Source organism: Salmo salar, chromosome 05, assembly GCF_965601325.2.
Source record: "Salmo salar chromosome 05, fSalSal1, whole genome shotgun sequence".
Taxonomy (NCBI): domain Eukaryota; kingdom Metazoa; phylum Chordata; class Actinopteri; order Salmoniformes; family Salmonidae; genus Salmo; species Salmo salar.
In genome coordinates, this window is record NC_138295.1 from 42,079,030 (window position 1) to 42,223,208 (window position 144,179).

Below are 144,179 nucleotides of genomic sequence, written 5' to 3' on the forward strand. Positions count from 1 at the left end.
GTGACATCAATAAGGGATCATAGCTTTCACCTGAATTCACCTGGTCAGTCTGGTCAGGTGTTCCTAATGTTTTATACACACCATAAAAACCATCAACTTCAAAAACTAACTTGCAAGCATGTTGACCCTACATTCACACAATCTGTCTCCTAATCCATCAACAATAGGCTACCTGCAGATTCATTGTTTGCCTGTGGCTGTGGTACAGTACAATGACCTGGAGGATGCTGACTACGGCCAAATGCCTGATTGCACATTTAAATGGTAAAGCAGGTGGTGGTGAATATCATCAGGGGACGGGCACACCTGGCAACCCAGTTCCAACTTCTCTTTGCATAAATCAGCCTCATCAGACAGTCTGCTGCTGTCCTGGCCTCTGTAGCAACAGTCATCTGCTTTAGTGGCCAAGAAAAGCAAACACACACTGAAGACTACAGAGTGAAGCAGCTGCCTTCTGCTCCTAAAGTTTTCAGAGTAAATTGTGCAATCCAAATGGCCCTCTATTCCCTATATAGTGCACTACTTTTGACCAGAGCCTATGGGTGTTGAATCTGCGTTTTGACCTTTCTCAGCTCTAACGTGTCATTTAGTCCCATAGGCATAATGTTAAAGCCCTTGATGTATTTCCACAAGCAAGGTACAGAATATGAAACAGCCTCATGATGGTGTTGTCAATATCATTAGAGTTGTTGTGATGAATACAAAACACTTGGATATTAATTAATTAAGGAGATAACTTCACTTTCATCTTAAAAGGCAAAACAGTATGGCTTGACTATACATAACCCATTCTTTCATAATATCATATTTCAAGACGAGTTTAAAAACCAAGGCTAATTTCAAAACGAAAATGCAAAGAGATGCGACATTTGCATGTTGGCACAGCAAAAGATGAGTCATAGGACAAGAGATGATAAAAGCACAATAAAAAGCAAAAACATGTTATCCTTATTGACTTAGAACTACACAGCCTGAATATGTAGACGACCAACTGCGTGATGTAGTCAGTGTGTGCCTCAGGAGTCCATGCAAAGGCTAACCTTTGATGCCAGTTGTGCAATCAGCCGAAGACGGATTAGTCTGCATCAATTATTGATATCTAATCACCTGTTTCATAGTTACTGCAGCAAATTGGCTCAAATTAAGATCCTACGTCTGTACTTTTGAGCAGAGCTCATCAGGGCTACTGTCAAAGGTAGTGAGTGCACTATGAAAGGGAATAGGGTGCCATTTGGGAAGCACATAGAGGCTCAGAGCGGAGGGGAGGGGAGCGGTACAGTGATCCGTGACAGCGCATCCTCAGGCCTCCCTGAGGAGAAGCCTCAGAGCTTTAAAGCCTCAGCCGGATGATGGATCTCTGGGGCTTTGGGAGAGGAAGCAGCCATTCACATCCTCAGTGACAAACCACGCAGCCAGGCAGTGACACACGCAAAACCTCCCAGTAAAACCTCTGGGAGATTAGAATCCTTAATCCTCATTTGATTTGATCATTTTGAGTGATGAACAAATTGAAACATGAAAATATAGAAAATGTTCCAACTGGATATGGGTAATGAACATTAAAAGGTGGGTGGTATCTTTCAGAATGACCCTAATATGATAATGTGAGAGAATTTGAAAATATAGGTGAAATGCTACTCCTAGATCAACATTACGTTAACTTTAGCTCCACCAATTGGTCAAAACTGGTTGAATCAACGTTGTTTCCACGTCATTTCAACAACAACAAAAACATATATTCGATGACGTTGAATCATCGTGAAAAAACGGATTGGATTTTCAGAAACTCATCATCAAGGTTAGGAACTTCCGTCTTTTTTTCACCCAACTTTGAACCTAAATCCAATGACAAGGTGCATTTTTTTGTTGATTTCACATTGAATTCACATTAGTTCACAACTCAAACAAATGTAAATTAAAACTAGACATTGAACTGACATCTGTGCCCAGTGGGCTGTATATTATGATAATCCACTCAAATCCATTTAAAAACATAAGAGGTAAAGAAAGAAGCACCCTTATCAGTGATAAGAATCATCTCTGTAACAGTTTCATTGATAGATTTTCCAGATTAGCACCATTTAAAATAGGGCTAAAAGATACAGTAATGTCACAGTGAACATCCAGACACATAAGCCACTGTCTGACACTCCTCTTCAAAGTGTCCTGTGGATCGTGCCCAGTTTAAATCAGCATCAAACCCCCCCTGAGCAAAACAAAGGGCAGTCTTATCCATCATCTTCAGTCAATCAGTACACAGCATAGCCAAAGCTAATTTCATTTATTCCATCTGAGAGACAGGGAGGTGTACAGTAGGAAGTCCTCATTTCATAGAAATAGCCTAACGCATTTGCTCTAGTTATAGAATAGGTCTCCACTTTAGGGCTGACAGGTGACTCAGCCCATATCACGGAAGCTGAACACATAACACTGCAGTATTCCATCACGACAGGACAGCTCTGTGTCTGTGTAATAATACACAGCATTTCATTGCAGAGAGAGAGACTGCTGAGCAAAGTGAGGACTCTGCCTGGTGCAGTGGGCTATATTTTTTTCTCTGTCTGACTAAATCTGGGAACATAAGACTCCGTTTCTAAGCTGATATGACCATAATACATTTGACGACTGAGCCAGGAGTCCTTTTGGACAACAACTCTCTCAGCAACCAGAATCAAATGAACCACTGACTGGCAGCCGGTGAAACCACATTCTGTATGATGTAGGCTATGATGAAACAAACTACACAAATCAATTTGATATGTATGTAACTCATTAATATTAGGGAAAGAACATAACTGGGCTACATAATAGCACAGGCTTTTAAATATTTATATCAAAATGGATAATTACATTTGATGAAGCATCTCAAAATAATGCAATACTTCTAAAAAGTTGGCCCAATAAAAATGGATTGAGATGGATCTGCAAATACTAAAGGACATAAGATCCAGCATGATCAATTTCTAAAACTAGAACTTTGAGGTTCAGGCAGGGTTGTGTGTAAGTAGGACTGATCTTTAGATCCTCTTGACTGGACAAGACTTGAGTAGACCAGCTGAAGTGGGAAGGCGGTAATTACCAGTTGTAAAGTCGTAAAACCAGCTGGATGCATTCACGTGCTTTGAACTTGTTGAGTAAGGCTGATTGGCTAATGGCCAACAAGCTGCTTCCACCATAAACTAAAAGTACAGCTAACATGCTTGTAAACAAATTATATTGTTTAAAAAAAAACATATTAATAGATTGCTTCTAATAAATAATGTTTTGTTGTTCCATTTAACTGCAGAAAATGATGTTATCGAGGTCATTTCCTCAGTAGGTGACGGCAGAGGTCATCATGTGGGACCTCACTGATGATAAACGAGTTTCCCACTTATTAGCAGTTGGAGGGGCGTTCAAGATATTTTCCCCAGTCGTATGTGGTAAATACCACATTCCCACATGGTTGTGAACGCAGCATTAGTCGTGATCTAGGCTGCTTAGAAGCAGCAGCAGTGGCGGCAGTAGCAGTCACATGATGCAACCAAAAGAAGGGAGTGTAGCTGTCGCTCATGCACGTCACTGGAACCGCCTCCGTACTACTACGCATAACTGCAGAAAGCACATGACTGCAGCAACTACGTGTTCTATAATTCTGGTCACGAGAATCGAGTACTATTACAATGACCATATAGCACTGTCAACCCAACAACCCGACTAAATGAACATGCAACAGTATGTAACACAGCAACGAATCTAATTATACAATGCTAATATCACTAATGCGATCAGACCCTGAATGTTTCACCCTAATTATTTTGTTACACTAGACCAGACACTTTTGGGAACTACCGGTAACAAGGTTTTGTAACAATAGCTCGGTGCTTACGCAAACGATTAGCTACGAATACATAATCGCATTAATTTTTCACAGATGGGCGCAATATTACGCATTTCTCAATCTCATCGTCATTCTTGCAGCACCTGAAACTCCAAGGACGTCGACTATCATTATCGTTGCATTGAAGTTGCTAAACTTTGAACCGTGAGAGGCGCACTATACAGAAACAGCAGCGACCGGTCTAGTTGAAATGTCTTTCGTTTTTAGATGGGCTGGTGATGGTAAAACAGTAGGCTAGTCAACACACGCAAATTGCATTATTTTGCAATAACAGAAACATGAATCAAAACATAACCTTGCTTCGTCCCGTAACGACCCATTGTTTATAGATTGTTTGCTATTAACGTAGATAGGATGGAAAAAATTACATTCTAGTAATAGAACCAACATAAGAAATGCATCAATATTTCTAGATAACGTTAGTCAAACCTTTGTATAAAACATATTGCCAACATATCCGTATTTTACAGTTATTTCAATATCAAATGTTTAAAGAGCCACAAGTCACATTCATGCCATTAGTACTAACGTTAGCTACTTGCTGATGTCTCTGATTTGGCACGACTGACGTTAGTAAAACAATTGTAAGAAGGAGTAAAAGTAGAGTAAATGTTTTAAAAGCAACATATAAATTATTATATCGCTGTTAAAACAAAATAATTTTGCATAAACCCAACTATTAAACTAAATGTTTTATGACTTCCTATCACCACGTTGTATGCGCTAATGACATTTCCTTAAAACTCCACGTGAAGCCCAGACGTCAAGGTTTGAAGACGCCGGTTAGCTATAGAGAGCGGAGATGCTTACAGCCAGAGCACACATGAAGATGAAATTACGCATGCTTCTGCGAATAACATGCAAACATGAACCCCCGGCCATGTAGTCCTGACCCTGCACATATAGAATATGAGCATCCCTTACCTGGCTCCCGGAGTTTTCTGTCAGGTAATTGAAGACAAAGGAAGAGAGCTCCTCATCTAACAGTGAAGCGCAGTCCGCCATCTTCTAGAGAATGAGAGCGGAGAAGTCAGAGAGCGGAGTATACAGGCAAAGACTGTAGTACAGTGTGATACAGGTCTGTTCACATGCAGTTGCGGTTAGCCGCCGGTTGAGGGCGTTGTCATAGACTGCTTAGACTGAATACAAATATACTATTACATAGCCTAGTAAGTAATGATGTCATAACACTGTTTGAATAAGCAAATTAGATACATTTACCTACGAAAGGTGCACATCAATCGATGTGTATTGTCCTTGACTTATTAAGTAATGCTTGGAAAAACAACACGGATATGAGCAAAATATATATTTTTTGCCAGGCTGGAATGGACTCAAAATGCGTATGGTGACTACGATGATGACTCATTTACAAGTCAAACACGCAACGCAACTAATCTGTTCACACAACAAGCCTAACAACTTAAAGTGCTGCATATCTATAACTCATATTTGAACATACTTTTCCATTTTGTTCTATTTTGACACACTCCTGTAATCCATAAATTGCACAGAATTCGGGGCATTTGCCACCACTCCAAACACCACTTTTCTAACACCCATGTTGAGGTCTGTTGCCTGGTTAGGTTTGGCAACCCAAAATCAAAATAGAATAAATGGACATTTGTCATTCCTTGCTATTAGGCCTACAATATTCCTATTGACGGCAGGTAAGGATATATGGTTTGCTCATTGGGCCCACCTTTGCCCCTCCTGATTGCATATCAGTTGGATCATGTTTCAGGGACAAGTGTAAGCTATGGTTTCCCCATCTACTCCCCAAAGCCCCACTTCATTTATTTACCATTCACAACTCAACACAGGCAGCTAGTGATGCTTATTGTTGGCTTAGCTATCTTATGAAGGTTATGAATTGTACAATTGCCCTAGCAAGGTTTGCACCTGATTTGCTAACTAATTGGTTTGCTTACCATGCACAAACACACACACACACACACACACACACAGTCCTTTATGCTTTTGTATGCAGCTGATGCCAGCATGTCACACCACTGGACAGTAGTGCTTTGAACATGACAAGGCCAGGGACAATGGCTGTTACATCTTCACTCTGTTATGCCACTGTCTAAGAAATCATATATCGGTACTCTCATTCCTATTTTTAGATCCCTTAACCCTTTCTATGACATGTCTTCATCATGTTGTGTTGGACATTTTGTTTAAATAAATTAATCTAAGGATGTTCCAAAAAGAACCCACATAGGCTGGCATTAATGTTCGCCTGTAATCTTCCTGTAATCTTGGCCAAGTCTTCCAGCAATACAGATGAATGTGGGCCAAGCATGTTGCCCAGTATATCAAAGAAGCATAATGCATTTGTCATTTCATTAGAATTTGATTTGTTCTAATATGCTCTTTTTGATGTACAGTATGATTGATGCTCTGTATGTACATTTTAGGTTCTTGAGCTGAATGGCTGGTGGTTGGTTGTGTGTCTTGAACTCGAAGTTGAATGTATCCCTGTGCTGACCTAATAGAAGTCCTTGGGAAATAAATAATCAGCTCTTGGATCTGATTTTCAAGGCAAATAATTAATTGAAATATGTCTTTAGAATGTAATTTCTTGGTTGGTCAATTCCTTAATTCCTAGCCCTTGATCCTAACTGATAAGTAATTCACAAAGACTACACCTCAATGGAGACAATATCACTCAGATTCGGATGATATCTAAGGAAGTATCAGGATTTTGCTCGCCTGTGGTAGAGTATCTCATGATAAGCTGTAGACCAACCTAGAGAGATTTCATCTGTATTTTCGTAGCTGTCTACATACCACAACAGACTGAAGCTGGCACTAAAACCGCACTCAATGAGCTGTATTCCTACAATAAGCAAACAGGAAAACGCTCATCCAGAGGCGTCGTTCCTAGTGGCCGGGGACTTTAATGCAAGGAAACTTAAATCAGGTTTACCTAATTTCTATCAGCATGTTAAATGTGCAACCAGAGGGAGAAAAAACTCTAGACCACCTTTACTCCACACACAAAGACACGTACAAAGCTCTCCATTTGGCAAATCTGACCATGACTCTATCCTCCTGATTCCTGCTTACAAGCAAAAATTAAAGCAGGAAGCACCAGTGACTCGGTCTATAAAAAAGTTGTCAGATGAAGCAGATGCTAAACTACAGGACTGTTTTGCTAGCACACACTGGAATATGTTCTGGGATTCTTCCGATGGCATTGAGTAGTACACCACATCAGTCACTGGCTTTATCAATAAGTGCATCGGGGACGTCGTCCCCACAGTGACTATGTACATACCCAAACCAGAAGCCATGGATTACAGGCAACATTCGCACTGAACTAAAGGGTAGAGCTGCCGCTTTCAAGGAGCGGGACTCTAACCCGGAAGCTTATATGAAATCCCGCTATGCCCTCCGACGAACCATCAAAAGGGGAAAAGGGTCAATGCAGGACTTATGATTGATTCGTACTACAATGGCTCCGACGCTCGTCGGATGTGGCAAGGCTTGCAAACTATTACAGACTCCAAAGGGAAGAACAGCGGAGAGCTGCCCAGTGACACGAGCCTACCAGACGAGCTAAATTACTTCTATGCTCGCTTCAAGGCACGTATCACTGAAACATGCATGAGAGCATCAGCTGTTCTGGCTGACTGTGTGATCACGCTCTCCGCAGCCGATGTGAGTAAGACCTTTAAACAGGTCAACATTCACAAGGCCGCTGGGGCAGACGGATTACCAGAACGTGTACTTCGAGCATGTGCTGACCAACTGGCAAGTGTCTTCACTGACATTTTCAACCTCTCCCTGTGTGAGTCTGTAATACCAACATGTTTCAAGCAGACCACCATAGTCCCTGTGCCCAAGAACACTAAGGTAACCTGCCTAAATGACTACCAACCTGTACCACTCACATCTGTAGCCATGAAATGCTTTGAAAGGCTGGTCATGGCTTACATCAACACCATTATCCCAGAAACCCTAGACCCACTCCAATTTGCATACTGTACCAACAGATCCACAGCTGATGCAATCTCTATTGCACTGCACACTGCCCTTTCCCACCTGGACAAAAGGAACACCTATGTGAGAATGCTATTCATTGACTACAGCTCAGCGTTCAACAACATAGTGCCCTCAAAGCTCATCACTAAGCTAAGGACCCTGGGACTAAATACCTCCCTCTGCAACTGGATCCTGGACTTCCTGACGGGCCGCCCCCAGGTGGTAAGGGTAGGTAACAACACGGGGGCCCCTCAGGGGTGCGTGCTCAGTCCCCTCCTGTACTCCCTGTTCACTCATGACTCCACGGCCAGGCACGACTCCAACACCATAATTAAGTTTGCTGATGACACAACAGTGGTAGGCCTAGTCACCAACAACGATGAGACAGCCTATGGGGAGGAAGTCAGAGACCTGACCGTGTGGTGCAAAGACAACAACCTCTCCCTCAACGTGATCAAGACAAAGGAGATGATTGTGGACTACATGAAAAGGAGGACCGAGCTCACCCCTACTCTCATCGACGGGGCTGTAGTGGAGCAGGTTGAGAGTTTCAAGTTCCTTGGCGTCCACATCACCAACAAACTAACATGGTCCAAGCACGTTAGTTTGGACCATGTTAAGATTTGGCATGGGTCCTCAGATCGGCCCAGTACATCACCGGGGCCAAGCTAATTTTTTGCAGACATGTTTTGGTACCCTTCCCCAGAGCTGTGCCTCAACACAATCCTGTCTCGAAGCTCTACCGACATTTCTTTTGACCTCATGGTTTGGTTTTTGATCTGACATGCACGGTCAACTGTGGGACCTATAGACAGGTGTGTGCCTTTCCATGTCCATGTCCAATCAATTGAATTTACCACAGGTGGACTCCAATCAAGTTGATGAGACATCTCAAGTGTGATCAATGTTAACGGGATGCACCTGAGCTCAATTTTGCGTCTCATTGCAAAGGGTTTGAAAACCATCTATTGCATCTTGCCTATGCCGCTCGGTCATTGCTCATCCATATATTTATATGTACATATTCTTATTCCATCCCTTTACTTAGATTTGTGTGTGTTAGGTAGTTGTTGTGGAATTGTTAGATTACTTGTTGATATTGCTGCCCTGTCGGAACTAGAAGCACAAGCATTTCACTACACTCGCTATAACATCTGCTAACCATGTGTATGTGACCAATAAAATTTGATTTTGAAACCATGCAGTTTATTAGGCTACAGATGTTATAAATTCTGATAAACTTCACAGGGTGGTGAAAGTGCACGGTGATCTTGATGCTCCTTTCCAATAAATATTGAGGGTCTTATTCTGGTGACATGAACAATGCTCGACTACCACAATAATCTCATCAGGTAGACTAGCCTACCCGCCCAGCCTACCTGCACTGTATCTGCGAGCTGTTGGCTCGCTAAAGCGCACATGCTAAAACCAGAATAGTCACATTTGCTATTTAATGCAACAGTTTTTGTGACAAAATTATCGGTAGAGTTATCGGGTACATGAAAACTTAAGGTCAGATTTCTGTCCACAACAAGTCAATTTGGTGGAAACACCACTGGTGGGAAAATGCGCATATTTTCTTAATGACGATGCTAGAATATTACCATAAAAATCTGTCGCAAATTGTATGGAAACCTGGTTAGTGTTAGGCATGTTTGTCACCTTACCTATATTTCAGCACTGAACAGGTAATTTGAGTTAATTTCAGTTAACTCTCTCAGCGTGAAAAAGACGTGGGAGGGGGCCTCATTATCATTTTTCCTCGTATGCTTTGTTGCAGGTTTATGTTTAGAATAGTTTGTTTTAATATCTATGTTTCCTCATGCACATTGATTGATTCATTTATCTTATACTATACAAAGTTAAATAAATAACATTTTTCTAAACTATTCCAATCTGTAAGGGGTTGGACTTACTGCACCCATTACTGAGATGGTTGTTCCAGTTTAGGTAGTCTTTTTTATTGAAACCTTCACCGTAGCAGTCATTCTGAGTACAGGTTGTGGGTGATAAAATATTGAAATTCTTCCCTCTGGCAGGATTCTGATAGGAATTACTAATCACTTCACAAACCAGCATAATGTGACTTGCAGGTCTGATGTGGCCCATGAACCAGGATTTTCAGACCATAATGTTGAGGATAACTAGGCCATAACTAAAGGCCTTATTAAATGTATAATATGGGGTCATAAAGTGTTCACTTCTAATTGAAACACATTCACTCAGGCAATCACTTGGTGAAGGCTTCAGGAATAGAAGTTAATGAATGCAACAGCCATGTCTCTGTCACTAACAAAGACAGTCATGGGTGGGTATCTCTCACATTCACTCAAAAGGCATGCTGGTAAATATGCAAATATGGCTTTACACCCTATAGCGTTAAAACAACACCCCAATGTTTAAAACCTAAACGCCTTGTACTGAATAAACGGGTTCATGTGTTTAAAAAGTGTTACAGCAAATAAAAATGTTTCCAAAAACACTAACGTATTTTCATTGAAATTCTAAATAGCTTGACACGTTTAAAAAGTGTTGCAGAAAAGGTTTTAGTTATGTGTTCAGATCCTAAACACTTGATTTTACAATGACAATGACCATAGGAATTGCACAAACAGAACCCGTGACCAGGCAAGTGGAAATGTTGCTGTAGACTACTAGGAAACGTTGTTGTCGTGGGCTACTACTAGAACTAGGCTGTCTATGGTCATCAATCAGTAGAGTGCCCCATTTCATCAGTTATATCATCTCATTGATCTGTCAGGAGGAAAGGCCTGATGCGATGTGGGAGGTCAATACAGCGGGGCTGCCTGCTGCACGTTCAGCCCAGCCTACCCCAGTGGTTCAAGGACGCCAATCAATAGGATTCACACAATCTTTTCCGAGACGGGGGGCTAGCACGCCAGTGTTGTTGATTGGTAACAGGGATTATTTTGCTCAGTCGTGATCAATGGGAAGGAAATGAGAGCAACACGTCGCTTTCGCCGCACGTCGACACCATTTCCCAATGTGACGCAGCCTGGCATAGCCCCAGTCACATGTCTGATCAAATGACGCTGATCATTTTAGAGATTGATGCACTGTAAGTGGTAAGTTCTAGTCTGGGTCCTCCTTATCATACCGCAACCTGTGACTGACCACTGACAATTTTGTTGTGATCCATCGGGGGTTAAGAGGTCAGGTCAACTCATAAGTCAATAATTGGCCTCATCGATGCCATGTCCATTATCAGTCAGTAATGTATGGTTGGGAGAGTTCTATAGAGAGAAGAACGAAAATGCCCTATTCTATATTTTCATGCCAAGTTTTGATGCAGTTGTTTGACACTATTAGGAAATTTGTGGCTTTTCTTGTGGTTGACTGATTTCATTGAGAGTTTAGCTTACACACGTTTATCTCTGGAAATGTATACAAACAAAACAATGATTGATTCTGACATCTCTTCATAGCATCCAATTTCATCCGAATCTTAGGTCACCGTCATTCATGTAACATGGATAATCCATACTGAGTGATAAATCTATAATACATGTAAAATCACTGACATGCTCTTAATAAGTCAATATACAATTAACAACAAGAGCGGGAAAGAGTATGAATGAATGGCTTCTTACGACTGAGCATCACCTACAATCACAGAGCTGTAGAAAAAAACAGCCAGATGTTCAGCAACCTAAATGTCTCTCCACTGAGGCATGTATAAAATGCAATGTATTGAGGGGGGAAGCTTAACCCGCAGTATGACCTATGTGGCACGGTGACGTGGTGCATGTAGCGTCCTATATGCATACAGCAGAGCACAGCACACTGAACCCGTTGAGCACTCCTCCAGCTTAACGGCCTTTCATATTGGAGGCAAGTCAGAGGACTCGACAAAGATGCACAGGATTCCGTGCTCAGCGCTCTGTGATTGGCTGGCCAGGCTCTTGTCTCTGAGTGGAGGAGGAAGGAGAGTGAGTCTGTAGTGAGCTAGAGCGAGAGAGCTGGAGACCCGATACCTCCGGCCAACACGTGCCTTTCCATCACGACTCCCTTTTTCTTCCAGCACAATGCTGGCAGGCAGGCAAGCTCACCTCCCTCCGCTGCTCACCACTCTCTTTCTCACTACTTTATTGTCGTGCTGGTTAAACAAACTGCCACAACCAGTCGCTCAGGTGATAAAGGGTTTCAAAGTCGTCTGATCTAACACAAACAAGCAGTGGGGGTGAAAAGTTTGCTCCGGCTGAGCGGTCACATGCCAGACATTTCTCTGCATAGACCTCGTCCAGTCCTCCCTCCCCTTTCTCCCATTTCTCCCAGGGCCACTACCCCCAGACATCGCCCTAGGGCAAAGAGGAGTGGGGCTATATTTAGGGGCTAGGGGATAGATGGACGCCAAAGGCCCTATTTACACTTGACCTAACCATCATCGCATGTAACATTTGGTCATATCATATCCCCTGTAAATTTGTAAATTTCTAGATTGAGGAATAAGGACAGAGCCATGATGATCACCAACAGACCAAACTGCAAACTGTGCTTGGAAAGCGCTTGCGTTTGGAAAGCCTCTCCATGTTTGGAGAGCTTCTGCGTTTGGACTTGTTTGAACAACGACAGGCGTAAATGAATAGAGATCCATATTCTGTTGTTTGCCTCCTTTTGTCCCCGACATGGATCTGAATGTGAAATTCAGAAGTCTCTTGGACCATCCCAGAATATTGATCAAGAGCAAACACACACAGTATTTACTATATGTTCCTGGATGGGTAGGAATGTGTTAACACAATAAGCAAAAAAAAAAAAAAAAATATGATTAGTCATAGGATGAAGCAGAATGGAGAAACCCAGAAGTTTGATACAACATTGACACTTTTTCTTCCAGGAAGTGTGATGCACTGAGTTGCTACAGGTAGGTTACATATCAAACCCACATAACTGATGTTGGCTCCTCTTCCGTCTCATTACTACACTGTCGATGACAGGACCGCAGAAACAAGTTCTGACGAAAATGGTTAATTACTCTGATAAATCTAAAACAAACTCTCTAGACAATGGACAGTGGCATTTTCTTTGGGGCTGTCTGTTCCTTGACCTGTGAGAACGTGTGCACTGCATTGAGAGTGGCTGAGTCAGTACAGCGTGTGTGTACATTGTGGGATATGTAGCATTCCTGCCATAGTTTTGTGAATAGAGGGGTGTCGGGAATAGAACAATTTGGGTTTTCAGACACGCTAAGCCAGCAAAGTGATTCCAAAGGCACGATTTTCCACACCTTGACGTAAAAGATTCACACACCACACACTCTCCCTACTCATGTGCACACACATGCATGCGCATACTCTGTGCTCGCATTCTCACACAACAGAAAGCTGTTAGGCTTCTACTGCTTGGGACAAGAGTGACGCAGGTGTGTGAATCTGTAAGGATCCGACATCCTCTCCTCAGAGAGAGAATGTGTGTGTGTGCGTGCGTGTGACCACTTGATGGGTGGCTGTAAGGGGGCAGGTCATCTGGCCTAGAGCCTGGGGGAAGATATCTGTCACTGTCTGCAGACCTGGCAGTCTCTCTCTCTCTCTCTCTCTCTCTCTCTCTCATAGTTCCAGTAAGCTTCATTCCGCCTTCTCACCACCACCAGCCAAGCCCTTCCTCTGTGTTCCTGCTGGACAGACAGGCAGCGAGACAGACTGTAATTAAGATAAGCTCACATTAGAGGGTGTGGAACCCCGTACTGGGGAAATGAGAGATCTGAGTCTCTATCCTATCTACTAAATTATTATCCTTCAGGACACCAAAGCGGTGCAATCAAAGCACTGGTAAATGGAGAAAGAAATGTGAATGTGTTAAGACTAAGTAGTCTATTCTATAATGATATTCCCTGACTACTGGGTGACTGGATGTTGGCTACCTTCTTAAGATAGACTAGCTGCATGTGTACATTGATTTGAAGTGATGAATAGAGAATCTAGGATAATGCTGAATTGTCTGATTTGGTCTCAGCTGGATTTCTGTGTTTTTTCTGGGAAATGGGAGAGGTTAGACTGCTGGAGTCAGCCTGTGATGTTGACAGCCCACCTGCTATAATGCTGTGTGAGTGCACCGCTGCAAGATGTAGTCCAGGCAGGCAAACTAGGCCAGATTAGTATTGGAGGCTGAGCCAGAGCGTTGCCTTCTGGGTGCCCTGATGCTACTTCCCCCTGCCTCCCACGTCTCTCCCCCTTGCCTCCCCTTCCCTCATGCCTCCCCCTCCCTGCCTTCTCCCTCCCTTTTGTATCCCCATGAGGTCACTTTCCTCCCTCCTCCTTGCCTCCCACCCTGCCTCTCCCTCCCTAGGGAGAGACTGATTTATCGAGGAGAGCACCGGAGGGGACCCACGACAATCTTGTTTCACAACCCTCCTAGGTTTAGCAATAATGAAGCAATGCTTAACGTTGAGTATAATAAACATTGATCCCATTCAGTTGGATTTTTAAGACCTCAAATAACCCCCCCCCCTCCCCCACACAAGAGCACGCGCGCAGACAAACACAGACGTAAATCCCGATTAATACACAGTGCACACAAACACGTGCACACACACACACACGTACCAAATGACAGGCACATGTCAGAATAAGCAGTGGAAGCAATAGGAGCTGAGGTATTTATTGAGGATTGAAGGACATTAGGGACATGCAGTGGGTGTAGCATACTTTGGTAAATATAGTCTAGCCATGGTGACCAGTGCCAGGCACTCCTGGGGGGTTGTGCAGGGGAGGGGGGGGGGCTGTGTTGCCTCTGGGAACACAGCAACACAGGGAGCAGCCGATAAAGAGATTGGCGTTTGTTATATTTTGGCCCATTCCGTGGAAAGACAGAGGCATATCTGGTAAGCATCCCAGATGTTTGGCATTTAAGCAATCTGGAAATGCAAGTACCAAGGGAAACTCCTCTCTGTCCTCCTTATGTGAGTTTCGCACTGCTCTGGACCATACAGGCAAACATAGGAATCCCTCATGGCACAGTTAAAACACAACATGCAAGAGATAGATGGAAAAGTTTCTGTCAAGTGTCTGTGTGCAGCGGGTAGGACGGAGTCAGGCGCAGGACACAGAACTGAGTAAAAACATACTTTACTCAAAATAACACAAAAACTAATTCCATACAGGGAATACAATCCAGCTCTACACAAAAGAGCAAACACTTAACAAAGAACAAACACGCACAAAACCTTGTGGGAACCAGAGGGTTAAATAGGGAATCAATTATAACGTAATGGAAACCAGGTGTGTACAATCAAGACAAAACAAATGGACAAAGAAAAGTAGATCGGTGGCAGCTAGAAAGCCGGTGACGTCGACCGCCGAACGCTGCCCGAACAAGGAGAGGCACCAACTTCGGCGGAAGTCGTGATAGTTTCATTTCAAAACGCTACATCCATTTTCAGAAATGTGAGTAAATGATATATTTTATTGTTTAAAGAAATTATTAAAGAGCTTGGTGTGTTATTTTCACTTTCTAATCATGGCATAGATTTGTTCAATGACAGAAATGTATTTGTTTAAAATCTACCACTTGATGGTTCCATTTTAGAGAAACAAATAATAATTTGTTTATTTTTGCTAAATGCTATATATCTGCCTTACTCTCAGAGAAATACGTTTTACATTTTTATACAGTCAAATGTAACAAATATGTTTTTTAAAATAACTGTACAAATGATACATTTATGACATTTTTTCATTTTTACATTTAAATAATTAAATGCAGTTATTTGAGATCAGTATGTAAAACATGTATATTTGACATTTTAGTCATTTAACAGATGCTCTTATCCAGAGCGACTTACAGCTAGGTGAGACAACCACATATCACAGTCCAATATACAGGATACAAACATTCCATTCCAGCTAAACAATGGACATATAGTGTTTTGCAAGAGAAAAAGCTAACATTTGATGATTTTTTTTCTGCCTCTAAAATCTAAAAAACATCTGAGAACAGTCATTTTTATTTTATTTTATTTATTTCACCTTTATTTAACCAGGTAGGCAAGTTGAGAACAAGTTCTCATTTACAATTGCGACCTAGCCAAGATAAAGCAAAGCAGTTCGACACATACAGCAACACAGAGTTACACATGGAGTAAAACAAACATACAGTCAATAATACAGTAGAAAAATAAGTCTATATACAATGTGAGCAAATGAGGTGAGATAAGGGAGGTAAAGGCAAAAAAGGCCATGGTGGCAAAGTAAATACAATATAGCAAGTAAAACACTGGAATGGTAGATTTGTAGTGGAAGAAAGTGCAAGTAGAAATATAAATAATGGTGTGCAAAGGAGCAAAATAAATAAATACAGTAGGGGAAGAGGTAGTTGTTAGGGCTAAATTATAGATGGGCTATGTACAGGTGCAGTGATCTGTGAGCTGCTCTGACAGCTGGTGCTTAAAGCTAGTGAGGGAGATAAGTGTTTCCAGTTTCAGAGATTTTTGTAGTTCGTTCCAGTCTTTGGCAGCAGAGAACTGGAAGGAGAGATGGCCAAAGGAAGAATTGGCTTTGGGGGTGACCAGAGAGATATACCTGCTGGAGCGCATGCTACAGGTGGGTGCTGCTATGGTGACCAGTGAGCTGAGATAAGGGGGGACTTTACCTAGCAGGGTCTTGTAGATGACCTGGAGCCAGTGGGTTTGGCGACGAGTATGAAGCGAGGGCCAGTCAACGAGAGCGTACAGGTCGCAGTGGTGGGTAGTATATGGGACTTTGGTGACAAAACGGATGGCACTGTGATAGACTGCATCCAGTTTATTGAGTAGGGTATTGGAGGCTATTTTGTAAATCGCCGAAGTCAAGGATCGGTAGGATGGTCAGTTTTACGAGGGTATGTTTGGCAGCATGAGTGAAGGATGCTTTGTTGCGAAATAGGAAGCCAATTCTAGATTTAACTTTGGATTGGAGATGTTTGATGTGAGTCTGGAAGGAGAGCTTACAGTCTAACCAGACACCTAGGTATTTGTAGTTGTCCACATATTCTAAGTAAGAACCGTCCAGAGCTGTGATGCTGGACGGGCGGGCAGGTGCGGGCAGCGATCGGTTGAAGAGCATGCATTTAGTTTTACTTGTGGAGGCCACGGAAGGAGAGTTGTATGGCATTGAAGCTCGTCTGTGTAGAGGTGGATCAGAGACTCACCAGCAGCAAGAGCGACACACACATGAAAATACTCATAAACAATCATTCTGATGAAAAAACACAAATATGAAAAATTGGTGGATATACAGTAGTGTTTTAGAAAAAAAACTCTTCAGATACACTCCTTTGGAACCTTTTTGGTTCCAGGTAAAACCTCTCCGTGGAAAGGGTTCTATATGAAACCCTCTGGAAAGGGTTCTATATGGAACCCAAAAGGGTTCTTCAAAGGGTTGTCCTATGGGGATAGCCAAAGAACCCTTTTAGGTTCTAGATAGCACCTTTTTTTTCTATGAGTGTAGCAATTAATCATATGAACGAGTAATGAGTCACTCCCAGCAGGTGGTAGGAAATTATCAAGCTTTAGAGTCACTTCCCTCTATAATCATTCGGACCGAAAGTTAAATCCAGTTTGAGGCTAGCGTCTCATTTTGGGAGTCTGAAATGGGTGTAGGAGAATGATTGGTCATAATCTCATCACGCCATTTAACACACACACAACCACACAAAAAGATTCACTCACGCATGCTCACGCGCATGCACGCACAGCAAAAACACAGAGACATAAAAGCTTCTATAACAGAGCCTTCTTATCTCAGTGCAGCACACCTCTTTACCGGTGATACGGGCAGTAATTGAATTGTGCATGAGGCCATTTGCATGAATAGGGGAAGAATTCAAAAAGCATCACGGACAGTTGAACAGACTCCGTCTTCTGGCTCCTTGGCTTGCTTTGACTCCGACTCTATGCTCACCAGCCTCTCTGCTGTTCAGTGTCTGGTGTGTTAGTCATATGCAGATTATACAATATAATCCTACTGGATTCACCTTGGTTCATACAGAGAAAAGAGCATAATACAATATTACGCACAGGGATCTGTTAGGATCCCAGGACGACACTACCTCATCACACTCTACCCTGCCGGGATGGATCCACAAGGAAAGTCGATTTTTTTGTGGTGTAAATGTAAGGTTCAATAACGGACCGTTGTGAATGCTGTAGCAGCATTTCTAGACGGGAACTTTTTTCCAGTACATCAAAGTGTCACATTAAAGAGCTTTTTATGTATTCATGCATTTCCTAACGCTGGCTTTCAGCCCTTTCAACGGTCCTTACTGGTGACCCATGGATAGATCAGTGATTTGATATAATGCTTAGATGCAGCATGACTCAAGACATCTTGTGAACCAATCAGATACATACATTTTTTTTCCTCCCACGTGACTAGCCCCAGGGTAATCTCTATGAACCCAAACAAAGCTGTTCATCTAATACTAAACCATCCAGCCTGGCTTGCACACTTTATAAACGCATCGTATTCTCTCATACTATCCTGGCGTGTGTGTGTGTGTGTGTGTGTGTGTGTGTGTGTGTGTGTGTGTGTCATGATATATTGAAAGGGCAGAGACCTTTCCTACCAAGCACACTCCTCCGGTGGTGATCGAAGTGAATGCCTCTACTACACCTCACTATATAATGTCACCCAATAAATGTTCAATCAGAACCAATCATGCTGGCACGTAAGGTTAAGGGACTCTGGCTGTGGCCACAACAGTCTGCAACTATGGCTTGTCTGGCTTCACCTCAGTATGATTACATTGTTACAAGGACATTACACGACCACATAGCCAGAGTTGGATCTGTGATGTCGTGTATAGACCATGAACCCATTCCCCTCCCTTCGCACAAACACTTCCACTGTCTCTCCCTCCCTTGGAAACAGCTGCTGTTGGAGTTGAACCAGAACACCAGCTTACTGGGTCTTCTTAGTTTGAGCACAATGAGAGGGAGGCGGGGAGGGAGCCCATACCAGCAGCAGTTCACCCTGCACCGTGGATGCTGGCTATTACAATACATGACCCTGGCCTTTCTTATTCCTACCGTGAGAAGGCCAGAATAAGCTGGTCGTCATATACCCCGGAGCGACTGCTGGGGGGAATACGGAGGGAGATTAGAATAGTAGGGATGATAGAAAGAGAAGAACAAGAAGATAGCATTACAAGGAGGATTAGATTAGGAACACTTTATTATCCCACCAGGGGGAAATTGGTTTAGTCATGTGCTTAAAAAGACAAACGACATTTCATATGGAAAGTGCAATAGGCAACGTATTTACAGTGAAAGTTCAATACATATGTACACTCCTATTAACCAATCAGGAGTCTTTTGGTAAATGTCTCCATTAAACAGCTGTATTAAAGATTTCCTGTATCTATACGTCCTGGACTTCTTTTAAAGAAGGGTTTTCCCTCTAAGTCAGGCTGCGGATGCTTTTGATAGAATTGTGGATGAAGTGGGTGGATATGTGATGGAAGACAGGGGGCTGTCATCAACCTTTCACTACCTGTTGTCAGAGCGACACACTCCCTCCTCGTGGGCCGAGGCTGCTGGTGGAAATAAAGAGGGAGAATAAGGTTAGAGGATAGAGAAAGAAGAAAAGGGAAGATATGAGGGGGAGGATATTTGATGGAAGAGCGAGTGCCGGTGTCAACCTTTCACTGTCTGTTGTCATAGCGACACACTCACTAGGCCTACTCATGGACCAACACTGCTGCTTGGAAAACAGTGTGAGAATAGGGTTAGCGAGGAACGAAAGAGAAGACGAAGGTGCTATTATGAGGAGGGGGATATATGTGATGGAGAGAGAATGCTGGTGTCAATCTTTCAGTGTTGCCACGTCGACACATGGCCAGGGCCAACTGTCCCTGGTGGCCTGATGTTGTAAAAGGGGAAATCTTCCATAATTACCTCAAGATTAGAGAGCACATGACCACAGTAAAATCCCCAAATAACCTCTACAAATCCTCAAATTCTGCAAGCTTTCGGAAACACCACCAGAATACTAAGAGGGGAGGGAGTCAAAACCATTCGCACTACATACCTCCACAGTTATGTACAGAATCTAGAGCTATGTCCATAATGGCACGCTTTTTCCTATATAGTGCACTGTGGTCCCTGGTCAAAAGTAATGCACTATATATGGATTAGGGTGCCATTTCAGACGCAGCCTAGGAATTTCCCCCAGGCCTTATACACAGGCGTCAACTGAGTCAGGAAGAGTACAGCCCTTTTAAAGAAGAAGTCTGAACCACGCAGCGCCTGAAAAGAGGAAATCTTTCTGATTCATCTGTGTGGGTTGGGGGTGCATTCAGTTCACCATCCAATTCACTCTCAGGCAATCACTGTGTCTGCAATGCAACACACCACTTGTGAAAGCAAATCCCAATACCTTCACCATCCTCCTCCTCATCATCTGTCTCACTGATACTGACTAACACAGTGGGCTGGGGGGTCTGCAATCCGTACTTCCTCCATCTGGGCTTTTTTAAATACTTCTGTATTGTCTAGTATGCTTTCGGTAACGCTAATGTTTCCTTCTCTGTGCCAATGAGTGAAAATGACAAGCCAGATGTGCAGCAAATACCTGCAGTTGTTGCTCAATCATATGTAGTCATAATTAGGGACCTGGGTTTTTCCTAGGCAGGTCACATGCTCAGGAAAAACTCTGGGCCCTAGTAATAACATGTAATAATCGGAACTCTCTGTTCTCTCTGAGTGCAATGTGAGACTGCGGTTGTTTCCCAAATGGCACCCCATTCCCTACATAGTGCACTACGTAGGGCACGACATAGGCAATATGGTGCCATTTGGGATGCACATTTTTGAGACCAAGGCCATTTCTAAGCTGCAATATGTATACAGACAGTGTGACGGGGACAGGGACCTGACAAAACCCCTGATAGGATAAGAGCTACCATGACGCCATCATGACACTTACCCTCCCACTTGATGTGTATCAATTTGCCACAGATCAGACACATACCAGGCCAGAGTCTGGAGGCTGGCACAGCAGTTCCTCTGCTCACCTTAGGCAGCCTGCCAGCCACCATAAAACTCCTTGTCATCATTCACTGTTAGCCTTCTATACAGATACAGTTCACTTCATTACACTCTTAGAAAAAAGGGTTCCAAATGGGTCTTTGGCTGTCCACCACAGCCAAAGACCCAAGCCTTTTTGGTTCCAGTTAGAACCCTTTTTGGTTCCAGGTAGAACTCTTTTGTGTTCCATGTAGAACCCACTGTGTAAAGGGTTCTATATGGAACAAAAAAGGGTTCTCCTATACGGACAGGTGAATAACCCTTTTAGGATCTAGATATAAAAAAAAGTGTTATCTAGAACCTAAGAGACACAAACACACACCCTTTCCCAAGAAATGTGATCATCTGATTATAATCTGAACAGAACTGCATTCAGTTATCAGTTTCTCTATCAGTCAGATTGGTGTCTGCTAGACTGAAGTGCAAGTACAAAGTGATTGCTGCAAGGAATGTGGGTGTAAGGTTATTAATGTTATAACATGATTAATACTGTTTATTACCAAGTCTGCAAAGTGCATAGTTCATTGTGTAGCCAACTATTGCATAAGCAGCATACACCGAAAATATCATAATTTCAAGGTTTTCTGTCAGATCACCTTAATTTCACAACTTTGTGGCTATAACTTATCAAGCCTCTCCTTCCTAGAGTCAACAAGAGCTTGGCATGCCCTGTGGGTGAAGGCTGGTGTTACTGAGGGTGTGTGTGAATTAACAGGTCCTGTGGGTGGCAGTGTGTGTGTTTGTGTGTGTGTGTGTGTGTGTGTGTGTGTGTGTGTGTGTGAAACCATGAACCAGGCCAACCTCTGTGCCAACCCCTCCGGCCCTGCTCTAGCTCCAACCGCCTGGCCAACGGTGACTGTGAATGTTTGCATTAATTATCTTATCTGAGCATTAGGAGGTCAGGGGTCAGCTACAGGTTCCTATAGCCGAGAAAAGCATATGTCAGCAGCCTAGCCCCAGTGTATGTATATACTCTCTCTTTCTTTCTCTCGCTCTCTCTCGCTCTCTCTCGCTCTCTCTCGCTCTCTCTCGCTCTCTCTCGTCACTGGAGAAAGGTTAGTTCCAAATGAGCAGCTAGTTCCAACATTCCAGGGGTGTCGCTTCACATCTAAGAGTCAGCTGCCTGGTAGAAGAGGGTGAAGGGTGACCTCCAGGCACCATTGACATTTTAACACGGCAGCATGGAGGGTCTACTACACTGTAGCTTACAGGCAGCTCGGTGGCAGCGACTACAGGGAAAAACCGATCAAGATGACATGGCAAAATGCTCAACTATTTAAGGTTTAAGACTTGCTGCCACTCCAACTGTATGTTATTTCATAGTTTTGAACATATTGAAGTCGGAAGTGTACATACACCTTAGCCAAAAACATTTAAACTCAGTTTTTCACAATTCCTAACATTTAATCCTAGTAACAATTCCCTGTTTTAGGTCAGTTAGGATCACCACTTTATTTTAAGAATGTGAAATGTCAGAATAATAGTAGAGATAATGATTAATTTCAGCTTTAATTTTTTTATCACATTCCCAGTGGGTCAGAAGTTTAAATACACTCAATTAGTATTTGGTAGCATTGCCTTTAAATTGTTTAACGTGGGTCAAACATTTCGGGAAGCCTTCCACAAGCTTCCCACAATAAGTTGGGTGAATTTTTAGATGTTGCCTCAATATAGCCACATCATTTTCTTATCTCATGATGCCATTTATTTCGTGAAGTGCCCCAGTCCCTCCTGCAGCAAAGCACCTCCACAACATGATGCTGCCACCTTCGTGCTTCACGGTTGGCATGGTGTTCTTCGGCTTGCAAGCCTCCCCCTTTTTCCTCCAAACATAATGATGGTCATTATGGCCAAACAGTTCTATTTTTGTTTCATCAGACCAGAGGACATTTCTCCAAAAAGTACGATCTTCGTCCCCATGTGCAGTTGCAAACCGTAGTCTGGCTTTTTTTATGGAGGTTTTGGAGCAGAGGCTTCTTCCTTGCTGAGCGGCCTTTCAGGTTATGTCGATATAGGACTCGTTTTACTGTGGATATAGATACTTTTGTACCAGCATCTTCACAAGGTCCTTTGCTGTTGTTCTGAAACTGATTTGCACTTTTCGCACCAAAGTACGTTCATCTCTAGGAGACAGAATGCATCTCCTTCCTAAACGGCTGCATGGTCCCATGGTGTTTATACTTACGTACTATTGTTTGTACAGATGAACGTGGTACTTTCAGGCATTTGGAAATTGCTCCCAAGGATGAACCAGACTTGTGGAGGTCTCCAATTTTTTTTCTGAGGTCTTGGCTGATTTCTTTTGATTTTCCCATGAAGTCGAGCAAAGAGGCACTGAGTTTGAAGGTAGGCCTTGAAATACATCCACAGGTACACATCCAATTGACTAAAATGATGTCAATTAGCCTATCAGAAGCTTCTAAAGCCATGACATCATTTTCTGGCATTTTCCAAGCTTTTTAAAGGCACAGTTAACTCAGTGTATGTAAACTTCTGACCAACTGGAATTGTGATACAGTGAATTGTAAGTGAAATAATCTGTCTGTAAACAATTGTTGAAAAATGACTTGTGTCATGCACAAAGTAGATGTCGTAACCGACTTGCCAAAACTATAGTTTGTTACCAAGAAATTTGTATGTAAGTGCATGTAAACTTCCGACTTCAACTGTATATGGAATCAAGTAGTAACCAAATAAATATATTTTATATTTGAGATTCTTCAAAGTAGCCACCCATTGCACACTCTTGGCATTCTCTCAACCAGCTTCATGAGGTAGTCACCTGGAATGCATTTCAAGTGTGCCTGTCATTGTTCCACCTGTCACCAGAGGGTGGCAGAGACCGTCCTTGAGATATTAATGACACTCAGGTGTGTAAAATTTACTCATTATGATTTCCTTGTTAAAAGATGTGTGTTTTCTGTTGTCCTTTGCAGAAGATTGAATTGTTTACCATGTGTGTTCGTTTCCTGAGTGAGTTTTCGAGAGTTAGTGTTTGTTGTTTTTTCAAGTGTACTGTGATCATGTGGCTACTGTTTCTCAGTTTAGTATTATGTTTATCCTTAACCACTGATTCCCCATCTGGTATCTTCTCTGCACCTGAGTCCAACCTTACCACATCACAGCAAGCTTCTGCCAAAACATGGACCCAGCAGAGATCACCCAGATCAAGAAGGTTGTAACCCACCAAGAAGCACTGCTGGGGCGGCAGCAAGAACAACTCTCCCAAATATCAGAGACTTCGCCATTGAGTTCCGCACCCTCGCCGCCGAGAGTAGGTGGAATACAGAGGCCCTGGTCATCGCTTTCCACCAGGGTTTGTCTAACTCCATCAAGGATGAACTGGCCTTTCAGGGACTGGGAGAGGACCTAGAGTCCCTGATAACGCTGGCAATCAGGATCGACAACCACATCTGAGAACGCGTGAGACAGCATTTTTTTGACACCACCCCAGTATCCCGGTTTCCTGAGCACCCCAAGCCCCCAAACCCAGCATTGAGGAGCCCATGCCACAATTGTTCACCAAACTGGACCTCCGCAACACTTACAATCTGGGCAGAATTAGGTTGGAGGGGGGCCCTCATCCTTTCATGATCTGGACGGACCATAAGAACTTGGTCTCCATTCAAGAAGCCCAGAGGTTGAACACTTGCCAGGCTAAGTGGGCACTGTTTTTTAACAGGTTCGATTTCACACTAGCCTATCGCCCGGGATCCAATAATCAGAAAGCAACCCGCCAACACGATGTCTCTAACGAGGAGAGGGACTCCGAGCCCATCATCCCCAGCTCCGGCATTGTGGCCCCTGTGATATAGAGTATTGAGACCACGGTCCGACAAGCCCAGACCTGACCCCAGCTGGGGACCCACTAACAGACTTTCCATTCCGCGATCAGCCCGTTCCTGAGTATTACAATGGGGACACACCTCTAAATTAACTGGGTATCCAGGGGTTAATCGGACACTGGAGTTCCTGAGGCAGAAATTCTGGTGGCCCAACATGATTGAGGATGTGAGATCCTTCGTTGCGGCCTGTTCCACCAAGTCCTCACGAAGCAGCCAGCTGGGTTGCTCCAACCTCTGCCCATCTCCAGCCGGCCCTGGTCCCACCTGTCCGTAGACTTTATCACAGGGTTACCTCCATCCCAAGGGCTTACCACTATCCTGGTGGTCATTGATCGGTTCTCCAAGGCAGCTCATTTCATTGCCTTACCCAAGTTGCCTTCAGCGAAAGAGGCCGCTGATCTCATGATTACCCATGTCTTTCGACCTCACGGACTTCCCCAGGACATCGTCTCGGATCGTGGGCCCCAGTTCGTCGCACGGTATTGGAAAGCCTTCTGTTCCCTGTTGGGAGCGTCGGTGAGTCTCTCCTCTGGATTCCACCCACAGTCGAATGTGCAAGCAGTGCGGCTTGGTTGGGTTGTGTTTTGAAGGACGCGTGGCTCTCGACCTTCGCCTCTCCCGAGTCCGTACGGGAGTTGCAGCAATGAGACAAGACTGTAACTACCAACAATTAGATACCACGAAATTGGGAAGAAAAAAGGGTAATTTTTTTTTTTTTAAAGAGGAACCCCAAACACCCTTGCCAACTCTGACACCAGCCCCCATGGGAGGTAGTAGTAATCATGGATCTGTTTCAGGGAAGGTTAGAAAGCAAAGCAGGGAGATCCAGACAGCCCCGTGCCAGAATTCACTTACACCCCTGTGTTGTACTCCGCCCAGATGAGGAACTTGCTCCAGTTGCTGACCTGGGTGGAGACGAAACAGCGGAGGAACTCCAGCTCCAACTAGGAGCTGGAGAAGTTCCTCTGCTGTTTCAGAATTTCCTCTTTTTTTTTTTTACCCTTTTTTCTCCCCAATTTCGTGGTATCCAATTGTTGGTAGTTACAGTCTTGTCCCATCGCTGCAACTCCTGTACGGACTCGGGAGAGGCAAAGGTCGAGAGCCACGCGTCCTCCGAAACACAACCCAACCAAGCCGCACTGCTTCTTGACACAATGCACATCCAACCCGGAAGCCAGCCGCACCAATGTGTCGGAGGAAACACCGTACACCTGGCGACCTGGTCAGCGTGCACTGCGCCCGGCCCGCCACAGGAGTCACTAGTGCGCGATGAGACAAGGATATCCCTGCCGGCCAAACCCTCCCTAACCCGGGCGACGCTGGGCCAATTGTGCGCCACTCCATGGGCCTCCCGGTCGCGGCCAGCTGCGACAGAGCCTGGGCTCGAACCCAGAATCTCTGGTGGCACAGCTAGCACTGCGACGCAGTGCCTTAGACCACTGCGCTACCCGGGAGGCACTGGGGTTCCTCTTTACAGTCAATAGGGGAAGCTCCCTAACCCCTGCCCAAGCCCCTTGATACTGTTAACGGTAGAATCGATGGCCACTATAGCACGGATACTGGTGGTGGTGATAAGCTCCCATTTAATTACATGGCAAGGCCATTTCAAGGCCACTTCTACATGAAACCTCCCCACTGAGATCAATATATATTCCCAAGGAGCAACCCTGTGGTTAGAATAAGGAAACATTGTGGAAATGGAGAACTGGGTAGAAAAACATGGGTAGAAAAATATTCATGGTATACTGCGCAATGAGAATGGAGCTGGGGAATGCTTCGCTGATCACACTGATACATGTAGTCCTCCTGAGAACGTGAATTTGACACATTTAGCACTAGTGATTTTGTCAGGGAATGTGAAACGTCACTTCAATTTCAGTCAATACTGTCCCACTGCTCCAAACAGAGCCTTATCCAACTCCTCCTGGCTGGCAGTAGTTTTCCTATCAAACACCCCTCTGTCTAGGACTCTAGGCCTTACTTCCCGGTATATTTTGACAGTTGGATCAGAGGAATTCAAAACAAGACCATTGCCTTCTCACTGAGTGAACAGTCGGCCACGCCTCCCCGAGCACCACTCCCCCTCAGCCTCCCTGCCGCCACCAGGCTCTTGTTTTCATAATGCAGTGTGAAGGTTAAGTCCGGCTTTGCTTGTTTAACGTACACACAAGGATGGTATGGAGAAAAACAAAAGGCTTTTAACCCTTTCCAGGTGTGGAGGGCTGGGGCCCTGGTCTGAGGGGGCTGCAAGGGGACCAGGTGGCCCGTTGGGGCCAGCCAGCTGTGCTTGTGTTGGGTCAGTGTGCCGACCCTCTCTGCAGGCTGGGCTCTAGGAGGACAGTGACTTCTGTGAGGGCCCGGGTCCCTGGGGCATGACCCTGGCAGTGTGGACCGACCTTTATCTAGCGGGAACTCAGCACGCCTGGCATGTGCTAGGACTCTCCACTATTTTCCTTTGCCATCCTCTCTGCTGCCAGCCCTCATCTGTTGTATACAGAACTCAATGATGCAACCCCCCACAAACACCCACATACACTCCACCTCACACACACACACACACACACACACACACACACACACACACACACACTACCACCACCCTGCACACACACACACAACAGGTGTCTGTGACAGCTAAAGCATGCTCTTAGGTAACATGAGGAGCACAACATTGGCACAATGTATAAGCCCTATTTAAGTAAAAGTGAGGGTCCGTAGGGGGTCCGTAGTTTAATCGTTAACACACGGAAAGTTGTCAGTATCAGACACGCAGTACTCTGAGTGTACAAAACATTAGGAACACCTTTCTAATATCGAGTTGCACGGCACCCCCTTTTACCCTCAGAATAGCCTCAATTCGTTGGGGCGTGGACTGCAAGGTGCCAAAAGCTTTCCAAAGGGATGCTGGCCCATGTCAAGTTGGCTGGATGTCCTTTGGGTGGTGGACCATTCCTGACACACAGGAAACTGCAGTTCTCGACACACTTCTGGTAGTAGTTGCGAATGGCACACAAACTCAATCCATGTCTCATTGTCTCAAGGCTTAAAAATCCTTCTTCAACCTGTCTCCTCCACTTCATCTACACTGATTGAAGTGGATTTAACAAGTGACATCAATAAGGGATCATAGCTTTCACCGGGTCAGTCTGTCATGGAAAGAGCAGGTGTTCCCTTATGTTTTGTTCACTCAGTGTATATAGTATATTAAACTACACAGAAATAGTCTGTGCGAAGTGCTGCCTGCACACAGGCAGGCAGAAGTTAAACACACCGACATGCTGATAGACAGACCTAGAGCAACCAAACGGGGGGAACACCATGGCACATTGTCGTCATGTGATTCATCCCAACCTGAAATAACTGTATGTGTGACTCACAAAGGGGAATGTATACCAGTGCACTCTGTGGTATGGTGGAAATACAACTCTTAAAGGTGAACCTCAACCCCCTTTTAACCAGCATCATTCCTGGCTCTAGAATATATCGCCCTGACCATCTCCCTTCACTCAGAGAGAGAGAGAGTGAGAGAGAGAGAGAGAATGAGAGATCGAAAGTGAGAGAGAGCGAGAGCGAGAGCGAGAGAGAGAGAGAGAGAGAGAGAGAGAGAGAGAGAGGAGAGAGAGAGAGAGAGAGAGAGAGAGAGAGAGAGAGAAAGAAGGGGGTCCAGCTATAGAGCCTAGCGGTTGGTGCAAGGTTATAGATAAGAATAGACTTGGGCTCTGAATGATTTATTAGCCCTGTGCGCTCCAGCATATTAGTCCAGAAGAAGACACACACACACACACACACACACACACACACACTCACAACTCCTGCTCAGCACGCATGTCACATTTTTACAACACACACGAAACACATACGTAAAAAGAGAGAAAGAGAGATTCACACCACAGACAGCTGAACTAACTTGAGCTCTGCCAGAGTCCCTGAGACCTGAGAACAGCATGTGATGTTGTTACACATAACAGCAGTTCGAAGTTCCACAGTTACACTACCAGCATCTGCTCATACCGCATGATAGAGTAGGGGGCTAGAAATGATGTTCAGAAGCATAACCATCAAGGTGGAAAAGTGCAGGTGACACAACGCTTCCCCCTCCCTTCTCTCCCTCCCTCCCTTGTTTTGACAGCACAGACGAACAGTTCAAGGAATCCTAGGTAGAACACAGTGGCCTTTTCTCAATTTGATTTGCTAAACTTCTGTGCTAGTATAAAATGAGACTCAGGCAAAAGACGCTTACATGGGTGGATCCCGAAATAGTGCTAAGAACTAATTCAGTTAGTTGTGCAATACATTGTATAGATAAAAAGATAAGTTGCTTATTGTTTTTAAAGGTGTGGATGCTTTTCTCCTCTGAAAAAACAAAAGCTGATTCCAAGGGGGTGTGGCAGATTTCAAAACCCTTCAGTGAACGACTCATGTAGGATATACATGACTCTCCTTGATGAAAGATGGCTATCAAGGATGGGAGGACACTCTTCTGTTTGCCTACTAATGAATTGACATCTACCAAATGAGAAAAGGCCAATGTCACCACATCAGCTTACAATTATGAAGTCACAGCCAGCCAGGCAGAAAATGTCGTGACCCCGCCCACCTCTGGCATTTGACCTTGGGTCTTATTGGGTACAGGGCGTGCACCTGTCAGTCCGAGGGGCCACTGTGAGGGTCCCTAGCAGCAATGTCCAATCCAGATCCATAATGCTGACACACATGTGCTCAGCTCAGATCAAACAGAATTAGCAATCTTCTTGCCACCTTATTATTGACAGTACATATACTGGCAGTTCAAAGCTTCAAAGCTAGCTACAGTAATAACTTAGCAGTTATAGCAGTTATTACTGTAGCTAGCTTTGAAGCTTTGAACTGTTAGGGGTACAGAGACTGCACATTTATGTAACACTTTCAGTCCTAACAACAAGACTGTGCACATATTTATACAGAACAAAAATATAAACGCAACATGTAAAGTGTTGGTCCCATGTTTCATGAACTGAAATAAAAGATGACAGACATGTTCCATACTCACAAAAAGCTTATTCCTCTCAAATGTTGTGCACAAATGTGTTTACATCCCTGTTAGTGAGCATTTCTCCTTTGCCAAGATAAGATAATCTACCTGAACGGTGTGGCATATCAAAAAGCTGATTAAACGACATGATCATTACACAGGTGCACCTTGTGCTGGGGACAATAAACGGCCACTCTAAAATGTGCAGTTTTGTCAAACAACACAAATCCACAGATGTATCAGTTTTTGAGGGAGCGTGCAATTGGCAAGCTGACGGCAGGAAATTCCACTAGAGCTGTTGCCTGAGAATTGAATGTTCATTTCTCTACCATAAGCCGCATCCAAAATAATTGTTGAGAATTTGGCAGTACGTCCAACTGTCCTCACAACTGCAGACCACGTGTAACCAAGCCAGCCCAGGACCTTTACTTCCGGCTTCTTCACCTGCGGGATCGTCTGAGACCAGCCAACTGGAGTATTGATGTCTGTAATAAAGCAATGTGGGGAAAAACTAATTATGATTGGCTGGGCCTAGCTCCCCAGTGGGTGGGCCTATATTCTCCCAGGCCCACCCATGGCTGCGCCCCTTCCCACCCATGTGAAATCCATAGATTAGTGCTTAATTCATTCATTTCAATTGACTGATTTCCTTATATGAACTGTAACTGTAAAAATCATTCAAATCGTTGTATGTTATGTTCATATTTGTGTTCAGTAATAGTTGCATTGCCTGGAACTGACATACAATCATCCATATGTACATAGTAAGAGACGTATCCAGTACATACCTACAGTGCACACAGGCTCATGCACACACTCAAACACCCTCTCTGCCTCTCTCTCCTCTACTCCTATTTCAGTCATGGCCTGCAGACACAAGCACACACACACGCGCGCACACACGTCAAATTACTTTACTTTGTCCCTCTATGATTTCCAGGCTGGCTTAAACTGCATGTGTGTGTGTTACTAATAACTCAGACATGGCAGACATCTGAAGCATTTAGTTGCAATTCATACTTCAGCTTCTCCTCCCCCCCCCCCCCCCCCCCCCCTTCTGCCCTCAGAGTGCTCACACATCTATCCCTAGGCTGCTCACCTTCTTTCTCTCTGCTCTCGCTCCCTCTACTCTCTCTCTATCTATCTGCCCCCCCACCTCTTTCCCTCACTCTTTCTTTATATCTCTGTTTTCTAAAACAATGAGTTCTTGGAGTGTTTAGAGTGGGCGGCAGGCAGGGCAGGGCTGAGTCACAGAACCGCTCCAGCCCCAAATCTGTATGACTAATGGGGCCGCTGAGGAGCCTTCCTCCTTTTTAAAAGGACTGCTTTGAAAAATGCATCCAGCACCAACTTTCCACCTACCTCCCATAGCCCAAAATCTACTGTAGCGTTCCTCATAAGAGCAAACAGATGTATTATTGAACAGATGGGCTCCCAGTTCAGGGAACTGGGGTCGTCACATCAATAGCTCTAGTAGAAAATAGCCCTTTGGTCAAAATACAGGAGCACTAAGAATTCTCCAAGCTTTGAGAGACGGGGCTCCCCAAACTCAGTATGTATGCTAACTTGGCTTTAGCAAGAGGACTAAACTCCAGTGCTTAAGCATGGGATAGAGTTAGTAAAGCACCATTGAGTGGCTAATAGTAAATTGCTCTCCTTGTCTGACTTTGATCCATAGGGGTCAGTCTTACCTCAAGGATATAATTTTGGACAAATTCTGCCGTAAGGATTACATACGCCTCCGAACATGTTAAGAGTTTGCCTTTCACCAGAGTGCAGCCATAAGCAAATAAAAAGCTTACATTGACAACCGTTGGCAGGAAGGGCGTGCAAGAGTCAAAACAGGTCACAGCGAGCGAGAGAGTCAACGCAAAGCAGTACCGGGCTTAAAAATGAACTCATCTTTCCGGGTTACTCATTTCCAAGGAAATTGTCTCTTCCCTGAAATCCTACAGCGGTGATAACGTCAGGCCTGCTGTGTGCAGTTGGGGCTTACAGCAATACAAATCACACTGGCCCTCTGGAACGTGCCAAATGTCTTATAGCATGAGACACGAGAGGCTATCTGGTTTCATGACAGAATAGACTGCGTCTATGTGGGATTATACCGGTCATCAACTGGACAGGACAAGCATACAGGCATACGAGCCAGCCAGGCAGGCAGGAAGGATAAACATCTGCATGCTTGCTTATCAGATTAGTGTTTACCACTGGTTGAAAGACATAATAACGGTGGCGGGTATGAGAGGTTAGTTGATCATTGTTTTGTAGCGTGCAGTATGTTTTGGTTTAGTAAATGCCATGGTGTGACCTTTTAACCACCACCAAGTCATTCATCGGTGTAGGCGGGATGAGTAAGCAAGACAAGTCTTTGTGTCCCTTGCTTATGTGAAACTTGTTTTTTTCCCCCCCTTTCATTGTGAGGAGGGAGGTGGCCATGGTGCGCAACATTAGGTTGTAGGGGAGCCGTGTGTCTCTGTGGAATAGGTCGTGGCTAATTTCTCTGTGGAGGGGACCTGTGATGGGCCTTGCAGGCAGCGAGTGGGGGGGCTGTAACGCCCTGGCCATAGAGAGCGGTTTTTGTTCTTTATTTTGGTTAGGCCAGGGTGTTACATTGGATGGGCGTTCTATGTTCATTTTCTATGTTGTCTGTTTCATTGATTTTGGCCGTGTAGCTTCCAATCAGGCACAGCTGTTGTTGGTTGTTGCTGATTGGGAGTCACACATAAGTGCCTGTTTTTCCGTTGGGGTTTTGTGGGTAATTGTTTCTGTTTTGTTTCGCACCTGACAGGACTGTTTTGGCTGTCGGTTTTCTTGTTTTTTTGTATCGTGTTCTTACGTTAATTAAATAACTATGATGAACACTAACTCCGCTGCGCCTTGGTCTACTCTCTCTCCCGACAGCCGTTACAGGGGCGTAGTGCGGCCGGCCATCCATCCATCCATCTACCGGGATTAAGAGCTCAGAGCCAGTTTCTGCTCTCACACAGAAGAGAGTAAGGGCACAGAGTTGGGACCCGAGAGAGGAGATGTCACCTCAATCAGAAGTGCTCAGAGCATTCACTCGCCACCACTGTACCAGGAGCCAGCAACACTTTAGCTATAACACAACCGCAGTTGAACTAGACGTTATTACTTGAGGTCAGCATTAGCTCAAGTCATTAGTCCCTGATCACGTCCAATAGCATTGAAGCACACATGGGAATATCCTTTATACCAGTGTGTGTAATTCAAGATTGATCCAATAGACATCTGGGACAGCCACTAGGCTAGGCATAGTTTGAGCTGGGAGGAAACCATCTACTATTTGTTTACATTTGTGGCCAATCCTGCTTTGGGCTGGGTTATATAGACAATACAATACAATACAGTACAGTACAATGTAATACAGTACAATGTAATACAGTACAGTTTAGTAGTACAATATAATACAGTACAGTTTGCTGTGCTAAAGGAGGGTTCCTCCTTCTTTAGATAACTGGTGTGTTTTTATTCATTCCCAGACTAATATGAGCCCAGACCAGTGCCATACTATGTTGCCCAGCCCTGACAGGGAGAGACAGAGAGAGAGAGAACAAGCCTTACTACAGTGGGCTTTCACAGCCCAAGACAGATGCAGGCTCATGTTTATGAAGGAGACAAGCAGCCTAAATTTAGTTTGAATGCACTCCACCCCACCCCTCCTTCCTGCCTCCCAACAGCACAGACAGAGCCTGTGGCTCTCTCAACAAGATGGATGACGTCCACAGAGTTCATCAAGGAACAACTTCATGATATAACACCATGAATAAACACCGCATTCTGATTTTTAAGATGGGGTTATCACCAAAAAGTTGAACCCTTAACGTGCATTCGGAGTAATTGGCCAAACTTATCGTAGCATTTCTACAGCGTCTCAGACAGTGCTACTTTCACATTGTTATGTCCATGAGAGTATAGGAGGACAGGGTGGACGGTAGAGAACGGAGGGGGGGGACAAAGTCCCTGCAGCTAGTCGGCCTTGATTGCTGGCGATCATGATGTAATCAAATCAGGCTTAATGGAGGATTTGTTGTGTGTGTGGGACTCTCCTCCCTTCCCTTCACTCTCATTGACTGACAGGACAGCCTACCTGACTGACTGTATAGACTGATCTGTGTGTGTGTGTGTGTGTGTGTCGGGGGGGGGTGTGTAATCAAGGCGGTAATCTGCACAAACCCTCGGTCCAGAGTGGTCGGTCGGTCCACAGGGAAGACAGCCAGGTCAACCTTAAACTGTCATTGAGATTACTTACACAGCTCTCAGTCCATCAGAATTGGGTTGTGATTGTGCTGCTGCGTCACTATCTTGACTTGGACATCTGATAGCTTGCCATCTTCATTTTATTGTTTGTCTCCATCCTTTGGAAAATGACAGCAATAAAAGAGGCGAGATATGAGCGTCGTTTGATGTTTCAATCATATATAAAGAGCAATCGTGAATGGCACACTCTGATACACACAATGAATTTGCAGTGGACGAGGATAGGGACATGAAATCCTGTTGGTTTTTGTAATTTCATAACTGTTCTCACTCTCTAATGTTATGAGACAGTAGGCTATCTAAAATGAACCAGCCAGAGGTTACACCGTAGGCTGTGTGTTCTGTTACCATTATAGTAAGGCATATATTGATGCAATCCTGAGAAAATCGGTAAAGTCTGGTCAAGACGTGGGGGCTATATCATATGGAGACTGATGGGCTGCATGACACAAAATTGTTTATTGATAATCTCTCCAGGAAGAGGGGGCGAGGTGGAGGGGAAATAAACTGACACTCCCCCTAGTGGCGGCAGAGATCTGTTTGGAATCCCGACGAAATTGTGACAGTAACACTAACCTTAATTCACAGCAGGCCAGGGAGTGTACAGCATCAGTGTTGTCTCCTCAGATTCAACTCTGCAACTCCTCCTTGGTTGGTCTGCAGTGAGATGCACACGTACGCGCACACACACACACACACACACACACACACACACACACACACACACACACACACACACACACACACACACACACACACACACACACACACACACACACAAAAGCCAAGAATGGAAATGTTTGGTTTCCACCAAATCATGGAGAGGTATGGAAAGAGTGTCAGAAAGAGAGTCAGGATTTCCAAATATTTCTTGAATGAGGTATGCTGAGCAGTAGTGCTCTTGTTAACCGCATAGAGTCGATTGATGCACCGGTGTGTCAATATAACAAACATAATAAAAAAATCCCCATCAAAATCCGTCAGTTTAAGCTAGAGATATGTCGCAGTTCCGCATCTGCGGTGAACGGTGGCAGAGAGGTGTTTGTCAGACCAGGAGACGTCTCACAAAAATGTCTGTAGCGTCGGAACCGTTTGGACTACAAACTAATGTGACCCCACTGTGGAAATTCTCACGAACACGATGGTTCTCCGTTTTGCTCTATGACCCCCATAAGTGTCACGGGACTCATCTGAAGGTTATGAAAAATAAATGGAAGTATGAAGGTAGTTTTGTGCCTACCCAATTTTTTGTGTTATTCAATATGTTTCTCTGGGCTATGGTAGTAAAGGCCAAATTCTATATTTCATCAAATCATTTTTGTATATATTTTTATATAACTAAAGGGGTCCTTCAATTTTAAATCAAATAGCTAAATGATCCATAGTATGACCATTTTAAAACAATTCCATCTTAAACCAATTGTTTTCATGCTCTTTCACAACTGTAAATTGTTCAAACATCCTTATTGTATGGTTTAAGTCATACTTGCTGTAAACTGCAGTCATGGACATTATAAAAACCATTGCATCATAGCAAAAATGTACAAGTCATCCGTTGTTATCAGGATTGACTATCAAAGCATGTTGTTTTGGGTGCCAATGATCCACCATGTTGACTGTTTACAGTGACAACATTGTTTACTCCAATCAGCCAGCATGATTCACTGAGGGCAGTGTTTACATGTAAAGCATATTATAGAGGACTCATAACATAACCCTCTGTGATCTCTCTCTCTGTTCGTTGTGTGTGTGCGCGCGCGCGTGTGTGAGTACAGATAGGGAGAGAACAGGCCGGCAGCATCCAGAGAACCTGTCCCACCAAATGCCTCTAAATACCAGGATTAGGGCCTGAAATCCCTTCATCTGCACAGGGATTACGGTGCAAGTGAAACAGGTGTTTATGACATATCATTCAGCAAGTCAATAAACAAGCATCACAACTCACCAGAGTATCACTTGGAGTGATAGCTGGACTAGAGCTAGGGTGACTGGGGACACAAATTGGCAGTGCTGGCTGGGACGTGACTGGGACATGTGTGGCTGTAAGAAAGGAAATCCTAAAAAGTCAAAGTCAGTCAGGGCCTTGTGCGTGCCTGACGATTCCTGACCTCTGTTGTGACCCCCTCCCTTGGCTCCTGTGTGCTCTGCGTCCTGTCCTAGCTGCTCTGACTTATTTTGTTTTTATCACTAGCATTTCTTGTATGTCAGTGCTATTATGGACATGACCTTGAGCTTCAAGGCAACCTTGATTGAGTGGCTGGCTGGGGCTGGGAGGCAGAGAGAGGGGCAGCTGCCTCGGCAGTCACACTGGATATAGGGGGATAGAAAAGGAGGGAGAGAGAGGGGGGGCAAAAAGGTGGGAGCGAAAGGAGGAGACAGATGGAGAAATAGGGCGAAAGATGGGATGGGGGTAAAGGGAGAGAGAGAGGTACATGAACAGGGAAAGGCACAGGGCTTTTAAGATACAGGCAGGCACTCAAGTAGCAGATGAATGCATAACATGATCACATGGATACACCATGACATGTTCTACGCTAAAGAGCATTAATTCACCATATTGCATCTGTGTACTCTATTATTGATGAACTAGGTGCATTTAAAAAATCTGTTTTACCTGCTACAGCTCTCAAAACATTATCTACAGCATTTTGTGTGTCGTCTGTTTTCCTAATTGGCGTCGGCATAGCAGGCTGTGGCAGTCAGTCACCTCGGTCCCTTTCGTCTGCTTTGCTCTCTGTTAATCTCAACCCACCGTCTCCAATCCACTCCAGTCTCTGCTCTGGGCTTCCTCACAGGCTGTTTCACAAGCCTAAATTGGCCAACATTTCAAGCTGGTCTGACCAGCATGGTCTAGACCAGGTATTCCCAAACTGGGGTACGCGCAATGCCGTTGGGGGTACGCCAAATAAAAATGTGATTCACATTTTCAAACAGTTTATATTTTCCAACGGGGCTATACATTGTTTTTTCTCACCTGAGTAGCCTCGTTTCACTGCCAAAAATAAAATTAAACCATCTAGTGTTCATCGTAATAATAACACAATGTCAAATACAGGTAGCCTAGTCAAATAATTAACATCCAATCACAATAACCGTTAGTCTCTCATGGGAATTCCACTATTGATCCGTATGTAGCCAAATGTAGCTGCTGCTTATTCCGTTTGCTCGAAAATTGATAAATGGTAAAAAAAAAAAAGTAAAGCCCGCATCCATCAAGACACATAGCAGCTCTACTGGTAGTACTACTACTACCAGCAGTACTACACCTGCACCTGTCGATGACACAAGTTGTTCTGCTTCCACGAGCACATCCAATGCTAGCATTCTAATTCTACATTTGTTGTTAGCCCAGCTAGCATGGACACTGACAGATGTGAATCTGATGCTGCCGAAGAGCTACTGCCCCCTTACCCGGGAAACCACCGAACAACAGACAGGGACTTTGGACCATCGAAGAGGCGCAAATATGATGAGGACTACATTGATTTGGGGTTCACTTATATTGGGAGTAGTGCATTTCCTCAGCGACAGTGTGTTATATGTACAAAAGTACTCTCTCACAACTCAATGAAACCTTCACTCTTGTACAGACATTTAGAAACAAAACATGCCAATTTGAAAAATAAGCCACAGGAGTTTGAGCGAGAATTAAGACGACTTTTGAGTAGAAAGACATGTATAAAAGCAACAGATACCATTAATAAGAAGGGTCTAGAAGCGTCTTATATGGTGAGCTATCAAGTGGCTAGGATAGGCAAGCCCCAAACTATTGTGGAGGACTTAATGCTTCCTGCTGCAGCGGATATGACTGGGACAATGCTGGGGGGAAAGAAAAGAAAACTATACAGACAATGCCTCCATCAAACAACACTGTTTCACGACGCATCAGTGACATGGCAGGAGATGTTTTGAAACAATTACTGCTTTGAATATCTGGGTGATGTCTTTTCTCCCCTGAATGATCTGAGTCTAGGATTACAGGGACTCTCCGCAACTATATTCAATATGTGGGACAAAATTGAGGCGATGATTGAGAAGTTGTAGCTCTTCTATGTCTGCATTAACAAGGACAACACACAGGTCTTTCCATCATTGTATGATTTTTTGTGTGCAAATGAACTCAAGCTTACGGACAATGTTAAATGTGACATAGTGAAGCACCTGAGTGAGTAGGGTGCGCAATTACACATTTACTTTCCCGAAACGGATGACACAAACAACTGGATTTGTTATCCCTTTCATGCCCTGCCTGTCCACTTACCAATATCTGAACAAGAGAGCCTCATCGAAATTGCAACAAGCAGTTCTGTGAAAATGTAATTTAATCAGAAGCCACTGCCAGACTTATGGATTGGGCTGCGCTCAGAATATCCTGCCTTGGCAAATCGCACTGTTAAGACACTGATGTCCTTTGCAACCACGTACCTATGTGAGAGTGGATTCTCGGCCCTCACTAGCATGAAAACTAAATACAGGCATAGCCTGTGTGTGGAAAATGATTTAAGACTGAGACTCTCTCCAATACAACCCAACATTGCAGAGTTATGTGCATCCTTTCAAGCACACCCTTTTGTCACAACCGGGCCGTGGTAGGCTTGATTACCAACAACGACGAGACAGCCTACAGGGAGGAGGTGAGGGCCCTCGGAGTGTGGTGTCAGGAAAATAACCTCTCCATCATTGTCAGCAAAACAAAAGAGATGATCGTGGACTTCAGGAAACAGCAAAGGGAGCACCCCCCTATCCACATCGACTGGACAGCAGTGGAGAAGGTGGACAGTTTTAAGTTCCTCTGTGACGAACTCAAATGGTCCACGCACACAGACAGTGTGGTGAAGAAGGCGCAACAGCTCCTCTTCAACCTCAGGAAGCTGAAAAAATGTGGCTTGTCACCGAAAACCCTCACTAACTTTTACAGGTGCATGATTGAGAGCATCCTGTCGGGCTGTATCACCGCCTGGAACGGCAACTGCACTGCCCACAACCGCAGGGCTCTCCAGAGGGTGTCTGCACAACGCATCACCGGGGGCAAACTACTTGCCCTCCAGGATACCTACAACACCCGATATCACAGGAAGGCAAAAAAGATCAAGGACAATAACCACCTGAGCCACTACCTGTTCACCCCGCTTCCATCCAGAAGGTGAGGTCAGTATAGGTGCATCAGAGCTGGGACAGAGAGATTGAAAAACAGCTTAGATTGTTAAACAGCCACCACTAGCGGTGCAGACTTGATATAATTGACCACTTTAATAAATGGAACACTAGTCACTTTAACAATGCCACTTTAAGAATGTTTACATATCTCACGCCATACTGTATTTATTTTATTTAACCTTTATTTAACTAGGCAAGTCAGTTAAGAATTCTTATTTACAATGACGGCCTACGAACAGTGGGTTAACTGCCTTGTTCAGGCGCAGAACAACAGATTTTTACCTTGTCAGCTCGGGGATTTGATCTAGCAACCTTTCGGTTACTGGCCCAACGCTCTAACCACTAGGCTACCTGCTGCCCCAAAATGCTGTATACTGTATCCTTCACTATCTATTCTTTACTATCTATTGCATCTTAGCTGCTCTGTCAATGCTCATCCATATATTTTATACTTATATATTCTCATCCCATTCCTTTACTAGATTGTGTGTATTAGATTTTGTTGTGGAATTGTTAGATATTACCTGTTAGATACTGCTGCACTGTCGGATCTAGAAGCATAAGCACTTTGCTACACTTGCAATAACATCTGCTAACCATGTGTATGTGACCAATAAAATTGTATTTTATTTGTTTAAAAAAATGTATCAGTGTGTGTGGCAGGCTTACAATGATGGCAAAAAAAAACATTTGAGAGTGCGCTGACCCTGGTGCTAGAGGGGGTACGCAGCTGGAGGTTGAATGTTTGAAGGGGTACGGGACTATAAAAAGTTTGGGAACCACTGGTCTAGATGGTGATGCTGGTGATGCTGGTATGCTGGTGACCAGCTCATGCTAGTATGCTGGTGATGAGCTTATGCTGGTGATGCTGGTATGCTGGTGACCAAGCTGGTCTATGCTGGTCCAGCATGGTCTGCAAAACCTTGCCGATCATTATCATATTTCCCGGTATGCTCTATTGCAGTTATATTGTTTTATTGTTTGTTTCAATATCTGTGTTTTGCATTGACAATGATTGATTAATTACTCAATTAATGTATCTTATGTGCACACAGATAAATAAAATAAATGTTTCTAAACTAATTCTGTTAGTTGGACTGTTGGTTGTTCCAGTTTATATGATTTAGGTAGTCTCATTTATAATCTTTCTAACCCTGGAAGTCATTCTGAATGCAGATCGTGGGTGAATAAAACTTCCAGTTCTTGGATATTCCCACTCTGGCTGGATTCCAATAGGAATTAAACATCACTTTACAAGCCAGGATAATGTGACTTAATGCTGGCTTTACCAGCATACAGATGTAGGATCTTAATTGGATCACTTTGTTGCAGACTTTCCTAGTCTGATTTCTCATGCTAAATTCTTCCTCTGCGCTGTCGTTCGCTACATAAATTAGTCTGAGACTGCCATCATTGAAATCGTTTGTGGTGATGAGGGGCGTTGTACAAAACAAAGTCATCAGCGATTGGATCGTCTCCAGAGTATCAAAGCCAAAGACGAATTTACAATCCGCCGCTTTACCCGCGTGTGTTCTCGTTCTGGCCCAACCCATCGGTTTCTAGACCAATCAGATGGCACCGCTTGTGTTCACGTTCGGTGAAGGGTCAGGGAGGTACTCAGATTCGGACTCATCGCGGATAAGAAACTAACGTCCTTGGGCGTGGCGCAGCATTTGGCCGGAGCAAGGAGTCTGGGTGGCCGGAGCAAGGAGTCTGGGTAGCCAGGCAAGAACTTTCCTGCAATGCAGAACACTTAAAACTTTTAGTGTATTTGAGGTTTAAAAAAGGCTTCTGAAGTTTGTAATTTCCACTTTGAACTTTTCCCTTACGAAAAATGTACAAGCCCTAAAAAAAATGTCTGTTAATTATAATCCACATAATAATTCACATTTCCTGTTGATGCAGGATTATTTTCCTGCAGTAGCAAACTGGCTCAAATTAAGATCCTACATCTTTATGCTGGTACGCTGATAACCAGTCTCCAAAACAGAAGGAAGGCTGGTCACCAGCAAAAAACACCGCGAAGGCTGGTCACCAGAAAAAACACAGCGAAGGCTGGTCACCAGCAAAAACTCAGCGAAGGCAGGGCTCTGTGGGACTAATTTCCAGTGTGTGTGTTGTTGTTTATGTCTGTCAGGTGCCACGCAGTCTAGATCTCCTCATCACTCCTCACCTCCAGCTCGTGTCTCCAGCCAATTAGACTGTCCCCATGCACCCCACCCTCTTCCCATGCACTGATCATGATTGATCAGATGCTCCTAGCTAGCCCAGCACTGGCCAGTTGGGTCCGTTGCATCCTCTCTCAAGCATATAAGTATGAGCCGGGCCCAAACTGTGCTTTTCCAGTCCGAGAACATGGGTGGGCATGGGATGCGTAAACAGTATTCTATGTAGTTTCTCATTCCTGTTATTATGTTACTACTGATATTGTCTGCAATGATTAGTCACTGTTTACTACTTCCTATTTATTTACATATAGTCTTTGCCATTATTCTTAATATGGTGTTACTATGTAATACATGGTTATTAGGTCATTAGATACAGTCCTGGTTCTCGAGAGTTGCTGTGTAATAGCCGACTGCTTATTGCGGCAGTGAATTATCATACAGTCCTTCCTATTGTGCTATTGAAGTTCTGTGCCATTACATAGTTATAGCTCCTTTATATCATCCATTCCATACTTTGTTCTATTCAGTGCACTCTGCATTAGAGAACCATCCCCATGTTCATCTTCCTCAGTGTGTCTAAATAAAGTTCCTGTGTGTGTTAACTCTTGGGCTGCTTCATTCCCCTCTAACCGGGGCGGTGTCAGTGGGTCACAAACCAGTAGAATACGCAGAGCCGGGTCGCTCTTTGTCAACCAGTGAAGGCTCCAGCAAAACACAGCGAAGGCTGGTGACCACTGACCAAGGTGACCAGCCTTTACTGGTTTATGATGTTTTATTTCAGCAGGGAAACACAAGGCAGGAAGTCCAGCACCAAGCAGCCAAATCATTCCGCTCTGTAGTCTTTACTCTAGCTAAACACACACACAATTACTCCTCAATGATTAAGCCATGCTTATTAATCTAAACCAGCAGTCTTTCAGAGGGCTCTGTGGAAGGGGGATGGTGTGTGAAGGTGGTTGAGCTGTTAATTGAATCACAGGGAGGGATCCATGCAGGGGCTGGAGCTGGGTGGATACATGAGGAAAGGGTCTCCACACAACCTGTGTGTATGTAGGATTATGTTGCGACGTGAAGACATGAGGTCTTAGCAGCTTCTCATTGGCCAAGCCTGTGGGACGAGGAGGTGAGGACAAAGGCTATTTTTTTCACACTCAGATGCAAAGATTGGAATGGAATTGCCACAGCAGACAGATAGTGATGGTTTTTGAAACCCCGGACTGCAGCGTAGCAATAACAATCATCAGCTGGCTGGGAGAGACGGGAAAATCAAGCTCGGTGACACCGTATACAGTGGCTTGCGAAAGTATTCACCCCCTTTGGTATTTTTCCTATTTTGTTGTCTTACAACCTGGAATTAAAATGGATTTTTGGGGGGGTTTGTATCATTTGAGTTACATAACATGCCTACCACTTTGAAGATGCAAAATATTTTTTATTTAGAAACAAACAAGAAATAAGACAAAAAACGGAAAACTTGTGTGCATAACTATTCACGCCCCCCAAAGTCAATACTTTGTAGAGCCACCTTTTGCAGCAATTACAGTTGCAAGTCTCTTGGGGTATGTCTCTAAGCTTGGCACATCTACCCACTGGGATTTTTGCCCATTCTTCAAGGCAAAACTGCTCCATCTCCTTCAAGTTGGATGGGTTCCACTGGTGTACAGCAATCTTTAAGTCATACCACAGATTCTCAATTGGATTGACTAGGCCATTCCAAGACATTTACATGTTTCCCCTTAAACCACTCGAGTGTTGCTTTAGCAGTATGCTTAGGGTCATTGTCCTGCTGGAAGGTTAACCTCCGTCCCAGTCTCAAATCTCTGGAAGACTGAAACAGGTTTCTCTCAAGAATTTCCCTGTATTTAGCGCCATCCATCATTCCTTCAATTCTGACCAGTTTCCCAGTCCCTGCCGATGAAAAACATCCCCACAGTATGATGCTGCCACCACCATGCTTCACTCTGAGGATGGTGTTGTCAGGGAGATGAGAGGTGTTGGGTTTGTGCCAGACATAGCATTTTCCTTGATGGACAAAAACCTACATCTCATCTGACCAGAGTACCTTCTTCATATGTTTGGGGAGTCTTCCACATGCCTTTTGGCGAACACCAAACGTGTTTGTTTATTTTTTTCTTTAAGCAATGGCTTTTTTCTGGCCACTCTTCCGTAAAGTCCAGCTCTTTGGAGTGTACGGCTTAAAGTGGTCCTACGGACAGATACTCCAATCTCTACTGTGGAACTTTGCAGCTCCTTCAGGGTTATCTTTGGTCTCTTTGTTGCCTCTCTGATTAATTTCCTCCTTGCCTGGTCTGTAAGTTTTGGTGGGCGGCCCTATCTTGGCAGGTTTGTTGTGGTGCCATATTCTTTCAATTTTTTAATAATGGATTTAATGGTGCTCCGTGGGATGGTCAAAGTTTCTGATATTTTTTTATAACCCAACCCTGATCTGTACTTCTCTACAACTTTGTCCCTGATCTGTTTTGAGAGCTTCTTGGTCTTCATAGTGCCACTTGCTTGGTGGTGCCCCTTGCTTAGCGGTGTTGCAGACTCTGGGGCCTTTCAGAACAGGCGTATAGATACACTGAGATCATGGGGCAGATCACGTGACACTTAAATAAAGTCCACCTGTGTGCAATCTAGCTAATTATGTGACTTCTGAAGGTAATTGGTTGCACCAGATCTTATTTAGGGGCTTCATAGCAAAGGATGTGAATCCATATGAACCCACCACTTTTCAGTCTTACATTTCTTTTTTAAACAAGTTACTTTTTCATTTCACTTCACCAATTTGGACTATTTTGTGTATGTCCATTACATGAAATCCAAATAAATATCAATTTAAATTACAGGTTGTAATGCAACAAAATAGGAAAAACGTCAAGGGGTGAATGATTTTTGCAAGGCAATGTAAAGACCACCAAACCAAACTTTCTTCCAAAGCTTCCAACAAATCACCATTACCTCAAAATGAATTTAGTCAATAAGCCACACTACCAACTTCATAACTACAATGGTTTAACTTTGAAGTCCGCCTCCAAATCCTATTCAGACACGCTAATGTGCAGTATGTGTCCATAGAGATTGTGTACAGTGCCACAGTTATTCACACAAGCTGCATTTAAAGGTTGCTAACCAATTAAAGGGTCATTGTATGTGTTGTGACATGACGGTGATGAGATTGAGGAGAAGTAGCTAGCTAGTGCAACAGTGAATAGAGGGCAGCGCCCTATGTGAACACTAATGACAGAATCTTTATTAAATGGCCATAACGGTGCCCTCTCCCCAAAGACATATTACCACATTCCTTTTACGGCCACAGAGGCAGAGAGAAGATCCGTAAATGACAGCTTTAAGGAACTGTTGGATTGGGGTGAATCGAGCAGAGGAAGGTCAAAGATTTACCTGCCACGTGAGGCGTGAGCGAAGGGGCGTCTTCCACTGCATTATTGACACGGTATCAGACCCAGGGCTGGAGCATGAGGGAGAACACGAGCCAACTTCACGTGGCCTTGATCGCAGGTGCCAAATACAGAGGCTGTTTCCACAGTGTGGACATGCTATAGGTCTTTTGGTAGGGCCCTGTGTTTAGGAGAATCATGTCAGATGACCTTGTTTTTAACATTTATTGAAAAGCTTTTTCAAACTGTCCACTTTTCTTTTTATGTCAGATGGTCCTGCACAATACTCAGACAATTGCTTTCATTTTTGGTGTAATTCTCATTTCTGGAAAAGGTTCAAATGAAAAAAAGGTTCAAATCTAGGTCATGTGACATGATAGTCCAAAACACAGGGCCCTCCCTACTTATAGGATATCTACTACAGATATCACATTGGTATTCAGAGCACGCCCTATTGGCTGAGCTCAGGCTTCCCAGATGTATGTTCGAAGGATCCAATGTGTCATACAAGAAAATCCATTCCCTGCGTCTTATCTTCCCTGTATGTCCCCCCCCCATACAGAGCAATGCACAGGTTTCTCGTCATTCCCACCTCAAGAAAAATGTTACCGTACACGGGCAGAATAATGCAAGTGACTAAAAACAGGGCAAGACACAGAATCACATCTCACATGGGGGGGGGGGGGTTTAATACATGTTTAATGTTAAACACATTTGCAAAATAACACCACAAGTACAACTGCAAAACTTAACAGTTAGTTCCTACACTAGCAACATAGCACTCCATTCGGCGGTAGCTGCAGTCCACACTGTACAATACAGCAACAAGAGTACATGAGATGATTGACAGTTTAAAGAGCGAGATGAAAATATTAGTACCACATCTATTTCAATAAAAATACATTCAATAGCTTGACACAGCAGCGGCTAAACTTAGAAATTCAGTCCAGCTGAAAGAAGTTTGCACTCCTCGTGTTATAATGTGCGACAACCTATAAGCTAAGTGTCATGTAAGTGTTATAAAGTGCCTTATCGGTTTGCCAGAAGGGGGCATGGCACATAGTCTGTCCCAGTGCCAGATGGTGGGGGGGGGATGAGCTCCTCTTTCACGTCGAACATAAACACCCCCTTCCCTCCCTTCTTCCCCCTCATGGCTCTGCGTTTCACGCCCACTAAACTATAGCAAGCTCCAAGTCCTGCGCCCTCGTGATCACGGTTGACATCCCTGACATTCGAGGCCAGCACTGTTTACAAGAGAGAGGGCGGCGCTTACGTATGGACCGCACGGTTGCCTGTTTCAAAACACAGTCAGGGTCGTCACATAATTGGGCTGGGAGAGGTGGTGCCCTGTCCTCTCTACTGAAAAACAAAGCAGACCTTGAGCGGCCGCCCGCCCACCATGCGAGCCAGTAGCCAGCCCACCATGCGAGCCAGTAGCCAGCCCACCATGCGAGCCAGTAGCCAGCCCATGACTGTACGTCAAAGGGTTCAAACAGAAACAAAAGAAAAGCGGAGCGTCTCGACGCCACATTTCGCGTATAGTGAACGAGAGAAAAAAAGACGAAGCAATGGCATAATTTCAGGAAAATTAAGAAGGGAGGGGGATTGTCCCGAGACTGTAGGTTCCAGCGGAGTGTCTACGAACTCTGCGTTAGAACAGTCTATGATCAACGCAGTCCCCCTCCAGCTAGAATCCACAGAGGCCCCAACGCAGCCTCTCGCTCTACCCCAATCATTCCTTGCCCTCACCCCCACCCATGCTCCTCCCTCAGTCTGAATGGGCCCCAGGACCCAAAAGGAATGGGCCTCAAAGGACCGTCCAGTCTATTTTGTACTAAGGGGCCAATGTGATTTACACCAAGGGAAAGGGCACTGCCCTATACAGCACAGTTGAGATCAACATGTAAACAATCCTAGAATACTCTTTGGTTACAAATAATGTTTGGCCAATTAAAAGTATCCAGTTATAGAACATCAAAGCAATTCCTTTATGAAGGCCACATAAGTAGCCCTGTTCGAGACAGGCTCCTGTCCTATTGGCCGTTCTATCTCCTGTTTCTGGAGCGTGAGGCAGCTTGAGGTACAAATACACTCCCCGGACAGGACGCTAGTCTATTGCAGGCCACATAACTTCCTTCAAATGGAAAGGGTGTATAGAATTCAGTTTCAAGTCAGTGTGTGGGAAAACTATGAATGGAATGATATCCAGTTGAAGGGAAACGAGAGTTGTATCTCATGTCAGTGTCAGCGCATTCGGAAAGTATTCAGACTCCTTGTCTTTTCCCACATTGTTGCATTAAAGCCTTATTCTGAAATTATTCATTTTGTTTCCCCCCCCCCCCCCCCATCAATCTACACGCAAAAATGCAATCCATTTTAGAATAAGGCTGTAATGTAATAAAATGTGGAAAAAGTCAAGGGGTCTGAATACTTTCCGAATGCACTGTATATCTGTATGTCTTATTCAAAGAAGGGCTGGAAGCATGAAGGAGAAAGCAGAAAAACAGCCGATGTCCTGGAATTAGGAACAGCCAAGTCAATCCTCCTGACGACAAGGAGATCTGTTAAGCTTGACTGCCGTGGCTCATTCACACGCTCTCACTGACACACATGGCGATTGGGCCATGTCAGTGGCTCTCTCCCCAGCTCCCCAACTGGAGCCTCAGGAGAATTTTGCTGCATGGCTGCAGAGTGTCACACGCATCCCTGCCTTGCCGTACCCTGCACCATCCACGCCTCAGTCTCACCACTATCTTCTAAACCCCCAGTCATTAGCTACAAGCCATGGGAAAATGTCCCATTCTAGTCCAGCAGCAGAGGGGATGAACCATTGTTAAAACTAAATTGGTTTTGCCAGAGACAGGGCCTTAAAGAGCCTGCTGACAGGGCCTTAAAGAAGCCAAGCTAAGGCATCAGGGGCGGTGCCAAATGGTTACCAAATACAGCCCTGGCTTAAAACAACCAGGACAAGCCCACTGCTGCTATTTCTGTGGCCAGCCCAGTGCGGCTTTGACGGATCAGCCCCCATTACACACTGCGCTTCAACACTTCCTCACAAGTCAGGGGAGGTGGCGGAGGGAGAGACTCAGGAAAAATATCCCCCGGCACCCAGATGCAGATGCTCTTTCCCTTGACTGCCACAGTGACCCTCTAAAAATGGACAATAATTTCAGCCCAGCACGTAAATCTGAGGCTGTAGCCAGATAAGCAGACAGTGTTACAGTGGAGCAGCTGATCCACACTGACTGGAGCCTGAGGCTGACAGAAACATGGACGCCTCATCTCAGCCCTGCCTGCAAAGCACTGGATTACCCTCATAGTCAGGAGCCCAATTCTCAAAGACAGAAACAACAACCAACTTAATTGTTGTCTGTATACTCCCCTATAGATTTTAAGCCAAGAGCGGCCCTGGAGCCATGCAGGGAGGTAGTATAACAGTCGCTGTTATGGGATTTACCACCCAGAGGAGGAAGGAAGGGAAAAACAACTTGTTTCCACAGTAGCCAGCAGGGGGAGGCCAAGGGTCCAACAGGGGATCCTATAACGACAGTAGTCTATTTATAGAACCATTGAATGAGAGAGTGTATTTTTAGAGCTACGTAGGGTTCTGTCATGCTAGGGATAGCGGTAGCTGCAGGGAGTCACTGCATCAAATCCCTGTTGACAACCCGTCCTTAGCATCAAGGTGACAACCACAAATGCGGAATACGCCACACATACGTTTAGATGTCATATGGAGGACAGCACACGCCTCACAGTAGCATTGTTTGGTTAAGTGCAACCCTAAAAGCCCTGACGTCCGTTTACACTTGATTACCCTCCATTCTGGTGCTCTCTTAGTGAAAGCTATGTTATAATAGCTTTCTCAAAAATGGGTCACCATCTATGTGGCCTTTCCTTAAAAATACATCTAAAATTCAGAAACTGCACCATCTTAGAGCCGCATACAAATCCTGTTCTGAGCCAACATGGTAAAATGGAGGTGAATATCTGAAAAGCTGTATACCCAGCTTGAATTGTGTATTATCCAGGCCACACAGACTATTCTGCAGCAATCAGCATAACAATGACACGGCTGCACCAACAGAGCAGAGCTGTGCTCCCTTTCAAACGGTTTTTGGCTATACTGAGTCATTTCATCTTCCATGGCTCATTTCATCAGAACACATGAAAGCCTGATGTGCAGCCCTGCTAGGGGTAAATAAATAGAATAAATAAAATAAAAACATGGCATAGGATTATCCCTGACAGTAGACTTACTGAGCAAACACATTCTCATTAGATAATATTATGAAGCAGATAGTGACAGTCAAATTAATTATATATGACAACACTGTTAAGATATGAACATGTTTAGATTGTGCAACATCCACCAGAAGCTTAACATCAATACTGACTGAGGTAATAATAAAATGATAAAGCTAAAGCCGACAAAAGCCATCTGTTCGGTGAGAGTTGGTGAGGTACGCCCCCTTGTGGCCAGCTCAGAGAAGACACAGAGTTCTGCCTCCGTCTAGACAGCCCAGATACAGCAGCAGCAGCATGTAACGTCTTGTCTTCTCACTCTGCTCTGACATTTGGACCAATGAGAAGGCGCCGCTAGCACGCCAAGTACTTTGCTATTAAAGCCATAACAACCGAATGATGCAATTGCTTTAATAACAGATGTTTGCTGCCATTTGACATCTAGAATCAAACTAGCTACGCTTTATCCATTTGAACAGGACTTCTATTATCCACTCTCCCCCTCTTCTTATTTGATCATGCAATCTAGCATTAATGTTTTAGTATGCCGACCTCATTTCTTCTTAGAAATCATAAAACTATTTTGCCTGAGCATAAATTGCATTGCTGTCAATGTCAGTGGCAGATTCACCGTTGACGGTGCAAGTGGTACATCACATAAACGGAGTCAGGGGTTTGTACATATGTCCATCAGTTTAACAGCCAGCACCAGTTGAGAGAGAGAGAGAGAGAGAGAGGGAGAGAGAGATCCGCTCAGTGGAGAAGCTTTGTCAGGTAAGTAAAATATTCACAAGAACCAATTCCCTTGCCACAGACTGCCTGCTCTCCTTCATCCATGATGTTGTGCTGAGGCATTGCTACCTGCTTGCCAGTCATTCTCTGTAGGAGAAAGCAGCATTTCACCCCTGGTTCCTGGTGATGGAAGCGGCCTCCCACTTACATGCTTCTAAGAAGTGCTGCAGTCGAGGGCTTGGAGCACTCCACATGCAAATGCCTGGTGCACCACTTCACACATACCTGTCATCCAATCCATCACACACACACCCATCTCTTTCTCTCCCTCCTGTAGATGTAGGCTTCAGTGAGAGTGCTTCTCCTGCTGAGCAGAGGTGCGTGGGCAGCGATGGTTGAGTGGCGTCTAGCACGGACTGGCTGGTTGCCCGGGGCAACCCTAGTGGTAGGGGGTGGTGGGCGACGTAGATGTAGGCACCACTGCCAGGTAGTTGGAGGGCACATACCCCCTCTGTTCCCGCACCTCCACCAGGCTCCAGTCACGGCTACCCCTCTTGTCGTGGGGTTCCAGGACTCTGATTGGTTCCCCCGCCCTCAGAGAGACCTCGTGACTGCTCCTCGCCGTGAAGTCGTAGCCTGCAAACACCTGCAACGATACCGCGGTGGGCAGACAGAGCAAACAAGGCTTTATTATCGAGCATGGTGGTCTAACAGAGATTGATGTCCTAGCAGCCTAGCAGGGCTAATTGCTGTTTTTAGCCTGGTGGTCTGGCCAACGCCATTAGTAAACACGGCTCTTCTCTGAACAACATGACTCTAGAAAGTTGGCCATCAGCAGGGCATGTAAGTGCAGTTTATGGCTCCGCTATGAGGCCTGTGATGGTAGTGGACTTATAATCACCATCAGTCTCATCTGCTCACAACGGCACAGAAATTAGACTCAAAATGGACCACCCAAGTTGAAGAATTCAAGCCTTAGGGGATTGTCACCTGCCTATGATTAGTGATCATACGTCCAGCGGTACATGATGATGGCTATAAGGGTATGATAAATGCCTCCCAAAAGGTAATGAGGAGAATCACTCACTTTTACAACTTGTGAGATTTCTTTCCTTCTTAATGCATTTGAGCCAGTTGTGTTGTGACAAGGTAGGGGTGGTATACAGAAGATAGCCCTATTTGGTAAAAGACCAAGTCCATTTATGGCAAGAACAGCTCAAATGAGCAAAGAAAAATGACAGTCCATCATTACTTTAAGACATGAAGGTCAGTCAATCCGGAACATTTCAAGAACTTTGAAAGTTTCTTCAAGTTCAGTCGCAAAAACCATCAAGTGCTATGATGAAACTGGCTCTCATGAGGACCGCCACAGGAAAGGAAGACCCAGAGTTACCTCTGCTGCAGAGGACACGTTCATTAGTTACCAGCCTCAGAAATTGCAGCCCAAATAAATGCTTCACAGAGTTCAAGTAACCATGTATACACCAATGTATGCTGATGTTTGAAGAGCTAAAACAAATCAATTAATAAAACTCAGAAGAGGGTTTGGGGGCACTCTGCGTATCAACACTGCTGACAAGGGTAAGCAGCCAATTTGGAGTTTTCCACCAAAACCCTCACACACATCTTATAGGATTTGATTGATGGGATGCTGTTCCCCCCCCAATTGCATACACCCATCATCCATTTCCCTAACACACAAAGCAGAGCAGGTAATCAGATGTGCTTTAACAACCTGCCACTCAGAAACCACCCACCCCTCACGCTGCTCTGGCCCTCGTGTCACTCACTCGTGTGAAGTTGCCCCTAGACGCTAATCTTGGCTCAGATTAGCATTTTCTTCCCCACTAATGGTTAAGGGATAGTTCACCCAAATTGCACAATTACATTGGTTTCCTTAGCCTGTAAGAAGTCTCTGGACAAGGTATGACATCAATCCATGCTTTGTTTCTTTGCTAATGTTTCCACATGCTAACACTATTTTAGCATTTGTTCGTGCCACAAATGCCATTCAAGTCACGGGAGTCCATTTTTCACATATTATGTCCAAATCATCCGAAAGTATCTCACGTTGATTGTGAAGCTCAACAAAATCATTTCAAATAAAAAATATAAAAAACTGTCACATGCACCGAATACAAATGTAGACTTTACCGTGAAATTCTTACTTACAAGCCCTTAACCAACAGTGCAGTTCAAGAAGAGTTAAGAAAATATGTACCAAGTAGACTAAAATAAAAAGTAACAATAAAAATGAACACAATAAGAATAACAAGGCTATATACAGGGGGCACCGGTACCGAGTCAGTGTGCAGGGTTACAGGTTAGTTGAGGTAATTTGTACATGTAGGTGGAGGGAGGGTGACTATGCATAGATAATAAACAGCGAGTAGCAGCAGTGTACAAAAGGGAGGGTCAATGTAAATTGTCTGGTTGCGATATTATTAATTGTTCAACAGTCTTATGGCTGGGGGGGGGGGGGTAGAAGCTGTTGAGGAGCCTTTTGGTCCTAGACTTGGCGCTCTGGTACCGCTTGCCGTGCGGTAGCAGAGAAAATAGTCTATATCTTGGGTGACTGGAGTCTCTGACCATTTCATGGGCTTTCCTCTGACACCACCTATTATATAAGTCCTGGATGGCAGGAAGCTTGGCCCCAGTGATGTACTGGGCCGTACGCACTACCCTCTGTAGCGCCTTACGGTCAGATGCCGAGCAGTTGCCATACCAGGCAGTGTTGCAACCAGTCAGGATGCTCTCGATGGTGCAGCTGTAAAACCTTTTGAGGATCTGGGGACCCATGCCAAATCTTTTCAGTCTCCTGAGGGGGGAAAAGGATTTTGAAACTTGAAACTCTCGACCTGCTCCACTACAGCCCCATCGATGTCAATGGGGGCCTGCTCGGCCCACCTTTTCTTGTAGTCAACGATCAGCTCCTTTGTCTTGCCCACATTGAGGGAGAGGTTGTTGTCCTGGCACCACACTGCCAGTTCTCTGGGGAGGGGAGTAAGTACTCACCCCTGAGGGACCGCAGTGCTAAGGATCAGCGTGGCAGAAGTGTTGTTGCCTACTCTTACAACCTGGGGGCGGCCCGTCAGGAAGTCCAGGATCCAGTTGCAGAGGGAGTCCTTAGCTTAGTGATGAGCTTCGTGGGCATTATGGTGTTGAACGCCGAGTTGTAGTCAATGAACAGCATTCTCACATAGGTGTTCCTTTTGTCCAGGTGAGAAAGGGCAGCGTGGAGTGTAATTGAGATTGCATCATCTGTGGATCTGTTGGAGCGGTATGCGAATTGGAGTGTGTCTAGGGTGTCCGGGAGGATGCTGTTGATGTGAGCCATGACCAGCCTTTCAAAGCATTTCATGGCTACAGACGTGAGTGCTACGGGTCGGTAATCATTTAGGCAGGTTACCTTAGTGTTCTTGGGCACAGGGACTATTGTGGTCTGCTTGAAACATGTATTACAGACTCAGTCAGGGAGAGGTTGAAAATGTCAGTGAAGACACTTTTTTTTTTATTTCACCTTTATTTAACAAGGTAGGCCAGTTGAGAACAAGTTCTCATTTACAACTGCGACCTGGCCAAGATAAAGCAAAGCAGTGCGACAAAAAGAACAGAGATACACATAGGATAAACAAAAGTACAGTCAATAACACAATAGAAAAATCTATATACAGTGTGTGCAAATGGAGTAAGGAGGTAAGGCAATAAATAGGCCATAGATGCAAAGTAATTACAATTTAACAATTAACACTGGAGTGATAGATGTGCAGATGAGGATGTGCAAGTAGAAATACTGGTGTGCAAAAGGGCAATAAAGTAAAAAAACAATATGGGGATGAGGTAGGTAGTTGGGTGGGATATTCACAGATGGGCTATGTACAGCTGCAGCGATCGGTAAGCTGTTCAGATAGCTGATGCTTAAAGTTAGTGAGGGAGATGTGTCTCCAACTTCAGCGATTCTTACAATTCATTCCAGTCATTGGCAGCAGAGAACTGGAAGGAAAGGTAGCCAAAGTGGGTGTTAGCTTTGGGGATGACCAGTGAGATATACCTGCTGGAGCGCGTGCTACATCTGGGTGTAGTTATGGTGACCAGTGAGCTGAGATAAGGCAGAGCTTTACCTAGCAAAGACTTATAGAAGGTCTGGAGACGAATATGTAGCGAGGGCCAGCCGACGAGAGCATACAGGTTGCAGTGGTATATGGGGCTTTGGTTACAAAACGGATGGCACTGTGATAGACTGCATCCAATTTGCTGAGTAGAGTGTTGGAGGCTATTTTCTAAATGACATCGCCAAAGTCAAGGATCGGTAGGATAGTCAGTTTACGAGTGCATGTTTGGCAGCATGAGGAAAGGAGGCTTTGTTGAGAATTAGGAAGCCGATTCTAGATTTACATTTTGGATTGGAGATGCTTAACATGAGTCTGAAAGGAGAGTTAACAGTCTAGCCATACAACTAGGTATTTATAGTTGTCCACATATTCTAAGTCAGAACCGTCCAGAGTAGTGATGCTAGTTGGGTGGGTGGGTAGCGATCGGTTGAAGAGCATGCATTTAGTTTTACTAGCATTTAAGAGTAGTTGGAGGCCACGGAAAGACTTGGTTTGTTAAGCATCCAAAGAAGGACCAGATGTATACAGAATGGTGTTGTCTGCGTAGAGGTGGATCGAGGAATCACCCTCAGCAAGAGCAACATCATTGATATATACAGAGAAAAGAGTTGGCCTGAGAATTGAACCCTGTGGTAACCCCCATAGAGACTGCCAGAGGTCCGGACAACAGGCCCTCCGATTTGACACACTGAACTCTGAGAAGTAGTTGGTGAACCAGGCGAGGCAATCATTTGAGAAACCAAGGCTGTTGACTCTGCCGATAAGAATACGGTGATTGAGAGTCGAAAGCCTTGGCCAGGTCGATGAAGGTGGCTGCACAGTACTGTCTTTTAGCGATGGTGGTTATGATATCGTTTAGTACCTTGAGCGTGGCTGAGGTGCACCCGTGACCAGCTCGGAAACTGGATTGCACAGCGGAGAATGTACGGTGGGATTCGAAATGGTCAGTGATCTGTTTTGTTAACTTGGCTTTCAAAGACTTTAGAAAGGCAGGGCAGGAAGGATGGATATAGGTCTGTAACAGTTTGGGTCTAGAGTGTCTCCCCCTTTGAAGAGGGGGATGACCGCGGCAGCTTTCCAATCTTTAGGAATCTCGGATAATACGAAAGAGGTTGAACAGACTAGTAATAGGGGTTGCAACAATGGCGGCGGATAATTTTAGAAAGAGACGGTCCAGATTGTCTAGCCCAGCTGATTTGTACGGGTCCAGGTTTTGCAGCTCTTTCAGAACATCTGCTGTCTGGATTTGGGTGAAGGAGAAGCTGGGGAGGCTTGGGCAAGTAGCTGTTGGGGATGCGGCCCTGTTGGCCGGGGTAGCCAGGAGGAAAGCATGGCCAGGAGTTAGAGAAATGCTTATTGAAATTCTCGATTATCGTGGATTTAAAAAAATAAATAAAAAACGCTGGTGACAGTGTTTCCTAGCCTCAGTGCAGTGGGCAGCTGGGAGGAGGTGCTCTTATTCTCCATGGACTTTAGTGTCCCAGAACTTTTTGGAGTTAGAGCTACCGGATGCAAATTTCTGTTTGAAAAAGCTAGCCTTTGCTTTCCTAACTGACTGTGTGTACTGGTTCCTGACTTCCCTGAAAAGTTGCATATCCCGGGGACTATTCGATGCTAGTGCAGTACGCCACAGGATGTTTTTGTGCTGGTCGAGGGCAGTCAGGTCTGGAGTGAACCAAGGGCTATATCTGTTCTTAGTTCCACATTTTTTTAAAGGGGCATGCTTATTTAAGATGGTGAGGAAATTACTTAAAGAACAACCAGGCATGAGGTCAATACCCTTCCAGGATACCCGGGCCAGGTCGATTAGAAAGGCCTGCTTGCAGAAGTGTTTTAGGGAGCGTTTGACAGTGATGAGGGGTGGTAATTTGACCGCGGACCCATAATGGATGCAGGCAATGAGGCAGTGATAGCTGAGATCCTGATTGAAAACAGCAGAGGTGTATTTGGAGGGCAAGTTGGTCAGGATAATATCTATAAGGGTGCCCATGTTTACAGATTTAGGGTTGTACCTGGTGGGTTCACTTGACAGTTGGTCTGTGCATGCTTTGAGTACACATCCTGGTAATCCGTCTGGCCCAGCGGCTTTGTGAATGTTGACCTGTTTAAAGGTTTTGTTCACGTCGGCTACCGAGGGCTTATCACACTGTCATCCAGAACAGCTGGTGCTCTCGTGTATGCTACAGTGTTGCTTGCCTTGAAGCGAGCATAAATGTCATTTAGCTCATCTGGTAGGCTCGCGTCACTGGGCAGCTCGCGTCTGGGTTTCCCTTTGTAGTCCGTAATAGTTTTCAAGACCTGCCACATCCGACGAGCGTCAGAGCCGGCGTAGTAGGATTCAATCTTAATCCTGTATTGACGCTTTGCTTGTTTGATGATTCGTCTGAGGGCATAGGGGGATTTCTTATAAGCGTCCGGATTAGTCTACCGCTCCTTGAAAGCGGCAGCTCTAGCCATTAGCTAGATGCGGATGTTGCCTGTAATCCATGGCTTCTGGTTGGAATATGTATGTACAGTCACTGTGGGGATGACGTCGTCGATGCACTTATTGATGAAGCCGATGACTGAGGTGATGTACTCCTCAATGCCATTGGATGAATCCCAGAACATATTGCAGTCTGTGCTAGCGAAACAGTCCTGTAGTGTAGCATCCGCGTCATCTGACCACTTCCGTATTGAGCGAGTCACTGGTACTTCCTGCTTTAGTTTTTTCTTGTAAGCAGGAATCAGGAGGATAGAATTATGGTCAGATTTAGCAAATGGAGGGCGGGGGAGAGTTTTGTATGCATTTTTGTGTGTGGAGTAAAGGTGGTCTACGATTTTTTTTTTCTCTGGTTGCACATGTGACATGCTGGTAAAAATTTGGTGAAACAGATTTAAGTTTGCCTGCATTAAAGATCCTGCCAGTAGGAGTGCCGCTTCTGGGTGAGCATTTTCTTATGACCTTATAGAGTTGGTTGAGAGCAGTCTTAGTGCCAGCTTCGTTCTGTGGTGGTAAATAGACAGCTGCGAATAATATAGATGAGAACTCTTGGTAGATAGTGTGGTCTACAGCTTATCATAAGGTACACTACCTCAGGCGAGCAATACCTCGAGACTTCTTTAATATTAGACAAGGCGCACCAGATGCTATTGACAAATAAACACACACACCCCCATCCCTCGTCTTACCAGAGGTAGCGTCTCTGTTCTGCTGGTGCATAGAAAATCCCGCTACCTCTATATTGTCTGTATCGTCGTTCAGCCACGTCTCGGTGAAACACTTAGATGTTTTGAACATGCTAACATTTTAGCATTTGTGGCACAAATCCCATTCAAGTCATTGGACCGATATTAGCATGTGGAAACAGTGCCAGGGGGAAGAAAAACAAAGCATGGATTGCTGTCATCTAGTCTATAGACTGCTTACAGGGTAAGGAAACCAATAAGTCATTTTGTAATTTGGGTGAACTATCCCTTTAAGATTAGGGAGGGGGATACTGATCCTAGATCTGTACCTTGGGAAACTTCACCAGGGAGTGTCACTTACCTGGAAGCAGGGCATGGTCATCGACAGAGTCCTCACGGGCTGGGGTGTATCAGGGGAGAAGGAGTGTCGCCTGACGTCAGGGGTGTAGGAGTGTCGCCTGACCCCTCCAGCACAATCCATGGTAGTGACTGTCAGATGAGGGGATGGGGGAGGGTCCATGGTTACCTGGTGGTAACGCACCAGTTTGGAGGAGGGGACGTATCCTCTTGGACCTGGACACAGGTTGTGTAATAGATGATCATAAAACATGCATTTATCAATTTTATACTGTATTAACATTATAAACCACATATTATCCAATAACTGATGTGATCTATTTGGATAGATAGAATTAAACACTTACAATGAGTACACAGCCAGCAGTAACAGTAAACAACCATTAGATGTCGCCACTAACTGGTGGTGGCTGAACCAGAATTCTAGTTTGGTATTCACTGCTACATTGAAAGAAAACTCAATACATTGACTAACTAAAGGACTGACTTTCCTTTAGAATGTGAAGCAGTGTTTTATTTTAAAGACCATCCCCTCAAGTGAAAAGGTGAGATGTCTTGGAGAGGTCTTACCCCCTGCGTCGACCAGCCAGCGGCGTCTGTCCCCCCGTGTGTCCATCTCACTGATGATGGCCACCAGCGCTCCTCTGTTCAGGCTCAGGTCCAGGTCTCTAGTCCCCACCACATGACCCGTCAGCTGGTAGATCTTGCCTGAGCCGTGCTTGTCTGTCAGGACCTTCAGGCACTTCTGAGACCCAGGGCTGAGAGGCTGGGAGGACACAAATGAACAGAACAGGGTCGTGCTCATTACGCACCAAACAGAAGGGAACTGACTGAAACAGGGAGATCACCTGGATTTAGCCAATAATAAAATGTTGCGTTTTCACTTTCCGTTGCAAAAAGTTCAAACGTTTTGATACGGTGTGCCCTAAATGAACCAATACTGTACGATCAGGAACATAGTTATGCAGCAATCAGGAACATAATTAAGCAACATACAGTAGTTAAACTAATTAGCAGCATCAAATAAAAGTGTATTGGTCGTGTACACAGTTTAGAAGATGTTATAGCGGGTGCAGTGAAATGCTTACGTTACTATCTCCTAACAATGCAGTAAAATGTCAAACAAATACACATATAATCACTCACAAAGAAATCAAGAAATGTCATAACAAATCCAATAGCACTGTAATCCAAATGCAATCAATATACACCTGATGAAGAGATACTACCAATGATATATACAGCAGTAGATGTAGTGTACAAAACATTAGGAACACCTTCCTAATATTCAGTTGCATCCCCTTTGCTCTCAGAATAGCCTCAATTCGTCACAGAATGGACTCTAAAAGGTCTCGAACGTGTTCCACACGAATGCTGGCCCATTTTGTCTCCAATCCTTCCCACAGTTGTGTCAAGTTGGCTGGATGTCTTTTGGGTGGTGGGACCATACTTGATACACACGGGAAACTGTTGAGCGCGAAAAGTACAGCAGCATTGCAGTTCTTGACTCACTCAAACTGGTGTGCCTGGCACCTACTACCATACCCCGTTCAAAAGGCACTTAAATATATTTTCTTGCCCATTCACCTTCTGAAAGGCGCACACACACACACACACACACACACACACACACACACACACACACACACACACACACACACACACACACACACACACACACACACACACACACACACACACACACACACACACACACACACACACACACACACACACACACAATTGTCTCAAGGCTTAAAAATCCTTTAACCGGTCTCCTCCCCTTCATCTACACTGATTGAAGTGGATTTAACAAGTGGCATCAATTAGGGATCATAGCTTTCACCTGGTCAGTCTACGTCATGGGTAGGCAACCCTGGTCCTGGATTTTTTTATTTAACCGACCTGAAAGACCAGGTGTGTGGAATTTAGACAATCATTGAACTGATCAATTAGCTCAGTTGGTCAGGTGTTGTGCCCTGTTGGAACAAAATCCTGCAGTACCTGTAGCACTCCAGGAACACGTTTGCCTACCCTCTGGTCTATGTTTTCTACACCCAGCGTGTATTAAGAGTGAGCACTCATTAACACTGGTGTTTGTTCACCTGCTTAGCTTACCCCGGGGTGACTTGTAAGGTTTATGGCTTTACTGCGTCATCTAAGAGCAGCTAATGAAGTGATCCCATTTCTCTCTAGTGCTGTAGAACTGGTGCCTGTAAGCGAGAGCCATCGCCAGCCACAAATGAGCTACACATCCTCACTACTGCTGTCATGTATTCCTGTAGATCTGACAGGCTGAGTCTCATTACTATCATATTGGATCCATCGCGAATGGCACCCTATTTCCGATGTAGTGCACTACTTTTGACCAGGGCTCATCTGTTCTGAGGGCTGCTCACACTGCAGACAGAAAGACATAAAAAGACTGATTTTAATATGGGCTGTGTGAGATGTCTAGATTAGTCTGAGACATGAAACCAGACCCTTTCCCTCTCCTCTTCTCTTGGCTTCTTCACATTCTCATCACTTAAAGTAGTGCGTAGTGGTGTGATGATGATATGAGCCACGCGTTAGCTGGAGTTAAGTTATTACTGCATTATGACTAAGCAAAATGAATGGCGCTTTCTGTTCTAACTGGGGAGGAAAGGTAATGGAATTTCCAGTTTGCAATTTATGCATGTTGAACAGAAAATATAGTTTGTGTTTTGTGAACGTGACATGTTCTAGTGTGTTAGTTTTGACAAATGGCTTATGATTAGTTACAGTACTGTCCCCTCAGGCTGCACACCTTCCTCAGAACCTTCAACAGGTAAACAGGTCATCTCGGTTAACTCAGAACTAAAATATTGCGCAATTTGGTTAGTCGCCCGTCTGTCCACGAGAGATTAGTCAACAGGTAACACCACAACTCTAAGGCTAATATAAATAACCATCCTGAGCCAATTCAGGTTATTCCAAACACATGATGGATTCAGATAATAAGAACATTTACAGTGAATGGGTCTAGTATGAATCATCCTGCTGCTATTTGACAAGTCCTGTGAGGCTGTGGATGTATACACGCACTGTCCCTGGCGATGTTCCCCGGCAACAAGTCACATCACCACCAACCAAACAACAGATTATAGTGCAGCTTCTGTTGGGACTGACCTGGACAATGGGAGCATTGAGTTGGTCCTCCACATTCCGACACAGACTCTCCAGCATCCTCGCACCCTCCAGCACCGAACACTCTGCCCACTCCCAGAATGCATTAGGCTCCAGGGAACTGTGAGGGAGCTGCAAAGAGAGGTCAGACAAAACAAGTTTAGAAAGCTAGTCAAGTTCAACTTCAGCTACATCTCTGGCCTTAGGTATAGTTCTCACTAATCAATCACTGAAAGTGACACAAGAAAACTGCAACAACATGCTTAACAATATCCAGTGAATAAAAATATAAATGCAACAATTTCAAAGATTTTACTGATTTACAGTTCATATAAGGAAATCAGTCAATTTAAATAAATTGGGCCCTAATCTATGGATTTCACGACTGGGAGTACAGATATGCATCACAGATACCTTTAAAAAAAGTAGTGCTGTGGATCAGAAAACCAGTCAATATCTGGTGTGATTACCACTTGCCTCATGCAGAGCGACACATCTCCTTCGCATAGAGTTGATCAGGCTGTTGATTGTGGCCTGGGGAATATTGTCCCACTCCTCTTCAATGGCTGTGCAAAGTTGCTAAATATTGGCGGAAACTGGAACACGCTGTCGTATATGTCGATCCAGAGCATCCCAAACATGCTCAATGGGTGACAAGTCTGGTGAATATGCAGACCATGGAAGAACTGGAACATTTTCAGCTTCCAGGAAATATATACCGATCTGTATGACATGGGGCCTTTCAATGCTGAAACATGAGGTGATGGTGGGGTTTGAATGGCACGACAACGGGCCTCATCACGGTATCTCTGTGCATTTAAATTGCCATCGATAAAATGCAATTGTGTTTGTTGTCCAACGTTGTAGCTTATGCCTTCCAATACCATAACCTCACCGCCACCATGGGGCACTCTGTTGACATCAGCAAACCGCTCGTCCACAAAACGTCATACACTCCATCTGCTTGATACAGTTGAAACTGGGATTCATATGTGAAAAGCACACTTCTCCAACTTGCCAGTGGCCCATTGAAGGTGAGCATTTGCCCACTGAAGTCGGTTACGACGCCGAAGTGTAGTCAGGTTAAGACCCTGGTGAGGACGACGAGCACGCAGATGAGCTTCCCTGAGACGGTTTCTGACAGTTTGTGGAGAAATTCTTCAGTTGTGCAAACCCACAGTTTCATCAGTTGTCCGGGTGGCTGGTCTCAGACGATCCCGCAGGTGAAGAAGCTGGATGTGGAGGTCCTGGGCTGGCGTGGTTACACGTGGTCTGCGGTTGTGAGGCCGGTTGGACGTACTACAAAAATCTCAACAAAAAAAACATTGGAGGCGGCTTATGGTAGAGAAATTTACATTCAATTCTCTGACCACAGTTCTGGTGGACATTCCAGCAGTCAGCATGCCAATCGCACACTCCCTCAAAACTTGAGACATCTGTGGCATTGTGTTGTGTGACAAAACTGCACATTTTAGAGTGCACAAGGAGCACCTGTGCAATGATCATGCTGTTTAATCAGCTTCTTGATATGCCACACCTGTCAGGTGGATGGATTATCTTGGAAAAGGAAAAATGGTCACTAACAGGGATGTAAACAAATTTGTGCACACAATTTGAGAGAAATACGCTTTTTGTGCATATAGAACATTTCTGGGATCATTTATTTCAGCTCATGAAACATGGGATCAACACTTCATATGTTGCGTTTATATTTTTGTTCAGTGTATAAACAACTGACAGCAGATTCACTGGCTGAAATGGTCAATTGCAATGGTCAGCATTGGTCGTCCACAGATACCCTATACTAAAGTCTATCTTGTTACCCCCTCTAAACCCTTCTACAGTGACTGTGGAGTACCTACTACCTACCTGTTGGGCAAAGCCCTGGAAGAGCTGCTCCATGTCTGCAGCCAGATCCTTGTGCAGGCAGCTGAAGGCCCCCAGCATGCCCCAGAGCAGGGTGAGGGCCAGGCCATTGAACTGGGGCAGCTCGTTGAGGAGCAACGTGTTGATGGTCTTATAGGTGTTTGCCACCGCCTGCTCATCGTAGCTCAGACTGGGCTTCTCTTCGAGCAGCTCGTAGTCAAGCAGCTTGTCCAGGCGCTTACGGATCAGGTTACGAGGCCCCGCCAGCAGTTCTCGAAGGGCACAGAGGGGCTTGTGGACCAACGTCCTCATCCTCTTCTCCTGGAAATGGAGTGGGGGATGGGGAGAGAAAGAGGGAAATATTAGGGAATAGAGAGTGGGGGAGGGCGATGGATAGAGGCGTGAGGTCCAGACAGTGCAATCTGAAGCCTGAAGGACATGTGGGAAAGTGAAACACGACCATGGGCGTAATTCAATAAAGATGGTCTGTCCGCCCACCCAACTTATTTTCTGATGCCCATTGTTGTAGCACGCATAACAAAGTGGTACTTTGGCTTGACTCACAAATGTAGGAAGTATCCATTGTCTCAATGCTGTTGTGATTTCCTTGTAGCATATAGCAGGCTTCTCACCGTCCATGTCAAGATCAAACTCCTCCGGTCGACAGCTAAGGAATCTCTGTAATAGAACGGTGGAAGAAAAGATGCCACAAACTATATTTAGACACGGGGAAACGCAAACAGAAAACTGAGGTAGTCGTCAGAAATGCATGGTTTATGACAGGCAGTGGCTGTTTTACAGTGGGGAGGGTCTGCATTCAAATAGGTGCTGCAATGTGAAGGAGGCTGAAAACTTAAACAGATTTTCTTACAACATCTTTACATTTTCAAATGCTCACCACTGAAACATTAGCCAAGTAGTTGTAGTTGTAGTTGACAGCTGGTGAGGAGGATTACTGATCCAACAGTGCTCATTATTTAGTGAGAAGAGGACGCCAAGCTAGAAGTGAATCTAAAGGGATTGGGCACTAATTGTATGTTGAGTGGAAAGCCAGGTGTAAACAAAGTGATTCCAATGCTGTCATGGTGATCTTACTCTGGTCTCCACGGCAAAGGCTCACCTGCAGATGGCTGAGATACGTCTCCACATTTTCATGTAGCACGGCGATACCATTTTCAAGGAGATAGAAAAAGCCCTCCAAGGCATCAAACTCCTCATCAACCAACTGGAATTGAACCGAGGGAAGTTATTAACAGAAAATTCAATACATTTTTTACAGAGATTTAAATAAGAATGTTCTACCATCCATTGCTAAAAAGAGACCCAGAGCTTTCAGTTTGTGACTTGATGAATAATGTCTAAAAAATTTCGCAAGGTAATACTCATAACCACGTGACATGCCACCAGCATAGCACGTGTCATTGTATTAAACTACTCTCTACATACTTTATGTAATAAATGCTCCCCGGAGGTGTGAATCAAGGTTTGAATACAGCGAGACCTTTTAAGAAGTAAACACTGGTCATGTCCTATGTTATCTCACAGCATTTTCCATTCCCTATGTTTAATTATTAACCTAAAGTTGCTGAAGAAAGGGCGTGTAGTTTCATTTTATGGCTGAGTGAACCTAACAACAGGGACAGGTACGGAAAGTGCCTTACCTTTGGTGCAATCCCCGTCTCATGCTTGATGAACTGACTCAGCCTGGCAGTCTTCTTTGCGATGCTGTGGCTGTTCAGCCGATTTATCTTATCTCTTATCGTCAGGGTTTCCGTCTTCTTGTATTTGTCGGCTGTGACGAGAAGACAAGAAATTGTAATATGGGTGTTCAGGAAAAGAAAAAAAAAAGTGAAGGCAATGCCCACAATCTATCAATATCCTTGGTCTGAATAGTGAAACCAAATCATAGGATATGATTACAAGAACGTGATAGCCAGCATGCGTCCTCACCAACTTCTCGGAAGCGTTTGTACTCATTGATCCTGCAGTTGAGGGCTACGGAAGTGTGGGCAGTCTGCTCCAGGAGAGAGTAGGCCGGGTGCCCAGGGTCTGTATGTTTCATGATGGTCTGGAGGAGAAGAGGGTAGCGAGCAATCCTTTGGACTGGCATCACCAGGAAGAAGCTCAGAGAGGTAGCATTCACCTCTGGCCTGTACACAACATAGTCTAAATGAGTCTTTCTAGATTTGTAATGTGAGAAAGCTGTATTTCGACATCCGTAAAACAATAAAAATGGGGTGTGATATTAAGGGCAATTTCAGTATTGTATTTCAATTGGACAATAGAGACAATGTATGGTACGAACAGGAATGCAGAAAGTGAGACAAAAGGTACGTACATTCACCTCTGGCCTGTATCACCACATATACTTTGACAATACTGAAGGATGAACATTGTATTTCAAATGTGACAATAGGGTCAAAGTTAGCCTGGTCCCAGATCGGTTTGTGCTGTACCCTATTGGGTGTTTGGCATGAAAACGACCATAGATTTGGGGCCAGGATAGGAACAGAAACGCAGTAGGGTAGCAAGCACGGTTGGAACAGGAATGCAGAGAGAACGAGAGATAAACGTACGCTGAGGACTTGATGACTTTCACCATCTCAGTCCACAGGGGTTCTTCCTGTTTGTAGCTGTTCTCTAACGCTGTGACGTTGTTGTAGTTGGACAGGTACTCCTTGTAAGCTGACTCTATGTCTGTTGATAGACTGAGGAAGGCGTCACCTGAAGGGAATATGAATCAAGCATTTATGATGTGACGGAAATGTACATTTATGACTCCCATGCGGGTCCTTTATCCGTCCCCATGGAGCGTTGCTAAAGTGATTTGTCACATGCTCCAAATACAACAGGCGTAGACTTTCCTGTGAAATGCTTACTTACGAGCCCTTTCCCAATAATACAGAGATTTAACAAGTGATATCAACAAGGGATCATAGCTTTCACCTGGATTCACCTGATCAGTCTGTGATAGAAATGTTTTCTACACTCAAGTGTATATTTGTCTCTCTAGCCATTCTTGCAGGTTAGATCTCTGCAGAAAAGATGAATGTTTGAACGCCTAGCCGTCCAGCTGCTGAGCGAGGTCAACCAAATAATGGAAAAAAGGAACTCTGACACACCGGCACTCTTGTTTACTCTACATTGAAATATAGCAGGGCAAACAAGGTCGCAACAGAGTGGGAGTTTGTTTTTCCCATTATTTAGCTGACCTCTCCAAGCAGCTTGACTGCAAGGTGTACTGTATGAAGTGTTTGGTTTGCAACACCATGGTGGGAAATGTGCTAATAGGCTTTTAATACATGCAGGCATGTAGTACACATAAAGAGAAGCAGCTGGTATCAATAGTCCTGTGAAACAGAGGTGGTTGACGTGAGCCTATTCTTGAATAGTCCCATAGAATTAGTAGGTGGGGTGGTGCAGGTGTGAATATATTACTAAGTACCTGTGAGTAAGAATCACTAGGTGTGATAGTGTATGTTTGAGGTGTGAAGGTAGCCCGCCATGGTAACAGTCCTGCAGTACTGCTCCTGTATGGCTCAGCATGGCGCTTGCAATGCCAAGAATGTGGGTTCAAATCCCACGGCCACCCATTAGTAAATGATTTTGATAAAATAATCTGCTAAATGGCATATATTATTATTATTGTATTGTTGCTACTTACACAGGGTCTCCAGGAAGAGAGGATCATGGGGTGTGACCTGCTTCTGGTCCAGGAGGCTGAGGAGGCGTCCCGACACATCAATCACCTCCTCTATGTACATGAACATGCTGTCCAGGTTAGGCAGCTGAGGCTGTGGTGGGGAGGAAGGTACACCATTTATCAAACCGACTTTACTTCTCCACAAAGGGCATCATTCACCCACCACTACACTACCCCTTCCTCCTATCCATCTTTCTATCCCTTCTCTATCTACCTCTCCATTCTCCTCCCTGTCTCTCACTCTCCGCATCCTCCTCCCTCTTTCTGTCCGTCCACCAACATTAGCCCTCCTCATCATTACCACTGGCTGATGCATAGACAGGCTTGCCTTCCACCCCATAAAATGTGATTTCATCCTGTTTTTACGAGACTCCCATTTTAAGCACAGCCTTCTATTCAAATACATTCGATGATATGGTCATTTAAATACCTTCAGAGACAGGAAAGGAAATAAAGCATGGTGCTTCAAGATAACCATTCCTTAGAGATATGTCTATTGACTTTAGACCCGCTAGGGTCCATAGTTTTCACCAGTCAAGTCACATGGTCAGGAAACTCCTAGCCCGGTGCAGCGGTGCAGTAGAAGTACCTGGAGTTTCTGCAGGTTGCTCCTGATGGTGCAGGTGCAGACCTGGAGGAGTCTCAGGTAGTTCCTCTCGGTGTAGACCAGCTCCTCTGTGGCCAGGAGCTGCCTCTGAGCCTCTCTCTCAGCCCTCTCCTTGGCTGCAGCCTCCTCAGCCTTCTCTGATGCATCCTCTGCTGGCGCCTCCACAAACACTGACATCTTTGATAACAGCGAGAGACATATAGGGTCCTCCTCTGTGTCCACTGCCTCACACTCATCCGCTGTTCCTTCGCTCTCCTCCGACCTCTTCTCTTTGGCCTCAGCTCTGGGACTTAGAGAAGGAGTATGGTTTCGGGGAGCTGGGGGAGCCAGGGTTGGGGTAGCTGGCTCAGCCCTCACTGGGCTTTCCATGCTGAGTCTGTCTGTCTGTCAGAGAAATAGGGGGTTAGCTCCATGTGGGGCCTGAGGTCTTTATCCCACCCAGTAGTAGCAGCCAGTGGCAGGGCTATTATAGTGGGTCTGAATGGCTTATACTCTGCATTGTTTCCTGTCCTTTGAGCTGGAACACCATGTGTTCGCACAACATGGGCCTGCTTTTACAAAGCTGTTGCTGCTAAAGCAATTTCCATTTTGAGCAGATTTCAATCAATCAATGTAATAAGGTTTACAGTGCCTTGAGAAAGTATTCAAACCCCTTGGCTTATTCCACATTGTTGTGTTAAAGCCTGAATTCAAAATGTATTAAATTGATTCTTTATCACCCATCTACACACAATACCACATAATGAGAAAGTGAAAACATGCTTTTAGAAGTGTTTGAAAATGTATTAAAAAAGAAATACAGAAATATCAAATTTAGGTACTCAACCCAGAGTCAATAGTTTGTAGAATCACCTTTAGCAGCGATTACTGCTGTGAGTCTTTCTGGGTAGATCTCTAAGAGCTTTCCACACCTGGATTTGTGCAACATTTGCCCATTATTCTTTTCAAAATGATCAAGCTCTGTCAAATTGGTTGTTGATCATGGCTAGACAACCCTTTCCAAGTCGTGCCATAGATTTTCAAGTAGATCTAAGTCAAAACTGTAACTCGATCACTCAGTAATATTCACTGTCTTATTGGTAAGCAACTCCAGCGTAGATTTGGCCTTGTGTTTTAGGTTATTGTCCTACTGAAAAGGTGAATTCATCTCCCAATGTCTGGTGGAAAGCAGACTGAACCAGGTTTTCCTCTAGGAATGTGCTTAGCTCCATTCCATACATTTTTTTATCCCAAAGATCTCCCCAGTCCTTAATAAAGGGAAATGTCACAATTTTTTCCAACTTCATCATCTCCAGCACCACCCAACATAAACATGTGAAAATTGCACGTTTCAAAGTTTTGTAGTAAAAAAAAGAGAGGAAGACAAGTGTTTCCAATGACATCGTGTGATTTTAATCAATTTTGAGTAGGCATTGCCTATTAATTGGTGGATGTCATTGTAAACAGCTTTCTTACTCTCTTTTTTTACTACAAAAACAGAGACGCGCCATTTTCACATAATATGTTGATGTTGGGGTGGTGATGGAGATTACATTTCCTTTAATGATTACAAGCATACCCATAACATGATGCAGCCACCACTATGCTTGAAAAATATGGAGAGCAGTACTCAGTAATGTATTGTATTGGATTTGTCCCAAACATAACACTTTGTATTTAGAACAAAAAGTGAATTGCTTAGCCATATTTTTAGCAGTATTACTTTAGTGCCTTGTTGCAAACAGGATGCATGTTCTGGATTATTTTTTATTCTGTACGCCTTCCTTTTCACTCAGTCAATTAGGTTAGTATTGTGGAGTAACTACAATGTTGTTGATCCATTCTCAGTTCTCTAATCACAGCCATTAAACTCTGTAACCGTTTTAGTCACCATTGGGCTCATGGTGAAATCCCAGAGTGTTTACCTTCCTCTCCGGCAACTGAGTTAGGAAGGACGCCTGTATCTTTAAAGTGACTGGGTGTATTAATACACCATCCAAAGTGTAATTAATAACTTCACCATGCTCAAAGGGATATTCAATGTCTGCTTTTTTTACACATCTTCTGTACCAATAGGTGCCCTTCTTTGCGAGGCATTGGAAAAACCTACCTGGTTGGTGGTTGAATCTGTTTGAAATTCACTGCTCGACTGATGTACCTTACAGATAATTGTATGTGTGGGGTACAGAGATGAGGTAGTCATCCAAAAATCATGTTAAACACTATTATTGCCCACAGAGTGAGTCCATGCAACTTAAGCACATTATTATTATTATTATTATTAAGGCTTGCCATAAATGATGGTGTATTGTGTGTAAACCAGTGACAAAAAAATCTCAATTTAATCTATATAAATTCAGGCTGTAACATAACAAAATGTGGATGAAGTCAAGGGGTGTGAATACTTTCTGAAGGCACTATAGCTGTTTAAAATGCAAGCACTGTCTTTGACTCACTCATGTTATGGGAATACTGACTAGAAATGTGTGGAGGGACAGTCAGTGGTTGTGATTCAGCAGCAAAATTACGTAAAAAATGTTGACTTAGCTGTGATTCACCACTGAACAAAAGTTATCAAAACAAAGTGATCTACCTAATGAGTCATACTGTTAATTAATAATGTGGATAGAAATACAGACATTACATACATAGACACACCACCATAACAAAACAGGTCTCTGGATTACTAGTTTAATAATCCAACATCAACAACAACAACCTCACCTCAAGCTGAAAATATCAGGTTCTCAGTGACAGTGCCAGCAGAAAACAACCATTAAAGCATATTACCTTGAGAAGAGGCCTGGGATCAGACGCAGCAGGGCTCGCGGGCCAAAGGATCGTGCTGCGGTTGTTGCAGTCGAGTGCCTGGCAAACACACCAACATAGAGAGACTGGTGTAACTTTCTCCACTGACTCACTCACTAACAAAGCTGTGCCTCATGTGGCATGGGTGTGTGTGTGTGGAGGCTTGTGGGGGAATGGGGGATGGGAGGGTCAGCGGCATGGGATGTTTGTTGGGGTAAAGTGGGAGGCAGAGAGGGAAGAGGTTGTAGGCTTTTAGCAGTGTGGAAAGGCCTGAGCGCACACAGCACATATCCTCTCTGTGCTGAATAAGCTGATTGACTGCAGCAGCCGGTGAAAAGGAAGTAACGCCTGCTCAGGAAGAAGCTCATTGGCTGGCACCCATTCAAGAAGAAAGGCTGGCCCGCCAGTAGAGACAGCACCATGCCGATTGATGTTTTCTCACAGGAAACAAAAGCTCAAAGGGAATTCAATGCCAATTGCCACCCAAGTAATTGTAAAGATTTTCCACCTGTAAGAATTTAGAAATATGTGGATGTCTGAGTACAAGACAAAATCATATGGAGTTTACAGTAAATGTTTATCTTAAGGGTGATGAAATTTGTCAGTTATTTACAGAGAAACAATTCAACTAACAAACATTTCAGGCCCAACAAGGAACTCACAAGCATTGAAAGAAAATGGATCTGAGTTGATAACATTGGAACTCGGCCAAGGAATGCTGCATTAATTAATAGTTCAGTCATAATTGTGATGACTTGTAGTTGTTAAACAAGTACAGGTGATGATAACTCATTGCTAATTTTACAACAGGAAACAGCAATAACCTTACCCATGTGTTAAAATTTAAATATTCCATTAACCAGGGAGGAAACTTGGATTCCAGGGATAGCAGGATACTGAATGGCTGATGGGTCGGTCCTAATGACCAGAGGATAAAAATATGTTTCACACTAAATATCCTCCACTCATCACATCATAATTATCTTCCTTTTTACTTTGTTTAGGTCATGGCCCATTTCAATGTATAGTATAGCAGATTGTAGAATAATTACAGTAGGCCTACTACTTCTACAGCAGTAGATTGTAGTACTAGTATACAGTTGAAGTCGGAAGTTTACATACACCTTAGCCAAAAACATTTAAACTCAGTTTGACACAATTCCTGACATTTAATCCTAGTAAACATTCCCTGTCTAGGTCAGTTAGGATCACCACTTTATTTTAAGAATGTGAAGTGTCAGAATAACAGTAGAGAGAATTATTTATTTCAGCTTTAATTTCTTTAATCACATTCCCAGTGGGTCAGAAGTTTACATACACTCAATTAGTATTTGGTGGCATTGCCTATAAATTATTTAACTTCGGTCAAACGTTTTGGGTAGCCTTCCACAAGCTTCCCACAATAAGTTGGGTGAATTTTGGCCCATTCCTCCTGACAGAGCTGGTGTAACTGAGTCAGGTTTGTAGGCCTCCTTGCTCGCACACGCTTTTTCAGGTCTGTCCACAAATTGTCTATAGGGTTGAGGTCAGGGCTTTGTGATGGCCGCTCCAATACCTTGACTTTGTTGTCCTTAAGCCATTTTGCCACAACTTTGGAAGTATGCTTGGGGTCATTGTCCATTTGGAAGACCCATTTGCGACCAAACTTTAACTTCCTGACTGATGTCTTGAGATGTTGCTTCAATATATCCAAATCATTTTCCTGCCTCATGATGCCATCTATTTTGTGAAGTGCACCTGTCCTTCCTGCAGCAAAGCACCCCCACAACATGATGCTGCCACTCCCGTGCTTCACGGTTGGGATGGTGTTCTTCGGCTTGCAAGCCTCTCCCTTTTTCCTCCAAACATAACAATGGTCATTATGGCCAAACAGTTCTATTTTTGTTTCATCAGACCAGAGGACATTTCTCCAAAAAGTACGATCTTCGTCCCCATGTGCAGTTGCAAACCATAGTCTGGCTTTCTTTAATGGCAGTTTTGGAGCAATGGCTTCTTCCTTGCCGAGCGGCCTATCAGGTTATGTCGATATAGGACTCGTTTTACTGTGGATATAGATACTTTTGTACCTGATTCCTCCAGCATCTTCACAAGGTCCTTTGCTGTTGTTCTGGGATTGATTTGCACTTTTCACACCAAAGTACGTTCATCTCTAGGAGACAGAAAGCATCTCCTTCCTGAGCCGTATGACGGCTGCGTGTCTCATGGTGTTTATACTTGCGTACTATTGTTTGTACAGATGAACGTGGTACCTTCAGGCACTTGGAAATTTCTCCCAAGGATGAACCAGACTTGTGGAGGTCTTGGCTGATTTCTTTTGATTTTCCCATGAAGTCGAGCAAAGAGGCACTGAGTTTGAAGGTAGGCCTTGAAATACATCCACAGGTGCACCTACAATTGACTCAAATGATGTCAATTAGCCTATCAAAAGCTTCTAAAACAATGACATAATTTTCTGGATTTTTCCAAGCTGTTTAAAAGGCACAGTCAACTTAGTGTGTCAACTTCTGACCCACTGGAATTGTGATACAATTAATTATAAATGAAATAATCTGGCTGTAAACAATTGTTGGAAAAATTGCTTGTGTCATGCACAAAGTAGATGTCCTAACCGACTTGCCAAACTATAGTTTGTTAACAAGAAATTTGTGGAGTGGTTGAAAAACGAGTTTTAATGATTCCAACCTAATTGTATGTAAACTTCCGACTTCAACTGTAAGTAGTAGATTGAATACTTCCAGAAGGCACTGTATCTTGGTAGCCAGAGTCCTTGACTTTTTCCACATGGTTACAGCCTTATTGTAAAATTGATTAAATAATCCCCCCCCTCCCCCCATTAATCTACATACAATACCCCATAATGACAGCAAAAACAGGATTTTAGAAATGTTTGCGAATGTATTTTAAAGAAATTACGGAAATATCACATTTACATAAGTATTCAGACCCTTTACTCAGTACTTTGTAGAAGCACCTTTGGCAGCAATTACAGCCTTGAGTCTTCTTGGGTATGATGCTACGAGCTTGGCACACCTGTATTTGGGGAGTTTCTCCCATTCTTCTATGCAGATCCTCCCAAGCTCTGTCAGGTTGGATGGGGAGCGTCGCTGCACAGCTATTTTCAGGTCTCTCCAGAGATTTTCGATCGGGTTGAAGTCTAGGCTCTGGCTGGGCCACTCAAGGACATTCAGAGACTTGTCTCGAAGCTACTCCTGTGTTGTCTTGGCTGTGTGCTTAGGGTTGTTGTCCTGTTGCAAAGTGAACCTTAACTCCAGTCTCAGGTCCGGAGCAGGTTTTCATCAAGGATCTCTCTGTACTTTGCTCCGTTCATCTTTCCCTCGATCCTGACTAGTCTCACAGTCCCTGCCACTGGAAAACATCCCCGCAACATGATGCTGCCACCACCATGCTTCAGCGTAGAGATGGTGCCTGGTTTCCTCCAGAAGTGATGCTTGGCATTCAAGCAAAATAGTTCAATCTTGGTTTCATCAGACCAGAGAATCTTGTTTCTCATGGTCTGAGAGTCTTTAGGTGCCTTTTGTGAAACTCCAAGCGGGCTGGCATGTGCCTTTTAGAATGATGGACGTGAATGTGTTCTTAGGGACCTTCAATGCTGCAGACATTTTTTGGTACCCTTCCCCAGATCTGTGCCTCGACACAATCCTGTCTCAGAGCTCTACAGACAATTCCTTTGACCTCACGGCTTGGTTTTTGCTCTGACATGCACTGTCAACTGTTGGACGTTATATAGACAGGTGTGTGCCTTTCCAAATCATGTCTAATCAATTGAATTTACAACAGGTGGACTCCAATCAAGTTGTAGAAACATCAAGGATAATCAATGGACACAGAATGCACCTGAGCTCAATTTCGAGTCTCATAGCCAATGGTCTGAATACTTATGTACATAAAGTATTTTTTTTATTATGTTTTATAAATTTGCAACTTTTTTTTAAAACTGTTTTGCTTTGTCATTATGGGGTATTGTGTGTAGAATGCTGAAGATGTAATTTATTTAATCAATTTTAGAATAAGGCTGTAATGTAACAAAATGTGGAAAAAGTCAAGGGGTCTGAATACTTTCCAAAGGCACTGTACATCTAATAAATTCACATTTTATTTTCCAAAAGTGTACATAGATTAAACGTGTAGTTTGAAGGTTCTTTCAATGGTGGATGGATGACTCACATTTATGTTACATTATAACACAGTGCAAAGCGACAGTAATTAAGTATCTAATTAGGCTACAGCCGCCTAACATGAATTATTGAAAAAAGAAAGTGAAACAGACCTTTGAAGCAACAGTTTCTACTTGAGCACTAGTCAGATTGTTACACCGGATAATGCGTTTTAACCAAAGATTTTTGTTATCCATTACTGGAAGTTATAGGTTAGGTACTGTTTGATGTAGCACAGAACATTTTTGACCAGCCCTGGTGATACTATCTTCGTTCTCAAATCGGTCAAACATGCATCATCTAAAATGGTCTGTCTTGTTTCTGGCGGGGTGTCCGCGTCCCAAGGCAACAAATGGAGACGTGAAGAAATGTTTCTCGGAATTGGCCAGGCCTCCAAGTTGGTCAATCAGCTTGCCTCTGAGATAACCATGTCCATAAATCCATTTGACACAGGTGTTGTTGAGTGTATCATCCTTATAAGGGCATCTACTAAATTACTAAAATATAAATAAAATCTATTGCGGACCCACTTGACTGTTACACAAAGAGGATTTGGATTTCGACTCACACAGCCACAGATTCATTCTCTGTACAGAGTCAAACAATCAATCACATTTATTTTATAAAGCCCTTTTTACATCAGCAGTTGTCACAAAGTGCTTTATAGATGCCCAGCCTAAACCCCAAAGAGCAAGCAAATCAGATGAGGCTGAGTTCACAGCACCAGATAAAGAAAGAGCATTTAATAAGATACACGCTTGGCCGAATCGAGAACTAAGATAACTTAATGATGATAGGGTTGGTTGAAAATTCTGTGCTACACCAAACAGTACCTAACCTGTAACTCCCAATAATGGATACCAAAAATCTTAAGTTAAATCACATTATGTGGTGTAACAATCTGTAGCTACTCTACCCCATTCATAGAAGCTAACTACTTTAGTGCCTATTAACGATAGTATCTGTTACCCGATTCAGGAAACTAGGCGTATGTCGCAAGTCACGACTTCACAGAAGAGCCGTTTCAACGTAAAAAATATTTTATCAAAATGCGTTTTTTTTTTAAAAGAAATACCTTCTCGAACATGTGAACTTATGTGCCTTAATAACAAACTTGTATGCCATCTGTACATACAAATACAATTGTTTAATTACGAGCCATGTTGTTTAAGCCACAGAAAAAGCCAGCAACCTTCCCACTAGCCACGATTGGCTGAGATAATGAGTGGGCTGGACATGACGAGAGAAGAGTTTGGATTGGTCTGCCATATAGAAGGCTTCTGTCTATTTGAGCTCGTCAGTCTGTGTTGGTAATCCTGTCGAACACTGATAAAAAAAATAATAAAAAAAAATGTATTGTGTAGTGGAGCTGCATAAGTGTTGCTCTCCACTTTCTGGAGGATCAAGTTATGAAATTGGTGGAATTAGAGTATAATAGCTAAAGAGAGGTGTTTTCTCCATGTCTCCGGATTATATCTTCAAACTAAGGGCAACCGTGGTTTGGCATTCCTGACAGGGAGATGCATCCATCATGCATGATGATGTATATAGGCCAGATAGCTAGCTACATTTTCAGATATTACACGTTTCTAATTTTGACAGAAAGTGGTTTCATTTCAAGCTAAAATGTACTGTTAGCTAGCTAGCTGACGTTAGCTGGCTGGCTCCCTAGCTCACGTTATTTGTTTCCCCAGAGTCGTTTGCTTTTCTAGTTGGAGCCTAATGTTAGCTAGCTAACATTGAACCTGGTTGGTTAGCTCCCAGCACTGTGGCATTGTTGGCACTGTTCATTGTTGTTTAACTAGCAAATATTAGCTGGCTGTCTCCTTACCTAACGTTACGTGTGTACGCCATCTGTTGAATATGGCCGGTGTCAGTTAACGTCTGCAAAAAAAGCATAATCAAATTGTTTCCAGCTGGGCTGGTTAGGCTGTTTTCATGTTATCCAGATGTAAACAAATCGTCGTCCAGAGCGCCATGTGTGCACTCCGAGGGCGAAACGAGATGGGTGGGGCTTAAGCTTAAGAGGGTGTGAACGATGCTGAATGGGTGTAGACAATGAAGAGCTCTTCACTAGATACCAAAACATTCAAAGGCCATTTTCTCAAAAGTGAGTTTACAAGTTGATCAACTTCCAAAGCAGAATTACTTTCCCATTGTTCCTCAAATGCAGTGTATGATATACCATTTTGTAGCTCTGAGTCTCTACTTTTAGCCAATGTAAAAATCACAATTTCAAATTTTGCTACATAAGACCGAATCCAGGTGGTGAGTTACAGAGTTGCAAAGAAAAAGCCACATCTCAGACAGGCCAATAAAAAGAAAAGATTAAGATGGGCAAAATAACACAGACACTGGACAGAGGAACTCTGTCTAGAAGCCCAGCATCCCGGAGTCGCCTCTTCACTGTTGACATTGAGACTGATGTTTTGCTGGTACTATTTAATGAAGCTGCCAGTTGAGGACTTGTGAGGCGTCTGTTTCTCAAACTAGACACTAATGTACTTGTCCTCTTGCTCAGTTGTGCACCTTGGCATCCCACTCTTCTATTCTGGTTAGAGCCCGTTTGCACTGTTCTGTGAAGGAAGTAGTACACAGCGTTATACGAGATCTTCAGTTTCTTGTCAACTTCTCACATGGAATAGCCTTCATTTCTCAGAACAAGAATAGACTGACGAGTTTCAGAAGAAAGTTATTTGTTTCTGGCCATTTTGAGCCTATACTCTAAGCCTCAAATGCTGATGCTCCAGATACTCAACTAGTCTAAAGGCCAGTTTTATTGCCTATTTAAATCAGAACAACAGTTTTCAGCTGTGCTAACATAATTGAAAAAGGGTTTTCTAATCATCAATTGGCCTTTTAAAATAATAAACTTGGATTAGCTAACACAACATGCCAGTGGTTGCTGATAATGGGTAGATATTCCATTTTTAAAAAGTCTGCCGTTTCCAACTACAGTAGTAATTTACAACATTAACAATGACTACACTGTATTTCTGATGAATTTGCTGTTGGACAAAAAAAAAAAAAATATTTAAATAAAGCCTTTTCTTTAAAAAACAAGGACATTTCTAAGTGACCCCAAACTTTTCAACGGTAGTGTATATTTTTTTTAAGGTAAATTACTACACACCTTTATAGGGTTAGTGTTCCCACACGGCCATATCTCCATGTTACAGTGCTGGTTTAGACAGATGGAACACATAGGCCGCCACCTTTACCTAAACATCATACTGTTACCATGGTTACTCCATGGATTTTCAGTCTGACTAAAAAAGACGCAGTAGTCTCTGCAAGCCAGAATGTTGAATACAATTATTTTTACACTTACTTTGCCGGATCTACATGCTGTTGGTTCTTTTGGCAGCAAAAGGTAGAGAGAGTATCCACAGGAAAGTGTTTTCTACCCAACTTTTTGCGGCCCCGGTAGGTTCTGTCGTTTGTATTTTCTCTTAACGCATTGCATGTCATGCACAATATGTAAACCATAGTCGAATGTAACCAAACTTGGTCTACTGAAGCACGTTTCCTCGCAATTACCTGAAAGTGTTTGCTGTTTGGTCTGCGGTTCAGCTCTGCCATATTGTGCCAGTGTTTGTCACATGCGAATTTCATCAATATTGAAAATAAAATCTGGAATTACAAACTGATCATTGGCAATTTTAGCATGTAAATCTTGGTGGAGCACAAAAAAAAAAAGTGGGATGCATGCCAGCAAAGCCACTACACAACAACACATTAATTGCACTATAACGGTGACAAACTGTGCCCACAAACTGTTAGGGCCTAAATAAAGCTGTCCCAGTGTAACCGATGTGAAATGGCTAGTTAGTTAGCGGTGGTGCGCGCTAATAGCGTTTCAATCGGTGACGTCACTCGCTCTGAGACTTGAAGTAGGGTTTCCCCTTGCATTGCAAGGGCCGTGGCTTTTGTGGCGCGATGGGTAACGATGCTTCGGTGGGTGTCAGTTGTTGATGTGTGCAAGGGTCCCTGGTTCGAGCCCGGGTTGGGGCGAACACCAACAGCAGAGACCCAACATCTTACCACTGCTACACCTGGCTTTCAGCAGAGCCTTGTCTGGCAGCAAAACTGTTTATACAGCATAATTTACTGCCTTAAAAAAACATAGCAGATATGACTGACTTGCTTAAACAAATGTGGTTTTCACTGACTATGGAGATGTACAAACTATGGAATAAGGGGATGACAAGCGGATAAGAGGCAATCTTTAATTTTGATTAGGACATTAATGAGCGAGCGACGATGGACGTAGTCAATATAACTATTTGTTCAGCAATTTTGAAATGTACAGTGACAGAATTCAGAACATGGGCCGTTCTTACAGTGTACTCCCTGTACAACAAGTCAGAACCGTAGGACAAATAAAGGGGGCATATAGACAGAAAATGAAAGCTCTTACAATATTCGATTATCACATTTCTCTAAAACAGGTTATAGGCTACATGTGCACCACCAAGTTATAACAGCAGGAAAAAATTAAGAGGTGAAAATAGACCAAATTACTAGGGTGCGGCACATTGAACGCCGTTTGGGTCTTTGCGTGTCAAAAAAGATACACGTTAAAAAAAGTTTTAATTTGACACGTCAAATAACAATTCTATTATAGAATGTTTTGTGTGCTAAATTTGCACGTGAAAGCCAAACGCCACCACTACTATCAAAGCTGTACAAAAAAAGTTAGCAAACAAGCACACACCGGCCACGAACGATGTGTTTACAATACATCGTTGGTGAAAATAGACCAAATTATTAGGGTGAGGCACATGGGCTACTAACAGCTTACTACACAACATATACCGTAAATTCCGGACTATAAGCCTCAACTTTTTTACCACGCTTTGAACCTCGCGGCTTAAACAATGACGCTGCTAATATATGGATTTTTCCCGCTTTCAATGTTTTTTTCTCAAAAAAAAAACATTCTGTGACGTGCTCAGTTTTTTGGCGGCATGAAGCTTTCATTAGACCAATGAAATTGCCGAACGGGTTAAGGTCAAACAACTTTTTTGTTTACTGTTTAGATTAAATCGAGCGCTCTCAAACTTTCCATCATTCTGATTACGGTAGTCATTTTGTCACCCTCATCATGGCAAAGACACGGAGAAATGCATATGATGCAGCTTTCAAGTTGAAGGCGATTGATCTGGCTGTTGGAAAAGGAAATAGAAAAACACAGCCACTCCATTGAATCGTTAGTGGTTGCTTTGCAATGCTTGCAGTTAGCCACTGATTCCTTCCAGACATAATTATTGTTGAAATTTTTCCAACTTGTGGAATCTTTATGTCCAATGGCCGATGAGCACTGATACATTTTATCTATAATTTCTCTTCATATGACAAGGATTAAAAGGATTTTCCAGTAGATTGTCAACTTGATTCATGATGATGACTGCTAGCTAAGACTTTGAAAGTGAGATGACAAAAATGTGGTGCTCAAATCAGGTGGGGTTCTGCCCTGAATGACAGGTCGCCACTGAAACTGATATACAGACAAGCCTGGAGGCTGCTGAGGGCAGGACGGCTCATAATAATGGCTGGATTGGAGTGTAATGGCTGGAATCATTCCATTGACGCCATTTCAGCCATTATTATGAGCCAACCTTCCCTCAGCAGCCTCCACTGAGACCAGTGTACTGAAGGTCAGGTTGATAACACTTCCCTGTGGATATTTTGTTTCAGATTACCTCAGAAATAGGGACAAAAATCGGCAGGTAAATTAAGTTGAAATTAAGTTTGTTCAACATTCTGACTTGTAATGGGACTGTTCGGGAATGCTGAGCCTTACATGCTGACCAAACCGCTCGTGTATGTGCGATCAGGACACGCAGGTTGAAATATGAAAACAAACTCTGAACCAATTATATTCATTTGGGGACAGGTCAAAAAGCATGAAACATTTATTGCAATTTAGCTAGCTAGCTTGCTGTTGCTAACTAATTTGTCCTGGGATATAAACATTGGGTTGATATTTTACCTGAAATGCACAAGGTCCTCTACTCTGACAATTAATCCACAGATAAAACAGTAAACCAAATTCGTTTCTAATCATCTCCCCTTCCTTCAGGCTTCTTTTTCCTTCTTTGGACTTCATATGGTGGTTGGCAACCAACTTTACGGTGCATTACCCGACTGGAGTGTGGATGTCAGTTCATCTTTCAATCACCCACATGGGTATATGCTCCTAAAAACCAATGAGGAGATTTGAGAGGCAGGACTTGCAGCGCGTTGCGCGTCACAAATAGGACCAAGTTCTATTTTAGCGCCTGGCCACGTAGACGCTCGCGAGCGTGTAAATACTTCACTCTGATAAGAGGCAACCCCACCTGTGCCAATTAGCCATCTAGCATGCTCCGAACACCTGTGTGTAAGCTAACTGTGGAGAAAATGTAGTTAGTCAACTGGAGACAGTGTATGGAACTGTGCAAAACTGCAACATTAAGTGTATATTTATTATTTTAAAGATTATTTCTTGCTGACATGAAAGATATGGGGCATATGTTTAGAAAACAATGAGACGTTTCCAAACGTTAAAACAGTGTTGGAATAGTAGTTTGTGGGAGACTAATGGCTAAAAACCCTACAGTACATAAGGGTTTTCGATAAGTAGCTATTCGAGCACAAGATGTAGGACTCCAACTGTTCACAGCACAACTCCAACTACAAGGTCAGTGCTCAAAGAGAAATCAAAGGGTGTGTTCTTAAATTCAATCTACAGTGTCAGAGTGCGCTCAAAGCGTTGTCCTCTTTCTTTTTCCCAACGCAGTTAACCCAAAACCACACCCCGTTATTCAGAGGGCCGGTCTACTACGCACCCATTGGCTAGCCAGCGTTGTCTCACCCACAGGTGATCAGCACAGAGTGACCTTCCAAGGTAAGGATGGAAAATGTAATATAACAATTAGCTACCTACCGTAATGCAGGCCTATTATTATCACGTTTGGTAACATTTGCCCATGTATTTATTTTCAGAGTTTCAATGAGTTGTCAAAATGTCTCAGAACTCTGCTGAATTTCCTCCATTGAACGTTGCTTATTATTTATAATTTCTCAAATATTTATTAGCTATTCAGTCGAATACGCTATGCTACAGCCATTGAATCGGTCTTTGAGCGTGAAGGGACGTTAATGGCTAGCTCGGTCCACGACATTGTTATATTTTTCAATCTTGAAATACAAGGGCAAATGTTATTAATCAGTGACTGAAATTTCGCGTTACGTGATATCCACTTCCGGACTTGGAGAGCGCCCCGCGGTTTTGGCTTAACTGCGTTGGGGAAAAGAAAGACGCGTTCAGACCGCACACTGGCCACTCTGGCCAAGGAGTAGGGTTGACGCGAGCATTCTGAGCGTATCACAACTGTGGTCACGCACCCAAGATAATTGGCTAACGTTGGTTAGCTACTTCCAGACACAACTGAGAGAACACCTCACTCTGACCATTTTATTTGCCCTACTAGCAGAGCTGGTTAGCCTGTTATGTTATCTAGAGCGTTGATGACTAACTGTGCTGCTGGCAACAATTGATTAACGCTTTTTGCCGATGTTTACTGACGCTGGCGATAGTCAATGGGTGTTGAGCATTCTTAAATTCATCCGTTATTATACACTTTGGCACCCCGACGAGAGTGTTCTGAAAACGGAGTAGATAGCCAGTTAATTTACCAGCGCACCCAAAATTGTCTTTACCCTAGGGGATTAAATAATCCTCTATAATATTGTGGAACTACTGTGCTATAAAGAGATCACATCGCTTTTAGAAGCTGTAACATAGTCTACTGCGGCGACACTGTCACAAAACCCACGCTCACCTTAACACTTACTGTTCGTCTTTGAACCCTCATTCACCGGAGTGGTATACTATGAAGCAAGCTAGATCTACTCGGGCGTTTCTAAAGCCAGTTAGCTTCACATTGCAGATCAGTCTTCATCTGTACTAAGACCGTAGCTATTGCTCGTCTGCCTGCTGCTAACTCTAGCAGGTTTATAACTGCGCATATGTTGCACGTGGCTTGTCGAATGCGAACTCTTCAATTAATACAACGCTAAACCATGCAGCCTGGTCTCATAGACTAAACGTAGCATAGTAAACTGAATCCGTGAACTTATAATAGTGTATTATACAACGGGTGGGTTGTATATAAAACCGCAAGTTGCCACCTGCTAAATCTATGACATTAAAATGCCTATTTACTCTGTTCCATCTGACTGCGGCAATCCACTGTCTCATCAGCCCAGCCAAGCAATTTATAAACTTAATCTCCACTATAAAAAGCACCGCTAGACAATATCTCACATTTCTTTTAGACTAACATTTAGTTTTCAACAGCGGAAGATTTGTATAAACCTTGCTGTCTGTCTCTCTGACATTTGCAGCATTGTTTTAATATTCACATTTGATATGCAGCTGTCCCATAGTAATGAACATGTCGGGATGAGATAGACAGGCAGGCAGCGTTTTTCATCCAGTCGAAATCATGAATCAACTGGCATTATTTTTATGGCTAGCGTTAGCCACCTAGTGAACGTTAGCATTACCCACCTAGCTAATGTTAGCGTTAGCCACCTAGCTAATGTTAGCCACAATATATTGGAATTCGTAACATATATGTTTTGCAAATTCAAAACATATTGTACAAATTGCAATTACTAACATATTACATAAATTGCAATTCTTAACATGTCATGAATTGTAATACGTAACATAGCGTATGAAATGGATGATGGATATTGTTGTGACATGAATACCATTAAGGCAATGACGATTATTTTATAAAATCAATTAACTACGTTTAAATGTTTACGTGATTAAATTAACCACGTAATAATTAACTTATTATCAATCTTGGGGCACCACGGGAAAAGTTTGTTTAATGAGTTCCCGTTTCTCGAATTAACTCAAGAATATCAGAATATACCGTTATCATATTAGTCATCCATTAATTATTATTACCTCATATCAGTCTCATTATGAACGTCATTGACTTCAAATCTGCATGAACCCTAGTCTGCATGATGATTCAGCGATACACAAATTGGCTTATTTATTTATTTACTAACTAACTAAATAATCACACAGAATTACATAAATACACACACAGGATAGATTATACGTTGATTACTAACATAATACAATGAAAGGTCCCTAGTGGACTAACCCGATATGACGGCATGTTCCACAATGAAAGGGGTGGGGAAAGAAAGAGCGGAAGAAGGAGAGACAAAGGAATTCAACTATCGTACGTACAGATGAATAATATGTTCATTGTAAATATGGATATTTAACACCCTAACAACCACTCATTCGGATTTAGAAATGCAATGTATATATTTACGCTTACCATTTTCTGGTCTGGTAGAGTCTAACCATTTTACATGTGTAGCCACAGCTCCACACTTTCTGGTCTAGTAGTTTTAAACCATTTGTGACGTCCGGCTTACCGTCCGTATACTGGTCTAATGTACATTTTGTTAGGAGTCCTTTTATAAGCACTCTGGAAAAAGGGGTGTTCCAAACTTTTGGCATTATGTCTGTGCAAACGTGGGCGTGGTTACTTTACATGAAAACAATTATCTAATTTAGAAGGGTAAAATCGAATTTCATCTTCTCACAAATAGTTTCATATTTAATCATATAAGTTTTACAACATTTAGATGTTACTCTGACATATACATTGTGATAGCTCTTAAAACCTCTCTTGGGTAGGGGGCAGTATTTTGACGTCCGGATGAAGAAGGTGCCCAGAGTAAACTGCCTGCTACTCAGTCCCAGAAGCTAAGATATGCATATTATTAGTAGATTTGGATAGCAAACACTCTGAAGTTTCTAACACTGTTTGAATGATGTCTGTGAGTATAACAGAACTCATATGGCAGGCAAAAACCTGAGAAAAAATCCAACCAGGAGGTGTGGAAATCTGAGGTTTGTAGTTTTTCAAGTGATTCCCTATCCAATATACAGTGTCTGTGGGGTCATTTTGCACTTCCTAAGGCTTCCACTAGATGTCAACAGTCTTTAGAACGTTGTTTCATGCTTCTACTGTGAATGGGAAGAGAATAAGAGGTCTTGGAATCAGATGACTGAGAAAATGACATGAGCTCAGTGGCGCACGCTCCCATGAGAGTTAGCTGTGTTCCTTTTCTTTTTTGAAGACAAAGGAATCGTCCGGTTGGAATATTATGGAAGATTTATGATAAAAACATCCTAAAGATTGATTCTATACATCGTTTGACATGTTTCTACGAACTGTAATATAACTTTTTGGACTTTTCGTCTGAATTTACTGCGCGAGCACAGTGGATTTGGATTACTCAACTGAACGCGCGAACAAAATGGAGGTATTTGGATATAAAGGATGAACTTTATCGAAACAAATGAACATTTATTGTGGAACTGGGATTCCTGGGAGTGCATTCCGACGAAGATCATCAAAGTAAGTTGATATAAGTTAATATTTATAATGCTATTTCTGAGTTTTGTTGACTCCACAAAATGGCGGGTTTGGTTTTGTGACTGAGCGCTGTACTCAGATTATTGCAAAGTGTGCTTTCGCTGTAAAGTGTGTAATGTTCAGAACTGTTTTGCCTCCCAAAACTTCCGGTGAATGAGCACATCAAAATCTGACACAGCGGTTGCATTAAGGAGAAGTGTATCTATAATTCTTTGAATAACAGTTGAATATTTTATCAACGTTTATGATGAGTATTTCTGTAAATTGATGTGCTCATTCACCGGAAGTTTTGGGAGGCAAAACATTTCTGAACATTACACGCCAATGTAAAATGGGGTTTTTGGATATAAATATGAACTTTATCGAGCAAAACATTCATGTATTGTGTAACATGAAGTCCTATGAGTGCCATCTGATGAAGATCATCAAAGGTTAGTGATTCATTTTAGCTGTATTTCTGGTTTTTGTGACGCCTCTCCTTGCTTGGAAAATGGTGGGTGGTTTTTTCTTGTCTAGGTGCTGTCCTAACATAATCTAATGCAATGAATTCGCTTGTATGTGTGAGAAATTTGAATTTTTAGATTTTTGTTGTTTTGAATTTGGCACTCTGCTATTTGCCGTTCCCCTCACAGCTCCGTAGGCAAGCACCATGGTGTTGTAGCAGATGCGAGCTTCAACTGGAAGCCAGTGGAGTGTGCGGAGGAGCGGGGTGACGTGAAAGAACTTGGGAAGGTTGAACACCAGATGGGCTGCGGCATTCTGGATGAGTTGTAGGGGTTTAATGGGACAGGCAGGGAGCACCGCCAACAGGGAGTTGCAGTAATCCAGACGGGAGATGACAAGTGCCTGGATTAGGACCTGCGCCGCTTCCTGTGTAAGGCAGGGTCGTACTCTGCGAATGTTGTATAGCATGAACCTACAGGATCGGGTCACCGCCTTGATGTTAGTGGAGAACGACAGGGTGTTTTCCAGGGTCACACCGAGGCTCTTAGCACTCTGGGAGGAGGACACAATGGAGTTGTCCACCGTGATGGCGAGATCATGGAAAGGGCAGTCCTTCCCCGGGAGGAAGAGCAGCTCCGTCTTGCCAAGGTTCAGCTTGAGGTGGTGATCCGTCATCCACACTGATATGTCTGCCAGACATGCAGAGATGCAATTCGCCACCTGGTTATCAGAAGGAGGAAAAGAGAAGATGAATTGTGTGTCGTCTGCGTAGCAATGATAGGAGAGACCATGTGAGGATATGACAGAGCCAAGTGACTTGGTGTATAGCGAGAATAGGAGAGGGCCTAGAACTGAGCCCTGGGGGACACCAGGGGTGAGAGCACGTGGTGCGGAGACGGATTCTCGCCACGCCACCTGGTAGGAGTGACCTGTCAGGTAGGACGCAATCCAAGAGTGAGCCGCGCCGGAGATACCCAACTCGGAGAGGGCGGAGAGGAGGATCTGATGGTTCACAGTATCAAAGGCAGCAGATAGGTCTAGAAGGATGAGAGCAGAGGAGAGAGAGTTAGCTTTAGCAGTGCGGAGAGCCTAATCTTATTGACTAAAAATGATACAGCTAGCTGGTAGGGTTAGCTAGCTAGCAGTGGGCGCGTTGTTGACTATGTTAGAAAGTGTAGCTGGCTAGCTAACCTCGATAGTTACTCTGCACTACGCCTTTATCTTGATACAAAGACAACTATGTAGCTAGCTAACATTACACTAGTCAAATCATTCCGTTGTAATGTATATAGTTTCTTCAGTACTGCTAATTGGTAAAGTTGGCTGGCTAGCTGTGGTGTTATGGTGTTGACGCTGTTTCGAAAACGGCTATTCATTGACTACACTCAGCGTTCAACACCATAGTACCCTCAAAGCTCATCACTAAGCTAAGTATCCTGGGACTAAACACCTCACTCTGCAACTGGATCCTGGACTTCCTGACAGGCCGCCCCCAGGTGGTGAGGGTAGGTAGCAACATATCTGCCACGCTGATCCTCAACACTGGAGCTCCACAGGGGTGCGTTCTCAGTCCCCTCCTGTACTCCCTGTTCACCCACGACTGCATGGCCAGGCACGACTCCAACACCATCATTAAGTTTGCAGATGACACAACAGTGGTAGGCCTGATCACCGACAACGACGAGACAGCCTATAGGGAGGAGGTCAGAGACCTGGCCGGGTGGTGCCAGAATAACAACCTATCCCTCAACGTAACCAAGACTAAGGAGATGATTGTGGACAACAGGAAAAGGAGGACAGAGCACGCCCCCATTCTCATCGACGGGGCTGTATTGGAGTAGGTTGAGAGCTTCAAGTTCCTTGGTGTCCACATCAACAACAAACTAGAAGGTCCAAACACACCAAGACAGTTGTGAAGAGGGCACGACAAAGCCTATTCCCCCTCAGGAAACTAAAAAGATTTGGCATGGGTCCTGAGATCCTCAAAAGGTTCTACAGCTGCAACATCGAGAGCATCCTGACTGGTTGCATCACTGCCTGGTACGGCAATTGCTCGGCCTCTGACCACAAGACACTACAGAGGGTAGTGTGTATGGCCCAGTACATCACTGGGGCTAAGCTGCCTGCCATCCAGAACCTCAAAACTAGGCGGTGTCAGAGGAAGGCCTTAAAAATTGTCAAAGACCCCAGCCACCCCAGTCATAGACTGTTCTCTCTACTACCGTATGGCAAGCGGTACCGGAGTGCCAAGTCTAGGACAAAAAGGCTTCTCAACAGTTTTTACCCCCAAGCCATAAGACTCCTGAACAGGTAATCAAATGGCTACCCGGACAATTTGCATTGTGTGCCCTCCCAAACCCCCCCCCCATCCCTCTTTTAACACTGCTGCTACTCACTGTTTATCATATATGCATAGTCACTTTAACTATACATTCATGTACATACTACCTAAATTGGGCCGACCAACCAATGCTCCCGCACATTGGCTAACAGGGCTATCTGCATTGTGTCCCGCCACCCACCACCCGCCAACCCGTCTTTTACGCTACGTCTACTTTCTGTTCATCATATATGTATAGTCACTTTAACCATATCTACATGTACATACTACATCAATCAGCCTGTCTAACCGGTGTCTGTATGTAGCCTCGCTACTGTATATAGCCTCTTTTTACTGTTGTTTTATTTCTTTACTTACCTATTGTTCACTTAACAGCTTTTTTACACTATTGGTTAGAGCCTGTAAGTAAGCATTTCACTGTAAGGTCTACACCTGTTGTATTCGGCGCACGTGACAAATCAACTTTGATTTGATTTGACTAAATGTGTAATGTGTTAGGTATTTTAACATTACTCTTTTTTTAACACACAAATACATTTGATTAATTAATAAAATATTTACTAAATTGTCTTCCTCAAATTAAGTGGACAATAATGCAATATGTGAGAGGGAGAAAATCTAATTACATTGATCCTCAACTCGCTCAGAAACTTTATTCATGTTAACGTATACTGAACAAAAATTTAAACGCAGCATGCAACAATTTCCAAGATTTTACTGAGTTACAGTTAATATAACGAAATCAGTCAATTGAAATATATTCATTAGGCCTTTAATCTATAGATTTCACATGACTGGGAATACAGATATGCATCTGTTGGTCACAGATAACTTAAAAAAAGAAGTAGGGGCGTGGATCAGAAAACCACTCAGTATCTGGTGTGACCACCACTTGCCCCATGCAGTGAGACACATCTCCTTCACATAGAGTTGATCAGGCTGTTGATTGTGGCCTGTGGAATGTTTTCACACTCCTCTTCAATGGCTGTGCGAAGTTACTGGATATTGGCTGGAACTGAAACACGCTGTCCTACATGTTGATCCAAAACATCCCACAAATCAAATCAAATTGTATTTGTCACATACACATGGTTAGCAGATGTTAATGTGAGTGTAGCGAAATGCTTGTGCTTCTAGTTCCGACCATGCAGTAATATCTAACAAGTAATCTAACAATTTCACAACAACTACCTTATACACACAAGTGTAAAGGAATGAATAAGAATATGTACATAAAAATATATATGGATGAGCGATGGCCAAACGGCATAGGCAAGATGCAGTAGATGGTATAGAGTACAGTATATACATATGAGATGAGTAGTGTAGGGTATATAAACATTATATAAAGTGGCATAGTTTAAAGTGACTAGTGATACATTTATTACATCCCATTTTTAATTATTAAAGTGGCTAAAGATTGAGTTGGCAGCAGCCACTCAATGTTAGTGATGGCTGTTTAACATTCTGATGGCCTTGAGATAGAAGCTGTTTTTCAGTCTCTCAGTCCCAGCTTTGATGCACCTGTACTGACCTTGCCTTCTGGATGATAGCAGGGTAAACAGGCAGTGGCTCGGGTGGTTGTTGTCCTTGATCAACTTTTTGGCCTTCCTGTGACATCGGGTGGTGTAGGTGTCCTGGAGAGCAGGTAGTTTGCCCCCAGTGATGCGTTGTGCAGACCTCACTACCCTCTGGAGAGCCTTACGGTTGTGGGCGGAGCAGTTGCCGTACCAGGCAGTGATACAGCCCGACAGGATGCTCTCGATTGTGCATCTGTAAAAGTTTGAGAGTTTTGGTGACAAGCCGAATTTCTTCAGCCTTCTGAGGTTGAAGAGGCGCTTTTGTGCCTTCTTCACCACGCTGTCTGTGTGGGTGGACCATTTCAGTTTGTCCGTGATGTGTACGCTGAGGAACTTAAAACTTTCCACCTTCTCCACTACGTCCCGTCGATGTGGATAGGGGGGTGCTCCCTCTGCTGTTTCCTGAAGTCCACGATCATCTCCTTTGTTTTGTTGACGTTGTGTGAGGTTATTTTCCTGACACCACACTCCGGGGGCCCTCGCCTCCTCCCTGTAGGCCGTCTCGTCGTTGTTGGTAATCAACCCTACCACTGTAGTGTCGTCTGCAAACTTGATTGTTGAGTTGGAGGCGTGCATGGCCCCGCAGTCATGGGTGAACAGGGAGTACAGGAGAGGGCTGAAAACGCACCCTTGTGGGGCCCCAGTGTTGAGGATCAGCGGAGATGATCACTACCTGGGGGCGGCCCGTCAGGAATTCCAGGACCCAGTTGCACAGGGCGGGGTTGAGACCCAGGGTCTCGAGCTTAATGACGAGTTTGGATGGTACTATGGTGTTAAATGCTGAGCTGTAGTCGATGAACAGAATTCTTACATAGGTATTCCTCTTGTCCAGATGGGTTAGGGCAGTGTGCAGTGTGATTGGGATTGCGTCGTCTGTGGACTTATTGGGGCGGTAAGCAAATTGGAGTGGGTCTAGGGTGTCAGGTAGGGTGGAGGTGATATGATCCTTAACTAGTCTCTCAAAGCACTTCTTTGTGGGCTATACTCGGCCTTGTCTCAGGATGGTAAGTTGGCGGTTGAAGATTTCCCTCTAGTGGCGTGGGGGCTGTGCTTTGGCAAAGTGGGTGGGGTTATATCCTGCCTGTTTGGCCCTGTCCGGGGGTATCATCGGATGGGGCCACAGTGTCTCCTGACCCCTCTTGTCTCAGCCTCCAGTATTTATGCTGCAGTAGTTTGTGTCGGGGGGCTAGGGTCAGTCTGTTACATCTGGAGTATTTCTCCTGTCTTATCCAGTGTCCTGTGTGAATTTAAGTATGCTCTCTCTAATTCTCTCTTTTTCTCTTTCTTTCTTTCTTTCTCTTTCTCGGAGGACCTGAGCCCTAGGACCATGCCTCAGGACTACCTGACATGATGACTCCTTGCTGTCCCCAGTCCACCTGGCCGTGCTGCTGCTCCAGTTTCAACTGTTCTGCCTGTGGCTATGGAACCCTGACCTGTTCACCGGACGTGCTACCTGTCCCAGACCTGCTGTTTTCAACTCTCTAGAGACAGCAGGAGCGGTATAGATACTCTCAATGATCGGCTATGAAAAGCCAACTGACATTTACTCTTGAGGTGCTGACTTGTTGCACCCTCGACAACTACTGTGATTATTATTATTTGACCATGCTGGTCATTTATGAACATTTGAACATCTTGGCCATGTTCTGTTATAATCTCCACCCGGCACAGCCAGAAGAGCACTGGCCACCCCTCATAGCCTGGTTCCTCTCTAGGTTTCTTCCTAGGTTTTGGCCTTTCTAGGGAGTTTTTCCTAGCCACCGTGCTTCTACACCTGCATTACTTGCTGTTTGGGGTTTTAGGCTGGGTTTCTGTACAGCACTTTGAGATATCAGCTGATGTAAGAAGGGCTATATAAATACATTTGATTGGATGATGATGGAGGTGAGTGCTACGGGGCGATAGTCATTTAGCTCAGATACCTTAGCTTTCTTAGGAACTGGAACAATGGTGGCCCTCTTGAAGCATGTGGGAACAGCAGACTGGGATAAGGCTGGATTGAATATGTCCGTAAACACACCAGCCAGCTGGTCTGCGCATGCTCTGAGGACGCGGCTAGGGATGCCGTCTGGGCCGGCATCCTTGCGAGGGTTAACACGTTTAAATGCTTTACTTACGCTGGCTGCGGTGAAGGAGAGCCCGCAGGTTATGGTAGCGTGCCGTGTCATTGGCACTGTATTGTCTTCAAAGTGAGCAAAGAAGTTGTTTAGTTTATCTGGGAGCAGGACATTGTGGTCCGCGTTGGGGCATGTTTTCTTTTTGTAGTCCGTGATTGACTGTAGACCCTGCCACATACCTCTCGTGTCTGAGCCATTGAATTGTGACTCTACTTTGCCTCTATACTGACGCTTAGCTTGTTTGATTGCCTTGCGGAGGGAATATCTACACTGTTTGTATTTGGTCATGTTTCCGGTCGCCTTGCCCTGATTAAAAGCAGTGGTTCGGGCTTTCAGTTTTGCACGAATGCTGCCATCAATCCACGGTTTCTGGTTGGGGAAGGTTTTAATAGTTGCTGTGGGTACACATGCTCAATGGGTGACATGTCTGTTGAGTATGCAGGCCATGGAAGAACTGGGCCATTTTCAGCTTCCAGGAATTGTGTACAGATCCTTGCGAGATGTGGACGTGCATTATAATGCTGAAACATGAGGTGGTGGCGGTGGATGAATGGGACGACAATGAGCCTCAGGATCTCGACACGGTACTTCTGTGGATTCATATTGCCATCGATGAAACGCAATTGTGTTCGTTGTCCGGAACTTGTGCCTGTCCATACCATAACCCCACCACCACCATGGTCTGTTAACAACGTTGACATCCGAAATCCGCTCACCCACACAACGCCATACACATGGTCTGCGGTTGTGAAGCCGGTTGGACGTACTGCCAAAATCTCTAAAATGATGTTGGAGGTGGCTTATGGTAGAGAAATGAACATTCAATTCTCTGGCAACAGCTTTGGTGGACATTCCTGCAATCAGCATGCCAATTGCACGCTCCCTCAACACTTGAGACATCTGTGGCATTGTGTTGTGTGAAACACAACTTCACATTTTAGAGTTGCCTTTTATTGTCCCCAGCACAAGGGGGACAATCAGCTTCTTGATATGCCACACCTGTCAGGTGGATGGATTATCTTGGCAAAGGAGAAATGCTCACTAAGAGGGATGTAGACTAATTTGTGCACAACATTTGAGAGAAGCTTTTTGTGTGAATGTAACATTTCTGGGATCTTTTATTTCAGCTCATGAAACATGGGACCAACACTTCATGTTGCGTTTATATTTTTGTTCAGTGTAGTTATGCCACATTCAGGTGCTAGTTGGAACTAGAAAACTCTTGATAACTTGTTGTAGTTATACACGTGCCACATTCAACGAATCAGCATGTCGGAAATTTGAATCTCCTAGGTCTGACTAGCATGTGAATGTGTCAATTAGCCCGTAGTTTAGCATGTCACATGCTTCCCAATGGAAACAGTTAGCTCATTTTATGACACATTTTTCCGATGTTTTTGTTTGTTTTGGTGTTTTTCCAGCTGTTCCTGCACACATCATTTTTTCTTGAGGCAATGCGAAGTTTGGTAGCCAGAGTCTACGCCCCTTCGTTGGTGATTGGTCAACAGTACTACTCCTAGTAAGTGTGGGAACTATTGTCGCATTCATGTGCTAGTTGGAACTCGGAAACTTCCGACTTGCTAACTGATTGAACGCAGTCTGTTGTCATTCAACTAGAGATGACTAGTTTTCACGCAAATGTTTTCACTTGAGAAATACTGCACCAAACATCTTAGTTAGATTTAAAACTGCGAGACTAAGACCTCCTCGGCAAAAACATCTAAATTAATTTAAGATTTCTAGATTTATTTTGAGAAAGTGTATACTGGCTATGTTGTTGCTACAGCTTCTCAAGAGGAACAAACAATAATATTGATGTACCAGTTATCCCAAGTTGAACTCAGTTGAACTCAGAATTGACCAACGTTACCTCACTAACTCCTCAAACTATATTCGTAGTATAGGGCTCAGGTAGCCTACTGTAAATAATGTTTAAACTTGACTTAACCTATGTGTCCAATTACAGTGGGACGATGGCAGTAGCCTGAACTATTGGGACATCTAGTGGTATCTTTTTCCCTGCAAAAAAGAAGTGGCCTATTTGGCCCCAAAAAATCCAGCGAGGAACATCTCTGATACTGTCCTTGGAATCTCTCAAATCTGGAGTCCCTGGCTCCAACCAACTCGCTCGGACAGGTGAGATCAATGGCGACAACAAACAATTCAGATTTCAATGATTTACAACAAATATGATATGTTTGGGAAAGTTTAAAAACGTGTAAACAAATCGCCTAGGCCTACCACAAAAATGACCATGGAACAAAGTGCATTCATGGATTTCTACATCCATCACTGGGGCCCGAGCTCCCTGCCATCCAGGACCTCTATACCGGGCGGTATCAGAGGAAGGCCCTAAAAATTGTCTTAGACTCCAGCCACCCAAGTCATGGACTGTTCTCTCAGCTGCTGCACGGCAAGTCCGGAACTAACAGGACCCTGAACAGCTTCAACCCCCAAGCTACAGTGCCTTCAGAAAGTATTCACACCCCTTGACTTTTTCCACATTTTGTTGTGTTACAGCCTGAATTTAAAATTGATGAAATTAAGATTTTTTTTGTCACTGGCCTACACACAATACCCCATAATGTCAAATTGGAATAATGTTTTTTTTCAACATTTTTACCAATTAATAAAAAACGAAAAGCTGAAATGTCTTGAGTCAATAAGTATTCAACCTCTTTGTTATGGCAAGCCTAAATAAGTTCAGGAGTAAAAATTTGCTTAACAAGTCACATAAGTTGCATGGATTCGTTCTGTGTGCAATAATAGTGTTTAACATGATTTTTTAATGACTGCCTCATCTCTGTACCCCGCACATACAATTATCTTACCCAGAAAGACACAGCTTTAATCGCTGCCAAAGGTGATTCTTCAAAGTATTTACTCAGGGGTATGAATACTTATGTAAATGAGATATTTCTATATTTCATTTTCAATAAGTTGTCAAGAATTTCTAAAAACATGTTTTTACTTTGTCATTATGGGGTATTGTGTTTAGATTGGTGAGATTTAAAAAAATATTGAATCCATTTTTCATTCCAGCTGTAACACAACAAAATGTGGAATAAGTCAAGGGGTATGAATACTTTCTGAAGGCACTGTATATGACTGCTAAATAGTTAGTTAAATAGTTAACCAATTGAGTACCACAGTATGAGTGAAAATACTCATAAAACCTAGTGGTAATAATTTTTTCACCATTCATTTTTGCGTCAGTGATTTTCAAACTACTTCATATAAGGTCTGTGTTTTGTGTATGCTTGATAACCAAGCAAATCTCTCTTGGAAAAGGGTAACTTTTATCAATATATTCACCTGTAATTACCCTAAAAACGAAATGCTAATGTTGCTAACATACAGAACTACACATCTTGTCACAATCTTTAACATCATCCCTTAAGGCACATTTGTCAATGCAAACTCATGGACAAGTAGCAAGTAAACTATCAAGTAGATATTATAACCTTTTTAGTTTCTCATGTAAATAATTGATAGTATTTCTCATGTGTACTCTTGTTTAGCATTTTTCAGATTACCTAGCTAGCTACCTTAGCATATCTAAATTACTATAATTTTTTGAATTACCCTATGGCCTTTGTAGCGAACTAGCTAACCTTAGGTCTCTGTCGATCAGAAGCAAGGATGGTTCTGTGCTACGTACCTGATTGTAACCACTACTCCGATTAGCACAAGTGTATTTGATCCTTTTCCGATCTCTGTAAGCGAGAGGCGTCGCTAGAGCCGTGTGATAAGGTAAGCCCTGTTTGCTAGCTGCTAATGAGCAATTTTGGTTAAGTTAAAGATCTATTAGAGGCATTTAAAAATTTGCTAGATACCCACCGACTGTAGTTACATGTACAACACACGTTAACTTCCTTACAAGTAAAAAAGAAAACCAGCATAGGCTAGCATAATGACTGTTGACATTTTTATTGACAAGGCTTTAGTGATCTGCCTGCTACTTTTTCACGTGGTGACATGCTAGCTAGCGTTAGCCCACCAGGGAAGGAATATTTAGCTAGCGAGTTAACGTTAACTTACCGTTCGTGTAGTCAGACTTTCTAGCTAACGTTAGACCAGCCCCATGGCAAGGATAGTCACCACTTAGAAAAGTCTACACGGGTGGTGAGCTAATGTTAACTAGCTAGCTGGCTAAATAATGCCTGGTGGGATACCTAGTTAGGGACCTTGGTTGGCTAGATAGCTACATTAGCTAAAGTTAGCTAGCTAACTCACAAGACTTGTGGGCTCAATGTTTCCCATACAAAACACAAACGGTTTTGTTCCACGAGTGCATCTGTTGTACAGGACTAATCAAATTACCTGTGAAGTCAGTTATAAATGTCAGCAGGGATGGAAATTAAGTGAGCCCAAGTCTAGCACTTTTCAGATTGGGCTAGCAGAAAATGTGCCATACTAGCCTGACACAGCAGTGAAGTTTTGTCTTTACAAACATCGCATGCCACAGATTTTGGACCTGAATGTAGAAATCGTGGTCTGCTGGCCAGTGCCCAAAATCCTTATGTTACATCCCTGCATGTCAGTCCCTTTCAGACGATCACTGTTGGTCCTCCTCAGTGACCTCACGGCTGAGGGTTTTAACTTTCCTCTTCATAATTAGAATCAGAAGTACAGTTGTATAGTTCATCGCAATACTTTACCTCTTTGGGCAAATAGTACCCTGTTCTGATCATCTACATAGTTGAGCATTCCAGATAATTCCTCCAGCCCAGCAGAAATGTCCCATCCACATATAGCAGGATTTTAGATGTGCAGATAGACCAAAGCCCAGTCAATTTGACAGTTACTATAGTCAAGTATGTGGGTTATGGTATTTAAATATAGATATTACCATTTTAGTAGTCAACCTAGGTAGCTAGTAAAATGTACTTCTTTTTTTTGTCTTTCAGACAGGCGGACCAGAAACCCAGTGACAACACTAGGGTCAGCAGCTGCCATTTTCTGTTGGGAAAGAGTAATGGCTCTGTATTTACCAGAAAAGGTAGCTCATCCACCATGGCAGTAGAGGAAGATCCAGACACATCCACCACGAAGAAAAAAATGATCCAGACACATCCACCATGGCAGAAGAGGGGGATCCAGGCACATCCACCATGAAGAAAAAAATGATCCAGACACATCCACCATGGCAGAGGAGGGGGATCCAGGCACATCCACCATGGCAGAAGAGGAGGAATCCAGACACATCCACCATGACAGAAGAAAATGATCCAGACACATCCACCATGGCAGAAGAGGGGGATCCAGGCACATCCACCATGGCAGAAGAGGAGGAATCCAGACACATCCACCATGGCAGAAGAGGAGGATCCAGACACATCCACCATGGCAGAAGAGGAGGATCCAGACACATCCACCATGGCAGAAGAGGAGGATCCAGACACATCCACCATGGCAGAAGAGGAGGATCCAAACACATCCACCATGGCAGAAGAGGAGGATCCAGATACATCCACCATGGCAGAAGAGGAGGATCCAGACACATCCACCATGTCAGAAGAGGAGGATCCAGATACATCCACCATGGCAGAAGAGGAGGATCCAGACACATCCACCATGGCAGAAGAGGAGGATCCGGATACATCCACCATGGCATACAATGAAGTTTCAGGCCCCTCGGCTGCTGAAGAATGTAGGAGGCTGCTGTCTGCACAGTTGCAGAATGTTCTCACTGAGGTGCATCTTGAGGAAACATTAGCGCAGTTGATGCCTGCAGGAGTCACTGCTAATATTCCTCTATTCCTGAACCACGGAAGGTTCACAAAGTGAGATACTGTACATCGCACAAGAAGCATAGCGAGAAACAGGATCCATGTTTAGAGGGGAAATGTTTGACTAAAAGATGTTAAAATCCTGAGATTCATCCCACCTTATCTGCGTTGTTATAGTAATGAGCTGGTGTGGACTTGCTGTGCACTTGTAAACCTCCAAGACCCACTCATCAGAGAAGTAGCTGTTGATTGGGAAACAAGAACAAACAATGAGGCATGAGGATTGGTGTTGAGGGACCACATTGTCAACCTTTAAGTCTTTACTGAAGACTTATCTCTTCAGTAGGTCCTATGATTAAGTATAGTCTGGCCCAGGAGTGTGAAGGTGAACGGAAAGGCTGGAGCAACGAACCGCCCTTGCTGTCTCTGCCTTGCCGGTTCCCCTCTTTCCACTGGGATTCTCTGCCTCTAACCCTTTTACAGGGGCTGAGTCACTGGCTTACTGGTGTTCTTCCATGCCGTCCATGGGAGGGGTGCGTCACTTGAGTGGGTTGAGTCACTGACGTGGTCTTCCTGTCTGGGTTGGCGCCCCCCCTTGGGTTGTGCCATGGCGGAGATCGTTGTGGGCTATACTCGGCCTTGTCTTAGGACGGTAAGTTGGTGGTTGGAGACATCCCTCTAGTGGTGTGGGGGCTGTGCTTTGGCAAAGTGGGTGGGGTTATATCCTGCCTGTTTGGCCCTGTCCGGGGGTATCATCGGATGGGGCCACAGTGTCTTCTGATCCCTCCTGTCTCAGCCTCCAGTACTTATGCTGCAGTAGTTTATGTGTCGGGGGGCTAGGGTCAGTCTGTTACATCTGGAGTATTTCTCTTGTCTTATCCGGTGTCCTGTGTGAATTTAAATATGCTCTCTCTAATTCTCTCTTTCTCTCTTTCTGTCTTTCTCTCGGAGGACCTGAGCCCTAGGACCATGCCTCAGGACTACCTGGTATGATGACTCCTTGCTGTCCCCAGTCCACCTGGCCGTGCTGCTGCTCCAGTTTCAACTGTTCTGCCTGCGGCTATGGAACCCTGACCTGTTCACCGGACGTGCTTGTTGCACCCTCGACAACTACTATGATTATTATTATTTGACCATGCTGGTCATTTATGAACATTTTAACATTTTAACATCTTGACCATGTTCTGTTATAATATCCACCCTGCACAGCCAGAAGAGGACTGGCCACCCCTCATAGCCTGGTTCCTCTCTAGGTTTCTTCCTAGGTTTTTGGCCTTTCTAGGGAGTTTTTCCTAGGGAGTTTTTCTTAGCCACCGTGCTTCTTTCACATGCTTTGCTTGCTGTTTGGGGTTTTAGGCTGGGTTTCTGTACAGCACTTTGAGATATCAGCTGATGTACGAAGGGCTATATAAAAATAAATTTGATTGATTGATTTGATTGTCCAAGGTGGGTTTGTGTTATGATAAAAGAAAATGCATTTTCTGTTCAGATAAAGATGTTGATACAGCATTGAAAAAGACCTGCCATTGACCAAATGTCTCTTTGTTTTCCAGTCCAACAGGAGTGCATCCCTCAGACCATCCGGTTCATGGACATCCTGTGACAGTGTGATCCGTTTGTGGAGACAACTGCACATCGAGCCTGTGGATGAACAGCTCAGTAACTCAAATATGATACAATATTGTGTAAAACAGAATTTGTAGATGCATCAACATTTTGACTTTATGCCCCCCCTTTTCCCCATTGTCTCTCCCATCCTGCATTTACCAGAAAAAGAAGCTCCACACAACAAAGGGGCTAAGAAATCATTTAAACTTGACAGGTTTTTTCTCATCTTATTCAACTGTTACCATGCATCTGCAAAAAAAGATAGCACAGATTTGCGAGTGCCTTTTGAATTTCAAACTTTACAGATATAAATTCCCACTGTGCCCATGATAAAATGCAATTAATAAAAATGTGAGGATATGCACTCAGACCAGCCATTGTGATTGAACTTACGCGTACTACATTACTGTGTGTATGAACTACGTGGAATATTTTTGGACCATTGGTTTCCATGAAAATAGGTACTGACAGAAGGCGCAACAAGAACACTGATCCATTTACCCCCCCCCCCCCCCCACCCCCTCCCCCCAAAAAGTGATTGGAATAAAATATGTTTCTAGATGTTCACTATTGCAGTACCAACTTTGGGAGCATGTGGTCCTTGAAAAACTGCTCTAGTCCGTTAGAAAGCTGAAGATGAAGAGGAAGTTCACCTTTCAGCACGACAACGATCCAAAGCACACATCCAAATCTACAAAAGCATGGCTTCACTAGAAGACGATTAACGTTTTGGAATGGCCCAGCCAGAGCCCAGACCTGAATCCAATTGAACATCTCTGGGGTGATCTGAAGAGGGCTGTGCACAGGAGATGTCCTCGCAATCTGACAGATTTGGAGCGCTTTTGCAAAGAAGAGTGGGCAAATATTGCCACATCAAGATGTGCCATGCTAATAGACTCCTACCCAAAAAGACTGAGTGTTGTAATAAAATCAAAAGGTGCTTCAAAGTATTAGTTTAAGGGTGTGCACACTTATGCAACCAGGTTATTGTGAGTTTATTTTTTATTTTTCCCCCTCAAAGATTTCTGTTTGTTTTTCAATTGAATTGTTCACGTTATAGGTCACATTAAAGGTGGAAAAAGTTCTGACAGAAAAAAATAAAATGTATGAAATGAAATGTATACATTCACTACTGTAAGTCGCTCTGGATAAGAGCGTCTGCTAAATGACTAAAATGTAAATGTAATCTTTGTCTCATTATTTTACATCACAAAAACCTGTAACGGTCGTCGTATATACTAGACCAAGGCGCAGCGGGTTGAGTGCTCATCTTAACTTTATTTAGAACACTGAACAAAACAAAACAAGAAAAGAAAACGATCGAACGAACAGTATTGCAGGCTACACACACAGCTATGCAACAACAACTTCCCACAAGGGACAGGTGAAAACAGGGCTACCTAAGTATGGCTCTCAATCAGCAACAACGATGTACAAGCTGTTCCTGATTGAGAGCCATACCAGGCCAACACAAAGAAATACACAACATAGATAGATCATAGAAATACACAACATAGAACATAACCAAAACCCCGGAATACTCTAAAGAAACACCCCTCTACCTAAACACATATATCAACAAACCCCGAACCACATAAAACAAACCCCCCCCTGCCACGTCCTGACCAAACTACAATAACAAATAACCCCTTTACTGGTCAGGATGTGACAGTACCCCCCCCCCCTCAAAGGTGCAGACCCCGGATGCACCTCACACAAAAATTAAACACAAAATAAACCCCCCAAACTAAAGGGAGGGAAGGGAGGGTGGCTACCGTCACCGACGGTTCGCGTGTTACACCCCCCCCTCCCCGAGCCTCCTACTGTGGAGGTGGCTCAGGCTCTGGCCTTAGTCCCCCACCTAACCTGTCCACCCCCGCTGAATACCTCAGGCTGAAGCGCGTCGCTGTAGACCTCGGGCTGAAGCGCTTCGCTGTAGACCTCGGGCAGAAGGGCGACTCTGGGAGCTCCGGACTGTAGGGCGACTCTGGGAGCTCCGGACTGTAGGGCGACTCTGGGAGCTCCGGACTGTAGGGCGACTCTGGGAGCTCCGGACTGTAGGGCGACTCTGGCTGCGCCGGTTCCGGACTGTAGGCCGTCTCACTCGGTTCCGCCGGTTCCGGACTGTAGGCCGTCTCACTCGGTTCCGGACTGTAGGCCGTCTCACTCGGTTCCGGACTGTAGGCTGTCTCACTCGGTTCCGGACTGCAGGCCGTCTCACTCGGTTACGGACTGTGGGCTGTCTCACTCGGTTCCGGACTGTGGGCCATCTCTCTTGGTTCCGGACTGTGGGCCATCTCTAGACGGGGCACTGTCGCCGGACACTCTGGACGGGGCACTGTTGCCGGACACTCTAGACGGGACACTGTTGCCGGAAGCTCTGGACGAGGCACTATTGCCGGAAGCTCTGGACGGGGTACTGTCGTCGGAAGCTCTGGACGGGGACTGCGCACTGAAAGCCTGATGCGTGGGGCTGGTAGTGGAAGTACCAGACTGGAGACACGCACCCCAAGGCTAGTGCGAGGTGCAGGAACAGGACGAGTTGGACTGGGCTGACGCACTGGAAGCCTGGTGCATGGGACTGGCTTTGGATACGCCAGACTGGATACACACACCTCAGGGCTAGAGTGAGGAGCAGGAACAGGACGAGTTGGACTGGGCTGACGCACTGGAGGCCTGGTGCGTGGTGCTGGCTTTGGAGACGCCAGACTGGATACACGCACCTCAGGGCTAGTGCGAGGAGCGGGAACAGGATACACTGGGCCGTGAAGGCGCACTGGCGGTCTCGAGCGCAGTACTGGCACCACCCTTACTGGCTGGATGCCCGCTTCCCCCTGGCAAATGCGGGGCGCTGGCACCGCGCACACCGGCCTGTGAATGCTCGGCCTCGACGCCGTGCGCATCACCCCATAACACGGGTCTGACCAGTAACAGGCTGCCTCCGATAAGCACAGGGAGTTGGCTTGGGGCTTAACCCTGGCCCAGCCAAACTACCCGTGTGCCCCCCCAATTTTTTTTATTGGGGCTGCCTCTCAGGCTTAAATGCCAACCGTGTACCAATGTAACAGTCCCGGTCCACTCCAGCCTTCCTCCATGGTCCCTCTCCGGCTAATATCTCCTCCCAAGTCCACGACTCAAAATAATTCCTTTCAAGCTCCTTTCCCCACTGCTTGGTCCATTGGTGGTGGGAAGTTCTGTAACGGTCGTCATATATAGTAGACCAAGGCGCAGCGGGTTGAGTGCTCATCTTAACTTTATTTAGAACACTGAACAAAACAAAACAAGAAAGCAAACGAACAAACAGTATTGCAGGCTACACACACAGCTATGCAACAACAACTTCCCACAAGGGACAGGTGAAAACAGGGCTACCTAAGTATGACTCTCAATCAGCAACCACGATGTACAGCTGTTCCTGATTGAGAGCCATACCAGGCCAACACATAGAAATACACAACATAGATAGATCATAGAAATACACAACATAGAACATAACCAAAACCTCGGAATACTCTAAACAAACACCCCTCTACCTAAACACATATATCAACAAACCCCGAACCACATAAAACAAACACCCCCCTGCCACGTCCTGACCAAACTACAATAACAAATAACCCCTTAACTGGTCAGGACGTGACAAAACCTGGCATTTTAACAGGGGTGTGTAGACTTTTTAAATCCACTGTACATTCGTGAATTGGGCACAAAGGTCTCTGATCACGCTGGTAAACTGTAGCTGACAGTGTTGGCTAGAGATTATGTGTTGGAGATTCCTGCAAGAATTTGTAGTCTTGCTGGGGTATTCTCTGTTTCTAATTAACTTTTTTTTATTTTAAATTGGAGTAAATTCAGGCAAATAGAACTCATCTTGTCCGAGAGAGAATTACATGGCTAGCAAAATGTCACGCTAGGGTAAGTCTACACGAAACACAGAGACCTTATATGAAGTAGTTCTACAATTCCAGACGCAGCTAGGTTTTATGGGTATTATGAAGCACCCACTGTGCTGGACTATAGCTACCTAGAATATCTGCATGGACCCTTTTTGCATTGACACTTTTGACTCCTCACATAACACTGGTGTTAGTTTATTATCTATCCCGTCGCCTGGTCACTTTATCCCTACCTACACTGCATTCGGAAAGTATTCAGACCCCTTGACTGTTTCCACATTTTGCTACGTTACAGCCTTATTCTAAAATGTATTCAATCGTTTTTTTCCCCCTCATCAATCTACACACAATACTTTTTATTTTACCTTTATTTAACTAGGCAAGTCAGTTAAGAACAAATACTTATTTTCAATGACGGCCTAGGAACAGTGGGTTAACTGTCTTGTTCGGGGGCAGAACGACAGATTTGTACCTTGTCAGCTTGGGGATTCGAACTAGCAACCTCCGCCACTCTAACCACTAGGCTACACTGCCGGCCCAATACCCCATAATGACAAAGCAAAAACAATTTTTAGCACATTTACATATGTATTCAGACCCTTTATTCAGTACTTTGTTGAAACACCTTTGGCAGCAATTACAGCCTCGAGTCTGCTTGGGTATGACACTACAAGCTTGGCACACCTGTATTTGGGGAGTTCCCATTCTTCTCTGCAGATCCTCTCAAGCTCTGTCAGGTTGGATGGGGAGCGTCGCTGCGTAGCTATTTCCAGGTCTCTCCAGAGATTTTCGATGGGGCTCAAGTCCGGGCTCTGGCTGGGCCACTCAAGGACATTCAGAGACTTGTCCCGAAGCCACTCCTGTGTTGTCTAGGCTGTGTGCTTAGGGTCGTTGTCCTGTTGGAAAGTGAACCTTCACTCCAGTCTCAGGTCTGGAGCACTCTGGAGTAGGTTTTCATCTGGGATCTCTCTGTACTTTGCTCAGTTCATCTTTCCGTCGATCCTGACTAGTCTCACAGTCCCTGCCACTAAAAAACATCCCCACAGCATGATCCGTAGGGATGGTGCCAGGCTTCCTCCAGATGTGACACTTGGCATTCAGGCCAAAGAGCTCAATCTTGGTTTCATCAGACCAGAGAATCTTGTTTCTCATGGTCCGAGAGTCCTTTAGGTGCCTTTTGCAAACTCCAAGCGGGCTGTCACTTGCCTTTTACTGAGAAGTGGCTTCTGTCTGGCCCCCCCATAAAGGCCTTATTGGTGGAGTGCTGCAGAGATGTTTGTCCTTCTGGAAGGTTATCCCATCTCCACAGAGGAACTCTGGAGCTCTGTCAGTGTGACCACCGGGTTCTTGGTCACCTCCCTGACCAAGGCCCTTCTCCCCCGATTGCTCAGTTTGGCCAGGCGGACAGTTCTAGGAAGAGTCTTGGTGGTTTCAAACTTCTTCCATTTAAGAATGATGGAGGCCACTGTGTTCTTGGGGAACTTCAATGCTGCAGAAATGTTTTGGTACCCTTCCTCATATCTGTGCCTCAAAACAATCCTGTCTCGGAGCTCTACGGTTAATTCCTTCGACCTCATGGCTCGGTTTTTGCTCTGACATGCACTGTCAACTGTGGGATCTTATATAGACAGGTGTGTGCCTTACCAAATTATGTCAAATCAATATAATTTACCACAGGTGGACTCCAATCAAGTTATAGAAACATATCAAGGATGATCAATGGAAACAGGATGACCCTGAGCTATATTTCGAGTCTCATAGCAAAGGGTCTGAATACTGATGTAAATAAAGTATTTCTGTATTTCTTTATTTTATACATTTGCTAAAATTTGTATGAACTGGTTTTCGCTTCGTCATTATGGAGTATTGTGTGTAGATTGATGAGGGTAAAACAAATATTGAATCAGTTTTAGAATAAGGCTGTAACATAACAAAATGTGGTAAAAAATCAAGGGGTCTGAATACTTTCCGAATGCACTTTATATGTACACATCTACCTCAATTCCCTCGTACCCCTACACATCGAATCGGTACTGGTACCTCGTGTATATAGCAAAGTTGTTACTCATTATATATATTTTTATTCCTTGTGTTATTATTTTTCTATTTTTGCTCTGCATTGTTGGGAAGCGCCCGTAAGTAAGCATTTCATTGTTAGTATACACCTGTTGTTTACGAAGCATGTGACAAATAAAAAGGTGCACGGTGATCTTGATGCTACTTTCCAAAAAATATCGATGGTATTATTCTAGTAACATGATGATAGATGCGTGAATGCCATTTTACAAATACAAATATTTTCGCTTTTATCCATAATAATATCATCATGTAAATTTGCCTAACCACACAGCCTAGATGTTGGCTAGAGGCCACGTGCCAAGACCAGAGTAGTCACATTGACAAAACTATCCGTAGAGTTGAAAATGCGATGGAAACGCATAGCACTTTAGATTAAAAAAAATTCTACATGAACATTTAAGCGAAAAAGTATGTTTTGTGTGCACTATGTCATCACGCACTGATATCTATCCGCAACAAATCAATTTGGTGGAAACACCACTGGCGGGAAAATGCACATATTTTCTATATACTGATTTTATAATATTTGCATAAAAGTCTATCGCCAATTGGATGGAAACCTAGCTACAGGCACTGTGTCCTTTGTCAGTGATTCACAAGGACTGTCATTGTACTCTCTTAGGCCATTAAAACCACAACTGTAGCCATCCCTAACAAGGGTGGATTGTTAAAAAATTGCAGTAATTTTTTCTCTCATCCTGGAGTTAAGAAAAAATTTATATAATCAAATAGACTGTGGAATATAATCATAATAATAATACATTCCAGACCAGGCAATATGCCCTGTGGAGGTCTTTGAAAAAAAAGCATATGGTTATAATTTATCCATATCTTGTTTTTTCTTCTTCTACAATAATATGTCCACCTAATAATTTCTTTAATGTTTGCAGGAGTGAAAACAGCTGGCTCTGACCATACTCAGCTGAGGCTCACATTCATGGAACATTTAAAGACAAATAGGCCATCCCTTTCTGAGTGTTTTCTCACAGAGCATCACTCTGTTCTATTGCATGGGAGTTCAGCATGTGGTCAAAAAAGAGTGACAGTGGAAAGGTGTACTTTGTGTATCAGCGCTCCCCCACCCCCAAACTTCATCCATCTGTTATGCAGGAAAAAAAACAGCATCCTTTTGACAAACTACTCCTCGCAAGTCAGGACTTAGGGGGAGCTGAAAGTTGAAATGCATAACAGTACATGGAATTGATTTATTCATCCAAGAGGATAGTATTATTTCAGTACTTTACAATGCTCAGCAAATACCCCCATCTACCCTGCATGGTAATACAATTAGGCCTACACATTAATTACTAAAAGTTATATTTACTCATTGGTTGAAAAGTTGGATTGCAGAAAGTGACAGTGTGTAAATATACATTTAGCCATGTCTTTGGCCCATATCTGGCAAAATCCTTCTCCAAAATACTAAATAACACTATAAAACAATTGGATCTTTCATATGGCTCTTTTCCAGTGCCTCCAGTGTATGTTTCGATAGTATTCCAGAAGGGGGCAGTAGAGGTTTGTAACAAAACCATCCTTGACTTGTGGCTCTTACGGCTTTGTTAGATGTAACTGGAGTGGCTTAAGACGCTCTTTCTTTCATAAGCTAGTGGCAGTTTATAAGGGATTATAGGAATATGGTTAACAACGCTACATTGATTTTCATATTCTGTGAAAGGCAATAGACTGGAACTTATTCTTTTCGTTGTGGAGGAATATTCCGTCCCCAGTCAGTCAGTGTGAAAACATGCCAGATTGTGTAAGGCTGAGGAGGCTCAGCTGCATGTTGAAGTAGTGTGGCTGAGCACCAGAGGGACCAGCAGGCCTAATGTGTTCCAGGGCCCCGTCCAGCACCTACATATGTTCATCACACACACACACACGTTTTGTTCTTCTATCCTCGTGGGGACGTAAAATCAATTTCCATTCAAAATCCTATTTTCCCTTAACCCTAATCTTAACCCTAACCACTAACCCTAATTGTAACCCTAAACCTAACCCTTAAGCCTGAAATAGCCTTTGTCCTCATGGGTATGTGAGAAATGTCTCCACGAGGGAGAATTTTCCTTGTTTTACGATCCTTGTGGGGAATTTTGAGAATTTTAGGTCCCCACCGTGATAGAATAACACACACACACACACACACACACCGACCTACTGTAGGCCCTAACTCACTGCTCTTACACCTTCCCCAATATAAATACTCAAAACTAAGCCTAAACTCAGAAACCCCTTGTTCTGTCACTTGTCACTGTTCATAAAGATATTCCCTCCCACTATCATAAATCATGCATTCCCAGGCCCAGTTCTGAAGTAATGTATGTGCCCACAGACATAAATACTAGCATATGGACATGTTAGCATTCAGCCTAGCTGTAGCAGGGTTTGAAATGCCAAGTAAACAATTACCTCATACAGCCTCAGGCTGGCCATGCAGATTGAGTGGCGTTGCCCTATCACAGGATATCTCTCCATGGTTTTTAGATACAGCCTCCCACCCCAACAAAGTTATGTTCCACATTGGGTGCCTGCCTGGGAGGCTTAGAACCTCTCTAGATGTGCTTGAAATAACATATAATCAGATAACTCATAGCATGTGAATAAAGCTGTCCCAGATTAAGAAACACAAGTATAAAGTAGGGTAGTGTGATTACCAGAGAGCCGTATGAACTGTGAGAGATTGGGATCATATTGATGGCCAATGATGGCCCCACCCTGGGACTTTAATAAAAGCTCTGTTATTGACTATGGAGTATTTTTACTGGGTCTGTACCACTCAAGATTGGTTTAAAATTAGCTCCAGGATATACCATCTTGGATTAGCATAGTTCATTTTTTTGTGATATATTACTAATTAGTAGGTTTGAAACAATTATGGGTAAATTGCAGTGACCTCTGCTCTGGCTAGATAAAATGCAATTGTGGTCTTTTTACAGGGAAATGGAATCAAGTTCGTATAAAATATTTGGTGCCTCCGGCCAATGGTTTGTAGTTACGTAAGTCACACATTTACTGTCATAGCTAATGTGTATGAAAGAGATTTGAAGGTACACACAGTATAAACTAGCCTTTCCTTTTATCCCGCACCAGAAAGGACAGAGACGTTGGTCATGCAGTGTCCCATTGACAGGACTGTTAACAGAGATTGGAGTTAAAAGGACCGGTTAGATTAGAATAACAAAACAGAATGGCTCTTTATGACTCAATGAAATACTCTATGAAAGAAAAAGAGAGAGAACAGAATTAACCAATAGTACAAGTATTCCAACCAAACCCACGCATTATTTTATTTCTCTATCATAAACAGCTCAAATGAGCTATTATGCTGGTGTTTTTAAGCACGTCCCACCAATTGCTACACAGGATATTCATTTGGTTGGGGAAATGGATCTGGTCTGATGTTGGGAAGGAAAGAGAGAGGGAAATGTGGCCAAATAACAATTACTTGATGGGGCTCACCTCAGAGTAGTCAGAACTACAGTAAGGGGACCAGAGGTTGGGCATTTATGAAAGAATTCTGTAATTTCAACTGCGTTTGACTTTCACTCAGGATTATTGGGCACAAGTAATCGAAAGCGGCTGCATAGTTGCAAGCCAAGAAGTTGTAAACATTTAAGATATTTCGCAGCTTTAAGTTTTGACTTGAGTCACTCTGACAACTTTGTTCAGAAAGTACACCGTTCTGTTCTAACAGGCGGAGGCTGTGGGGCGGTTCCTCCTCTGCAGTGCAGTGTGGGTCCTGACTGTGCTGTGGCTGGTTGGTCCACATCTGGAGCGCAGCCTGCCAGGCCAGGTACGAGGTATGCTCTGAGGCTCTGCCACTCTGGACCACGGGGACTCGTTAAGGTAACGGGAGAACTTTAGCACGGGCTGGGGAAATAAACCTGCATCCAAATGTAATAGGTCTGGCAGTAAAAGTATTAAATTGTACACAACTTAGCCGGAGGGGGACCTAGGCCGACTCAGGAAGGACTACATGTAAACACGCAGAGCTATTTAGCTAAATGAGGAGTGCATGACACCCTAATCAAAACTGTGTGGGTGTATTGGGCATAAAGTGTTGAAACACCACTCGCTCCCTCTCCCTATCCATCCCTCTATCCCTCTCTTCAGTTGTATCTGTGAGCACATTATTGACGCCAAGAGAAAAGCAACAATACATTACAGCTGGGTCCCCAAATAGCGTCCTATTCCCTATATAGAGCACTACTTTTGGACCAGTGAGAGATTGGAGTGCGCATGTCAAATTGTTTTGAGTTTAGAATCAACATGAACTTTTCTCCCAAGTCTTTTTATGCTCTGCATTAGTGTAACCTTGACCTACGAATTCAAGAGTTTCAGTTTCATATATGACCTAAACTGACCAAAAGGTCTACCTCTTACAGAGGGAATAGTGATAATTATTGACAGGCCACTGCGAGTGCAGGACTGAAATTATTACAGTTCTGCAATAGCTTGCTTTACTTGACAGTGTTAGTGGCACGTAAAGACCCTAACTTAGTCATATCACAACTGAGAGAGTTTTAGAGTGCACAATAAGTTCCATCAGTATTTTTTTCAGCCACCCTCTTGCCCCTTTTACAACAAAACCATTAACTAAAGCTGTCTCTCCCTCAGCTCTGAGGTAATTTAGACCAGAAAAGCAATTTTATGAGCACTTAATGTTAATGTAACACTAGCATCGTAGTCATGAGCTCATGTTCTTCTCCTCTCCATGCCCTCTGACCAGCGGAGTGTGATATAGGGCCTGCCAGAACATTTGGCAAAATTGTCTGTATTTTCTTTTACCAAAACCTTGTTTTTCCCAGCTAGTCTTGACCTGAAAGACTTAGTTGAAATGTGCAGTGCTTTGATTATAGTAATATACAGCACAACCACATCAGGATTCCCATACGTTGTGTAAGCTTTGAGATTTGACTTGCCAATGTTTTATGCAGAGCAAACCAGCAGATACATTGTGTTGAAGATTTACAGCAATACCACAATACAGCAATTTACAGTCACACCCATTTTTAGGAAAATTAATGTTGACAACAGATGTAAAAAATGTAAATGAAAAAACAGCAGAATAATTATTCGATCATAATCTCTCGTACTTGGACATCATCTTAATAAAATGGTCTGTAAAGGTTTTATATATTTTCCCCTGAGGTCATACATCATGCATTATCATACGATTTGGGAATTTCTCAGGGAGGAACCGAAACGCCTCTCTAGACGAGTCCCGCTCTGATGAAAATGTCAGAGGTTGTATTCTGTTTGCCTACCTGTAAATCATTTGTCATAAATATATACCAGCATGCAATATTTATTGGCTGTGAGCACTGTCCAACTCCACATGAGTTCCAAAGTGATTCTGTATATCCAGTATGAATTATTGCCTATTACTTTTTAAGATTGTTTATAGTTGCATATTGTCTAATCATTTCATTTTGCACAGATTTCTCAATTTATTTCATATGAGATTTGGTTTCCTTACGTTTATTGGGCAATTTAGGCAAAGAGCCTAGCCCTGGAGTACCTCATCCACTTTCTTACCTGGAATACAAACTAGTAAACTCTGACAACTCAACCTTTTTCCAGAGTATAAGCCAATTGCTTCTTAATTTTCATCTAAATGCTAAACTCACCATAAGCATCTCTGCTTTATGTACAGTATAAAGCACGGTATGTTTGTTTTACCATATCACTCTACAAGCACACCATTTCTTGACAACAGAGGTAAAACAACAGAGGGAGAACACTCAAGACTCTACCCCTCATTGATGCTGCTGCATGTGCTGATCTGTGTGAGTTCCGCTTCCTCTTATCAGGCTGGATAATCAGACAGGGAAAGGTGCCTATCATCTCCACGGTACACAGGGCTTTTTTCCCTTTCCTTTCCCTCTCAGGATGTAAGGGAGGTTCCCCTTGGCTGAATCTCCACAGGGCACAGCGTACAGCACCGATCCCAGGGCAGGATAACACACTCTCAGGCCCTGCTTGGTTTGTGGTCAGATCTCACCGGCAGTTTCTTAACACGACACCTCAGACAAAAGGGCCTTCCCTCGACGGGTGATAGTTGCTAAGTGACGGTGCTGCTGTGAAACAAGGCTATGACAGAATGTCTGTAGTCTACCTCACTGCTGTACCTGCTGATGGGGGATATTCACAGCTGAGAGGAGATAAGCACCAGGGAGAGCCCCTCGGCCCCATGATAAGGCCCCAGTGCAGAGCTCTGTATGGGTCTGTTGCCATGTTACACCTCTTTCAACCTTTCCCACAGCTGATTTATGTTCTTCTCTCCCGGCCCATTCATCTGCCATGTCACAGCTGTTTACCCTGTTGCTATCGTTGATATTGTTGTTGTTGTTCCACTGCATTTTAAGAGCTTTATAATGAGAAGGTGGTGGATATGTTATACTTTTTTTTTCTGTTACCAAGTCCCGGCTTGAAAAATCAAAGTGTTGAGACACGGGCTGACGGGCTCCTTATCCACTTCACATTACGGAGGGAGAAAGGAGGGCGTGATGTTTTTCTTTCTATGATGGTGTTAATCAGTATGGCAGTGTGACTGAAGGGAAGGGCCTCGCGCCTTAACGTCAAAGAAATTCCAGTCAAAGTACGTACGCTGTCTGGAAACAGTCTTAAATGTGCTGCACCTGTGTAACATCATCAATGTATCTAGCTCTTCAGTGAGACATGATTTGGTGCCCTAATGCCCTTATGGCATATCAACACAGCTGTATTTAGGATCCAGTGCCCTATCTGTCACATTCCCTCGTGTCTTATCAAACACAAACAGTATATAACCAACTATCATATTTTTCACAAGAAAAACTAAACTCCTCTTTCTCGTAGATGTTTCCCAGACACCTAACCGGAATCTCTTGGCAACACTCCCTCCCTACATTCCTTCCCTCTCTCCTTCCCACAGTGCACCTCGGCCAGCCAACAAAGACACAAAGATGTAAACAGACAGAATGAACGTTGGCTGATCCAAAACTACTCAAACAGAGGGTCATAGGAAGTATTTATTTTGACCAAAAACAAACAGGCCCAAATTGTGTAAATATGAAATGTTTTATTTGACAGTTGCTAGGACGCTGACATTGACTGACCCCTCCCTTGTTCGAGCGCAGTATCTAGAGAAAACATTTCTTCTGTGTTTGATACAAGGTGGTATATGAACTCCCATCCCTGGGTTAATATTATTTGATAAATACATGTACACATCCCAGGTGACATGTTCAAAGATAACTAAATAAAGACTGTACGGAATTCAAAGCTTGGGAAAATGTATCCTTTCACATTTCCACTAATCACTCTTCAAAACACTTGATTCTAAAGGAATTTTGGTTAACAGTTCATAAGCGCTCCGATTTAGTGTTGAGGTTAACGAGGTCCTTAAAATCATTTTGAGTTTCATTAAAATGATCTGTAATAACATTTTCTGTCTCTGTAGCCAACATCACTCAACCTGGTTGATTCACAGTTGAGGCAAAGCCAAAACCACTTTTTTAAATAAATTGAGAAATGTCAATGGTAATTTGTCATCTAGATTCCCGTTGCAGTAAATCCAAGAAGTGGGGAAGGATTTGATGTATTTCAAACATTTTGCTAATATTATGACAAGCAAGTTATTTTTCACCCTTTTAATGCTTAAAAAGTATGAAATATTCTGCCTCTATAATGATAAGCAGTTTGTTTTAAGTTGCATATTTGATAGCCCGCCAATATTTATACTGCTTCATGCTCAGGCTTCCCTTAGAATAATACTGCAATAAATGTTTTTCTCTGCAGGCATCTAAGTCATTACTCATTTCTACCCTCAAACAATAATCTCAGAAAAATTCAACTGTAGTGCTAGTACACAATACATACTGCATACATTAATGGCAGGAATGTTTTGAATTATGTAACATTTCAGTGGTGTAAAGTACTTAAGTAAAAATACTTTAAAGTGCTAAAGTAGTTTTTTGTGGTATTTGTACTTTACAATTTAGAATTTTGACAACATTCACTTTTAGTTCACTACATTCCTAAAGAAAATAAAAAGTTACATATTGAATGCTTAGCAGGACAGGAAAATGGTCCAATTCACACACTTATCAAGAGAATATCCCTGGTCATCCCTACTGCCTCTGATCTGGTGGACTCACTAAACACACATGCTTCATTTGTAAATTATGTCTGAGTGTTGGAGTGTGCCCCTGGCTATCCGTAATTATTTAAAAAAATGTAATGGTGCTGTCTGGTTTGCTTAATACAAGTCATTTGAAATGATTTATACTTTTACTTTTGATACTTAAGTTTATTTTAGCAATTACATTTACTTTTGATACTTAAGTATATTTAAAACCAAATACTTTTTGACTTTTACTCAAGTAGTATTTTGCTGGGTGACTCACTTTTACTTGAGTAATTTTCTATTAAGGTATCTTTATTTTTAATCAAGTATGACAATTGGGTACTTTTTCCACCTCTAACATTTTCAAATGTGTAATATGTTCTCCTAACCCCTCTTGGGGGTGGACTTCCCAGAGAGATTTCCAGTAGTGCCCCAAATACAGCTCAGTTTGACCAGAAAAAACATTTGATGCTTAGCAGGTCTAGAAATCCCCTCTGAAATGTGAGTATTTGACTGAGATCACTTCCATGATTGGTGAAACACTAGCCTCTGTGACCTCCCTAAACACTTAACAAGGAAATTACAGCCACACTTCAACTCATTTATACTAATTAAATGTTTCAGCGACAAACCACTTATGTGAGTATATTTGGTGTCAAGACAAGTCATCATCTCATATTAGACATATGAGATTGTATTGTTAAAAATATACTTTCAGACACTCAAATGTGTCAAATGTAACTTCACTGAGGCCAACTGCACTCAAAGGGGGGTCAATATGGGCTGACTGAAACTGATCCATAATCAAAATATATTATATGAGTACATCAAAATAACTTTCTCTATGGAGGAGCCGTGGTTTCCTCAAAAACAACTTTGTTAACTCAAGCTGCTCAATAAAACGAGAGTCCATTCCTTTTGTAGAGATTACACTAGAGAGAGATTGATGAGCACAGCTCCAGATTAGCTGCGGGAGTGTCTGCTAAGTGAAACCCCCAAATGATGGTCCCTCTGGGTGGGTTCCAGGGAAACAGATAGTACCATGATACCTGAGCCTACAGCCGTTCACATAGCTGACCAGGTCACACATTTACAGTTGTGCCCTATAGGCAGACTGTGTCTGGGGGAGAGAGGTGACATCCTGGTCAATCAATGTCCCCTGAGGCATTTCCAGACACTTAAAAAAAATAAAAATAATCTCCTCTCCACTTCTGTCCATTGTGATTTAGGGGAAGCCTTTTGTGCTTTACCAAAACAACAGGGAGGGAGATAATAAGAGTCTGAGCATGTAAATCCTACTATTGTACAGATCAGGCCTGAGGAGTCCTCCATTACATTCTTTAGTAATCCAGCTCCATTTCCCTGCTGGACAACCATTGGGTTTTAGGATTCTCAAATAATGTCCATAACCACTACTTTTACTACATACCTACTACATAACTGCTTTTGGTGTATCTCAATATAGGCCATGATCTGAAAAGACAGGCTACCTGAGATGTCTACTGGGCAGTTAGGATTGATGCAGTCCAGTAACCCTTTAACTCCACAAGGTGGCAGTGCGATTTACCAAAGTCAGGAGCAGGAGGAACATGTCCATATATCCACCATGAACTATCAGATCAGTCATATAGATAAAGTTAGGAAATAGTAATGTTCAGCATAAACATTAATGAACAATAGAATAATCCTGTCAAGCACTGAGCTATCCTATCCACTTCTCTCTCAAACTCTTCCTCTCCTCCTGCCTGGCCTGTCTTGACCTTTAAGAGTTTAACTCACACCCCAACTCTCACAATGTCCACTGTCATCATGAGAAAACAGTGGGAAGAAAATACAGGCGAGATATTTTCCTTTCTTTGAGTAAATTTGGCCAGTGGCTCTGGTTACAATGGGTCATGTAATCTCAGTTTCATGGGCTGGGAATGGAAGGGGTTTACGCAGTGTTATCCAGGGGTTTTGGAACTGTTAGAGGCCGTTCTACGCAGATGTATTCCAGCTTATCATGTGTATTTATCCTGACCTGATCCACTGTATATCAGACTGCAACGTGTAATGCCTCGAGGAATTCAACATAGTGACATGGTTTACGTTGGCCCGCTTCTTGTGAAACTGGAGAAGCATGACGCGATAGAGTCAAATAAATCCTCAGGAGAAAGATCGCACACTAAGACAAATAAACATTGTTTACAAAATTGCATTTTAATCCAAAGACATTCATGAGGGAGATCCAAAAAAGACAACATCATGTCAGCTATAGCAATGGCTTTCATTGCGAATCATGCTGTATCATTATGTGGTCGGTGGTTACGTTTATGCCCTCCGGGTGCTGCGCAAGGTCCATTCTGTTAAGACAAAGGCTCATTTTCTCTGAAACTTCAATGGGGATCCAGAGATCCTTCGACCTGCTCTGTCACACAGTTCACTGATAGAAAGGACAGAGGTTGCATCCCAACTGGCACCCTATTGGGGAGCTCTGATCCAAAGTAGTGCACTATAAACGGAATAGGTTGCCATTTGGGACACAGACACGGTATCCAGGGAGACACTTTAAACAATAGACTAGTCTCATTACAAGAAAAAGGGTATAATCTCAGCAAATGGTCCTCTCTGTCAAGTTAGCTCAGACGTGAACATTTCAACTCAGCTGGCGGTCACTAGTTTAGGATTTATTTCTGACTGAAGTTCATTCAAAGACTAACATAATGGATAAGACAGTCTATTGGGACGTCTGCTCTGCTATGAGAGTTATTTCAGTCTAATTTGTGAATTAAAGTAATTCTGCCAGAAGGTCTCCCCCACACCCTCCCCCCGCCTTCTCCCGCTCTCTCTCTTTTACTCTCTGACCATGAACTCATCATTGACAGGCTCCAGATGTTATCTGCTCGTCTAAAAGTGTCAAACTACCTGAGACAGCCTGCCTGTCCTTCCTCTCTTTCAGCTGTAAACTCTAGAGTCTACGACGTGGTTGTTGTTTCTCAGTTACTCAGCCTTGCCTAAGGACGGTGAAGAATATCACACAAGAGCTATGATGTATTTTAAGAAAACATTTCATGATGACATCTCAGTTGATTGATTGATGATGCATTGACAAGTCAGTAAAGAAGTTGTGAGAAAGTGTCCGGCAGGACGTTCTCCTGGAACATGACTCTTCCTGAGGAATCTCCCAGGCTCTCAGTCTCCTGTTTGCACTGGTCAACTTTCTTCGTCCTCCAGAGGTCAGAGGTCATGAGGATGGCCCTCGTTTGTGACCTCAGGACCATCACTCACTTCCTTTATCTGGTTGGTGACGGGAAAGAGTCAGACATGGCTCACCCCTTTAATCCCACGCATGGACTCATATTGATACCTCTGCGGTCACTATGAAGGAGAGGGCCACATAGAAACATATCCCATAAGGCCCTCATGTCTGGGTTTGTACATATGCATACAGATACCCATGCAGCATAGCTGTAGTGAGGACATCATTTCACTGCCTGGCGATCTCCATCCAATCATTATTTGAATTTGCCCTGCATTATGTTGTTATCGCTAAGCCACTAAATCTGAATAAAAGTGGGTCTGTTATAAAGTGGGCGAGTTAACGATTGTTGTTCATCATGCAGGGCAATATTATGTACATGGCAAAATTCTTTATTAAAAGTAAGGGATTGCCTCTGATAAGATCTCTGAAAACTATTAGGGATTTTTTTTTTTAATACTCATTGATATTCTTAATCTCACTGGACAAGTGAGTGTGACTACATTAGGCGAGGCAGCAGAAGGCTTAGTTATTCACTCTGAAATGTACTGAGCTTCGTGCAATTATAAAACAGGCTGCTGTGCTGCAAGAGAGACCTGTGGCCTCCATTGTTGTTAAAGACAGCAGAGAGCCAGCATGCATTTGTTTTTTCACGCCACTGCTCCTCTAACTCAAACCATACCGCTGCCAGAAAAGCATTCTGAGTGGTAGTAATTGCACCTTGACTGGTCCAGAAGTGTTGGAGCTCATGGAGACTCCAGGAAGAGAGTCCAAAAAAACCCAGTTCTCCTGAGCATCTTAAAACATTTTTATAGATTTTTTTTTTTTTGACATTGTGCATGCCCAGCATGAACAGAATTTGGCTGTAAAATATGTAAAGAACAGTTTGGTATTGTTTCAGGAAACGAGAACTTCTCCCCTAGGAACTCCAGTTGAGTTAGTATGGTGTCATGACAACAAAATTATAGAGTGCACTACTCTGACCAGGTCCTGAGAGGTGCTGCCTTTATTCAAAAAAGTAACCAGCTTCTTCTAATGTGTATAATTTCAGACATTATCCTAAAGTCAGCTTTTTCAAGAAGATAAAAATCAATAAAAACAATCCCCAAAACCCAGAAGGAAGTGTCGGTGCTCCAGTGAATGGAGCAGTGTAGCCTAGGCCAGCGTCTCATATGGGAACCCACAATTAGAGGACGTTAATGTGGCCCACATGAGGAGAGGCTTCTGGGAAGGCTCCACAGGTGTCTGGTTGATTATGATCTGACACCCCTGTCTGTCCTAACCAGAATCATACCTGGCAACAATTGGCTAGGAGACTAGAAGCTCCAACAAGCAACAGGGCCATGGAACTCCTAGTTATGTTGCTACAGTATTTTCCTTCTGTCTTTATTTTTTTTCTCACAATCTACCGTACTGTATTTCTTATAATGGGTTTTTTTCGCTCTCTGACCGTGTTCCAAGACCCTCTCAGGACATGTTTTGGACATTCCATTTCTCCCCACTTCTTCTGCTAAAGTTAACCGTTGTTGAAATGTGGTGAAATTCGGACTAATCGTACGCTTAATGGACCATTTCCGCACAGGGAATAATGTTCAGGGAATGATATTGCCTTGCGGTCAGTGTTGGATCTCAACTATCATAGCTGTTTTCTTTTTGTGCTCCTGATTTTAATTGCAGATGCTGAACAGCCAAACTATTTCCTCCTTGTGTCCTATCAGATATGCCTCTTGCGATATTATGTACATGGCAATACAACCCATACTATTTAGTCTGCAAATGCCTCTAGTCATGATGCTTAGCCTGTAAACCTTGTTGACGTTGGAAAAGTTGAACAGTGATAGAACGGTACGGTAGAACAGTATTAACTAAGCGATGCAGAATTTAGTGAAAGGGAAATTTGATGTTGTGAAAGATGCAAGAGAGATTGATGTCAGCACATTTCACAATCTGACCTCACCACACAGATCACAGATCCACTGTCGCTGTAAGTCAAATATCCCAAGACAAGATCTTATCCTGCACCCCACATCTCCTCCCCAAACAATAAAGGCGGGAGAAGTGGCCCCTAAAAATACCCTTATCTGTAACCAGCACCAGCAGATGCCACTGGGGGGTAAAGTGCTGCAAGGGGCTCAATCTCAATCTGATGGATTTATCATCTATCCATGATAAAGCCCAAACTTCTAAGGTGAGTTGAAATCAAAATCCTCCATCTTATCTGCCAGGGTCCTTTTTTCCCTTTGTTTTCTTTGATCCCATTTGATCTGCGAGGGCGATGCTGAGGGGAATTTGGGGACTGTGCCCATTTTGTGACCCCCCCCCCCCCCCTGCGACCATTACAGAGCACTCTATCTGTCCAGACTGGTAGAGTTCCATATTGACCCATTCGTAGTGCCTGCCTATTCTGTTCCAATGCTAGGTGAGCTTGCCTGGCATCACAACCGCCCCCACACCCTTAACTTCCACATCTGAAAGCAATTGCAGTTGCAGGGCTGTGTGTGGGGGGCTGCCGGATTCCAGCAAGACCCCCTCACCGAGAGAGAGGAGGGAGGTAAGCGTTGGGAAAAGTGGGGCTGGCAATTAAAAAACTCCCTGGCCTTTTGATGGAATTCCCGACGGGGTTAGTCAAAGCGGGATTAATCACTGGCCTTATCCCGGTGATCCTGTATCTTTCTCCCACTCACTGCCTTCCCTATTTTCCCTCTCTCTTTACAAGCCCTGTGTCATTTCCTCATTAATATCCTGGGAAAGGAAATATAGAGCGGGGCGAGGAAACGTCAACTTTTTCGAGGCTTAAACAATTTTACAAATGCCTGCCTACTGTTAAATCTGTAAGCCTTACCCCCACATAGTTTTTCAATAACCCAACCTAGAATTATTCCTTAATTTCTTAATAAAATCTTTAACAAATTGACCACAACTTCTTTGATAATGACTACATTTGACTCCTTCCCATAAATAATAGTACCCCTGTTATAAATGGATTGCATGCGTTGTATTACAACTTGTAATTTAGTTTACATTGTGCTTGAGGAACCAGAAAATTACATGGGTTTATGTTCAAAATGAATAGTTTGCGCTTTGTAAAATTGAGATGACTGCCTTTTCTTACCTAAATCAAGTCACATTTTTGCTATCGTTGCTTTGAAACATGTCATTTTTTTCCCTCGAATTCTGCTTTTAAAGGGAAGGACATTGAAATCTAATAAGCCGCATTCAAAGGAGGTTTCCCTTTTCTGTCAAATGCACACTCATTATTGAAACATTTACCCATTTTAGACAGAATTGTACTTATTCGCCATCAATCTCACACACATACACAGAAACACATGGTGAGCCACACATGTGCCTGTTTCATCAATGGCGTCGCTCCGCTGATTCAGAGAGCGCCATTGATGTTTTATGGTATCAGTCATTCACCCTTGGCACAAGAACAAAAAAACAGACAACGACGAACTGCTTTATATCATGCGCTTTAGTTTACAGGCTAATTTGGAGACAACAACTAAATGTACTGGGACCTCAAGACCAACATTGGTGCCATCAGGACAACAAACATAATGAAAAAGGAAAAATAACGGTCACACTTTGAACTAGGATATTTTACACAGCGCCCCTTTCCCCTCTCTGGCTCCTTAAATGAGAGCCACTCTGGTGTCTGGTCTGCTGTGGTGGCCTGCCAGACTTTTCCTAGTAAGTTAAAGCAGGTGTGAGTGAGGCAGCAGTAGCCCAATGCTGGGACTGGGACTGGGACTCCTCACTGTCATGGTGCGGGACAGTTTAATTGGATAAAAGGGAGGGTGGGGGTCTAAAGGAACCTGAATGGGGATCATCCGAAGACCCTGGACCCTGATTTATGACGGCCGCAGTCGGAGGTGGCAGCATGACAAATGACCTGCTGAGGAATAGGGATGTCATTTATCTTCCCCATGCAGGAGCTGTAGGGTCGGATGAGGATTGAGAATCCTCTTGGTACTCGCTGGAGGAAGGAGGCCCACTTGATGATAACAGCGCCATGTGGACAGCGGTAGTGAACATCAACACTGTGCACTCCCATCTTGCTGAGCCCTGCGATGATGCCAAGCAACCGTATGGTATCATGTGTGTAAGGGGGGGGGGCATGTGTGTATGTGTTTGTGTGTACGCCTGTGTGTGTGTATTTAGTGGTGGGGTCATCTGGCCTCCACATCCCACCTGAGTCTCTTCCTGTTCCTCCTCTAACCCTGAGGTCAGGGGGCATAATACTGATTGGTGGGAAGGATGGATGGAGGGAGGAGAAAGAACGACTGTTAGCGTGATTGGACGCTAATGTTTCCAGATGTCTAATAGGATGGAAGCATTTTTTTCCAGCGTATCCTTAAAAGATGTCCAAGTTTGGATCCCGGCCGACTAGCTTCTGCGAGATGCCAGTCTGATACCGAGTCTTTATAGCAGGTGTATGTAAATATTATGTCAAGCCTTAGACAGAGAGAGCGTGCAGCAAGTGGGTTCACCGCTTCTGTCTGGGTTTGATCCTTGAGAAAATAATTGTATAAGATCAAGGGGAAACCACACATGCTTGTGGCATAACACGCTGCTACTAAAACATGTAGGGGTCCCCATAAGAAGCACTCCCTTCCTCACGCTGTAGTGCTGCCTGGGCATCTATTACAGGTCTATAAGGGCTTCTGCTGCAAGGCGTCTGGCAGGCCCTGACGGCTACATTCCTTCCCATCTGATAGTGGCCCTTATCTGGCGGAGCTGGAGGTGCTGACTAGGTGATGCGTGTTGGGCTTTACAGTAACATCAACACATTCCAGCCACACATTCCTCATGGCCAGTGAAAACACAGCCGGCCCCGATAACAGAAAGGGCAATCAAAACAACGATAAATCGTGCCGGATATAAAGCGCTGCTAACCAAACTGCAGAGCGGTTCAAACAAATAGTTTCTCTAGTGGCTCTAAATGGCTGTAATACCCTGGGCGGCTGGGGCTGTTTCAGCTCCAGTGGCTGTATTGTGGCGGGGTTTTGTCTCTGCCTGCCCCTCCATTATGCCACTAGCGCTACAACACCTCCAGCCGGAAGACAACAAGGAGCTTCCAGTCTCCTGACCATGTCCCTCCCGAAATCCCAACTCATGGCTAGCCTAGCCAGTTACTGTGAATCACATGATGCTCCATAAACCATAATCATTCCGTTACTTTATCGGCCTTTGGTTGAGCTATACTATACCACCCCCACTGCTGTCTCTCTAACTGTGAGCGGTGGGTGCCTAATTCCCTGCAGCAGGCACAGGGCTAGTGTTTCCCCAACGAGCCGAGCCACAGACATGCCTTGCCGGTAATACGGATCAATGGGAGGCATCCCTTGTAGGAGAGCCGCGGTCGGGCTTATCGCTGATCCTCCATCTCCCGTCCCTGGGTCTTCCACTACAAAGGCATCTCCGAGCCTGGCGTAATGGAAAGCACCTGCTCCAGATGAGGCAGGGAAGTAGTTAGTGAGAAGGGAGATTGAGATAAAGGAAGGGAAATATGGAAAAGTGGGAGTATTGGACAGGGCTCAATCAGGCAGGAGGATGGAGGCAGGGCCAGAGAGTAGCTGAGAGTGGCTGATCACCAGGAAGTTCCCAGTGGCTGGACTTTGTAGGGTTTTGGGGCGCGTGGTAGATCCACTAGAGACCCACCACATTAAGCTCTGTTCTTGGATGGTTGGTTCTCACATAGATCAACTTTTTACCCTGCTGAGACTCAGGCTGACTGAGAGGAAGCAGATTTTCTTTCACCCTCACAATGGTGTTTCCACTCTTCTTTTTATCTCTCCGCTGCCAGTAATGTAGCACAGCTCTCTCGCTCTTTCTCTCGCTTTTTCTCTCGCTCTTTCACACGCTCTTTCTATTTGTATTCCTTCCCTTTGTGATTTTTCACATCGTTGGTGGATATGATATCAGAGCCATTTGTCATGATTTTTACTCATAAAATATGAATGAAAAATATATTTGAAAATGTCTGTTCTCAAATTACATCTGAAGCTCTTTCCTGCTGTAAGATAACCTAGTGGCGTCATGGGTGGAGTGTTATTAATATTTTTCAGAATTTTATAAATAATAAACATTATTTAAAACAACCCGCCGAAAATCTGGTGTTTCTATGTCAAACGTTTTTGTTATATTTCAGTCTTCTGTGATTGATGTATATAAAGTGTAATTTTTGGATGCAAACTCAATGTATAAGATTACAGCTCTATATCTGACATGGTACAGGTGTCTTATTTTCTTTAAGCCCATAACCATGTGTGTGAGGTGTATACTTTTGTTTCAAAGAAGATTTGTTTAAGACTACCAAGAAACACTCGGTGTGACCCTGGTTTATCCCATTGCAGTAAAATATTAAAAGGAGGAGGAGGAGAAATCATCATATAAAGTACCAGTCAAAAGTTTGGACACACCTACTCATTGAAGGGTTTTTCTTTATTTGACTATTTTCTACATTGTATAATAATAGTGAAGACATCAAAACTATGAAATAACACATATGGAATCACGTAGTAACCAAACAAGTGTTAAACAAATCAAAATATATTTTAGATTTGCCCTGATGACAGCTTTACACACTCTTGGCATTCTCTCAACCAGCTTTACCTGGAAGGCTTTTCTAACTCTTGAAGGAGTTCCCACATATGCTGAGCACTTGTTGGCTGCTTTTTGTTCACTCAGCGGTCCAACTCATCCCAAACCATCTCAATTGGGTTGAGGTTGGGTGATTGTGGAGGGACAGGCTATCTAATGCAGCATTCCATCACTCTCCTTCTTAGTCAAATAGCTCTTACACAGCCTGAAGGTGTGTTGGGTCATTGTCCTGTTGAAAAACAAATGATCCCACTAAGCGCAAACCAGATGGGATTGCATATTGCTGCAGAATGCTGTGGTAGCCATGCTAATTAAGTGTGTCTTGAATTCTAAATAAATCACTGACAGTGTCACCAGCAAAGCACCCCCACTTCTTCTTATTGGTGCCCTTTAGTAGTGGTTTATTTGCAGCATTTTGACCATGAAGGCCTGATTCACGCAGTCTCCTCTGAACAGTTGATGTTGAGATGTGTCTGTTACTTGAACTCTGTGAAGCATTTATTTGGGCTGCAATTTCTGAGCCTGGTAACTCTAATGAACTTGTCCTCTGCAGCAGAGGTCACTCTGGGTCTTCCTTTCCTGTGGCAGTCCTCATGAGAGCTAGTTTCATCATAGCTCTTGATGGTTTTTGCGACTGCACTTGAAGAAACTTTCAAAGTTCTTGACATTTTCCGGATTGAGTGACCTTCAAGTCTTAAAGTAATGATGGACTGTCATTTCTCTTTGCTTATTTAAGTTGTTTTTGCCATAATATGGACTTGGTTTTTTACCAAATAGGGCTATCTTCTGTATACCACCCCTACCTTGTCACAACGCAACTGATTGGCTCAAACACATTAAGAAGGAAAGACCTTCCACAAATGAACTTTTAACAAGGCACACCTGTTAATTGAAATCCATTCCAGGTGACTACTTCATGAAGCTGGTTGAGAAAATGTCATGAGTGTGCAAAGCTGTCATCAAGGCAAAGGATGGCTACTTTGAAGAATCTCAAATCTCAAATATATTTTGATTTGTTTAACACTTTTATGGTTACTACATGATTCCGTATGTGTTATTTCATAGTTTTGATGTCTTCACTATTATTCTACAATGTAGAAAATAGTAAAAATAAAGAAAACCCCTGGAATGTGTAGGTGTGTCCAAACTTTTGACTGGTACTGTACATCTATACATTATATGTATTCAATATATGTATTCAAAACCACATGATGGTGTTGATATTTATGCCTAGGGCCCTCACTAACCAGTCTTCATCAGATTCCCAGAAACGGAATGATTACATACATGTGGCATGAGCATATTATTGGCACACAATTGAAACCTAGCCTACACAAGTTAGGAAGTCACTGCAAAATCATGTAGGTTGCCATTGTGGGTTCTCCACACCAGAAACCCAATACGTTGCTCGGTGCAGGTCGGAGGCTTGCAGACAGCCTCCAAGCTGCAGTCCCCTGAGAGCCTCTCGGCTCCATACTCAAGCTGGTACCATTCCGCCCTTAGGGGAAGAAAACACAAACAAAACATCACTACATTATACTCAGGAGGTAGCCTACACTCAGGAGTACCTTCATTTTTAATCTGTCTCAGGGCTGGACTTATCACCCCCTCTAACCAGCCTGTTGAATCTGGAGAGGTTCTCTCCACTTCCCATGTCCTCCTGAGTCTCCCCTCTCCACTCTCCACTCGTATGTCCACCACTGAGTCTCTACTGTCCCCCTCTCCACCTCCAAGCCCCCCCTGAGTCTCCACTTTCCAGCATTGCGACACTCATTAGTATCATGGCAAGGAAACAAAACACAAAGTGGATTTCACTTTTTTTGGAAAACAGACCTAATGTTGGAAGCAAACATCGTTATGTTATCATCCAGAGTCACATGTATTTATTGTCAAAGCTATAGCACACAATATTTTACATACAGCAGGTTTTTAAAGGACCAAATCGTTTGGTCTGCTTTGTGTTTTCATTTTTGCCATAGACAAAATATGGCGATACTGGTATGGTCACCGCCCTCTTTCCATTCCCTGTGTCCCCCTGAGTCTCTTCTCTCCAGTCCTCAGTCCTCAGTCCTCACTCTCCACTACCCGTGTTCCCAGAGTCTCCCCTCTACACTCCCAATGTGATGCCCTAAGTCTTCACTCTCCTCTCCCCTGTCTCCCCTCACTCAGGCCCGTATTCCCAGTAATCTGCCATGTTCAACGCATCACTTCCCATGTGTTTCTCTCTACAGAGAGCCAGGCAGGAGTCACTGATAACACTTCACAGCACCTTGCCATACTGGTGTTTTCTAAATGGATAACATAGACTGGTCATCTATTGGTTTAAAGCTTTGACTTGAAACTGTACAAATTATGGATAGGGATATCAGAGGAAAATCATGATGTTAACTCCAATATTGTTGTTTTTGAGTATATCTGTAAAAAAACTTTTAAAAAACAACACTTGGAGAACATTTTCGACATAAAATGCTACATTTTAAACTGCTCAACTCCGTCAAAAATAATGTCTCAAGGTTTCATATCAAAAACACATGTTCTTCTTCGGATACAGTTTTCTCTCATATACAGCAACAACACCCTTATATGAGTCATCTATTTTAGGTACTTCATTGAAATCCCTTTCACTGAATTTTGAGTGATGTTTGACTGTTATAAGGAAATTTCATTAGATGGCTTGTACAGTAATATGACTTCATCCATCCTGCAGCATTTATTTCATCCATGTTTGACCATATTATAGGCGATTGGACGGTTGGCCTGGGTTAATTAACATAGCTCTATTTAACCTTGACCATGCAGTGGCTATTAATCCTCTGAGTCATCATGTGGGTGCTTCAGCACACTGTAGCAGCTTACTGCAGTAATTCATACCTGCAGAGATTATGTGCCTGCTTTGCTAAAAGGACAATATGCATCTCAAACAACGAGGCACCCTGACAATGTTTTCGTAAAAATCGGGGTATTTATCATTCATTTAAAAGTCAAAAAGACGGATGTACCACTTGCAGATTACCCATTTTAAGTGTGTATCACTGTATATAAGCAACCCAAGGCATGAATAATGATGAAAGATCAAAAACAAAGTGTTAGTATTCTTTATATTATTTACTTTCCACATCACAGCAGTGTCAGGTAGAAGGATAGGCAGTTTGGGACGAATGAGCTATAATGTTGTATTCTGATAGCTCTGAGTTACACATAACGACACATCCTCTATCATTCAGGCCTAAAAAGAAGACAAGACACAGTAAAAGCAAAGGCAATGTCAAAGCATTACTTCATTAAAGGTTCCCATCAGTAGCACTGTCTCATCTAAGTCAACTAAGCTACATACAGGAGGAAAACGACGTATTACTCATAGCAGAGACCGGTATACTGTACCATGTTAAGACTCCATTATAACACTATAACCTCCCAGGGTTACAAGAGTTAATTCCTTTGCCTCATCACTGGGCCAAAGGTCAAGTAGATGAAAAGGTAAGGATTATCACAACTGTCCTAACGTTGCAAATAGTGCATATCTGAGTAATAGCTCATCATCGCAAACTCCTCAAAACCACAATGTCACACAAACTCACAATAACATAACTCACATCACAAGATGTTTTGCACCCTTTAACAGCACCCCACAATGCCAAAACCACCATTTGTGATCTGATCTCTCTCACCCCTCCCTTGCTAATGTGTTAGTCCAGTGTGAGTACAGACTGAGCCCGCAGTAACTACAAGCCTCTGTCAACAGCCACACAATGCTGGGCAGTGGAGGATAAGCCTTTCCCGGCCATCAGCCACAGCAGAGGGAGAAGGGGTCCAGAGGGGCTGTTATTTCAGGCCACTCTGACTGACAGTTAGATTGTCCACCCAATTCTGCTCTGGTAGCTAAATTGGAGGAGTAGGTTAGGCTAAAACACTCGGAGGCTTGACGTCCCAAAACAACCCCAACCAGCCCTGCTCAGACTCCTGAGGGTCTAACCCAAGCTGGCAGGCACAAACATGGAAATGGCTCCTCTGCACTACGCTGGCCCTTGTCTCACCTCCACTGAAGTGACACGTGGAAACATGTTATTAGAGTCTCCAGAGTCTCCAGAGCCAGAGTTTCCAGAGCCAGCTGCCCCGCCACACTCATGCTGTCACCCCCAGACATCACCCCCAGCCAGCCTGATAGACCTGACACACAGGCCACGGCCTCAACTTTGTAAAGCTCTGGCTGACTGGCTGGTTGGCTGTCTTAGGTCTGGTCCTTACTCCTGCATCTCACTCTCCCTTTCTCCTTCTCTCCCACACAAACCTGAAAGAGCTCCCATGTTCCCCAACATCAGTCCAACTTGAATACACATAACAGCACTTCCAGGAACTCACCCAGAATAAATCCCTTTTGTAATAAATCATTCAAATCCATTGTGGTAGTTTTGTGATCGTTCTGGTGGTTGGGGAGCAGGAGTGGATCTGGCATTGGAAAATGGTCCTCTTCACAAAGTGTTGGGTGAAACAATGGCAATGTGTCCCAACAAGCTGAGGTCGCCATAGATAATAGTTTCCTTTGCTTCTTTTTTTCAACGCATCTAGACTAGAATACCTCCCATATCACACAATTCTTAATTCTGACGCCGAGACAGACAGCTTCTTGAGGCCCAATATAACCACTTCCCTCAGCCAGTAGCAAAGTATAGCTCTCAACTACTATATTTGGGCAGGTGGAACACATTTATGAAATCAGACCAGCCGATCACACCAACATTAATGGAAACCATATAGCCCGTTCAGGCCAGTGGGTCTCGTTTTACAGGCCACACTTGGAGCACCCACAGAGAGTTGGCGCTTTAAAACGTCACATGGAATCCTGTCAAATTCCTGTTTCCACATATGTCATTTAACACTAGCACCATTGTTAAACCACTGCTCTTGACGGTAATCGTCATTAGAATTTCCAAAGAAAAGTTGTTGCAAAAGTGCTGAGATCTACACCGACTGATTCCTCGTCCCGTAAAGAAGCACAATTGGGTTTTTTATAGACTGGAATCCCCTCCCTTTTCATTACGTTCACCACACAGAGTGGCGTTTGCTCTTTCCTGTCCTCCATTTCCCTCTTTGTACAGTTGAGCTGCTGTAAACATAATATCAGCCCTGGTTTAGTGAGAGCCCTGGTGTCCGTGTTAGACTACTGCCCGCTTGCTTGCTGAGTGATAGGGTTCCCACTACCAGTCGGCATGGAACATTGTTTTCCTTGGGCCTCTGCCATTCTAGGCATTTTCAAACCTTTCAAAGCAAACAGCACCACAGCTGCTAAATTCTCCCCGTCAATAGGAGAGCGGCTTGGCATTCGACCTTCACCTTCCAAGGTCCTCCTCATAATGTGGTGTATTTCCAATTTTCTCATGTTGACAAAAGTCTTGGGGAGAAAAAGAGGTCATTGTTCAAGCTTGTTGAGTCTTCGTGTGACTTCACCCGCTCTGAACTCCACGGCTTTCCCAACCCAACCTTAGCCCACTACTCAAAGCTAGCCCCTTCCCCTCTGCCCCCTTCGCCATTCTCTGAAGGACAAAAATCACTTTGTCAGGTTTGGTTCATTAAAATGCCTTGCAGAGGTTTTGAACTCTTGCTGCTATTCAATCGCCGGCTCTGGCCTCAGCATTCTCTGAAAACTTCAAGTTCTTTTGATTCAAATCTGTGAAACCCTCAGAGAGTGCTTTTGGATTTAATTTGGCTCACAGTTAGCCCCCTGGAGGAAGAAACTGAAGGGGAACACTGACGCTAGCCAAAGGAAAAGTGACAGATTTAGCTGAGATTTGACAATTAATAATAATCTCAGTGCAGAGGGGTGAACGATAGATTCCCAATGTCAATGGAGGTTTAGCTTGGGTATACTGTTATTAATACTGGTGCCCAAAAGACGTGGACATAATCCACCGTGGTGACAGACTCATCTAGTGTAGCCTTCTCTGAAACCTGACTGAAACCTTTGTTGTACGTTAGCCAACTACTTGCTAATGGCTGCTTACATTCAAAAAGGCACTTTAGAAACAGCATGTCAGTCTCCGGACGTTTTTCCTGCAGAGACCAACGATAAATGCAAGTAGGACATCCGTGTGTAAATTCCTCTGAGCTGTGGGTCTCTGCTGACTGCTGCCTGACCGCGCTACACAGACAGACAGCACTAGCGTTGGGGGGGGCAATGCAGATGGCTCACATGTGCTGCCCTCAATCAGGGGGTCTGATCTCAGAGGTTAGTGTTAATTACAGATTATTACTGAACCGTAAACGAAGCCATGGGCTGCAAGGCTGGTCAGGGGACTTGGAACAATTAGTAACGGCCCGGCTCTATGTTTATACTAGTATATGAGCTGTGGCAAGTTAGGAGGGTTGCTGTGAAATATGATTTCAATTTGGAGGTTTTGTTTTGGGTTCTTTGAAGGTTAGGGTGGCGAAAAAGGTGCAAGGGGTTGCCGTGTGAAATCACTGTTTTCTCCCTGACTGTACGAACGTGTCAGTCGTCACTCCTCCCCCTCTCAGCTCAACTTTCACAGTAACAGCCTGCTTATCGGCCAATCAGAAGGGGTATAGGAGCTCCCCTAGATTATAGAACAGAGCGAACAGATCCATCCCTTGGCTCTCTGGGTTTATGTCACCTCCACAGAGGTTAGAGGGGAAACTTGAAAGTCCATAGCAGAGCTGTAGAACACTGACTCCATGCCAGCATCACCCTCCATAGTTCATGTTCTGTATATTATAATGAAAGTGCTACACATGGAAAAGGAGAAAGAGAAAAACGAGTGGCCGATGGTCCAGCCAGCCCTGACCCTCTGTGTTTATGTCTATGATAGCTCCCAAGTAAATTGGATCATCAATCATCCAGCATTACACAGGAGAGAGAAAAAAAACCATTCTAACATTGCAACGTCAGGGTTAGTTAGACGGACCCACATGTGGAATTGTTTAAAGGCTAATCCTGATAGAGGCGTGGGGAGCGGAAGGGCACCAGATAGCCCCCACCCAAACCCCCCGTCCCCCACCTACCTCCTCATCCCCAAAAGACCAATCATGCGCCCGCTCCCTCAACACATAACCTCCTGACTGCAGCAATGTGTCCATCTAATTGTGAACTTCCTACAACAAGCAACCAGAAGGTTCTCTATTTCTGGTACGGGTCTGCTATTCCTGTGATTACTATTTTCCAGAACAGGACTATTACCATTGTAAAGGTTTGCACAATGTAGGTCAGAGCCAAAACAAATGTTCACTGCATGCCAAAACATAAAGGAGAGAAAAACACCATTACTCAGCTCATGATTAACATGGCTTTCAGAGAGCAAGAGGGTGAAATCACTAATAGAGCCCAAGCAAATGTCCAGCACTGCCGCGTTTAGGACATCAAACGGAGCGTGCCTCAACATCAGAGCAGGGTCAAAGGTGAGGCCTGTGAATGAAACAGCTTCAGGTTGTGCATAATCTACAATGTCTGGAGGGCTCCGACATGCAACAACTCTCCCAGGGATAAGGACAGCTTGTTGAATAGCATACAAATAAATATGAAAAGGGGGCTGGTTGTGGCAACATCTGGTGTTCACCACCAAGGAAGACAGAAGTCAGAAAGTATTTTTGTTCTCTTTTTTTTCTCTTGCAATCCCACAAAGATCTGTCAGTCTCCTTATTCTCTGAATGTCTGTGTTAAGCATAAGAACAGAGGATTTTGGGGAATTGGGGGCCTGTGCTGCAATATACCTGATGGAGAACTGACAGTATGGGCCTGGGGGTACTTTTAGGGAATGGAGGCATGGAGTAGGGAGAGTTGGCTGGTGCTGGTGGTTCCCTGACGCCTCACCACAGATTTGTGCTGTGCTGTATTTCTCCCTTCCTCCATGCCCTATGTCCTCCTCTCCCTTTACGAGTTGAGACAATGTGGATGTAATTAGCGCCTCTCTGTGGCGCTGGGGACTGGGGGCTGGCCGCTTTACTGGGCACACATGGCACTGGGACTGACACAAGTGCTGTCTCACACAGGAAGGCTGTCCCGTTGACCGGCCAGCGCTCTGCCGGCTGGCCACCACACGGGTGGGCTCCTGCCCCCCTCCCCACTCTCGCTATCTCACATTGCGAGCAAACAGAGGTGCCAGACAACAATGCAAGCTGAGAAACTCTCAGGAGGTCTGGGGGACTGGGGAGAGCAAGCTACTTCCTATTCTTGTTTTGTTTTTCTTATACTAAGTCCATGGGAACAAATTGGAAGTGAGGGTTAACAGCTGTAGAGTTGATAAAAAAGAAAACAAGTTATCTCTAAGAACCTTGATAGCAATTGTCAGGTTGACATAAAATGTAATGTGGTATTTTCTTAGTGAACCAGGTGATGCGTTTTACAGCTTGGTAGGAGTGGGAGACTGTTTTTAAAGATCTACAGCTGTCCTCTATTTTACAAAACCAAAACCCAGAATAACATGATGCAATTCAAACCTACTGACAGAGAGAGTGAATACAAGCATTGAGAGGAAATCCATATATATTGCCTTTCCCTTGCTCTGGGTTTCTCCCCTGCTCCTATAGCTCTGAGATGGGCAGAGAAATTGACGTAATTGGTGGAAAGTTTGGATTTCTCTTTATGTTAAAGGCATCCATTAAAAGGATCTCTCATGTCTAATGGCACGCTAATGGATATTTTCCTCAGACAGGTCTTTGGCTGGCCCATACTAAGCACTGCTGTGGGCCTCTGCTCTGCGAACTGATCTCCCATGCCAAGTTTCTCCTATACACTGTCCATACGTTTCCTGGGAATCATTAGGGTGGGTATGTACTGTATGTGATCAACATAAATCCCACCTGTATGGTTTAACACCCTGGATCATCAGTACTCTGCAACCTCACCTCCGACATTCACTTTCACTTTAAATTGATATCTCTCTTTCACACACACTCTCTCTCTCTCTCTCTCTCTCTCTCTCACACACACACCTGATCCCCACACACACACACACACACACACACACACACACACACACACACACACACCACACACACACACACACACACCACACACACACACACACACACACACACACACACACACACACACACACACACACAGGCACACCACACCTTCAAGGGAGCCCAAGCTCTGTTTGTGGTTTCGGCAGGCATGGATATACAGCAGTTTGGACTGGTTAGTGGTTGACTGACCTTAAGGAAAGTGGCCTTGAAACTCCAGGATCCTCCAGGGTCCTCCTGGTCTCCATAGCTCTCTAAGACACATGTAGAGCATATCTGTCCTCGCCATGCTTGTTATCCACACTCATCCACAGGTGGAACGACAGTACATTCCTCATCCCTGAGATGAGAAAGGGGAAAGGGTGAAGTACACAGTAAACCCTCTCAGCCACCCCTAAACACACAGACACGCACCTGATTTATGTGGCTGCTGCTGCTGCGGGGGTGTGTGGTGTGTGTGTGTGTGTGTGTGTGGTGTGTGTGTGTGTGTGTGTGTGTGTGTGTGTGTGTGTGTGTGTGTGTGTGTGTGTGTGTGTGTGTGTGTGTGTGTGTGTGTGTGTGTGTCAGTAAATTCTCGGCACACATGGTTCACAGCTTAGCCACATGCCCCTCACTCAGTCTCCAGACTGAAGAATAAGTTAACTCTTCACCTCAATCTGAGAGGCATGGAGCTGCATCTGCAAACCACTGGCATCTGGGTCCAGATAGAGGGGTAGGTAGACATGTGACCCCGCTGCTTTATCCAGACACCTTGATATAATAAAGATAGATAGAGGGAGAGTGTGGGAGAGTGAGAAAGGGAACGAGGGAGAGAGAGAGAGGGGAGGGGAGAGAGAGGGTGCAGAGGGAAGACAGTGAGAGGAGAGGAGTCCAGAATGTCATAAATTACATCTCAATTTGCTCGTAACTGAAAATAATTTAAGTGGATTATCCTGGCAGATGGCAGTTGATTAAATCTGCTCAGTCTGTTAAACAAGTCTCATCGGTGGAGCTTTATTGGACAGAGAGAGAGGAAGAAGAGTCTGACAGCCAATGTCTGACGCAGATGCTGGCCCCATCCGCCTAACATTAGGGTTCTCGGGTGCGTTTTAAGACTATGTTATTGAGGAAAATCTGCCTATATTCTGTTTTGGTCTGCTTTCCATCTGAATTTGTAACTTGGTATGATATTAAAATTCTATTACCTAGCTAATCCAACATTTGAGTCAGCTTTAATCACCAATGCAAAGCTAAGTTAGCGTTTCAAATGTTCAATAAGATCAATAAGTGTAGGCCTATTATTGTGACTAACAGCTACGTGTTGTCTGAAACCATTCACTTTACAGAGTACTTCAAATGAGAGAAGAGGGTTAGTTTCAAATCGAATTATATATCTATTTCTCACCAGTTGAGGGCACTGCAACTGCAAAATGACAGTAAAACAGACTGCTCAGTGAAGACTGGATAAGAGTCTGAACTGTAACTATTGAACGTTGAGTGCTTGGCCACTCTGTACAACTATTTCAATTTCGTTCAGATATAGGCCTATTGTTATTGATATAAGTGTAATTGAAGAAATGGCTTTTTATTCTCAGACTACTTTATAAAGCACGGGTCAGCAAAATGGGAAAGTAGGCAACCAATCTTTGTTTTATTGCAGTGTACCGCCTTCAACTTATTATATAGCCTACTAAACAACAATTTTTTTAAGCCGAGTCCTTGCCCTTGTCGCTCAGTCATTCTTAAATGCATCTGTCATTGTCATGTCCACTTCAATTTTAACAATACCCTGGCACTAGAAACAATCAATCAAGATCCACAGTTTCTGGGCACAAATAGCCTAATTTATAATTGTGCACTAGGCTATCATATCACCACGTTAGGTAAAATAGAGTAAAATATAATTTCCTGATCCAGTCCCGTTATTTCTATACACATCAGTGTTTAATGCCTAAACTCTAAACTTGTAAAATTCTTGAAGTTTTCCATGTAACTCATCAATTACAAACTCATTGCGTGTAACTTATTCCAAAAATTCCATGTGCTTTTCTTTATTATTTAACTTACTGAATGTAAAGAGCAGATGAGGGCCATTAAAACAAAGTTTGACGAAGAACTTATTTTCTGCTTTTAGTGACATCAGCGCAGTGCGAACCAGTAGGAATCTGAAGTGGAGAATTTGGGGGTTGGAAACAGGTATGAGTTTTCTCGCAGACTCCAGCCTACATGCGCTCTGCTGAAGTTTTGTGATTACGAGTTCTTGTTTCGAAAAGGCATCAATTGGAATGGGACTGTGTGATACTTTGTAGCTGCTGTTCCCGCAAGAACTGAGACATTGTTATCACATCTGAAACGTTACTTTATGTACTTATTTTTTTGTCAATTTGACTTTTTTAATTAAGGATTTGGAGACGTTCCGATTAAGATTTGTTTAGGTAAAATTACACACGAATCCGGATGAAGAGTGTCTTGAAATTGGATTAGAAAGGATTTTTCATTCTCTAATATTTCGAGTTTTGTATCAATGGTGAGGAAACAGCAGAACACGAGTGGGACTTTGAATGAGCCCAACTCCGCATCGATTTTCTTTGGGAAGTTACTCAACTTTGAGAAGCTGATTTGATCTACACATATTCTTAGCTTCTGGACCTTTTAGCCTTTAATTGAGCTCCAACTAGTTATTATTGCTTGTAATACGAAAGTCGAATCTACTTTTGGGGGATTCCTCCTTTTATATATTTTTTTATTCAGTGTTTATTTTAGTTTTTTAGTTTTAAAGACTGGTTTTTGTTTGCCATCGTGGATACCATGCTACCGACTGTGCAGGAGAAGTGGACGGCGTATCACTGGGGGATATGGGTTCTGATGTGCGGATTGCTGTGCTCTGCCGCGGTGAATGGATGTCCTCACAAATGCAGTTGCTCTGGGTCTCATGTGGATTGCCAGGGTCAAGGCTTCAGGACCGTGCCTAAAGGAATACCTAGGAACGCGGAGCGCTTGTAAGTAACCCGAAAAGCTTTCATCATTCCACTGCTCTTGTGTCCATTTCTATTTTCAGAGCCTAGGTGGTTATGAGTGAGTGGTTAATGTATGAGTGGTTCAGATGCAGTAGTCAGATGCAGAGCCTGTTGATTGTGGTTTCAAACAGTGATAGATACAGCTATGAAGATGCGCCACATCTGGCACCTGCCTTGCCCGCGTGCCCCGCTCGGCTGAAGCTGTATGATCTTGAGAGCGCGAGACATCGATTTCACTCAAAATGTTGACGAGTCTTCGGATTGAAATATTTAGCTAGTCTTTAGATGAGTATATAAATAGTTTTGTAATGTCAACCTTAAAATAGAGACAACAATGAAACATGTTGTTAATTAGGGCGGTTGCCATTGTGTTCATTTCGTTTTATTTATTTCAACAGAGCCTGTATGGAACCTGTATGAGTAACCAGGCACAGGTAGGCGTTTATATGTCAAAGTTAGTAACATTGGGAACAAATTAGACCAGACGTGGCTTAATGAAGACTGAAGGAATTGAAGGGCATACTGGAGATAATGAGGTGCCCTTATCCCCTCAAACACCCATACCTGTGGATGAATACTTTTACCTCATATAAATAGGAAAGGGAAATATCTCATATCAGTTGTTGATAATACACCCTTATTACTTGATTATAACAGGGTAGAAAGTAAGAGTAACAGCTTGACTCATAAATCAAAGCATCTTGTGCAACAAAGGAGTGTCAAAATAATAATATGTGCCTAGGTTTGTCATTTTATGAAGTGTGTCATGTGCAATGACACTTTTAGGGAGTGCCAGCAGTTCAGGTCTGATCTGTGGCTATAGCCTACCCTAAAGCCTTTGCTTTCTTTCCTGTCCAGTCAGCCTCAGCCAAATTAACCTGAGGACAGCATGAAATAGCAACCCTATGGAGTAGTGGGTCCCGAAATCCCTGAAAATGCAGTCTTTCCACCTCTGGTGATTCTAGGAGATGGGAACTATTATCTAGCATAACTAAGCAGCTTAGGGACCTGGGGGATACAAAACATGTGAGGCACTGAAACAACAAAACACAATCATTTTTGCTTGGAAGTGGTATGAAAGCAAACAGTGTTCGCATTAGCCAGAGGCTAGTTGACCCCGTAAGACCTGTTGAATTTGAGAGAGCAATCCCAAGACATTTTACACTGAGAAAATAAATTATAATACTAAGTGGGATTGGTGGGGGTCCCCTTTTAGGAAAAATTGTTTATATTTTCTTTATTTAGTTGCTGGTCAAGTTCTGTGGGACGTTTGACTGCAGTTGCGGATAGGAGGCAGCAATGAGACGTGTTCATATTTTGTTCACAGTTGTTTTGAGGAAGGATGTTTGAGTGTTAACGTAATAAAAGGAGGAAACCTGTCTGTTGAACATTCCTGCTTTCCAAAGGGGAATGCCAGCCTAGCTCCTATAGAATACCAAAGTAGAAGCCCAATCAATTTTGTTCTGTCATTACTCAGGACCACTTGAGATCTATCTCATTTGCATCTTGTTTGAGCAGAAGGATTGTGAGGGCTTAACGATGGTGGGCAAGGTGGAACAGGCGCCTCTACTCTGGGGTGCAATTCACACCCTGCTTGGTTTCCCAGAACACCCTGGAGTGTGGATTTAGCTCTAATGACTGAGCCCTTGCCCCATGCTGGGCAATGGGTACTATGACTTCACTGTTGGAATACTGCTTCCTCCAATAACACTGCTTCCTTCACATAAATAAAATAATATGATTTTTAACAGCTATTTTATTCTTTGAAATTGTGCTATTACTCTATTACTCACACCTCTTTCTTTCTTTCTTTTCACTCATTCTCCTTGGCAAGCAAACACACACACACACACACACTCTCACTTGCTCTTTTTCTCTCATTCATATTTTTTGTAAAGAATGCCATCATCTCTACAGTGGAGTTTTTCACAGTTCCCCAGGTTTCCACCGACTTCACACTTTGCGAACAATGTGGAACTGTGTAGGCTGCTGGTGTGCTTGTTGAGTATGTACTGTATGCTGCCCCTGGCTCTTATCAAGCTGTTGATGCTGGTGCTGGGACCATGATGGATGAACTACAGCCCAGCCGCACCCACAGTCCACAACCACTCAGGGTGGGAGAATGGGAGGCTTGTCAGCTTAGAATGATGTGTATGTGGTTACCATCACTTAAACCATCCATCATCCCAATTACACTGCTAATCAACACCTCAAAGGGAGGATGAAATTATCCTAGACCATTTGTAGCCTACACTACAAAGTTACTAGATGCCTCTACATCCCAAATCCATTGCCTAGGTGGTGAACGAATTTAAGCTTAACTTGAGTTTGTCTTGCAGTGGGACTTTATAGGACATGCGTTCAGTGGGTGAATCTTCTAGAGTTGGTGTCTTAAGCATGAAACACACAGAGAATCTGAGTGCCGATGGACTGCCGATAGGTACTTATCACCGTGGGAGGCCGTTCCTTCTTTTGTTATAACAAAAGATGTACCTGCTGTGTACCGACCTGGTACAGACGAAAATGCCGTTTCTGCTTGTAGAATCACAATGCACAGCAGTGGCTGAAAACTTGACTTTGCGCCAATCAGAGAGCATGAACCTCCACGTGGGGGAGCCGACAGGAGTGATAACAAAAAGGAAAAATGAAGGCACTTTTCCCAGTGTAATCCACCCTTTTCATCAGAATTGTTCTTGCTAAAACAATAAAGATGCATAATACATTTCTTTACATATTTTACATCTAGCTAAGGAGTTTTGTGCTTGAAGAATACTGTTTTGTTTGTTAGGTTTGATGTGCACTAGCTTATTAGTTAGTTAGTTAGCTAGCTAATGTTAGCTTGCTAACTGAGAAAGGCAATCGCACACATTTTGTGTGAAAGTGGTAAGCGCAGCACAATGCACACGACACTAAATGATTTACCAAGCTAGCTTTTTGACAACTGTAGCTAGTAACATTACAATAAAATCACAATGGATTTGTTTCCATGAAGCAGCTGTCTGTAGCTGGCTGCCCAGAGTAAATGCAGTGTCTTTACCAAAGACTAACCCAAGATAGGACACTATACACGTCAGCTACCACAGCAAGTGAAACCACTGCAACGCTTAACAAAGAGCTGCAGTCAGTTTCGGAACGAGTGGCAAGAAATAAGTTAGTCTTAAATATTTCAAAAACTATACGCATTGTATTTGGGACAAACCATTCAGTAAACCCTAAACCTCAACTAAATCTTGTAATGAATAATGTGGAAATTGAGCAAGTTGACGAGACTTAACTGCTTGGAGTAACCCTGGATTGTAAACTGTCATGGTCAAAAAATATTGATACAACAGTAGCTAAGATGGGGAGAGGTCTGTCCATAATAAAGCTCTGCTCTGCCTTCTTAACAGCACTATCAACAAGGCAGGTCCTACAGGCTCTAGTTTTGTCGCAGCTGGACTATTGTCCAGTCGTGTGGTCAGATGCCACAAAGAGGGACTTAGGAAAATTACAATTGGCCCAGAACAGGGCAGCACGACTGGCCCATAAATGTATGCGGAGAGCTAACATTAATAATATGTCAATCTCTCCTGGCTCAAAGTAGAGGAGAGATTGACTTCATCACTACTTGTATTTCTGAGAATTATTAGCATGTTTAATGCACCAAGCTTTCTGTTTAAGTTACTAGCACCCCCCTCAGACACCAGTGCATAAAGTACTTAAGTAGAAATACTTTAAAGTACTACTTAAATAAAATAAAATTGTATTGGTCACATACACATGGTTAGCAGATGTTAATGTGAAATGCTTGTGCTTCTAGTTCCGACCGTGCAGTAATATCTAACAAGTAATCTAACAATTTCACAACAACTACCTTATACACACAAGTGTAAAAGGATGAATAAGAATATGTACATATAAATATATGGATGAGCGATGGCCGTGTGGCATAGGCAAGATGTAGTAGATGGTATAGAGTAAAGTATATACATATGAGTAATGTAGGGTATGTTAACATTATATAAAGTGGCATTGTTTAAGTGACTAGTGATACATTTATTACATCCAATTTAAACATTTTAAAGTGGCTAGAGATTGAGTCAGTATGTTGGCAGCAGCCACTCAATGTTAGTGATGGCTATAAAACAGTCTGATGGCCTTGAGATAGAAGCTGTTTTTCAGTCTCTCGGTCCCAGCTTTGATGCACCTGTACTGACCTCGCCTTCTGGATGATAGCAGGGTAAACAGGCAGTGGCTCGGGTGGTTGTTGTCCTTGATGATCTTTTTGGCCTTCCTGTGACATCGGGTGGTGTAGGTGTCCTGGAGGGCAGGTAGATTGCCCTGGTGATGCATTGTGCAGACCTTACTACCCTCTGGAGAGCCTTACAGTTGTGGGCGGAGCAGTTGCCGTACCAGGTGGTGATACAGCCCGACAGGATGCTCTCGATTGTGCATCTGTAAAAGTTTGTGAGTGTTTTTGGTGACAAGCCAAATTTCTTCAGCCTCCTGAGGTTGAAGAGGTGCTGTTGCGCCTTCTTCACTACGCTGTCTGTGTGGGTGGACCATTTCAGTTTGTCCGTGATGTGTACGCCGAGGAACTTAAAGCTTTCCACCTTCTCCAATACTGTCCCGTCGATGTGGATAGGGGGGTGCTCCCTCTGCTGTTTCCTGAAGTCCACGGTCATCTCCTTTGTTCTGTTGACGTTAAGTGTGATGTTATTTTCCTGAGACCACACTCCGAGGGTCCTCACCTCCTCCCTATAGGCCGTTTCGTCCTACTACTTAAGTCGTTTTTTGGGGTATTGTACTTTACTATTTATATTTTTGACAACTTTTACTTTTATTTCACTACATTCCTAAAGAAAAGAATGTACTTTTTACTCCCTACATTTTCCTTGACACCCAAAAGTACTTGTTAAACTTTAAATGCTTAGCAGGACAGGAAAGTGGTCCAATTCACGCACTTATCAAGAGAATACGTGGTCATCCCTACTGCCTCTGATCTGGCGGACTCACTAAACACAAATGCATCGTTTGTAAATTATGTCTGAGTGTTGGAGTGTGCCCCTGGCTATCCATAAATTTTAAAAAAAACTATTAAATGGTGCCGCCTGCTTTGCTTAATATTAGGAATTTGAAAATATTTTTACTTTTACTTTTGATACTTAAGTATATTTAGAACCAAATACTTTTAGACTTTTACTCAAGTAGTATTTTACTCTGTAACTTTCTATTAAGGTATCTATACTTTTACTCAAGTATGACAAGTGGGTACTTTTTCCACCACTGTCAGAGACCCATGCATACCCCACAAGACATGCCACCAGAGGTCTATTCACAGTCCTCAAGTCCAGAACAGACTGTGGGAGGCGCACAGCGCTACATAGAGCCTTGACTGTATGGAACTCTATTCCACATCAAGTAACTCAGGCAAGCAGTAAAATAAAATTGGAGGTGAGTGGAAATGACAACTGGATGCATCAGATTCATACATCCAGTGAAACATATGGCTCATTGTTCTATCTGTCTCTTTACTTTACCTAGCTAGCACAACAGCTAGCTAGCGAATCATGCTAACAATTTAGGTAACGTTAGCAAGCTAGCTAAATATGTATCTATGGGCTGTATGCGATTATGGAGAGTGAATTAAACTGTTTCTTTCTCACTTTGCTTGGTAGTTATCTCGAAGTGGCCTTCTGGCTAGTATCAACAAGGGCTTTCTACAACAATAGCAACATTAGTGCAGCTAGCTAGCTAAGATTGACTAGATCATAAAGCAACACACACGGACATGCATTGCCACCTTCTGGTCTGGAGTATTTTAACAAGGCTGGGTGGCTGACGACTTCAAGGTCTTTGCTGTTTAAACACAAAAAAGATTGACTGCAGACTCTCTGTTCAGGTGCTGAGTACTGTCGGGAGGCAAGCGTTTGACAATCCTACTGGTGTGTCTAAGGTATTAGTTGACCAGTTGAACTGTCTGATAATGAGTTGAAGTTGCCAGACAGCCAGCAGCTGGCACTGCCAGCAGGCTCAGCTAGCGTTAGCCTACTGGGAAATATCAGCCGTCCACCTTATAAAAAAATCACCCAGCATGGAAAATATTTGGAGATGCTTTATTTTAGCCAGCACTTAAAAGGCTAGAGCTGGCAGAGAGAAGGAGCAAACTTTCTGTTGCAGATTGTTGAGAAAGTGGTCCAAGTCACGAATGATGTCCTTGAAGAGGTAGGCCCAAAATGTAGGGACACAGAAGTCCATAACTCGTCCAAGTGTGTGTCATGCTTTAATGCAAGACTGGATTTGATAGTCTGTAAGAGTCTGTGAGCCTGGGGCCATTTTAGGTTAACAAGGCCCGTCTTTTGTTGTTGGGGTTCTGTCACCAAAGCAACACATCAAGGCCATTTGCTTTGTCCCATCAGACCATCATTTATATTCTCAGCTCTCGCTAAACTTAGCTGCATGTGAAACAGTGTTTATCCCAATCTAAGAAATATGGATAACTCTCTGCATGTTTCGGTGTCTTTGTCACTGTGATGTAAGCTGCGCAAGGGCCCCAAACACTACGTTGCAGCTAGCAACCCAGTAAACAATGTATAGAGCCAGGAATCACTGCATGCTCTCTGTGCTGTGCTGTGAGTTGATCAGAATGTGACTGTATGTGGCATCTAGATCTGGGGGTAAGGTTCCCAAAGAGAGGCAGGATGTCCAGGCAGTGACATCTGAAGTTTCTGTTTAATGGTGTTTGAACAACCCTCTCCATAGCACTATACTGGAGCGCTGGGGGTCTGGTTAAACTGCTCGCCTTACTCCTTACTTTGACAGTGTTCACGAGAGAATCTTGTGATTTATTTGTGTGTTTTATCACTGTCCCCGCTTGTTTAAATCTCTGGCAGTGCACCTCATTCTTTTCCTCTGTTTGTGTGTTGGCTGCTTTCTTCTCTTCCTCCTTGGCTTCTTCCATCTTCCTTGGTTTACATATGCTGTGTGTCTCCTGCACCTCAAGCCCTGGGCTGCTCTGGCGTCTGTCAGATCGAGTTTCACACAGAAGCGTTAAAAGTGCCCCTGTCACCTCTGAAGTCCGCCGTACAGATGTAATCTAAGGAGTCATGTACTGTACAAACTGCAAACACTGACTCAGGTATGCTGGGATGATCGAGCTGCCTGCCTGCCTGTCAGGCCTTGAAAATAAACGATTGTGAAAGTAAACAGTGACAATGAGAAAAAAATATAAATAATTTTTGTCGGCTGTGCATAGTCTGAAGTGGGTGTCCTTCAGCTGGGAACTCATCCAGACAGTGCGGTAAAGAAAATATTTAGAAAACAAAAGTCCCAGTGTAATGTAACCTATCCCGCTAACGCTGCCTCATAAACAATGGAAAATGGCACAGAGTGTTGCTGTCATCTTCTTTGGTCATCTTTGTTCATCGAGCGAATAGCGTTATCATTCCATGGCTGAGTCATCGTCAGGTCAGTGATGAAGTGGTGTCTGTTATTTTTGTAAATACAGAGCAGTTCTTCATCTGAAATGTGATGTGGCATATGTGATGTAAGCTGGCTCTGTACTCCAGCACTTTGGATATGAAATGATACAATGAGGTTAAAGTTCATACCGTCTGCTTTAATTTGAGGGTATTTTCATCCATATCGGGGGAACCGTTTAGAAGTTACAGCTCTTTTTGTACATAGTCCCCCCCATTTTAAGACAAATTAACTTGTTTATTAAAAGTTTAGTGTTTGGTCCCGTATTCCTAGCACGCAATGATTACATCAAGCTTGTGACTCTACAAACTTGTTGGATGCATTTGTTGTTTGTTTTGGTTGTGTTGTGCCTAATAGAAATTGTAAATAATGCATTTTGGAGTCCCTTTTATTGTAAATAAGAATATCATATATTTCTAAACACTTCGACGTTCATTAATGTGGATGCTATCATGATTACGGATAGTCCTGAATGAATCGTGAGTAATGATGAGTGAGAAAGTTACAGAAGCACAAATATCAAACCCCCACATATCCCCTATTGTAATGGTGTCTTGGGGGTATGATATTTGTGCATCAATCTTTCTCACTCATCATTATTCACTCATCATTCAGTACTATCCGTAATCATGATAGCATCCACATTAATGTGAAAGTGTTTAGAAACATATTCTAAAATGGGTGGGGACTAGGTACAAAAAGTCCTGTAATTTTTAAACGGTTCACCCAATATGGATGAAAATATCCTCAAATGAAAGCTGACTTTAACCTCATAGTCATTGTATAATTTTAAATCCATAGTGCTAGAGTACAGAGCCAAAACAAAACTTTTTTTTACAGTAGGTATACTTTTAGAGCTCACTGTATATCTCCTTTCCTGTCTTTTTGTGTGTGTGACTCCTCACTGAATGTATTGAGAGTGTTGGTCAGATGAACTATGCCTATGCACACGTTATTAAGGTGACCACATGTCCCGGATTATGTGGAATAGTCCCGCATTTTAGCACGCAGGCCAATGTCATATCGTCAACCAATCACATTTGTAAAATCCTTTTGGTCTAAATTCCAGCTAAACTTGGAGAGGACAGCCCCCCCAAAATATGAATGTACTGTAGACTACACTGACCTGTGAATGACCCACAAATATCATCCCTTTGTCACATCATTTTGGTATTTTAAATGTGGTCACTCTGCATGTTATGTGGGTGTCAATGATAATGTGTTTTGAAGGGGCACTCTCCACAGAGATGTCAGGGTTGATTTGTCACCCTAGGAATGCAGTAACATTGGTGTCCAGTGGTGTGTGCATGCGTGTACAGTGGCTTGCGAAAGTATTCACCCCCTTTGGTATTTTTACTATTTTGTTGCCTTACAACCTGGAATTAAAATAGATTTTGGGGGGGTTTGTATCATTTGATTTACACAACAGGCCTACCACTTTGAAGATGCAAAATATTTTTTATTGTGAAAGAAACAAGAAATAAGACAAAAAACTGAAAACTTGAGCGTGCATAGCTATTCAACCCCCAAAGTCAATACTTTGTAGAGCCACCTTTTGCAGCAATTACAGCTACAAGTCTCTTGGGGTATGTCTCTATAAGCTTGGCACATCTAGCCACTGGGATTTTTGCCCGTTCTTCAAGGCAAAACTGCTACAGCTCCTTCAAGTTGGATGGGTTCCACTGGTGTACAGCAATTTTTAAGTCATACCACAGATTCTCAATTGGATTGAGGTCTGGGCTTTTTTTAGGCCATTCCAAAACATTTAAATGTTTCCCCTTAAACCACTCGAGTGTTGCTTTAGCAGTATGCTTAGTTGTCCTGCTGGAAGGTGAACCTCCGTCCAAGTCTCAAATCTCTGGAAGACTGAAACAGGTTTCCCTCAAGAATTTCCCTGTATTTAGCTCCATCCATCATTCCTTCAATTCTGACCAGTTTCCCAGTCCCTGCTGATGAAAAACATCCCCACAGCATGATGCTACCACCACCATGCTTCACTGATGAACGGTGTTGGATTTGCGCCAGACATAGTGTTTTCCTTGATGGCCAAAAAGCTACATTTTAGTCTCATCTGACCAGAGTACCTTCTTCCATATGTTTGGGGAGTCTCTCACATGCCCTTTGGCGAACACCAAACGTGTTTGCTTATTTTTTTCTTTAAGCAATGGCTTTTTTCTGGCCTCTCTTCCCTAAAGCCCAGCTCTGTGGATTGTACGGCTTAAAGTGGTCCTATGGACAGATACTACAATCTCCGCTGTGGAGCTTTGCAGCTCCTTCAGGGTTATCTTTGTTCTCTTTGTTGCCTCTCTGATTAATGCCCTCCTTGCCTGGTCCGTGAATTTTGGTGGGTAGCCCTATCTTGCCATATTTGTTGTGGTACCATATTCTTTCAATTTTTGAATAATGGATTGAATGGTGCTCCGTGGGATGTTCAAAGTTTCAGATATTTTTTTATAACCCAACCCTGATCTGTACTTCTCCACAACTTTGTCCCTGACCTGTTTGGAGAGCTTCTTGGTCTTCATGGTGCCGATTGCTTGGTGGTGCCCCTTGCTTAGTGGTGTTGCAGACTCTGGGGCCTTTCAGAACAGGTGTATATCTACTGAGATCATGTGACAGATCATGTGACACTTAGATTGCACACAGGTGGACTGTTTTTAACTAATTATGTGACTTCTGAAGGTAATTGGTTGCATCAGATCTTATTTAAGGGCTTCATAGCAAAGGGGGTGAATCCATATGAACCCACCAATTTTCAGTTTTACATTTATTTTTATTTTTATGAAACAAGTAATTTTTTTCATTTCACTTCACCAATTTTGACTATTTTGTGTGTGTCCATTACCTGAAATCCAAATAAAAAATCGATTTAAATTACACGT

At 43.6% G+C, this 144,179-nt stretch overlaps 3 protein-coding genes and 1 long non-coding RNA gene across 5 annotated transcripts in view; 2 read left to right on the forward strand and 2 right to left on the reverse strand.

The window, feature by feature from the left end:
• LOC100136477 (peroxisome proliferator-activated receptor gamma coactivator 1-beta) overlaps nucleotides 1-4,960 on the reverse strand; it is a 61,027-nt gene extending 56,067 nt beyond the window's left edge. Inside the window, exon 1 of the mRNA XM_014200071.3 lies at nucleotides 4,805-4,960. Coding sequence (XP_014055546.1) covers nucleotides 4,805-4,885 — 81 coding nt within the window. The 5' untranslated portion in view covers nucleotides 4,886-4,960. The remainder of the gene's footprint in view (nucleotides 1-4,804) is intronic.
• A 40,472-nt stretch (nucleotides 4,961-45,432) lies between these two features.
• On the reverse strand, nucleotides 45,433-81,592 carry LOC106604931 (rho guanine nucleotide exchange factor 37). Of its 2 annotated transcripts, none has more exons than XM_014200074.3 (14): nucleotides 81,480-81,592; nucleotides 69,458-69,535; nucleotides 66,671-67,072; nucleotides 66,043-66,172; nucleotides 64,955-65,102; nucleotides 64,329-64,528; nucleotides 64,040-64,170; nucleotides 63,499-63,603; nucleotides 62,943-63,056; nucleotides 62,382-62,699; nucleotides 60,516-60,644; nucleotides 57,936-58,131; nucleotides 57,370-57,581; nucleotides 45,433-50,374 (listed from the first exon to the last, which is right to left on the reverse strand). In XM_014200074.3, exons 1-14 carry the CDS (start codon nucleotides 81,510-81,512, stop codon nucleotides 50,168-50,170), a joined length of 2,403 nt encoding a protein of 800 aa, XP_014055549.1. In that variant the 5' UTR covers nucleotides 81,513-81,592; the 3' UTR covers nucleotides 45,433-50,167. The 2 variants fall into 2 exon arrangements, with proteins under 2 accessions (XP_014055549.1, XP_014055550.1); XM_014200075.3 differs by having other exon boundaries at nucleotides 81,492-81,581.
• A 24-nt stretch (nucleotides 81,593-81,616) lies between these two features.
• On the forward strand, nucleotides 81,617-98,309 carry LOC106604932 (uncharacterized). Its single transcript, XR_006769873.2, has 4 exons — nucleotides 81,617-89,983; nucleotides 92,023-92,120; nucleotides 92,568-92,737; nucleotides 97,887-98,309. It is a non-coding gene; the product is annotated as an uncharacterized LOC106604932 (long non-coding RNA).
• Nucleotides 98,310-133,030: 34,721 nt separating this feature from the next.
• The window catches only part of LOC106604933 (slit homolog 2 protein), a 197,614-nt gene continuing 186,465 nt past the window's right edge, over nucleotides 133,031-144,179 (forward strand). Inside the window, 1 exon segment of the mRNA XM_082974923.1 lies at nucleotides 133,031-133,821. Coding sequence (XP_082831049.1) covers nucleotides 133,631-133,821 — 191 coding nt within the window. The 5' untranslated portion in view covers nucleotides 133,031-133,630.

Coding starts and splice junctions, on each gene's coding strand:
- LOC106604931 (XM_014200074.3), bottom strand. CDS start 81,512: ATGAGGGTTCAAAGACGAACAGTAAGTGTTAAG. Junction 69,536..81,479: donor GACGAACAGTAAGTGTTAAG/GTGAGCGTGGGT, acceptor TGTGTTTGCCAG/GCACTCGACTGCAACAACCG. Junction 64,529..64,954: donor AAAGTCATCAAGTCCTCAGC/GTACGTTTATCT, acceptor TGTTGTGTACAG/GCCAGAGGTGAATGCTACCT.